Below are 115424 nucleotides of genomic sequence, written 5' to 3'. Positions count from 1 at the left end.
AGTATTGCACAATTCATTTAACCTTCTGAGGGCACAGTTGCAAAATTACAACATTTTTTAAGGCTGTCTAGCTGTACCTATTTCTGATTGAATGTACACAAACACTACATATCCCAGCACCCCACACTCTGAACTGCAAAATTGCAGCATTTTTGACAGGAAAATTTTAATACTATAAGACATACCACATTCCAAGTTCAAACAACATGTCTTCGACTGACCTCCGAGTTCCCTCTTTAGGAACAATTTCAACAATTTAACAAGTAAGTACTTCACCTACAGTATTGTTTTTCTTCATCCTAAAGATGTTTAGTGATAGAAAATTAACATTTTTTTTAAAGTATAATACAGATGAAGACAAAATTATTAGAAACTGCTGAGAGGTCTAGTTATGTAAGTTGTCTTTTACAGTTCTAATTAAGGTTAATTAAGCTCAGTTGGTTAAGATCAGTTAACTATGGTAATATCCTTTCCTTTCCTAGGATTTACTTTGAATGAACTTGAATGACCTTTGTTTTATATGATACTGGTACATCTAAGAAATGACCCCTACCTGTATTTTATGTTTTTGTCTCATTATGATCCTGTACCGTTCTCTGAAAGTTACCTTTGAATTTGGAAAAACCCCCACACAGCGCAACAGAAGGGAATTGATTAAAAATGTAATTAGAATTAAAAGCATTTGAAAATTCAGCTTAGTAATGGAAATGGTCTTTGCAATAGTGTTTTAGGCATATGATCAATTCTGGTAGCAGTCTGTTATAATTTGATTAAATTTTGAGCTTTTTGGTGCAAAATCACAATTTTGTCTGTTCTGACTCCATTTAATTTTTTTTTGTATGTTTAATTGTAAATTATAGTCTGCTGTATCACACTGACCAAAAATCACAAGATATGGTTAGTCCTGGTTTTGACTTCAATAAAATTTAACTTTGAATCAGTTTGTCAAACTTTCACTATTCTATTGTTCTGTCCCCCTTACAGAAAATCTTGTTACTATAGCAACAAAATCTTTCTCAGTTGTAAGTTTGTTATAACATTTTTCTGTGCTGCAAAGTTATTAATACAGATGTGTAGCATGTGTAGCATGTGGCATTTCATATTTTCTCGTAATGAGGAACAATCCTACTGAATTCCATCCCGTCGCATTGATAGGATTTCTGCCTCAGAGCCCTCACCTTTCATCGTGGGACATGTCCATTAAACGAGTGATAACATATATTAAGCTGTGAGTCTGCAAGGGCTGTCATATCAAAATGCAAACTAGAGACATATAGCAAGTTAAAAATACCAAAAAGAATTGGTCACCTCAAGTGGTACCGATATTGGAAATTTTGGGTCCTGGCCCAAGGACTATGTGTCTCTGTTATTCCAACAGATGGAGACAAACACCACAGACCTCCAGGCTTCCCTGCTCCCACACTACAAGTTCCTTATTGGTGGTTTCACCGTGTTAATGTATCGATCTAAGCAGAGCAGAGACGGACAAAGACTCCAATCAGCCTGAGGGCTTTTCCAGCTGAACCTGAGATCTGCTTCAGTCGAGCAGCTGAACCTGGGCAGGGAGTGAGAAAGCAATAAGGAAATTCTCTCTAATAAATTATGGAACACTGAAATGTCTGTTATTTTCTTAGAATATTACATGCTTCTAATGTTAGACAAACTGTGGCTAGTGGTCACATCTGTACCACTCAGAGGAATATTTTGCTGTTGATAATAGTCTATTCAGAAACAAATCATCTTCCACCCGCCACCTTCTCAGTAGGAATAAGGAGAAAAAAAATAAATCAATCCGAGACAAATTATGCTGTGTAGCTTGAGATTAACACAAGAAACACAGGAAAAGCAGAACTTCCTTCACTGTGCTCACAGTCATTGTAAAAACAATTTTAAAAAATCTGTATTTTAAAAAAAAAAAAATCTTTTTTCCTTTGTTTTTAACATGTTTAAAATGTTTTTGAAAATAAATATCACTAAAATTACAAAAATGTGGAGGGAATTTACATGTGTAATAAAAAAGTAATATGCTCAAACCTGTACAAAAAAAGAAGTGTGATAATTATTCACAGTTCATGGTTATAAACTGTGAATAATTATCACACTTCTTTTATTGTATTTTCTGTTTTTCTGAGGTTTTTGATGTAGAAAGACAGAGACTGCTAAGTACTTGCATGAATATTTGCTATATATTAATTAGATGGAACTGTTATTTTCAAATTTTAATTCTAAATTTGGTTTTCTTTCAAAAATAAGGACATTTCTTAGTGACCCCAAACTTTTGAATGGTACTATATACTTCTAAAATTAGGTACTGTTAGTGACTATTACCAGACATCTATATACTGTTCAGGAGATTTGAGTTCATAAACCATTTTTGCTCATACCTACACCCAAGTCAGCAATTAACTGAATATGCATGCCATGCAGGAAGAACATACAATCCCGGATCATTTTCAATTTTTAAATTTGGAAAACAATATTTCATCAGCTGAAAACTGTCAAAATCTTATAGTGATCTTAAATTAAACTCGGTTCTGTCTCGGACAAACAGGATGCACAACAAAAGACAAATGGAATTTTGCTTTTCTCTGAGTAACTATAGTAAAACATCATCTTTCATTGTCTCATCCAAAAACCACAAACTCAGATTTGACTTGTGTTGACTGCATGTTGCAGACTAACATGTGTTAGTCATGAGGAGCAGAATTAAAATTCAAATCAGGGCTTAAAAAAACTAAAATGCTGCATAAACAGACTCGTAAATCATTCCTGGTGGCAGCATGATACTTAGCTATTATTCACATTTTCTGATTTTGTAAATCACAGCGATACATGTGCGAATGACATAAACATCAGGATCATCTCACAAATGATCTTGTTATTCCCATCAGTCAGAGTCTCCATGAAGATATCTAAAATGACGACCAGGGCAACATATGCACCACTGCTTTAATTCGCTGTAAGACCAAAAAAAAAAAAAAATGCTGTTTTCCTTTTGCCTCATACAGCTTTGATTTTTATGAAGAAATGTGTTCAAAATTATTTCTGCTGATGGTGAAGTAACTTGACAAGAAGCGTGAATAATGGCTAGGCGTCAGTTTGGCCTTTTTGCCTCCACGGTGGAAGTGAGGCCAGTGTCTGTGGCTTTTTAAAGCCATTGGATGTGGTCATGAATGACAAGCGCTCCCATGGAGGAGGCTTCAGAACCACACTGTCACCACATCTGAAGATCTTGTAAAATTTTTAATCTGCTCCATCCACCAGGCCAGCTGCGCCTCCTCTCTTGGTGGGGATTTAGCTGCTCCATTCGCTCTCCCTAAGTGACAAACATCAAAGCCGGAGAAATTTACCTAAAGACAATTAGACTCCACAAATCAGCCAATACTCTCCACATAGAGCTCTCACTAACCACTATGACGGTTGGATTTTCTTTTTCTTTTAGTGGATATTACTGTCAGAGAGAAGCTATTTTAATAGATAACTAAGTGCCACAAGAAAGGCAGCATTTAGGAAAATGAGGGATACAAAGCAAATTGAAAACAGGTGATTTATTACTGATGTGGTTTTTGTGTAATGAAAGCCAGAGACTGTATGTTGCCACCACCAAAATGACCAGAAGAGGTTGTAAATAATGAACCGGCAAATCACAGACAGACTGTATTTGAAGATGGATAGCATGACATCTCCGCAAAAAAGAAGCCAACACATCTTTATCAGTCCCTTGTGGCTGCAGTAAAGGTCATGAGCCGAACCTCCTCCATGTTAACAAATAGGACATGTATATAATGGCAGTGGTGACTTTCTAGTAACTCTGAATTTTCTGTGATGGACTAATTGAGATACAGGAATCTTTGTCAAAAAACAAAACAAAACACAACAAAATAACAGGAATTTTGGTTCTGTCGTAGATTTATTGTAACAAAATCTGCTTTGTCATAAATATACATCCAGCAAAGCTAATATTTGGTTAAATATCCTTTGGGCATTTTCACCTCAGTTAGACCCGTTTGGTTTCTGAATACAAGACTCCAGTTGTATCTTTGACCCTCCTCTTGATAGAATTGGTGCATTTTTACTAAATCTGTGGACTTTCTGACACAGATTTGTTTCTTCATCACAGTCCACAGGTCCTTGATAGGTTTAAGTCAGGACTTTGTGGAGAACTGTCTAAAACCTTCATTTTAGCCCAATTTAACCATTTCTTTACTACTTCTAATTTTTGTTGGGGTTCAATGTCTTGTTTGAACACCCAACTATGTCCAAGATCAACCTTCTTACTGATGATTTTAAGAATGTGGAGGTAATCCTCTTTCTTTATTACATTTACAGCCCCAGAGCCACCGTGCTTGACGGTAGGTTTGGTGTTCTTGGAGTTAAAGGCCTTACTATCTCCTCCTCCAAACATATTTCTGATCATTGTGGCCAAACAGCTGAATTTCTGTTTCATCTGACCACAGAACTTTCCTCCAGAAGGCCTTTTCTTTGTCCATGTGATTAGCAGCAACATTCAGTGGACTTTTAAAGTTCTGCTTCCAGAGGAAGAACTTCCTTCTTCATGGAGCCTCTCAGCTCATATTGATGTAAAACACTGTGGACACTGTGTTCCAGCAGCTTCCAGTTCATTGCAGATCTGCTTTTTGGTGATTCTTGGTTGACTCTTGACCATCCCGACCAGCTGTCTCTCAGCAGCAGGTGATAGTTTGTGTTTTCTTTCTGATCGTGACAGCGACACTTTATATTTGCAAACAATTGTTAGCACAGATGATTTTGGGATCTAAAGCTGCTTTGAAAAGCTGTTCTGAAGTGACATTAGATCTTGATCTTTGCTGAGCTCATCAGACTTTCACAAAGTAGTGTTTGTGGCTGAGTCTAATGAGTAGATCAAATGTGTCCTATTTAAATTGTCTCAGAGGAGTCAGCAGCTGTAGTCAATCGTAACCACCTTTGAGAAGTTAAGAGGCCACGATACTAAGAAAATTTTAGTAACACAACTGTCTACACCAGCGCTGATAATTGTTATTCCTTTTCAGAAAACCTGTACTAAATCTATGGAAGAACTAAAATTCATGATTGCTTTTGTGATAAAGATGCATGTGTTACAATTATTCCATAATAGAAAATTAAAATAGAGTAACAGGAGTAGGTGGAAACGGCCGTGATATACATGATTTTTACAACTGTATGTAAGTTTTGTTCTTGACAGTACCTTTAAGAGGAATCAAATAGGTGCATACAATTAGAACAAAGAAAAGGTAGCTGAGTATTTTTTTAGTTCTATAGATAAACATGTTGATATGTCTTACCCTCTTTAGAAAAAACGGTATCAAACACAACAGTATAAATGATAATATTTCCATTCAACAAATGGCAAATGGTGAGGAAAGTTACCCTCTCGACCCCAAGCAGTTCCTGTCACATTTTTATTCACTGTAGGCTCTTTATTCACTGCAATATAAAGTCCCGCACCTCTATGGAAACAGCACTACCATGACTAGAAGCAGAGACAACACGTCTTTTGTGCAGTATGACACAGTTATATTGTCAAAACTTTGAAATAGGACATTTAGAATAAAGTGATTTTGATTAAATATTCAGATTTACAGTTCAGATTTGGTTATTTTTCCTAATGGAACCAAATGTCACACATGATTAGTTCAATGACCATCTAAAAATGAAAATCTGTCGATTTGTTCCTGTTTTTACAGATTCTGCCTCTGATAAATGGTGTAATTTGAGGGATTTTTTCAAAACTAACATGCCTTTAAAACCCAACAGCAGGTTTTTGGATTCAGAGGGTTAAATTGCATTTGGCTTTTTCATTGCTCAAAGACTAGACAAGAATGGGTACGACTTGAAGCTACACTACTTCTATATTTTGAAGGAAACAAGGCATCTTTGAAACTGTAGCTGATTTCAGTACAAGTATAGCTATTGGATGCATTTCTAAAACGATGAACAGCCTTGAACATTAACATTCTCAGATATTTATGTTCCGTTCTATATTTTAGTCATGAGGAAAGAAAGTTTCATTGACCTTCTAAAGGGTTGGCTGGTGTGGAAGTAAACGTATTCATCAAGAATGCTCAACCGGAAGATCTGGCGGTTACAAGTCAGCGGAGAGGATATTATCAGATTGAAGCATCTGTGGAATTGGTTGCATTTTCAGAAACCACACTGTTATTAAATCTCCACTGGAATTAGAGAGTCTGAGGTCGATCGCTGTAAAATTTAATCTTAAGCATGAGCAGACAGTTTTATTCAGCATGAGAACTTCACTGAAAGAGAGCAATATTGTGTTGAACCTCTTATTACACCTAAAGGGCTGTTTTATGAGCGAAAACGGTGAAAAGGAGGTTTATTGGTCGACCGAGCAAAGGGAGAAACAAAAAAGTCATAGGGGTAGATGAGTCATTCTCTGAGGCAAATGCCAAAACCATCTCCTACTCGTTTTATAAGCTGAAGTGTTCCGCAGCTCTGTGATCATTTTTGGTGCATTTTCACGTGTTTTTATTGAGGAAACAGAAAATATCAATAAATATAGAGACAATTTTGAGTCACCAGCACTGTAAAATCTTGTCCTTACTTGTCAGCGTATCTTTTATTCTGGCGGTCACGCAGAGAAGATAATTGTCGAGGTGTTTTGGTGAAGTGAATCTGTCATTTTCTGGAATTCAGACGGCTGCTGAGAAATTGTGGCTGTAGGCTGCAGCGAATTTGTCACTGACAATGTCAGACCCCTCTGGGTTTTATTGCAAATCTGTTTCAATTTGCGGTTTGAATTGTTGCCTCGCCATCTTCAGGAGGCGCGAGACTGATGGAGGAACTGAAGCTTTATTGTTTGCACCCACATGTGAGCTTAAACACAGCTGCACTCAGACACTGGAGGATTAGAAATAAGGTGCAGAATGTTTCCTGTTTGCAGGGTTTTTCAAGATGTATTACTGTATTGGGTTTTTTTCTGCAGTTTCTCTGCCACCAACATGTGCACCATGCATGTGTTGTGTGATGCTATTTGAAAAGCAGCTGCTGGAGAATAAAACTGTTGCGTTAAATCAACTATTTAAAATGGTTCCTGTAAAATTTTAAATTGAAATATCAACTGGTTTCTGAGATAAATATTTTTTAAAACTGCCTATTGACCCATTTTCAGCGGAAGAAACACAGTTCCTGTCATATTAAACAAGCAGATAAAACAATCTCAGGTGATGAATCCACTCACAGATAAAACCTTAAAAGCTCATCATATTTACAATTTTTTCTGAAGAAAAATATCTAGTTTTGCCTTGAGATAACTTGGTTGTAACTCTACGGTGTTGCTGCATCCATCTACACTTCCACTGCTAGTTGACATGATTGGTTCTCTAGGTTTGTTACATATGAAGTCCTCAAACCCTGAAAGTCTGAAACAACATTTTTGAAAATATACAGTGCAGTTTCAATGTGTAAATGCTTAACAATGATGCTGACTGCTTATTTCATTGTAAAACAAACAATATTTACTCGTTAATAAGGTGAAAAAAACTTGATTTTCACCGGAATATTCAGTTATGTGGTCTTACAGTATTAGAAAAAGGACTGATTTTGATTGGATGGCGGTGCGACCCTCAGTGAAATAAAGAAGGTTTTATCAAAAATTTTGCCACTTTACACTTTGGATGTTGAAAATATTTCACTGAATAAGTTCAAATGTGTTTATATTGTTAGAACTTGTCTTCTGGGGACCGTGAATGTCTGTGTTTATTGCAATCCATTGTGTTTACTGACATATTTCAATCTGAACCAAAGTAGTGGACTGACCAACGATGTTTCCACTTTATCCTTTAAATGTTAAAGATTTTGTAAGTCATGAGTTAAAAATTTGCTCAGCTATTAGAAATTGTCCTCTAGGGACCATGAATGTCTGTATTCAAAGCAATCAATATAGTGTTGAGATATTTCAGTCTGAACCAAAGTGGCTGACTGAGCAAAATGTTACCACTTCAACCTCTAATTGTTGAAGTTTTTCAAACATTGGGTTAAAATTTTTTTTCTCCAATGATTAAAATTTGTCCTCTGGGGACGACGAATGTCTGTATCCATTGTAATCCATCTAGTGTTTTTTGAGATATGTCTGAACAAAGTCTGAACAAAAGTGGCTGACTGACAAAAAATGTTATCACTTTTTCCTCTAGATGTTGAAGAATTTTAAATTGATTAGTTAAACTTTTGCCCAGCTAGTAGAGTTTGTCCTCTGGGGACCATAAATGTCCATGTTCATTACAATCCATCCAGAAATTGCTATGGTATTTCAGGCAGACCCAATGTGGTGGACTACCTCACAATATTTCCACTTTATCCTCAAGATGATGAAGATTTTTAAACTGATCAGTTAAAATTTTTCCCAACTATTAGAGTTTGGGCTCTGGGGACCATGAATGCCTGTGTTTATTGCAATTAATCCAGTGTTTGTTGAGATATTCAAGGCTGAATCAAAGTGGTGGACTGACCAAAAATGTTGCCATTGTATTTTTTAGATGTTAAAGATTTTTCAATGGATAAGTTATGTTTGTTGGATTGTGAAAACATGTCCTCTGGGGATCATGATTGCCTGTATTCATTACAATCCATCCAATGTTTGTTGAAGTATTTCAATCTGAACCAAAGTGGCTGACTGACCAAAATGTTACATCTTCATCCTCTAGACGTTGAAGATTTTTAAGCTGATTAGTTTAAATTTGGCCCAACTATTAGAGATTTTCCTGTGGGGACCATGAATGCCCATGTTCATAACCATCTATCCAGACTGCTATGATATTTCAGGCTAACTCAAAGTGATGGTAACTTACAATATTTCCACTTTATCCTCTAGATGTTGAATATTTTCAAACTGATCAGGTAAAAATTTGCTCATCTAATAGAGTTTGTCCTCTGGGGATCATGAATGTCTGTATTTATTGAAACTGATCCAGTGTTTGTTGAGAAATTTCAGTGTGAACCCAAGTGGCTGACTGACCAACGTTTCCACTTCATCATCTAGATGTTGAAGATGTTTGAACTGATGAGTTAAAAATTGGTCCAGTTATTAGAATTTGTCCACTGGGGACCATGATTGTCTGTATTTATTGCAATCCATCTAGTGTTTGTTAAGATATTTCAGTCTGAACCAAAGCGGCTAACTGACCAAAATGTTCCCACTTTATCCTCTAGACATTGAAGATTAGACAATTACTAGGGTTTGTCCTCTGGGGACCATGAATGTCAGCATTTATGGCAATCCATCTAGTGTTTGATGAGATGTTTCGGTCTGAACCAAACTGATGAATTCACTTAGAGTTGAGAAAATTATTGCAGCTTTGAGGGAAACATTATTATATGTAATTAGGACGGTGAAAAAAATCCAAAATAGCTTTTAGTCATTTGGTTTCTATGTTCTCAACACTTATTTACTCAACTTTATTTCTCAATTTCTCCATTAAACAGGTGATTTGTGTCCTCAGTAAACACAGGAACATCCAAATGCTTCTAAATGTAAGAGTCATCAAGTTAGAGCAAGTTTCATTTGCTTACATGCCAATATGAAAACCGAGTTCTGTAAAAATTCCTCAGAGAGAATTTAATATATTTTCATGGCAAGTTGAGGGTAAACTGACACCAATCTGTCAAAAAGACAGCATAATTGTGATTGAAATGCGGTCTAGTCTGGTAGCTTTTCACTACACTACAGCCTAACGAGAAACCCAATATATCATAATTATAGTATCACAACTTATTTGGGCTACAGAGTAGGAATGTCTCATTTTTAATATAATACACCGATGCAAAATGCTAATTTACTCTAAATGCATGGTTGTGTGTTCTTCTGTGATATTCTGTTTCTCTCAGCTGGGCTTTAACGACATTCCTGCCTCATGATTTTGTTTATAAAGAAGCATCTCGGCAGGAAGAATGAAAAAAAAACCAAGCCACGGCGGCTCATGTTTGACCAGCGGCTGTTAAGTTTGAGAAGAAAATGACATAAGCTAAACAAACAGCGTAGAACAATGAAGTGTTTCTGACCAGTTTGCTAATCCTAAGGGGTTTGTAAGCAGTAAATCGAAGGTTGTTGGGTATCCGGATCTTTTAGCCTTCAGATTGCTCAGCAAACCAAAGTTTTAATGAGAAAGTACTGTATGTGGTTGCTTTGGCAGAGGAAGATGGTGGTTTGGTGTTGGATGGTATGTTGCTGTTTTGGAGCAAAGAGAGCATACATGGAATAGAGTAAATGTTGTTTCTCCAAAATCTGGCATTTTTATACAGTTAACCCTCTTGATGCAACATGTGCATTTACCTGCATCGGTGAAGACAAAAAATGCATCTTTGGAGCATTAAATAGGGACTAAAGCTACTTGAGATTACTATTGATTGGCAAAGACAGCATACTCTGTATAGCTGCAACAAAAAAGTTGAGAAGATGGCTAAATTTGGCCTAACAGAAACACCCTAATATGGTTTTTGCTTCACAGTCTCGTCTACTATATGCGAGTGTGTTTGTGTGCAGTTGTGAATCAGAATATATCTCTTAAAACAACACAACAGGCTCATTTCAAAGCAGACCTTTATACATATTTACACAAAGAAAAACAGAGTCTCTGCACATGATGCCGAGATCACTGGATGACAGTTTGCAGAGAAATGGTTCTGGAAAATCACAAGAGACGAATGCTGGCACCAAGATGTAAATACAGTGAAACACACAAGGCCGTTGTAATGAACAAGGAGCAGCTCCACGTCTTTGAGGGGCTAAATGTTTAAACTGCTGCTCCGCAAAAATGTCTGCTTGGAGTTCTACCTCCTGCCTGTGCCGGCGCTTGGATCTGACACAAATATACACAAGTTACACTCTCATATACACACAATATCCATGAAGGCAGGGTCAACACAAGCACAATTATGTTAATATTTTCAGGTCGGTCGATCCAATGTATGCTTGTTAGAGTGAGCTGGCAGAGGAGTCTAACTGAAATCAAAGCTGGTGTTTTATTAGATCAGAACAGAAAGTTGGAGGCCTAAAAGCAGCAGAATTTAGTTTTGTTTGCAGGCAGAAAGCTGCGTCTACATCTTATTTCATCTGGTGGTGCCTTTAAATGGGGTTGTGTGAACCACATTTACAAGAAAAGTCCATATGAACACTCTCCTCTGATTTCACAAGTAGTGACACATATAAAAGATGGACGTAGCAATTGTCACGTTGGGTTTGAAAATTGGCCGTCGCCATCTCGGCCTTTTGAAACTGGATGTTATGAACAACGGGTAGATCTGATCAGACAACACGAGGATGCTACACAACTGCGATATGTTAGCAAATGGGACCAAAATTTACAAAATTAGCATCATGCTGTGTTCCAAAAATCTTAAAACTACTAGCAACTGAGACCACAAACACATCAGAAAAATGTTTACTGAGGTCACAAATGAAGTGAGAAGCTGGGTCGTTTTCTCATAGACTTCTATACAAATGGATCACTTTTTCAAACCAGAGGTGTCGCCCCTGCTGGCTAAAAATCTAATTTCACAAGTAGTGACAGTATATAAAAGATGGACGTAGTGTCCTTTTATCTTGGTTGAAATAAGGCGATCACATTTTATTACAGCCATTTTTTTAACATAGATAAAAACCCTGTAGTGTTTAAATGTGCCAGTGTGCAACAAAAGCTTCCTTGGAGACGGCCATAATAATAATGTATATTGTGAAAATGGGCCAAATGCTGATTTCATTTGGGTTATTCTGACAGTTTCACACTCACCCACATGTTTTAATTTTTCAAAAGTGGCCCTACGACACTTACACAGCCTCAGCACACTCAGTCACACATTCCCTTCTAAACGCTTTCTTTCTTTGTTTTTCTACTCGAACACATGCTCAGAAGCAGCCGGGCTCTTTCATGCGGCTAAGGCAGAGAAACCAAGAAGCCAAGCCCATTTTAATTTTCTCTCTGAGCTTTCGGTTGCTCTGGTTTATTTTTCTTATGGCATCAAAAGTGTCTCAGATCCATTGCTGAGCTCCCCGTTTGGCAGATTTACTGGCTCGGCCTCTGAACCTTTGTTTGAGCGACTTTCATTCTGATCTCACTAATGTCAAACACACATGAGGACGCACAGACTGTAAAAACACACACATATACAGAAATACATACAACCAGGAGAGTGAAAAATATGGGGATCCTGCAGGAAACAACATGGGAGATATTACAGACTGCAGCATTATTATTGTGGGATTCAATCAAATAAATGAAAGCATGTTGTTATTGGGCTTAACCATGCATGTAAATGAATCCAGTTTACCACACAAATCATAGTTAAGTTTCAATTTAGTCTGTTTGGGTCACACTTCGTCCTCTCATGTTAGCTTAGTAGTTTTATCTCTAATGTAGTGTGAGCTGCACACAGCAGTCTGAAGTTAGAGCATCTGGTTTGTATTCGCTGGAAAACAGAAATTTTAAACACACTTTTAGTTTCTGCTCACTCGAACTAAACGCTAATGGGTTTTTACCTAGAAATAAGTTTTTAAAAAAACACACAAAATATACAAATGGAAACAACAGGACACACAAACACAGACCAAAAAACACATCAAATAAGCATCCGTTTTTCGTCACCTGATGATTTTCTGTTCTTGCAAATTTCCGGAACAAGCACTCCGGATGAAAAATAATAAATACCGCTGAGAGTAAAGTTAAATAGAGGCGGAAGAAGCTGTGTCGGCATAACATTTTAACATTAAGAACACAATTTACTGCCTCGCAAAGTCACTAAAGTCGCTGGAGGCCGGAGTCCGCTTGACGCCAGTCCCGTTTAGCGCTTTCTCCGGTTCCAACTTGCTGTAATAAAGGCGTCTTTATAATACACTGGGCCTGCTTCATCCTTTACAGTCAGATGTTGTTACCAGCTGGAGCTGCAGAACCAGTTACATAATACTCCACTTTTTCTTTTTTCCTTTTTTTTTCTTGCGTTGGTCCAGAATTCACCCAAAGTGGCCATAGTTGAAGAAACATGCAGGGTCTGTACAGAGTCCAGTTCGGTTCATAGTTCAGTCCTCTTCATTTCCTTGTTCAGTGATATTAAACATTTCTGGAAAATCATTTAGATGCATCTTAATAGAGTTTGTTTTTTGTGAGACAGATCCAGGGCTTCAAAAATGTCACTGTTTACTTGCTGGAAATATGATTTGAAATACTACCAGTTAAAAAAAGTCCTCTGTTTTTGCCAAATTATGAAACTGGAGTCATTACATTCTTCCAAAATACACTCATTTATGAAAGTGAAGTTGTTTTTTTGGATATACACTATCGTTCAAAAGTTTTGGGTCACCCAGGCAATTTCATGTATACTATGAAAACTCACACTTTTATTCATGTGCTAACATAACTGCACAAGGGTTTTCTAATCATCAGTTAGTCTTTCAACACCATCAGCTAACACAATGTAGCATTAGAACACAGGAGTGATGGTTGCTGGAAATGTTCCTCTGTACCTCTATGGAGATATTCCATTAAAAATCAGCTGTTTCCAGCTACAATAGTCATTTACCACATTAACAATGTCTAGACTGGATTTATGATTAATTTAATGTTATCTTCATTGAAAAAAGACAGTTTTTCTTTCAAAAATAAGAACATTTTGAATTGGCCCCAAACTTTTGAATGGTTGTGTATTTCTTACCTAAATCTATACAACGTGTACACATGTGACTCCTAACAAACCAATCCAACACTCAGAATAGGATTTGAGCTTTTTTTTGGTTGTTTTCTGATCTCCACCTTCTGTTCCCACACTTATACCAAACAGTTTTTTACGTCGTGGCACAAAATCAGTGCCAGCTCAACCTGCAGAAGCAAGAACTGCGGAAAACATAATGGAAACATGTCCAGCGGAACAAAACCACTGAAGTCGTGGGAAAGTTGATTTGCAACCTCATCAAAGCTGTAGTTTTTTCTCCACCTTTTCATCTCTGTGGTCTCAGTCAGTCATCTGGTGGTCGGACCCCACCTAGAAGCCAGCAAAGCTCAGCTCTCACTGAAGGTGAACTGTTTGAAGATTCGTCTTAGGTTTCCATTACGGGGGAAAAATCTATGACTCATCAGTGCTATTTACTGCTACTCACAATCTAATTATTAACTGGTGGTGAATTTAAAGCTATTAACTAAGGTATTGGATGTAATATCCCTTTAAATATAAATCACTGCTGATTATTTTCCAATGCATATTAATTTTTACACTATCTGACCTTCAATCACAGACAATATTCCATCTTGTTTCTGGTGCCATTTTTGTTGGTTTCCGTTGTCACGTTAAAAATAAATATATGACAGTGTGGCACAAAGGTGTTTTGCTTGTTCATACTTTTCACCTTCCAACCACAAAACTCATCCATAAAATACATCTCGAAAACTGTGTGTCCTCCAAATCTGAACTCAAGAAGTTTTTAAAAATGCCTCCTGCAGCCACAGTAACACGATTTTCAGCATCTCTTAAGCATTTCCGCATGGTGAAATGAAAAAATGAAAACCATTTTTTTTCGCCCGAAGGAAAGAAATCAATCGAAAAACATCTGTTTTGTTTCGGAGAGTAATTGCGAGTGTGTGTGATTGGTAAGTAATGGGGAAAAACATGCAAAGCCAAAAATATGAACCTTTAAGGCAGCAATCAATTCAGAGGATGTGCTGAGTTTCAACTTTGGGAACAAGACTTGACTTTTTTTTCTTTTCTGTTGAGGTTCCAGCTTCAAAAAAATCCACTCAAATGTGATTTTGTCACGACAGTCCGCCAAACTGACGCTCGTCCTTCATTCATGCAACCTAGTTTCCTACTTTTTATTCACAGAGCCACTTGTTGGCTGAAGTCTTTGCTGTTTCGTAGTTCAGTTATTTATGTGTAGCTTAGCTTGAACATTTGTCACTATAATGAAAGGATGACGTTTCTGTAGATAAGTGCATGCGCATGTCTCTGTACATACAGTGTGTATGTCTGTGTGTCAGTGTATAAGTTAAGTGTGTGCATGTGTACGTGTGTGTTAAAGTCAACAATCATCAGCTCGTTCAGGCGCTCCTCGGCGCCCTCTGCTGGGGCTTGCTCCTGCTCTTCCTCCCTGCTGCTCTTCCTCCTCCTCCTCCTCCTCCTCCTCCACCACCTCCACCTCGTCCTCCCCCATGCTTGTGCCTCTCCCCCCTCTCTTTCTCTTTGACTGGCGCCGGCATGATGTCACCATGGCGACGGTGGTTGCGTGGCGGGCGGTATCCCAGAGCCTTGCAGTGCTGGCCGAGATTCGCCGGGTGGATCAGCGCCATCACGTCCTCGTACCACGGCTGCGTCCCAGTGCTCTGATAGGACGAGCCGGACCAGGAGGCCAGGAGACGGTTGGCCGAGGGGCTCCAGACGGTGAGGCGAACGGTGACGGCGGTCCAGTGGTAGCCGTGCTCCTCCACCTGGCAGTGGTAGACGCCGCCGTGGGACAGCTCGGCTCGACGAATCAGGACGCCTCGTTCGATCACCACCAGCTGGTCACCTGTTACCACCTAGAGAGAGGAAGACAGAACACTAAGTATGTTTACATCTGACAGTCTGGATAATTAGATTATTTTAACCAACATTTCTTTAGTGTATTAATTAGTAGTTATATTGGTAGTTAGTTGCTCCTGACATTTTTGGGTCTATTATCCAAGTTTTGTGTCTATTTGTTTTGCAATTTTTTCAGCAATTTAAGCTGTTTTATCTCATTTGGAGTTTGAAAATCTGTATCTGGACAGTTAAATATTTCTTTTATTTGAGCTGATTTACTATAGCATCTTTTTTGGATTTTTTTGGCTCGTGCAGTTACAGATCCACAGGTGGAATGTTTGCCATTTTATGTAATAAATAAACCGGTGGTGAAAGGTTTGGAAACAAGTACAGGGAAGATAAACAAAATCCCAAAATGTGTGTGTACCTGGTTGAGTTCAGGGCTGTTCTCTCCGGCCTGCTTGTACCAGGTGACTGCAGCGTGTCTGGATCGAGGTAAACACTCCAGGTAGGTGCTGTTACCCTCCGCAACCATCATCACTCTCTGCTCTGCCTCCACCTGCAGCCCGGCTGAAATACATTAAAGGAAAGATGAGACAGCTTATACAACCAAAATACAAATGCGTTTATTGTCATTAGAAAAGTACAACAAAATTGTAACCTTTTACAGCACAAATAGCTTAAAAGATTACAAAAGCGTAAAGAATAAGACAGTGCAAAGCATATATTTACAGAAAATAAGACATAACTGTGCAAAATGTATATGTACAAGAAAAAATAAGATAAATAGTTGAAAATACTATCAAAAAAGAGGTAAACGAAAGTATTCAGGCAGTATGTACTACACCTCAGACATAAGACTGCACAAAATTTGTATAAGGAGCAGTTATCGCACACATTTTATTTTCTGTTTGCTTTTTGGTTTTGCACAGATTTTTTTTGTGATCACTGTACTTGTCATTCTGTCTGTCTTTATTTATTCTATTCAATTTAAAAGTGGCTATATACCTCATTTCTTGTAACTATGCTGTATATATGTATATATATATATATATATATATATATATATATATATATATATATATATATATATATATATATATATATATAAAAATAAATAAAATCACTCATTCTTGAGAGTTGGGACAAAACGTGTTCTACATAGAAAAGTCTTATTTACATCAAAAATCAAGAAATTTATCATGATTGTTATACTTACAAAGTTAAATGTAAAGGAACTGTGTATACCTTTGTTATTTTTTAGCAATCATTTTAATCTTTTTTGGGAAATTACAAATAATGTCAATATTCCTATGGTCACAGCTGGACCATGTCAACACCGTCTTTCCGTTATTTTAAATTTTTTAAACCATAGTGGGTTGAATTTAAGTGTTTTAGTGAGGTTATTGAGACAGCTAGCAACTGAGGAAAAACCAGCTAGCTGCAGTGTACAATACATGTTTTGGAGGGAAAATACTTGCCCGTATGTCAACTCCGTCAGACATCAACTCCGTCAGATACCTTGTCTTACGCAGTTGAAGTGTAATCTGATGGAGCTGACAAATCCACCTATAACCTCTTATTGTGCTAATATAATATTGTTAACTTAGTAAAGGATTAAAATTTTATTTCAGGTTTATTTTTTAGACATATAAGTACATACAGTCATGGAAAAAACTATTAAACCACCCTTGCTTTCTTCAATTTCTTGTTCGTTTCAATGCCTGGTACCACTAAAGGTATATTACCTGAAGAATACAATGAACACGACTAAAAATGCAGCTGATTCCATAATACATTATGTCCTATTTGACATGCTTAAGCTTATTCTCAGAATATATGAGGCCATTTCATGTCATAAGCAGCTCTGCACATGCAAAGGCCTAGAGTGGTTTCCTGCTTACATTCAAGCTGTAGCACAACTCAGAAGCTGTCAGCTCTCATATACCACCTAAAACTAAAGAATTATGTGAAGCCAGAAAGGCAGCCATCTTGGCACTGCTGGAAATTGGTCTGAGTGAGAGACAGGTAGCGAAAAAACTGAAGATCTCCAAGACAGCCATTCAGTACACCAAGGAAAAACAAGCCCAACATGGTTCTACCAAACTGCTAGCTGGTCTCGGCAGGAAACATCTTTCTACCCACCAGATGACGTCACTCATCCATTCCTGTGTCAGGAATCGTCCTCAGACCTCCAGGGACCTTAAAAATGAGTGGGCACTGTGGAGAAATGTGACTTGTTCGGCAAGGACAGTTGGAAAGCAACTACTTGAAGCTGATCTGAAGTCCTACAGGGCAGGAAGAAGCCCTTCATCAAGGAAAGGCAGAGGAAAGCTGGTTACTCTTTGCTGGGATCACAAGGATTGGACTGTTGATGATTGGACTAAGGTTCTCTTCAGGGATGAATCCAGGTTTCACTTGATGTCCACTCCAGCCAACTTACTGGTTAGGTTAGGAGGAAGCCTGGAGAAGCTACAAACCAGACTGTCTGTGCCTACAGTAGAACATGGGGGTGGATCAGTGACCATCTGGGGTGGTTTCAGTCTCGGTGGAACAGGGACAATGAACCAGGTCATGTTTGGGGCTACTCTCTGAAAACAATCTTCTTCCATCATCTGGAAAACTCTTTCCTGCCTCCAGAAACTGGATTTTCCAACAAAGACAATCTAAGACAATCTAAATCCAACTGAAAACCTGTGGAAAATCATCAAAGGCTAAATGGAGAACTGAAAACATGGAAAGAAAACATGGAATGCCTAAAATCACTGTTTTTGGCAGAACAGTGCCATAGCTATTGATGTAAGCACTTAAGTGGTTTTGGTTATTATCAAGAAAACCATAGAAAATATCTGTTATCAGCTCTGAAATTAAACTCTTATAACCTATTTGTGTTGTTATCATTATATTTGTCCTTACAAATGTACCTTTAGTTGTACCGGACATTAAAATGAACAAGAGATTGAAGAAAACAAGGGTGGTCTAGTCATTTTTTCCATGACTGTATATTGCATGAATTACATCATTTAGCCATATGGTATAACCTACACTTCTAACTTGTACAGCATGTTCAGGCCTTGGTCTACTTATTATTGGGTCACTTTCGCAACATTTATGTATTTAATTTTTTAAAAAAAGTCACTTTGTAGATTTTTGCAGCATCTGGTTGCGAAACTGAATATTACATTGGATGACAGCCTCTGTAGATGGACCGACTTCTATGTATATATAAAGCGCAAATTCTAATTTCAGGAAAATGCAACATTTCTTATTTTCATGGAAGTATACTGGAACTTATTTATAAATATTAGTCTATATTCAATTTCTGTCAACACCGTCAGTTCTTTGTCAACACCGTCAGATGTAGGTTTTGTTAATTTTTGAAAGAAAATATTAATTCTTTCTTCAGTTTATGTTGTTCATGTAATAAAGGATCATCTGATCTACATCCTCTTATATCTTAATTATTTAAGGAATTATTTTTATAATATTAAAATTAAAAACAAAGTATGAAAATGAAGATATCTAGAAATCAGATTTTTCAGAATAGTGTGAAATCACAACTTAAGTTTACATGATGTATTTTATTACATATCAGAGTAACTAAACCCTGTTACAACACAATTCAGAACTTTAGATTCTTGTTGGACTGGAAGGATTAAAATTGTACACTTCTTAGTGTGTCTGATGGGGTTGACACAAATCAAGTTCGACTGGGAAACATGTTTATTTTTCAAAAAACTGTTTTTATTTAGAACCTGTTCTTTTACATGGTTAAATAGCCATTTCTTTACAGAATTATATAACTCTTAATAATATAGTGTGGATTTTTTCAAAAATGATTGATCAAACCTGTTTTGTCCCAACTCTGAAGAATCAGTGATATATATATATATATATATATATATATATATATATATATATATATATATATATATATATATATATATATATATATATATATACATAGATGCAGTCAAATATACAGTGCATTCATATATAGCATTTCCATTTCGTAAATTTTCCATTTGACTGTTTTTTTGAATTCTTATCAACTGTCTTGAGATAAAAAATATCTTATGTAGGATCATATAAACAGAACTGACTTGGATTCTGTTGCAGATTGTTTTATGTATTATAACTAAACATACATTTATGAGGCATATCTACAACATACAATGCTTGAAATGAATTGAATGAATTTACTGTAGCTTAAGCATTGTTAAAGATAGAGTAAGAGATTCTAATCCAACACACTTTTTGTCTGATTTGGCAAAATGTTCTCATTGTTCGCTAGCTGTCTATTATATGTCAATGCAGAGTAAATAAATGTACATGAGAAACAAACAAGGCAGCTGGGATTGATTCTGAAAACAGAATTCCAGTGTGTCCTGTGCATGGTCAAGCTTGTGCACAGGACAGGTGGAAAGAAAATCTGAGGGCAACAGTGAGTCCGACACATGCTAACTACCAAAAGTAGCTAAATATCAACAACTTTTCTCTCAGTAATTGTTAGGCTATGAAATGTCAGAGTATTAATTTATTTTTGTCCAACCATCAGATATCCAATCTGTGAAATCTGTCCAATGTCAATCTACAATGACATAAATCAAACAATAATTGTCATCAAAATTTTAGCCATAGTTTACATCAGAGCATCTTTCCAGAGAACACTGTTATAATCACAACATGACTAAGAAATTTGACTGTCTTATCCACACAACGACCCAAGGACTTGTCATTCTGATGGCACTGACATGTTCATTGACACAGATATTTACTTCTGAGAGATGAACTAAGGATTTTGAGCAAGAGACTGGCTTTTTCAGGTAATCCATAGTATTTTGCTATTTGTACAAATTGTTTTGAAAAATGCACTTACTGTTTTGCAAATGCCGAGGATGATTGGAGAAATGTACCAAAGCGACTGAGAAAAATTGTAAAGCAAACATGTTGAACATGATTATTGAATAATCTGCTCACCTCCCTGTCTGACACACTGAGTCAGTGGATCCTCATCCTCGCCCAAATGCCGAGCGTTCCTCCTGCGAAGAAGAACAGTACAGAAAAAAAGCAGATTTCACTTACAATTGACTGTGTAAAGTTGGTCCTGAGGACGGCACTAGAGGAAAGGCCAAGCTAAAAACTGAGAAATCACTTGGCAGAACCAATTTGCTGAAGAAATCAGAACCGGAAAGGTCAGGATGTCACCGAAAACATCATCAATTTCATGGCAAGTTGTTATTCTTTGCAATGGAACAAAGTCTTAAGCGTGTGAAATGAATGCTTAAAATGTAATCAGAAGGGTCAAAGTTGGGAGGTAATGTGAGCCACATTTCAGACTATGTGGTTTAAATCTGATTTGAGAAAATTGATTTCACATTTGTTCCTCTAGGGAAAACAAAAATCAACTTGTGCAAAATTGTGTCATTACGTAAGTGGATAAAGAGGTGAAATGTCGTCACCTGCGGACTGTAGGCATGTAGGGGCTGCAAGCATGTCCGTCCCACGTGCAGTAGGGATCTCTGGCCAGGCAGCACTCGGCGCAGGCCTGACCGTACAGCTCACACTGGTACAGGGCCAGCTGGGACACACCCTCCCTGGAGCCCACAAACAACCACTGCTGGAGGAAGAGGCGGAGGGTGGAAGACGAGATGGAGGAGAAAGAAAGTAATGGTTGGAAGTGGAGGTACAGTCGAGGACGGGGACGGCAAAGAGAGGGGAAAAAAGGGGGCATTAAGTTTTGCAAACAAGCAGATTGTGAGTCACACGGTAACAACGTTTGTGTTGTGTGTGTGGGAGACAGAAATGTGGTGATTCTTGCTTTTTATAATCTTGATGTGTACGTCTGGCTGTGTGAGCGAGCTGTGTTGTTTTTTTTTTCTCCTTCATGAATCCCAGACTATTTTAATAATGCAAGGTGCACTATGTGTGTGTGTGTGTGTGTGTGTGTGTGTGTGTGTGTGGCATCTCCTCATTATTGCACCGACGGGGTAACCATAGCAACTGGTGATGAAGTTGTCCTTGGAGACGCTAGGTGGGGAGATGAGTGATAAGTGTGATGGTGTGTGTGTGTGTGTGTGTGTGTGTGTGTGTGTGTGTGTGTGTGTGTGTGTGTGTGTGTGTGTGTGCGGAGGATGCGAGGGAGTTTTGGAAGTTTTGAAAGTGAGTTTGCGTCTCTCTGATCTGTTACCTTCTTCTTTGAGAGTGTCATGGCTGTCACCGGTGACTTGTGCTGTGAGGAGGAGAGAAGAGACAACGGAGAAACACTGAGTTCATAATGAGACAAACGGAGAAGATAGATAGACAGACAGACAGACAGACAGACAGATAGATAGATAGATAGATAGATAGATAGATAGACAGACAGACAGACAGACAGACAGACAGACAGACAGACAGACAGACAGACAGACAGACAGACAGACAGACAGACAGACAGACAGACAGACAGACAGACAGACAGACAGATAGATAGATAGATAGATAGATAGATAGAAACTAGACGTTTGATCAACGTATGACTCATCAGTATGATGATATATGCGCAGGATTTTTGCCTTTTTTGTGTTAAAATTACATATTTACAGTCCCTCCTGTGATATATTTACAGTCCCCTCTGATGGTGGCTTTTTAATTAAACCACAAGTCAGAACAAAAAGCCACATCTCTGAGACCTGAGGGCAGCAGACAATGTATACATTTTTGAAGGAAAATTCAAGATCTACTTTAAAGCCTTGCTTTTGGTTGAATTGATAGATATTTTAAAATATTACTATATGTAGAACTGGTTTTATTTATTGATCTCGTTATTTATTCACTTAGTTATTCACTTATTTACATATTTTACCTTATTAAATTTGTTGTTCATTATTAATTTTTTTATTATTTTCTTATTCAGTTGTTATGAATTTTGACTTCTATTTTGTCCTTTATCTACCTATATATTTATTAAATTATTATTTATCATTTTATTTTATTTTATGTAGTTCTATTTCATTTTATTTTATTTCATTTGGTGTTTCCTTACTGCATATGTAATTTATGACAGCAACTTTTCCTCAGTTCCTTAAACCCTGTGTTTTTATGATGTACTTTATAATTCCTGCTATCATAACGTAATAACGTGTTTTTTAAGCAGAAGTGGCACCCCTCATCTCGTTTTATCCTGAATGCAACGACAACAAAAGGTTTTCTTATTATTATTTTGATTCATGCTCCTATGTTGGCCGCATCTGATTGGACGATACTGGAATTTGAACCGGACCAATATGGTAACTCGCTTTTATCGCAAAAACTGCTCAGCAAAATGTGTTTCTGAAAACATTTGAGGCGAGAAATAAACTGCTGAATCTACCTTCATGACAGAAAAACAACAGTTAGTTTAAAAGTTTCACCAAAGTTTTACGAGGTGTCGGATCAGGTTTCATGAGACCTAAACTTTTTGCAAATGAGGAGCGCTGAACGCGACCTCGTGTCTCTGGAGCGCAATGTGATGCTACAGTAGAAACAGCAAACTGCCTACAGCCGGACAAAGCTGTCTAAACCACATCAGCCTAGGTCAACACTGACTTCTTCTTGTGTTTGGATTTGTGCCTCAAGTGGAATTCATTTTGGACTGACATGTGAATATGATCAGCTGTGGTCAACAATGTTTTATTTACACTCTGACACTAACTTCGCTTACGGCACTTCATTTGTAAAAATATACACAGTTCCCAGGAGAATAATGGTACTACAGTAATATAAACACAATAAACAGCATTATTTTATCATGCTGGATTAAACTGTGTTTTTGGTGCATTTCACAGAGCATCTGTGGCATCTGGCAAAAATCACACAACCTCCAACTCATTGCTCACAGTTTCCAGTGTCAGCTATTCATATTGCAGTGTTTAAGTCAATGGGTTCCATTCATTTCCATGTGGTCTGAGCAGATATGGAATTCATCACATTACGTCTGCATTCATTCTTCTCGTGCAGGATGATATGAAAAGCCTGTGCAGTTTGCACAGTTAGATCTAGTTTGGAGAGCTGACTGTTGAATTTTTAAAACTGCAAGAATCCATGGAAGAAATGCATTAAAAAAATCAGTAAAACAACAAGTCGATTTGCAGTTTCTTGTACCTGAAAGACCTGAAGCTGCTCCAGAGTGACCTCCAGACTCTGACCATGTTCTCTGGGCAGATGGATGGCTTTGAGCACGAGTCCCGAGTCTGAAAAAGCACAAATTATTTTTAAAAGTTTGATCAAATTCGCCACACACGTTTAAAGAAGGTCCACACGGTACACAATTTACCTGTGCCTATGAACAGGACGTCATAGGTGCCATCCACAGCCTCCACCCTGTCCACCAGCAGTTTGCTGAACTTGTAGTGAACTCCCACTCTGACCAGGAGGGGGCGCTCTCCCAGCGGCAGCACATTCTCCTGAATTAAAAATGAGTGTTTGCTCAGCCAGTCGTGTTGTTAATCATTTATACACCCTAATTTAATTTTTTAATCTCACTTAGGATTTTGGCAAAAAATGGAGAAAAAAAAATACTCGACAGCTAATTAAACTAAATTGCTGTAATTTTTACAGTGAAATATGAGCTGAACCTGCAGAAGTGGGTGAGTCCTGCTGAAGAAAATGACGTCGTCGGGATATTCTCTGGTCGAGCTGTAGCTTCCATATGTGCTGCTGGGACACTGAGAGAGAAACAAAGATACAGAAAGGGAAAATGTGGTGAAATTTAACGTTCCCGAATGAAAATAACGCAGATTTCTCCCAATTTCACTGACTTCTGCATTACTATTTTGAGGTTTAAGTGATTTATTTGCATTTGTATGACTGCAGATGGACACATCATTTTTTTATGGGATATTTACCGATTTAGAACATAAAAATTTTGCCTTAAGGAGATAATTGGTAATAATAACTTACAGTTCCTGGTCGTGGATATGGCACCTTCCCTGTGAACTCTGCCCATTTATACTGAGGCCCCTCTTTGTGCAGGAAGTTCCCTTTGAAAGCTCGAACAACATCCTCCATTCGATAAACGCACACGGCTGAACCATTCAGGATATCACTGAGGATAAACAGAAAACAAGGACAGCTTTGTCAGATCAATCTTTCCATCCGTTATTCCTCCGCTGTGCAAAACATAAGCTGAGCACACCTTCATTGCCCTTAATGAGTGGCAGTGGTCTTTGAGCAGTAAATTAAATAAGAAAATGTCATATATGAAGAGCTGTGACTCATTGTGGCTTTTCAGCTTGAATGCATCAATTCACCAAATGAGCTCCAACCCCAAGTTGGATGAATGAATGCGCTTCTTCCAGTCACAGCTTTTGGGTTTTTATATGAACTTATTCTGACATTCAGTCAGTTCAAGTTATTCTTTGCATCACTTCTTCCACCCACCAGAGGTCTCTTGCTGGCCACACCCACCTCACCTGCCCAGCTCCACAACCAACCCTTGTCCAAACCACTTTCCTGATTAGTCCAGCAGTTTAGACGCTTCCAGGTTTCCACCACTCATTTGCCAGTTTTTCTGCGTTGTGCTTTCCAGCAACTTTTGGGTTCCCTGGTTTGTTGTACTGTGTGTCTCTACCTCGGACTCTGCTTCTGCCTGAAGGGGTGCACTACAAAATGACATTAATGGGTTAGTGGAGTATGTTGAGCCTAAAGCTGGACTCTTCATTGTCATGAAGGTGGCTCTCTTTTAACCTGGTTAGATCACCATGGTAACAGATGTTGTCGAGCTAAGCTACACCAGAGGGAGTTCTGTTTCGACTCTTTTACTAGACTCTCAGCTTAGAGAACGCATTTTATCTGCAAACCTGCTGATCTGTACATTAGTGATACCACTGAATGAAGTCGGGCAAGCAAACTGTATGCATCACGTTGCCATAGGAACTTACATGCATTCAGCTGGTGGTGTAAAAAAAAGCGTAAAACATTTAGACTGCTGATACTGCAGCTAATAAAGCTAAAAATTAGAAATAGATCACTCTGTTGGTATTTATCATAGAGAATATTAAATAAATAACATTAATTTCACTTTGATTTGGTCAAAACCTATAGTGATTTCCATGTATTCCTCATTATGGTATAGTTTAAGACCTAAATGCACTTTTGGAATATCATGTTTAAATGTATGATGGTTAAAACTGTTAGAATTAAGCAGCTGCATTAAGAGTGCACTGAGTGGTAAAATTAACATATAAACTTTTATGATGACCAGTTTTCTACCAAAGTTCCTTGCTTAAATCTTTTGCATTAACAGTGCCTTTTAGCAGAATACATTTGTTTATATTCTTCATAGCTTTCCATTAGAAAACCTGCTTCTCTTGACTGAAGGTTGTGTGGAAGTAAAGTCAATTGGTGCACCAAATGCCCCTTTTAATGTAAATTTGTACAGAGTCTCATGAAGAAAACCTGGTGATTAAAGTTAAAAATCACTGTCAGGATACCAGTTTTCTGTGTTTGGGGTTTTGGTTTTCTCCAGCCTCTAACGCAAAGAAAGCTTGGCCATCTTAAGCTTGCTTCACAGTAAACCCCTCAGCTTTAAGTTCTGTATTTTGCAACCTGCCTCCAGCATCGTGCATTTGAGTCTTCTCTGAACTGAACTGCGACACAGTTCCCACCACAACATCCCGTCCTATCCACTGCAGTTAACATAATGAGTTGTGGAGGATGTTTAGCACAGCATGTCTAATTTAAAGATTGCAGCAATTTGTGCAACCAGATAGCTGAGTGGTTTGGGAACATACATGCCACATGGGCACAAATGCCTTAAATCACTGAGTCCTCGGTTTGATTCCTGGCTTTCTCCTGCTCTGTTTCTCCACATTTCCTGTCACTGCTTAGCAGGGGTGAAAAATACCAAAAAATAACCTTAAAAAACAAGAAGGCCCATGTTATTACGAGTTTGGGTGGCTTCCTCCAGTTTATATGGGTGACGCATATGTTTAGGCGGATGTTCTAGTTCAGGGAGGGAGGCCGTGAAAGTTCAGAGGTCCCAGAGGGGAAGTCAGATGGGTGGTTGACGTCAAATCATTTAGAACATTAAAACAAGCAACCAAACTGAGAAAACCTTAGCATTCATGACAGCCCAGGAGTTGCATTTCCAAGATATCAAGAGTTGTAATGTAAGAAACTGTCAATAAATCACCAGAGAAAGTTCCACAAAACAAGTCGGTTACATTCGATGGTAAAAATAAACACCAATACAATTGATTCTGCTTTTTAAAAGGAACTAGGAAGGTTCTGTAAAAATATGTTTATATTCATTTTCTCTTTTGTAAAGTATAAAATATGTTCAGAATCATCTAAGACGTACAAAGACACCAGCTAGTTTCAGGTATATGATTAAAAATCCCACTAACTGAAATGACCACCATCAAAACTTTGTGTATTTACAGTCCATCATGCAGATATTGGCATTTACTGTTGAAAAATGTATAACCTTCACATGACGCAAAACTGGAAGAAATGTGACTGAACATGCTCCATTCTGTCTCAAACAGTTTCCAGATTGCAGAATTACTTGTTGTTTTATAGAATCTGGTGGGTGCAAATGGTTCATTTCGACAGATTTTATTAAGAAACTTGAGGAAAACAACGATTTTGAGGAAATATGTCAATTTTAAAATTATATTTGGTAAAGTTTTCCAAAGAAATGGAAAATTTCAGTTGTTGAAAATCCAGTGATTCCTTCTGTGTTTAAGACAAAATTGGTGTCATTTTTTCTTCCACCTGACGCTTCATTTTTCAGCCTCATTAAGAGAAAGTTTATGACCAGAAATCACAGGACCAGATGCCCTTCTTACATGTGAGGAAGACTGGATCACATATCACCAGTATTGGCCTCTCGCCACTGCCTTTTTGTCCATTTCAAGATTAATTTTTTAAGATTTTATTGTTGGTTTTTAAGGTTTTAAATGGGTTGGCATCCCCACATTAAGCAGAACTCATTGGACTACTGAGGCTGACCAATCAGATGTTCTTAGATATTACGAGATAAAAAGAGTGACTTTTCAGTAGCTGCACCTAATGTGAGGAACAGTTTGACTTTTTTATGTAAAAACTGTCGAGACTTTAGAAACTTTTAAGCTACTGCTGTAGACCCAACTCTTTGGTATTCCATCCAAGTAGAGCTTGACCCTCTGACTTCTTGTTTTTACTGTTTTATTTTTATTTTTTCTCTATTTCATTGTGTTTCTATTCAGATTTGTCTTTTTAGGCTTTGTGTCTATGTCCTATAGGTTGCTATTTATATTTATACAGCACTTTGGTTCAATTTATGTTGTTTTAAAAGTGCTTTACAAATAAAATTGACTTGGATATCTGAACATATCTGCAGATGACTGCCAAAGATGGATCAGACATTAGAAAGACTCTTTTCCAGGTCTATTGCAAGTCATGGGTAGATGTAGATGAGAACTATAGCCAAATGCAGGACACCAAGTCATATTTCTACATCTGTATCTACCCTATTGAAGCATTTATAGTAAATATGTGTATGTGGTCAATGTGACAACGAGGCTCACAGTGGAAGTAAATCAAAAACGAATAAACACTAAGTTCTCCCCAACATCAATGTGCCAACAATCTAATCTAATCTGCTGTTGCATGAGATAAACAGACGATTATGTTAAGAAAATCTAAATTTGAATGGAAAACAAAATAATGAAAGCAAAAAGCAGATGACATATCCGTGGTTTACACGCTCAACTTCATCTGCAGACAAAAACCTGCGTGTGCGTGCAGTCACGACTGTACCGTGGAGACAAGTTTCCATTCAGAAGGAATGACCTTTTTTGCACTCTGCAGTTCTGTGGTTGAGGACCCCACCCTGGGTGATGCTTTGGATTTCTGTCCGTTCCCCGCTGAGATTCCAGACACTTTCCAAAAACCCGAAGAAACAGACCAACTCCCTGCTCCACCGAGCCAAATGCTGTCATACTTGTGCTGCTACTGTGGAGCTCTGGCGTCGGGCTCAGAAACTCTGTTATTCTCAGAACATGTGGTGCTTTTAGTCACTTGGAGAAAATGAGAAAAGGCAGGCATTCTAGTTGGCTTCTCGCTCGCTCATTTTTTTTTTCTCTCTGGATTTTTCCTCACTTTTTCCTCTCACTTTTTGCAGACGGTGAATATTTTTCTGTCTGTATATTGTCTTTATTCACCTGATATCTGGGTCAGTCTTCATGAGAGTCTGCTCCTTTGAATATCAGCATTTCAATGTCTACCTGTCTTTAATGATCTGATTTACTTCACATAATTCATGTTTGTCTGCTGTATGAGGCAGAAAAAAGATCACTCTGTAATAACTGCCTCCTACTAACATGCGAGCAAGTTAAGTATTAATGCATTTTGTTGCTCTTATTTGCCCTCTAGAATATAAGTCAATTCTAATTTTTGCACTGTCTTCCTGCAAGTTCATTTAAGTGTTTGTTTGTGTGTGAAAAGACATAATACGTGAAGTCGTGACCAATGTGTCACACACAGGCGGTGTCACACTCTGACGATGATGATGATATGATGATGGAGCCTCACATGAGCTCCATGTTGTCAGCATGAATGACGATGTTTCATTCATGAGTCGCAGTGACAGAAGTTGCTGCAGGGTGTGTATAAATCTCAGTGTGTGATATCAACATCTGTGTGCAACACATTACAATGTGACATGAAGCATCCACGTCCTGTCACAGACGCTCTACTGACTGACTCTCATCACGTATAAACATAATATAACACGACGCAGAAGCTGAGCTGCTCAGTATGTGAAGATAAAATCAGACTCTACGTTACTGAGTGGTTGTTAGTTCTCTATATTATGATATTATAACATATGATTATTAGATAAAACATAAAAAGATGCTTCTGTACTATGGATAACCTGGAACTGTTGAAAAATACATATATGTAGTATTCATTTTATTGTCCACAATTCTTTCTTCTTAAAGATTTCATCCTTCTGTAATGGATTTTTGAAATATTTGATCAGCAGTGGAAAAAAATGAGGGCTCGAAATACTACAGATATTTTACTAGATATATTTTTAATATCTCCTTGTCTCCTATTATTAGTTACTACACTATTGCACCATCCATTACACTGCATTATTTGTTTCTTAGTGTCTTGTTTCTTAGTGTCTTTGTCTTTTTTGTTTTTCCTACTGTGACTTGCATGTTTGCACCGGGGTCTGAGAGAAACAGCATTTCAGTCCCGTCTGTGTCCTGTACATGTGGCAGAGTTGACAATAAAGTTGACTTTTATCTGCTCTGTGTAAACACAGCCTGCAGTTCAGTTGAAAAGTCCCTAAATTTTCTCCACATGATCGATGGTCAAAGCCGGGTCTCAAATGGCTTCCAGGCTGCACCAGGGAGTGCAGATTTGGGTTTTTTGTTTGTTTTTTTGCAGAATCTGGAGAGAGCAAATTGTTTATTTTTGGTGAATTTTTCAATGAAACTTGTAGAACAAAGCAGTTTTGAAGACATGTCTTGATTTTAAGCTTAAATTTGGTTCATTTTCCAAAGCACATTTCAGTTGTCGAAATTCCGATAATTCCTACTGATTCTACTGGCTCTGATAGATGGTTTGATATTAGCAGTTTTTGTAAACGTTTGGGGCTTAGAGGGTTAAAGTCTATTTAACTTTGTCATTTCACTGTCTATGGAGGCCACAAAAGTCCAGTGTGCCAACTGTACATGAAGTGTCAATTTGAAAACCTCGCAAAAAAAAAAATGTGATTTCATTTCAAAAATAAACCAAGGACAAAACAGTCACGACCATCCTGACATTTTCAATAAACAAAAGCACACAGTTTACAAAGCGCTATTTAAAGTTTTTCTACTCCCATGACTTCTGCTTTACAGAGGCACATACCTTGAAGTGGTAAACAGGCCGTAGATGAGAGGGTTCTTCTTGTCTTTTCCATGAAGGATGAAGATGTCCTCTGGATAGAGAACATAAAGACAACACGAGGAAAGATGGGAGAGATTGGAGATATGACAGAGAGGGGGAAGAAAAAAAGAAGTCAAATATTAATTTACCACAGTAAAAATTACAAGAGTGTCTCAGTTACTGGAGAGGCCTGATTTTAGTGTTATACTGTTTAGTGTTAACTGTACATACAGTAGTGAAAAAGTTTACATACCCTTACAAAGACCATGTATCACATTTTTAGTCTTGAGGTTTCAATGACTCCTAAAACTCTTAATGTTTTGTGATGGAGTCTTTGAAACAAAAATCTGTCATGCATTTTAGTTATTTTGTAAATTATATATAGGTCTTTAGGAAATATGACAAAATCTGATGTAGACAGTCTTAGTGGCATGGCCTCTTAACTTTTTGTGAGATCTGAAGAAGCAAATTGTCGACTTAAACAAGTCAGGAAAGTCACTTGGAGCCATTTCAAAGCAGCTACAGATCCCAACAACAATGCAAACAATTTTTTGTACGTGTAAAGTTCACCATATAGTTGTGTCACTGCCACCACCAGAAAGAAAACACAAACTATTACCTGCTGCTGAGAGACAACTGGTCATGATGGTCAAGAGTCAACCAAGAATCACCAAAATGCAGGTCTGCAAAGAATTAGAAGCTGCTGGAACACAGCTGTCAGTGTCCACAGTGTTTTACATCAACATGAGCTAAGAGGCTCTATGAAGAAGGAAGTTCTTCCTCTAGACGCAGAACCTTAAAGGTCCACTGAAGTTTGCTGTTGATCACTTAGACAAAGAAAAGGCCTTCTGGAGGAAAGTTCTGTGGTCAGATGGAACAAAAGCTGAGAAGAAATATGTTTGGAGATGAGAAGGTGTCAAGCATGGTGGTGGCAGTATTATGCTCTAGGGTTGTTTTGGAAAATGGCATTGCATTCCTGTATGTATATTTCTGACCCAGCATTTTGTAACATTTCCCACAAGACCAATAATAAATCTATTAAGAACCAAAATGCATGATTGTTTTTTGTGACAAAGATGCATGTGTTTTAGTCATTCCATCACAGAAAATTAAGAGTTATAAGAGTCATCGAAAACTTCAGACTGTTTATGTAAACTTTTGTTCAAGACTGCATGTGAGCAATGTCCATGAGTCTGTGCAATTGCCAGTGTGTTTGTGCTCAGTACTTTGTATTCATTATGTCCATGGCTGTGTGTGTCTGAGTGTGTGCATCTATCAGTCTGACTGTGTGACTAATAGTGTCGGGCGTGCTGGCAGCATGGCAGCATGGCTGACTGGCTGACTGGCTGCTTGCAATGAATCTGTAGCCATTAATAACCAGCCGCAGTGGGAGAGCTGAGCAGTGAGTCCGCCGCAGGAGAACAACACCTGCTGTCACACAAGCTAACACCACGCCTCAGTCCTCGCTCTTCATTTCAAACACAGCGGATCGCAGCATTTGATAGGGTTTTCTCACTCGGGCATTGTTCCATCTGTGATCCCTCATGCAGCGCAATCAGGTGGAGTGTGGATTTTTGCTCTTTTCATCTGTCTGTCTTGATAACTCAGTCACCACCAGCAGAAATCTGACTACACTTGGGTGAAATTATGTCATTTTGTAAATGTTGTTCTAGCGTTTGAACTTTGAATTTGAACAAGCTAACCATAGATTGTGGGTCGGAATTAATCACAGTGGAAAAATGTATTTATTGTGAAACAATATGCCCCACAAAGGTTTATTTGAAGGCATCCTGCAGAGTTTCTGTGGCTTTGATGAGCGTACAACTATTAGGATTTAATCATGTAATTCCTCAGCTTCAATGCGGGTTCAACATAATGAAATAGGCTACAACGAATTTTGATAATCTACTGAAACATTATAATTAATATTCAGAGAAAAGTCGCAGATAGATGAAAATATTACTGAACAGATTCTCAGTGGTACAATCAAAATAAATGACAAGTCAGGAGACCAAAAGCCAAAAAAGAAGACAACAGTCTTCCTAAAAACAAACAAAGGTAGGACCTTAGGCCAATCAAAACTGAAAAAAAGTCTCTTTCTAAAAAAACCAGTTCACTTCATTAACTTTCTCTGCTCTCTTTCTTCAAATTTCTTGTCTTTCTTCACTGCCACAATCAAATAAGCATAAAAGTAAAAATGCCTCAGAAAATAATGTTGAATAAAGTGTCCAAGGAATTTATGAACTCAAATTCAACTGACAATCTGACACACATATGATAACTAAGTTGGCTAACAAGAGAGTCCAACAGGATATGGTGAAAGTGTGAAATTCCTGATTAAGTGACAAAAAAGTAGCCCACAAATCCAGTCATTCCTATTAAATTTCACTGCTATAGCATTCACATTCACCAGATCTCAATCCAATTGAAGAACTATGTGAGATTATGGTGTTGGACAGCACTTTTTACTGTAATCATCAAAACAGTAAATCTATTTTTTGGAAGAACAGTGTCCATCTGTACATTAGAGTTCAGAAGCTTGAGGAATCAATACCAAGAAGCACTGAAGCTCTTCTGGCAGCTCAACACCAAACTAAGGCACTTTATGACTGTTTTTCCTTTAATTTGTCAGCTGTCTCTGTAATCACGCTAGGGAACAAGCGATGTATTTTTGTTTTTTGTTTTATTTTTCTAAGGGCCAATATTGATATCAATTCTTGCCGTTCAAGAAAGACTGCTAAGTGATATTTGGAACGGATATACATGTTGTATGTGCTTTTTGTTGGGACTCCGTGAGATGGATGTGTCTGTCAGTTAAAGCAAATTGTTCAAATTATTATGACTCTAGAAAGATGTTACAGTACTACAGGTAGCATTAGCCACAGAAGATGCATGGAAATCTCTCAATGATAGTCTAAGCCTAGTACCACCAACAAAATAAGCTTCACTGACACGAATAAGTGAATTATTGCGGCGTTTTCTTTAGCAACTTTAGCAACATCTAGTACCCAATCTTCAAAACTCAACTCTGGTAATTCACCGGAGCTGCTCCACTCTGCAAATGTGCTCATCTGTCTCTTTGTGTAAACAATCACTTTCAGTGATTGGCTGTTATTTATGACCCATGACCAATAGCGAGAGAGCCTTCTGCATCAGAGCAAAAGTAGTGCATTTAAGTTATTTGGCAGCTATCTGTACATAAAAATACCAATACAGATAATCGGAAAAATACCAAACATCAATATCGATAATTAGCATGGTTGATAATTGATTAATCCCTTACTCACGCTATAAAATTTTAAACATTCTTTGACATATCAGACGCCACTGGTTCATCTCTGGCAAACGGGAATGATTTTTAGAGCTGTTCTACTGTGTATAAAAATATAAAAATATAATGTTTATGACAGTTGTGAATATTTCCAGTGTTGCTCATGGTTGTATAATTCAGTCATCTGCTGTCACAGCTCCGTCTAGACCTCGGTTTTCCCAGTTTATTTAAATCACCACAAATCAAAAGTTTTCTGTTTTGCACTTTTGTCTCGAATAAGAGCCGGAAATGTTTTATCATCCCGTCAAGAACACAGCCCTTTGTTTTTCTGTGCGGCGTGCTGTGATAATCTATAAATACTTGACTTGACTCTGCTCCTTGGGTAAGTTTGGCTTTAAAAGTTTCAGAAACTCTACAAAAAGGAAGAGGTTGATGTTAAGACACAAAGCGTTTGCACGAAAAAAAGGTTAGAAAAGAGTGTTTAAGAAGTCTCCCGTCTTTTCTCTAGCTGAGATGTTGTGGTGATGGAGACGGCGAAGCGTATCGCTGTTCCCACATTCCTGCCGTTCCTGCTACTTCAGGTGGCCTCCGTGGAACCGCAGGAATGCTAATCTCATCTCGTCACGACTACACAAACTCACACTTGCCACACACATTGTACAAACATGCATGCACCCACACACTCATACATATAGACACTCATATAACCAGTGGGACCCTCGGGGCAGAGCACAGAGGACTATGGGTAATCCACTGACTGCAGCGTACACATTGCTCACTCCTTCAATCCCACAATATATCACTCCTTCATTATTAAATTCTCTTCACTGCTTCTTTTCGGCTCCTTATGCCTTTAAAAACAAGAAAAATTACAAGTTCTCTTTTTGTCCTCCATTTCTCCTTTACACATCCCTGTTCCTACCTCTTTACCATCGTTTCCAGCTTGTTTTCAACTCCTTTCATTAATCAAAACCATTATCATCTCTTTATTTTCTTTTTTTGTGTGTCTCGAACTTGTCTTAAAGTTTTTTTTATGGCAGTTGTTCTTTATTGCTCTGGATGATGTATATGCTATACGTTCCACGCTTTTATCCAAAGTTTTTTTAAAGCAAGGGATGAGCTCTAGTCAGAAGAAAGCCATTGGAAGATTTATATCTGCAGATTTTTTTGGTCATGTAAGCAGCCTGGGTGGAACCTATTTGAATTGGCAGACAGTTTCTGTTTTCACCTGGTTGGAACTATATTGTGATCATTTAGGGCAAAGCACTAATACAACCCATTTGTAGGAGCACATAGAATGGGTGTTTGACCTCTGCTTATCCAGAGGTGGACAGAACCATATTTGGCCATGTAAATGGCCAAATGTTGAGGATGTTTGCCTGGATTGCACATGTTTGAGCTGTGGAATGGTAAATAAACCCTTATGTGCACAGGTGAGGATCAAAGAAAAAGGCAAGCAAGCAGCAGACGGTTCAGCCAGACATTTGTGGAATGGATTACAGTAGAAAAAAGGTGCATTTGATTCAAGTGAGGAGTCATGCAGGGTTGAAAAGCAGAAGTGTTTTCAGCTACATTGTTAACTTGCTGTAAATGCTAATGTATAGCAGGTATAATGTCTAGCATGCTAACATGTGCTAATAAACACTAAAACACTAAATACTAAAACATCAAGTGCAGTGGCTTAGTTTTGCAAGTATTTAGTAAAAAAACAAACTACTTGAGAGGTACAAATTTTAAGGCGGCGATGCAAACAGGTAAAGGGGTAAAAAAGGTGAGAACATTGCGTAGACAGAGCAAACCTGTCATAATTACTGTCATAATTACTGGGGTGCTGGGGCATGTTCTTCCAAGGAAAATTTAGAAAGATGTTCGTTCTACATGTTTATTTGTAGTTAGTATATTTGCAGCTGCTGGAAACTAACAGCCGTTGTGGGATAAAATAGTTGTATGTGATCAAAAGCAGAGTGCCTACAAAAATCAAAACAGTTTGTGATTTAAGTTCTCCCTTCGAAGTAGTCTCCTTGTGCAGCAATACAGTGCTCCTAGCGCTTTTGGAATGCTCCCTGGAAATCCTGGACAGGAGACAAGGGTTGGCAAGGGACAAAGAAATCTAAATTTACTGTGTTTAACAGTGTCATGCTTTAAAGCCAGATGAAAAGGAGGCCACATAGCATGTCAAAGTAAAGTCAGCATGTCAGTTTAATATTGAAGAAGTACTGCGTAAACTTAATGCAAACTTTGGTTAATCCCTGTAGTGGGAAAACTCTGTCCCTGCCTCCTGCTTGAAAGTCTTTCTTTCTTCTCAGCATCTCGTTCTGTATTCAGCTCCACATGAAAACATAGTTAAAGTTTGGAAGACACAGCCAGACAAACATTTTTCTTTTCACATACTTTGAAGAAGACGTCTCGGATATTTACAGCCCGGCTTTGCACAAAAATCACTCTTATCGGTCCGGATGACAAGTTTAAAATCTCGCCTGATTTAGCGCCGTTCCGCCTCACTTCTGCACCTTTCATCTCTTTGATTTATTAAACTGTAGTGACTTTAATGTCATTACTCTTTAACAGAGTGAGGGGGGATCAAAAAACATTAGTCGCGCACATTCATCACAAATGCGGAGTTCGTGAAATAGGAAGTCAACCTGTTTCTGTCTGCAAAATGGTCCGAGCAGGTGAGTCCAGTGTTTGATCACTGAGGCAGGAGGGAGCGTTTTTAATCATGTTGCAGTCACAGGAAACTTCTTCTTATCTTCTCAACCACATCTCCTTTCGCTCTCAGACAGCTGGCCACCATCTTGCACTAACAGTAATCCCTTGCTCTGAGACACTTTTCTTTCTTTCTGTCTCTTTATCTTTTCATCAGGTGCTCATCCCTTTCTGCTCTAATCCACCTGGACTTCCCAAGATCCCTCCGGGCGTCTCTTCTTCTTCTTCTCTTTGTTTCTCACTTTCGCTGTTTCCAATTCGTCCCTCCTGCTATCTCTCTCTTTTTTTCTCCTGTCTCCCCATCCATCTGTCTGTCTGGCCTATTTTCTCTGGAGGATGGTTCTTGTGTCTTCTTCTCTAAACAAAACAAGGCTGTTTCCCCCCTGAGGGTAGATAGTCTTGTCTCGCCCGCAGACCTGCAGCGTTAGCCCCTATCTTCCTCCTCCTCCTCCTCCTCCTCTTCCTCCATTTCATTGTCTGGCTGGAGCCCCCCTTGAGGCAAACACCCCTATTCTCCAGTCCAGCATCCACCTCCTGCCTCCTCTTCCTCCTCCTCCCTGTCACCTTTCTGCCCACTCTCCTTGTGTTTATCACCATTTTACATTAATTTACCAATAATAGCCCTGCCTCCATCTTGTCTGGTCCTTTTAACCCCCTCGGCTACTGGCCCTATTCCCTTTGGTGCTCCATATTTTTCTCCGTGACACATTTTACTCCCCCTCCAGCCACAGTGGGTTAACCTCTTGATGTCTCACTCAGTTTCACCATTTACATTCAGATTGAGAGGCCAACTCCTCCAAGGACATTTTCACCAGTGGATTTCACACATTTTTGTGCATTAAATGTGCATTTCTGACCAAAATTGTTCTTCAGCGATCTAATAATTCACACGACAAAGACTATAGCTTTGCAACAATATATAACCAACTTCATCCCCTCGTGAAATCCTTTCCTCCTCCACCTTTCTGTGTCCTTCATCCTTCCCCATTAACCCCATTTCCCGACTTCCCTCCCTCACAATCTCTCTTCAATCAGCCTTCGCACCCTTTTAGATTCACTTCACCTCACTCATCCCCTCCCCTCACATCCTTAGAGGGGAAAGAAAGACTTTTGTCTGGACTGTAGTGTTTCCTAATTCCTGAATATACCCTCTAGTTTCATTATAACATTTATTCTTCTTCTAAAGTAAATGCGATGCTCTTTTGTGTCATTTTCAGGCCGCTAAAGCTCAAAGGGGAAGATGTGTGATAGTGGATAGAAAATATGTCTGTTTCTGTGCTAAACTGCCTTTAAATGCCTTATTTTTGTTTCAGTTTCCTTCTTTTGGTCACAGCTCATCTCATCCTCATCATCTTAGTCAATTTTTTATTTTCCCAACCTTGAAGCCAAATTTATTTTCAATTCTCTTCTTGAGAAGCTATTCCTTTCTCCTTCACCTTCAGTTTCACAGCATTAGAGCAGCAACACTTCCATAACAGCTTTTACCCTCCTCCTTCTTATCTCCTTCCCTCTGCCTCTATTTTCTCCTCCATCCCCTCCTTCTCCTGTCTGGTCAACACCTCCTGGTACAACCTCTTCCTTCTTCGTCCTACTTCATCTTTCCACCCTCCACACATCTTCTGGCCGGCATCCCTCCTCCTTCTATCTTTCTCCTGATAAACTGGGCTTCCATTCAAGTATTTTTCACACAAGCAGTGATGGATTAGCGAGACTCAATGGCGGAGTCAAAACATGATTAATTTTCTCCGGTATCACAAAACGTGTTTTCATACCCACTTTGAACAAAGTGTGTTTGTTGATGAGGTAATTAAGCAGTAAATAATGGAAAATGCATTTGTCAGATTACTTTGACAGGGCTGGGAGTCCTGGTGGTTTGGCAATATGTCTGACTGCTCCTTCCTCAGTGAATATATGCAGCGAAACTCCCTTTTCTTCTTTAGTTTGACCTGTCTGGGTTCTCTTATTCAAGCATCCAATAAAGGCACCATCAAAGATTATATGACTGACCCAATGAAGGTTCAGTTTTGGAGTTACATAAGTTCAAAAACTAAATTTGGATGAAAAAATTTCACCTGTAAAAAACGTCATTCTTCCAGGAATGTCACACCTGCTGTTTCTGGTATTTAGCTCCCATCCATCATGGATGCAGGGTCAATAGTTGGACCATCAGAGCATCACTTTTGGTGTTTTTCGTTGATTAATTCAGCCTTTACATGTATTCTGCCATAGGAAATAACTAAATGTCTTCCATTTAGAAAAAAATACATTATTTTCCAAAGTGTCAGGCATCTTTAAAGCCGAAAATGAGGTCAGTTTAAGAAAGATACCTGCACTAGCATAGGGGAAATGGCTCTCTTATAGCAAATAGTGGCAGATTGGGCTTAATTTTTGACAGATATGTTTTTGTCTATGTCTAAAAATGTGGTGTTTTGTTTATTGGATTTCTACAGTTATATCTGCATCTTTATTTCCACGAGTTTACACCTATACTTGCTACCAAACTAAATGACAACCAGACAGCATCTTCCTCACCTGGAGTTTCTCTGTCTCTGTCTCAGAATCAGAAAAAGAATCAGAAAGGTTTAAATGCTAAGAGGGTTTTCACATACAAGGAAACTGACTCGATGTTTTAGCGCAGGGGTATTAAACATATGGCCCGTGGGCCAAAGCCAGCCTGCCAGATGGTCCAATCCAATCCGCAGGATGACTTTGCAAAGTGTAAAAAAGATGCCAAGTTTCAGGAGCAAATTAAGCAGTGAGTAAGCCTACTTAATGTAAAATGCTGCTTCAGACACTTTTGCACCCTGGAGAACATAGTTCTATGAAAATGAATCTTTACTGTGGAAATATTTAAAGACATTGAACATTGTGCAATATCATGTCAGTCAGCAGCAGCAGAATTTGGTTTGGTGGAACTCTGTTGTTGATGCACTGCCACAACTTTTATGTACTTTCACTCTTCAGATCAAATTGGGCTACATGTGGCCCCTGAACTAAAATGAGTTTGACACCATTGTTTTAGTGCATAACAGTAAACACTAGCATATAGATTAAAGAAAGTGTTACCAGTCAGCAGGCTGGAAGTTTTGCAAGACAAATAAGAAGCAGTGTTACTTGTCAAACTGGAGTGTAAAAAAGGGATTATGAGTCACAAAAAGTAATAGAAATGCTTCCAGTGTGCAGGAATGTGCAAATGAATCACCTGAGTATGTGCAAGGTTACATACTATGTAATGTAAACAACTTAAGATGTGCAAACGGATAATAATAATGTTATTTTAAAGCTGTATGGTGGTATAATGTAATGAAATGCAACCCTCATTCTTCCAGTACTTTTGTATCATCCACAAACTGTGATGTTCTATCTTTCCTGTTTTGTGGAATATGTATGGGCGCTGTGTTGCGTCTAGAACACTGAATCTTACACGCACACAGGCAAAAATAGATGACGCAAACAGCTGAAAATACCTCAACGTCGCTGGTGTCAGGACGCTGAGTCGGGCCACAGAGGGTTGTCTGTCTCTGGCTCTGAAACCTCATAGCATGACTCTCCTCCACAACAACAACAACAACCACAACAGCAGCTGTAAACAGCAGAGAATCCCTCCCTGTGAGACGGACTCCGAAACTTTTCACCAGAGAGAGATCTGACTAGTTTCAACTTCCACTTGACTATGTGGCTTTGGAAAAATTTTGGTTCACTGAGGCTTTTTCACTCCAGTGGCAATAACAACAAGAGTCAAAAACATTAACAGCAACACTCGTGAATGTGAACAAAGCTTCTACAGCTCCAGACACAAACACAACTGAAAAAGAAACTCAGAGGCAATCCTGGCTTGTGAGGCGGTCAAAAACCAGATGCTTTTTTCAACACAAAGCCAACTGGAAGGGTGTTCAAAAATGTCATAAAATATCTGAGTCACCAACTACAAAAATATGCTAAAATATACAAGGGTAAATAAACAAATCTTTAAACAACATTGTGGCATTAAATAACACTGTTGAGAACTGCTGTGTAAAGAAACATACAAGCTGTGTTTGATCTGATGCCTCTGTTGCTAGGAAATTACTTCTTTGACAAACTTACAGTTAAGGTTTGCTGAAATTTAGTCACAAATTACTTGTTTTAACCGATCCAATAAATCCTCCTTAAATTAGTCAGGCTACATTGCTACAATAAAGTAGTCAAGGTGGTCAGATTTATTAAAATCACTAGGATTCACTGTCAGTTGTTCTTTCTGATGTCCTGTTTGGGTCTCATCCATCTGTCCCAACCACCTCCTTACACTGATTTAGTCACTCTTTAATAATGTCTCCTTATGTCCTCATTTGCTTCTGTCAAATTATTACAGTCACTACAGTAGGGATCGAACCGATTATCAGTCTGGCCGATTATTGGCCCATATTCTGCAATTCCCCCAATTATCTGTATAATTATTTTTATGAAAAGATTACTGATAAAACAAATAAATGTTCTACTTCGGTTCTGATGAAGCCAGCTATCTGTAGTCACTCTGTAGTGTCAGCAATGTCCCACCCACAGCTCTATCTCTTTGGCTGTTACATGTCACAATAGCTGTCAATCAACACTAAAAGCTACTATTTACAGACAGGGACCCATGACCTTGGAGTATTATCTGGAGCACCACAACATCTTCCTAAAGTCAGATTAACTTTAACAATCTGCTCTAACTTACAGACACATCTATACAGCAGAAATACAAGCTACAAAAACTGAACAAAAACCATACGCTATTGCCACAAATTAGGAAATTAGCTACTTTCACAGTGGCTAAGGCTAAACTAACTGCTTGTGGCTAAATTACGAGGCAGTCATAGATTACCCCGAAACGGTGTCTACATTGACCGTTATAGATAAGACGGTTCTTGGTAAAGTGGTGCCAAAAACATTGCCTTTCTTTGGCATCTGCTGTATTATTTGTGCAGCTTTAGATGGATCTGTCTTACATGATATCAGATCCTTTATATCTCTAAAAGAAAAAAAAAGAGCAACAGTGTCACAGCAGAAAGGAGCCGAACACAAACACCACTCCTATCTGTGGACCTTTTTTTTTTTTTCAACAAACACAGCTTTGTATCTGGTGTTTTACATGAACAGTGCTGATTGATTTCTTCTCCTGTAACTCAACACCCGCAAAACATTCTGCAAATTTTAATGAGAGCTTCTTCACATAGACACCCACACACAGCCAGGTGGCATTATGCTGCTATGAGGGGCCCACACACTGTCAGGGATTTATGGCATTTGTAGTGTTTCTGTGCAGTGGAGCATGGCGTAAACACACCACTGAAAGCATTCTTAACCTGATGGGTTAATCTACTGTGTACGGACTTTATGGTTTTGCGTATGTGTTGATGAAGTGCAGTCACAAACAAATTTGTATGCGCCCTTATCAGATATGTAAAACGTGGCCACTGGCATGCTGGGTAGAAATGTTTATGCTTCTCACAAGTCTGAACTGTTTTGTGTACACAGGCAGGCCGAGGCTGGAGTTTGTGTGTTGACAACTGAGAAGCTGTGTGTGTCTGTGTGCGCTTTCAAGTATTTGTTATTGTTGCGTGTGTGTCTGTGTGCGCTGCAGTAAGGCTATATGAAAGAGTGCATGATTTACTGTACATGCTCAGGTGCTGTATATGTTCACATAAATGGGAACTCTGTGTGTGAGTCGCTGCGTTTACTCCAGAAGACGTCTGTTTACAAAACAGCACAGATAAGAAACCAGTTCTGATTCTGCACTTTCCTTCGGTTATGTGCTCTGGCTGCATTTTTACTGATTAATACTGACCAGAACAGGTTCTTGCCTCGTTTTTGTCTATTTTCATGTTTGGTGTTGGTTCTGCATATTTAATAAAATTTGGCATAGGTGCGTTTTTTTGGAGGTGAAATTTACAAATTTCAACTTCAGATCTTATAATGCATCTGTAATACATCATGCACTGGGACATTTTTTTTAAGGTCCTAAGCCTGTGTTTTTTTTTTTCCTTTTTAATGTGACACTGCACTAAAACCAGCTACAAATCAGACTCATTGTTGTTACTCGTTCCTCCTCGTCCTTGATATATTTTAGACTGCGACAATCAAAAAATAATGATTTTCCACTTGGCACGGATTGTATGGAAAATAATATGTTTTATATTATTATTATTATTATTATTATTATTATTATTATTATTATTATTATTATTATTATTATTAATAATAATAATAATAATTTATATATATATACATATACATATATATATATATATATATATATATATATATATATATACATATTCCAGTTAGCACTAATTATATGTAAATTTAATCTTTTTTGTGTTCTTTTTCATTAAAAGAAAGTGACAGTATGTAAGCAAATACATTTAAGGAGTTATATCAAAAAAATGAAAGAATATTTGGTGATCAAGACTGATGTCGGTTAAAAAATCTAACTCTGAAAGTGGAAAGTAATATTAATATTTAAGAATTTTATGGGCGTTTTATCCTTAAGGTCCTAAGTGAGATTTAAAAATATATATATATCGGATACCTCACAAATAATAATAATAATAATAATAATAATAATAATAATAATAATAATAATAATAATAATAATAATAATAATAATTATTATTATTATTATTATTATTATTATTATTATTATTATTATTATTATTATTATTATTATTATTATTATTATTATTATTCAGACTCGGTGCTGTTGGTCATCACTGACATATTCCAGACTAATATAATATATAAAAAAGTATAGCACTTACTATATGGAAAATAATTGTTTTGATGTTTTTTTTTTATCATAAAAAAACATAAAAGAAATACTATGGAAGCAAACTGGCATTTAAAGAGTTATATCATATCCACTAAAAATGAATTACTATTTGGTAGCTATGATCAGGACTGATGTTGGTTAAAACTTCAGTGAAAGTGGAAAATAATCTGGTATTTTTTAGGCAGTTTTTTTTGACAGGATATTTTTTGTCTTTCAGGACCTCGGGGAAACATTTTAAATTGATGGTTAAGTTTTGCAGGTTCCAGTCCCAGCTGGAGTTGATCAGAGCAGTGTGGTCCAGTAGAAGTGAGCTGGGCCTGTAATCTAGAGGTCAATGGATAAAAATCTGTCCTCTGACAATAGTTTCAGCAGCTGGTTTGCCTTAAAGACACTTCAGTTCCTTACATAGCCAGCCTAGCAATTTAGTGGTTCGATCATCCCCTGCCAAGTGAATGTCTTTCAGCCTCCATCCCCACAATTTGTAATACAATTTTCATAAAAACCTTGTAGTCTCCAGCCAGAGCCTAAGGATCATGGGTATGAGTCCCAGCTGTGAGAGTGGCACAGAGGAGGCTTGATGGGTCCACAATCCAGAGATCACTAGAGCTGCTGAGCATTAGCATTGTTGATTCATTACATCACTGTTTTTGTCGCATGATGCCATATTAACCTCCTGCTTTCTATAAGTTCTCTACATTGCCTCACCTGTGTCTCTTATATTGTAGAAGAATTGTATTTGACAGCAAAGTGGCGCAGTGGAAGCATGCTGGGCCCATAACCCAGAGGTTGATGGACCAAAACCATCCTCTGCTATGTGGAATGATCTGCCAACAGAACAAGAGCAAGTCTAGCTAGTGAACACTCATTTGTTTCAGATGCCATGGTCTGATTTTATTTCACCGATTTCAGCCTCCTTGTCTCCTCAGTCCTCCGTCCCCGTGACCCACAAATCAATCTTGGTATAAGTGTTTCCTTTGCAGTCGCCTATTCTTAAGGACATTGTAGTTATTTAAAGAACAACTCTGGCAATCAATACCCTTTTCTGTCAAATACACATCACTGCTAGTGCCAGTGTTTTCAGAGCATTGCATTACCATGTTTATTTCCTGCTTCCATGCCCCTCCTTACAGTTCCTCACCTGTGTTTCTAAAATTGTGTGATCTGGCAAACCTATAGCAGAGTGGCGCAGCAGAAGCGTGTTGGGCCCAAAACCCAGAGGTTGATGGACTCAAATCGTCCTCTGCTGACAGTGTTCAGGCAAAACAACACTTTGATTATTTGAAAAGGAACTCTATTAATGAACATCTGCGCATTTCAGCTGCCATAGGTACATTTCATTTCACTAATTTCAGCCTCTTCTCATACTGAAATACTTACTTGAAAATACTTGAAATCAATGTTGGTGCGCTCAATTCCTCAAACTCATCTCTTGGTGGAAGAGCTACGAGCGAGGATGCACAGGTGTACCCGAGATTACATTTTTTCCACACCCGTGACATAAAAAGAGGCGTAACAAACAGCTGGAATGCAGCATTGACAAATGTATTAGGTACTAGTGTAGCTCCAAAGACCGAAGACTTAAAGAGTATTTCAGAATCAGATCAGAAAGGATTTATTGCCAAGTAGGATTTCACACACAAGGAATCTGACTTAGTGTTTTAGTGCAAATACCGTAAACAGTAACACAAAGATTAAAAATAAGAAGCAGTGTTATAAGCCAACACTAAGTAGCAGTAAGTGTATAAAGGGTTTATAAAACACAAAAAGTAATCGAAACATTTCCAGTAATTATATTGTTTGTAAAAATAATTTACCCAAACTCTAAATATTAGATACTGAATTTCTGATTTTCAAGAGATTCAAGAGATTCAAGATTCAAGAGGTTCATTTGTCACAAACAGTTAAATTATACATAGTATAATTATATAGTGAAATGCATTGTGCACCTGTTCCAAAACCCCCTGGGGACAAAAAAGGATTTCTGAATCTGAATATATACTGTAAGCTATCATGGACGCTGTTGTGTTTGTATGACAGAGATCATAAAACACAGTGGGAGGCTGTGAAAAAACATTAAATCTGGACATGTCTCTCATTTGTAATGCAGTCTCAGGATTGTGGCTGTGAGTGACAGAGTGCTGGATCAAATCCATCCTTTGCTAGAACTGTTTTTAAGGACATTTTAATTATCTAGAGACTGTAGCAACTGTAGCCATTAACACCCATGTCTTTCACACACACTTGGTGCTTCAGTCTCATGCTGTCAATGTCATTAGTGCTTTACATTACCATACTGACTCCCTGTTTTAATGCTCCTCACTATATTGCCTCATTTGTCTCTAAAATATTGTGCAGCAGGGTTTCTGGCCAGCAGAGTGGCGCAGCATAAGCGTGCTGGGCCCATAACCCAGAGGTCGATGGATCGAAACCATTCTCTGCTAACGGCTTTTTTCTTGGCAGTGGTTCCATCGATAGAAGTTGTTTTGGCAACCTGTGTTGGTTAAAGCCAATGCTTGTGTAGCTCACATTGTTTCCTTGTAGTGAAATTCTTTGTAGGTTAACTAAGCTAGTGTATAGGGGCTTTCGACCAAAGAGCACCAGGTGCTAGGTTGGTTCAAAGTTGAGAGCCAGTGCTTTTTTGGTTCAAATCTCGTGCCGCCCCAGAACGGGTTTGTGTTTCCATTCAGAAGGAGCAAAGTTGGAGCTGTGTCATTGCGCCACCACTAAACGTGTGTACGTACTGCGTACGTAGCCGTCCAACAGCGTTCACGCCGTACGGAAACCCACACAACAACAATGGAGGACTTCATTGGAGTGGTGTACATGGCTTTGCTTGTGTGTCTCGCCATCGCTGAACAGCAAAACCTTCTGTTAGGGGTTACCCATCGGCGTCGCCGTTCCAATGCCCGGCGATCACGTTTGAGAAGAAAGGTAATTATCAAAGACGTTTGGATACTTAACAGTAAACGTGCTAGTGTTAGCTTAGCTACTTAGCTTCGACTACGCCTGCATTGATTACTTAGCGGTTAAACACGCGCAATAAGTTGATGATCATATCTATGTTTATTTTTTTAGATGTTTTTAGATGTCACCCCGCCCTCTGCCCGTGACGTGCTCGGCTCTCAACTCTGGCCACCTCTGGCCCAGCAACGAGTTGGTGCCCGAAACGGCCCCAGTTTTTGGAGCCCGGAGCCGCAGCTCCGGTGGTCGAAACACAAAAAATCGGCGCCAAGTCGGGCGCCGGCTCCAACTCCGAACGGGCTCCACCCCGGTCGAAAAGAGGGTAGTGGTCTAATGGATAAGGCACTGGCATCCAAGCCAGGGATTGTGGGTTTGAGTCCCATCTGTGGTGTTTCACTGTTGTTAAAGTGCAACCTAGAGGTTCAAAATCATCCTCTGCACGGTTACTTTAAATGGACCTTCTGCCAAGATGAAAATATTCACAAACTCAGCTCACAGTGTAGACAGGGGGAAAAGGTTTTGACTTGTGACATTAAGATCGTTCACTGTTATCTTCTTTGATTACAAGAGGCAAATTTTTTGCAAAGACAGATGTGGCCAAAGTCGTCCTAACCTTCCTAACAGTACTTTTTTACATGTTTCACATAAATGTAAACACAATGTTGTGGAACAGACACATCAGAATCAGCTCACATATAATGATTTCCCCCATCCAGACTGTGATGTTGTTCAGAGCCCACCAGATTCTAAAACCTTTTGTCAGGCATCTGACTGGGCCACATGGCATGTTTGCTTGGCCTACTCTTGTTAGCGCTTCAATTATGTTTTAGGAGTAAGATAACTTGTAGACCACAAAATTCATCCAAGCTCTCATGGCCTGCCCTAGTTAGGGATTGCAGGAATCATTGAACTGATGGTTTGAAACCGTCCTCTGCTAGGAGTGTTGTCCAGACGATGGAACACTTTTATTTTTTTACCCTTACATAATGTTCATATTTGACCTATTTTGACATTTGACAGCAGTAAATATACGCTAAATGTCATTCTTTTAGCCTAAAATCTGATGATTTTTTCTAAAGTGACCCAAAATACACAAAAATGAAAATAAAAATGTCATACTTTTGCATAAGTTCCACACATGTAAAGTTTCCTGCCATTGCTTTGAATGCAGAGATAAGCATTTCATTATTTTATGTTTTTTGTTCTCAGGGGTAATGTTGAATTTCTTATAATATAGCACCAAGGACAGCATTTAATGGTTGGAGTGGTTAAACATGGCTATATTTTAAATTCTAACAGTTCCAAAATGTTCATGCCATTTTCAAATTCAATAACAATATACTTAAATCATGATGGCTTTTTTGTTTTTATGCAAAACAGGACAAGATACTGTGTAATAGTAGATGTTTTTCTCCAAAAAAAGTGCTGTTAAACTTAAAAAATACACTCTCCCTGCTCTCTGAAACATTTATTAAGAATTAATCACACATTTATTACTGTAACATAGGGCTATTTAAAATGCCTAAATAGCCCTATGTTACAGATCTACATCTAGATCTAGATCTGCAGTTTAAAATTTGGTATAGACACTTACTATGAGGGAATTCTTGGTCTCACTGTGAAGGCATGAAATATGAACAGTATGTAAGGGTTAAAGAGCTACTCTATCAGTGAACACCCATGGTTTTCACACTCCATGCCTCCAATTTGGAACACAGGCTTCATCATAGATTAATAGTCTTTGTAAAGTCTTGCATCTTTGAGTGACAACAGGCTGGTGCAGAAGACCACTGACAGGCCTATAACCTAAAGGTCAATGGATGAAAACCATCCTCTGTCTGTTCTTCAGGACAATTCATTGATTTAAAGAGCAACTCTGGCAATGCACACCTCTGTCTAAGTCTGAGCAGCACAGAGGAAGGTTGATGGGTCTTTAACCCAGAGGTCAGTCAAACTGCTGGGCGTTAACATTGCTGCTTCATTACATCACTGCTTTTATCTCATGGTGCCATCAGAGCTTTTCATCACCACATTAACTCCCTGCTGCTCACACCTCTCTCTCTAAACTGTCTCAAATGTGTCTCTACAATTGTGTGACAAGCTCTTAAGAGCATTTCAGCTCCTGCAAACACTCTGGAACAGTTATATAAAATTGGAGGAGTGATATGAACCTCCCCAAACTGTAAATTATAGTGAATTTTTCATGTCAGCATCGATACCAGGGTAGGGATGAAAAAGAAGTCAAAATTTTCCCATGACCACAACCATGCATGGTATCCATGGGCTGTGCGTAGTGGCGTGTCAACACACTGATCAGTGGCACAATTCAAACCACACAGGCTAAGCAAATTTGCTCCATTGCATGATTTGTCTCACATCCTAAATATTTTCACTGCCTTGTGCTACGATGTTTACTACTTGTTTGTGTAGATTGTTAGTCATTCAGATCATGGTAGTCCAAAAGTCTTCAGTAGAGGACAACTGGACTTCTCTGTTCAGTCCTTGAAATTTTCCTATCCAAGACGCATCCTCAATAAGTCTCCAAGAACATCCACAGTTCTGAGGAAGCTTCTTGGGTGACAGGTGAAGTGTTTTCAAGAAGCAAAATAAGAAGTCCAGTCTTCAGCTTGGTGTCCATGTCCCAATGTACACTGTTTTGACTGTGTCTCTGTTCAGACATTATTGAAGTCTCGGTGGTCTAATGGATAAGGCACTGGCCTCCTAAGCCAGGGATTGTGGGTTTGAGTCCCATCTGGGGTGTTTTACAACTGAGACAGTTGTAATCTGCACATGAAGAAACATTTTAAAGTATATTTAACTCTTAATGCAAACAAGCAATATGGTTTTGCTACTCTCTTCCTGCCAGGTCATTGCAAAAGTGGGTGTGAGTGCCATATTGGGAGTAAAACTGCTGGGCTCATAACCCAAAGACTATTGTGTCAAAAATCCTCCTTTGCTTGCAATGCTGATTGGTATTTAAAAGATTTTAACTTAATTTTTACAAGACAAAACAACTCTGTCCCTGTTTTATTGGAAATGAAATGGTGTAGTAAAGAACAGCACTGGTAGAGATCTTCTTTTACATGCAACTAAATGTTTTGTTACAGAAAGGGAGGGGAATAGACAAAATAAATACTGTATATTTGAATACTGTGGCTGCATCTGCATCTTCCAAGCCACCCAAAATGTAAAGTTTAAGTACACAAATGTTCGGGTTCAATCCAAAGCAAATAAAGATCATCATTTGTATAAGTGATCCTGCTTTGATAATCTGCAACAACACTGATGTAAACAAAGCAACGCGCTGAGGCAACCATCTCTGGAGCCATCTTGATAAGAATCACTGAACTCACAACAGTAGACTGTGTGTGTTGTGGGGAGAATCTAAAAGATTTTGCTCCATTTGTTTGGAGGGAATAGTGTCTGATTTCTGCTTTGTGGCATAAAGAAAGATAGCAGATCTGCGAGCAAATGTAAATCAGTAGTATGTGACATTTTTTCTGTGTCAGTTTTACATCCTTCTCAGTGCATACACATATTGTGTATTTGCACAGTTGTGTACATCTTCTCACTTCTTTTGACAAACTCAACCTCTTCGAAGAACTACGTGGGCATATGGCGAGTGATTTACATCTCCTTCACTCTGCTGCAGCTTTGTTCTACTTGTTTATTAAGTGAAAAATTTCTGTTGTAAAATGTACAAGGAAAACTCTTGCATTTTGTATATTGGAGCGTGTTACAGATCATGGGATGATAACCATAACCTGGTGAATCATGAGAAGTCATGTAACTCTCCGCGGTCAATAACTGAAGACACCCAACTTGGTGTGTAGGGTGTTTAAAATGCTATACAGCGCTGAAGGTGGGCGAGTTTCCTTCTTACATTCATCATGACTAATGTGTGTTATGAAAATAATTGCAAAGAGTGCAGCAACACTTCACAGTTAAATGCAGAAAAATCAGAGAGTTGTTCATCCGCAGATACGAGTTCAGACTGACAAACATCCTAATTCAGTCAAAATACACATCAAAGACCCACGACTGCATCGACCTGTTCCTGAACACACAAACACACACACACACACACACACACACACACACACACTCGGAGGACACGACTGTGAATCCTCGATAATGAATAAACCCAGCGCAAGTGAATGTTGAAGCCAGTTGCCGTGGTAACCAAGGCTGGAAGCATGAAGATGGACCCAAGGTGACCGAGAGGGCTGTTGGTCACCGTGGTAACAGTGGAGCTATACAGACATATGAGCCGAGGTAGTGGCCAAAGCGCTTTTAAGTTTCCTCAGTCTGCGAACTCTCCTCTATCACTCGTAAACACAGAAACACACACCGGTTGAGTTCCTAGACTCAGTTTTTAAGAATGTCAGTGTGACCGCCCCTTTGATGTGATTAGCTTTTTACTGAGCATGCAATGTGTTTGCCATTTGACGCTTGTGTGTGTGTGTGTGTGTGTGTGTGTGTGTGTGTGTGTGTGTGTGTGTGTGTGTGTGCGTGTGTGCGTGTGTGCGTGTGTGCGTGTGTGTGTGTGTGTTTGTACTCACGCAGCTGGTCGAAGTGCGTCTGCAGGCCGTCTGGTCCTGGGACTGAACAAACCATACGAGCCTTCTGGAAAGTGCTCCACTTATTCACTAAACTCCTCTGGCCTCCGATGTCATTCTGTGGCAAAAAGAAAGAGCAATAAATCACATCTATATATGTAGACCCCAGAAGACCACATTGAAGCATAAAGGTATGAATATCAGGAATAAAGCATGATAGCGTCATGTATAAAGCACATTATAAGGATTCTAAACTATAATTTTCAATCATTATGACCTAAAATTAATTCTGCTTCACACGGGGATGAAAAATGAATCAATTTCTATTCAAAATCTCAATTTGAAACAATGCAATTAATGAACTGCACAAAAAGACTGCAATTTAGAATTTATGAGCTTCAGCTATTAAATAATGAGAGCAATCCTATAACTCAGTTTTATTTATTTTGAGCAGACTGAAACCTTCAGTTGTTGTTCATGCTTGCACACTGATTTGATATTTGTGTATTACATTAGGTAATTCAGGTCTGATTCAGGATTTAAATTGTCATGTCTGGTTTTCCAAATTCACGCCACCGCAGTTTTGATGGTGGTAATACTCCACCACATGTTTTAGATCTATTAGACAGTGAATATTGCAATGAAGCATGACTTTAAAGAATTGCTTTCCAAAATAAATGGCATCAAATTAGGTACTCTCCTTAAATTGCTCAGCCCCAATTTTACAATATCTCACAACAAAGCTTTTATAAAATTGTACAGGGCTGCAATGATAGATGGTCATCACTGGTTTGGTCAGTAAAATGTCAGAAAAAGGTAAAAATAAATAATAAATAAATAAAATTCCCAGACAGCCATGTTATATTTCCTCTGCCTAAAAGCTTTTGTTTTTTGTTTGCTGAGTAAACTAATTTTACTAAAAAGTAACACTAGTTAAAGCAGAAAGCACATTTGCAAATTGGATTTTTGCAGAACAACTTGCACAAAAAAAAAAAAAATCCACATAGCTACAGATCACACATCTTACTGATCAGTTGTTGCAGTTCTAAAATGAGTAAGCTGGTTGGATTTTAAATGTTTTTCATCCATCCATCCATCCATTATCTATACACAGCTTAATCCTCATTAGGATCACGGGGGGCTGGAGTCTGTCCCAGCTGACTTAGTGTGAAGGCAGGGGAAACCCTGGACAGGTCACCAGTCTATCACAGAGCTACACATAGAGACAAACAAGCACTCTCACATTTACACCTATGGACAATTTAGAATCACCAATTAACCTCACCATGTTTTTGGACTGTGGGAGGAAGCCGGAGGAACCCCATGTATGCACAGGGAGAGCATTCAAACTCCACACAGAAAGATCGTGACGCGGATCTTCTAGCTGCAACGCTACGGTGCTAACCACCGAGCCCCAATGTTTTGCAATGTTTTTGCAACATGTGCACATGTAAGTAGCCGAAAACATTACTGTAAACATACTAACACGGCCACGCACATCTGCACATGTCCACATCTGCAGATGTACAATGTATCACACTGGAGACCCAGTGATAGTGACCAACATAAACAGTCCCCTACACACAATCTTCAGACAGTGTATCAGCCGGCCATAACATTGAGCAATACACAGTCGCTTACTTCAACACAATAGGCAGAAACGCTGACAAGCACGTATGATGGTTACACAAACTACCAGCAGGCCCATTCTGCATCATATCTGTCTCCAACAAACACACAACATACCTTGCACACGCGTGCTACTCGGGAGTAGAGCACCTTCCCAGCAGCTCCCTCGGCCTCCTGAGCACGCTCAGTGAAGAACACGTAGACCTTATCGTCTTCTGGGTTATCAGTTTCAGACAGCGGCGCTACCCGCACAAACTGGGCATCTGGAGAGGGGGAGGCACACACACAAACACACACAGAGAGAAAAAGACAGGTAAGTAAATGTGCACGTACAGCAATGCAGTCCACCTACGCTGATATGCACGTAAAATGCATGTGAGAGTTTACAAGGAGTAGAGATAGAGCAAAAGGGCGATGCAGGTACAATTGAGTTTACAAAGAGCAGAGAGAGTCAGCATGTATCTTGTTGTTATCAGCTGCAGACGTGGACACAACGGTCTGATAAAACACCAACCGGGTGAGCAGGAGATCATTTTTCAGATGCTGATTTGCAGTGAAAAATGTTCTTCAGTTTACAAAGTGAGGAGTAAAGAAGAAGATGGCCAACATACTAAAGTCTAACTGGCTGACGTCAAAGACACCTTTCAGGAAGCAGAACCAAAATACACTGCTCCAAAAAATTAAGGGAACACTTAATCATCACAGTATAACACCATTTCAGCTCAACTTCTGGGATATTGATTTGTCCAGTTAGGAAGTGATTGTGAATCCCCCCTCAGAGGGGTTAACTGCGGCTTCCACTGTCTATTCTTATGTCTTTTTGTTCTCACTACACAAAACACAGCATATATCAATGATTTAAGGCCAACGGTCAACTTTTCTGAGATAAAGTAGAAGTTAAACGTCCCATTTCTGTTATTGTGGTTAGAAAACAGTTAAATTTAGCCACAAAAATTTTCTAAGCTGTTCAACTCAAGGCAAATTTTCAAGTTAATCCACCTCCAGGTCAGGTGTGGCTTTAAAGGACAATGATCAGATATAGTGTGATCAGCGCACAGACATTCTTTCGACCAGTGACGATAAAAGTCCAACTTAAAATGCAGCTTTATTCAAATGACATGATGCCACAGACAACAAGAGGAAAATGAAAATGAATTGTTAGCCTTTTGGATGCTGGGCTCAGTTACGGTCATAGCCAGTCACTTACACAATTCCACCATTTGTCCTCTAAGAAGTAGTTTTACAACAGCCTGGATTAACAAAAACTCTTCCACATGTGTCCAACAACACGATCATGTCCACAAAAATCTTTGCCAACTTCACCAAGCTGTTCAGACAGAGTGGGACAACATTTGGCAAACAGCATCAACAACATCATTAACTTTATGGGATGCATATATGTGGTACTACACAATACAAATGGCAGACAATGGTGTCACTAGAGACATAGGGCTGAAACCCCAGTGGCCTAATGGATAAGGCAGTGGCCTCCTGAGCCAGGGATTGTGGGTTCGAGTCCCATCTGGGGTGTATATTGGTTTTGAGCCCAGATATTAGAAGGTTGGAAGTTATCTGGTTGCCCTTGAGACATTTCTGTTTCTTGCAGAATGGCTTTAGAAGTTTAGCATCACAGGTACATCAAGTTTGCACCAGACTACTGATTTTATAACCACAATTTTGACAAAATTATCATGCACTTGAATTAAAAGCAATGTCTGTGAATGGTATACAAGAAAGCAAATAACCATACTTCTCACAAAGTCAGTTTGTTTCTTCCATAAGGCACTGGCCTCCTAAGCTAAGGATTATGGATTTGAGTCCCATTTGGGGTATTTGACAGCAGAGACAGCTGTAATCTGTCCATGACAACCCATTTTTTGAGTGTATTTAACCCTTCATACATGGAAAAAAAGCAAGTTTTTGCAAGTCTCTCCCGGGAAGCTAAATACAGACTTTCTGGAATTCCAAGCCAGAGGTTGAGCCCCATATTGGCTCGGTGATGCAGCAAAACTTATAACCCAGAGATATTAACTTCCTTTTTACAAAAGACATAACAACCCTGTCCTTGTTCTGTTGGAAATTAAATTCTATTTGTCGTAAAAAAAAAAACAAAAAAAAAAACAACAAAATAACAACAACAAAAAAACAGGATAGCAGGGACAAATCTTCCTTGAGATGCAACAGTGTTTTTTTGTCACAGAGACGAACAGATTAATAAAAATACTGTATATTTGAAAATTGTTCGGTTGCTCAAAGTAGAATTTAATTAAAAAAATAGATGCTGCGTTTATGTTTATGTTCAGTATAGAAGTAGCATATGAAGAGAACACATTGTATCCAGAAGCTGTCAAAATGAGATTAATTTTGACGTTTTAATCTCAACATCTCACAAATACATTATTGCAAGAAGGCACAGTTTAGAGCTGTTCCACTTAAATTGAGACTACAAGGTGGAGTTGTTTTTGTACTTTTTCTTTGTTTTCTAACAGTTTTTTTCCCCTCTTACCTTGCAGCCAGGTGGAATCGTACTGCTCTGTGCGAATGACGTGACGGCTGCCAAGACTACGGAAGAAACCCGAGTCCCGACTCATGAAGTCCGAGGTGATGCCGGTGTACAGCTCTCCGTCTACACAGAACACACAAGATTAACACCTTCTCACAACTGTTCAACCAAAGATATCTGATGAACTTTTCATAAATCATGGTGCTCTTATTTAAAACGTGCAACTACTGCAACCAAAAATGTCTAAAAACGTCAGTAATCACATGCAGCTACCATACTGTTGTGTGGTTTTCTGACCAAAAACATCACAATAAACAGAATTTAAATAAAGTTAACGTCATTGGTGTGTTTCTGCAAAGAAAACAACAATAACAAGCTCGTATGCAGTCTGGGTGTTTGTCTGATTTCAGGACTGATTAGACACATTCAGATTCCTTTCCACCCACAGGTTGACTTTTGCTCATGAAACCTGAAATTCATAATAATCTACACATCGCCAAAACCTTGTAGATGTGTTCTAGATGCTTGATACAGCCGTGAGTTATTGTGGTGTTTATCTTTTTCGGTTTTTGCAAGCAAATTTACATTTGTCAGTTCCTTCCTACAAACCATCCAGCCTCTGAACTCCAATCATCGCAGCGCCTGTTAAAAATGCTGCAAAACTGTCACTCGGTGGCAGCTGTTGGTTGTGATGTGAGTGGCTTGTCCACGTGGCTCTTTGGCCGTGTTCCAATACCCTTATTTCCATACTATATAGTATGCCAGAAAAAGATTCTGTTTGTCACTAGCATGCTAAAAATACCAACATGTCCTATGAAATGTGGTCAGACTTTGCAGTATGTAAGGCAGCATGTTTATCTGGTCCTCTTGACCCTCAGATGACAGCTCATTTCATACTACTGACTGCCACAGTCACAGTTTCAGGTCCAATATTAAGACAAAGTGGTATCTCCCAGTTACATGGATACTGCATGTAACACTTTGCGAGTGTCGCCGTACTACACACTTTTGAAATGCAGTTTGTGGCCTGAGAGTTGTTTTTATGCTCTTTTAGCACACACTAGACTGTGATTGCTTTACTACTGATTACTGTACATGCACATGAATGGTAAAGCTCCATTCGCGGAGGTTTCAGCTAGCACCTTCTCAAGAATTACTGAGCAACTACGTGACGTTTCTGAGAATTCAAATGCAAAAACTAAGAAGACCCCTCTAGGTCAATATCTTTATTTAGAGGACTTTGGTTGATATTTTATTTTGTAAGTTTAAGTAATTGTTAGACACAAGGTTCCTCTTTGTAACTTTTGTTCAAAGCACGGTTTTGATTTTATGTTATTATGTTAATGTAGGATAGGTAAATGTGGTGCAACTTGTAGTTAAATGTCCTATTTTATTTATATTCAATTCTTTCTTGAGTAGCATCCGCCACCATCAGATCCTTCTTTTTGTTTCATTTATGTTAACCCAACAACCTACTTTAATAAAACCACAGTCAACGTTTGGTAAAATTGCGACCACCTGGTTTTATTTGCTACTTCCCTTTCCCATAGCGAGCCAGGTCATAATAACAGTCCTGTGCTAATTTATAATTCATATGTTATTTGAGTTGTGGTTCGAGGAAACTTACCAACGATGGAGGAGGCTGTTTTCTGGAAGGGATCGTAGGGGCATTTCCCTTTTCCACACTCTGTCTGGCTGTAGGAGAGAGTCTGGTGTTCAGACTGGTGTTAAGAAAAAAGAGAGAAAATGGACAAAATCACACAGGTGAGAAAGTTGTCAGGCTATCTATGTATGCACTAATACAATCAAATGAGCAGAAAAAGACTAAACGCTGCTGCCACACACACATGCCACACAGTAAGCAGCTAAGTTGAGGGTAATCGGGCTAAGTGGAGGGATTTGAAAATGTGTGAAGCGCATCTTAAAGCAGTCAGCACCACCAGCTCCTCTAAGAACCACGTCTGAACCTCTGCTCTGATCTCCTTTCATGGGATTAGCTGGTCTCTGACACAAAAACCCACCACACACATGCACATTTATATTTCACATCGTTGCAAGGACACTTATGCCATTATGAATTCCATAAGCACGCCAAATGCTCAATCCAAATTCAAACCAAAACCTAACTCTAACCTGAAAAGTGAAACCAAATCTTAAAACTTCTGTCATTAAGTCTCCTCAATTTCCAGAAATGCTCTCAATCCTAATATCTGAAGCTTAAAGTGGGCCTCACTAAGACAGGCTGCTGAGGAACACATGCAACTTCAAAAACCACAAATGCAGGAATGCGCATAACAGCGCTCATGTAAAACCCCTTCAAGTCTTTCATTCCACATAACTGGCAGATGCTTGAACCTCATACACAAACACACACAGATGTTCAGAACTGAGGAAATGTAGAACCAGCAACCTACTTATGACAAAAATATAACCCACATGTGTCTAAATGATGAAGAATTATGGACTAATCAGAGTGAAAGTGGGCTCTAGAGTTGTATTTACTGTGTAGCTGAGATAAAAATGCCGAATAATAAACTGGTGGCCACCACAGTGAGCCTCAATGACAAAAGAAAAACTGTATATATTACAGACAGATGGCACAGGCTGAACCCTGGTGGATATTTGGGCATAGGGGCAGACACCACACACGATATTTCAGCTGCCCGAAGGCTTGTGTATAGGGGCAGGGACACACGGCACGGTGGGTGGTAGGATCGCTTGTTTCACGATGTAGTGTAGTCAGTTTTATCAATTTTTATATTTACATTTTATATATATTGTACTGAATTTATTGCATGTACATGCAAGCTATCTGAATAAGGAAGCTGCAGCTGTTTGTAATCATTTTCCACATAATCTACATCCAGTGGGAAATCTTTTTAATCTTAGCACCTTGTTGTTTTATCAGAGGGGCTATAGTCTTATTTATACTACAATGAACATAATTTCCTTCAAATATTCACTGTTGAGTATAGATTGAATGGCAATTAAGTTAATCTAAGTCTGATGGACTTTGAAGTTTGTATTGCTTTATGAGGTGTATTTATTGCTCTGTAGTTGTTTTCCTTTCTGTACCTGTGCAGGGACAACAGATGCAAATTAGCTGCTAGCTCTCTCCAAACAAAGTATGTCCATACTTGTGAAAGTAAAATGGTGTGGAAAAAAGTAATTTCTAACAGAGGGACAACTTTTGTAGCTTGCAAAACAGCCACATAAAGTAACAAGAAAAGTATGAATAAATGTGGTACTTTTCTTCTGATGAACAACACTGTAGAATCAATCTTGAAAAGATAATTTTACTAAAAACATAATTGAACAAGGATATTTCAATGACCTCTTTGTTGAAGTTTGTGTTCTTCACACAGGCACATGTACATTGGTGGTTCCAAATATTGGTTATTGGTTTAGCTGATTATAAATAAACATCATATCCGTCTACCATTTATTACATAATTAATAAATAATACATTTCTTCCATAACTATGCAAACACCAGAATCATTTTTATTTGAAAGGAACAGATTGACTTTGTGAGAAATATGTTGTTTGCTTTCTTGAATAGCATTCACAAATGCTGCTTCTAATTGAAGTGTATGGCGAGTTTCTCAAAACTGTGGTTATAAAATCTGTAGATTGGTGCAAACTTGATGTATCTGTGATGCAAAACTTCTAAAGAAGTTCTGCGAGAAACCAAAATGTCTCAAGAGCAACATCTGAACTGAAAAACCAGTATACACCACAGATAGGACTCAGACCAACAATCCCTGGATTAGAAGGCCAGCACCTTATCCATCAGGCCACTGGGGTTTCTGTAGCAGGACTGTTGAGTGACAGTTTTGGCCAATATCTGCTTGGGGCCCACAGGCAACCCAGTTTTTGACATATAAATACAAATGATGCATGTAGCCAAAGACATGGCCGGTCCAACAATGTCATAACGAACAAGAAAAGCACTCAGAGAGCGCAGTACACCGTCAAGGCTGCTCAGGAGTCGTATGATTTCTGACGGATGAAATCTTTAAAAAATTAGTGGTCCGCAGCGGTGCATTTGTAGTAGGATCACAATCACGTGATCATCAGCATCCGGCTGATGTAGTGTTCACTTGTCATAGTTACAGTGACGCCATGCCGCTATCTCACAATGTTATAGAATTCTTTAAAAAATACTTGAATTCAAACTATAAACCACATCAGTGTCAAAATCTAATCATTTGGTCCTTGTGTCATTTCTGACTTTCCCTGAAAAATTCATCCAAATCCGTTAGTCCGTAATGTTGCAAACAGACAAACCAACGCTGGTCATCACATAGCTCCGCTGCATTCCTTGGCAGAGTAATTATCTGGTTGCATATACGGTATTTGTGTGTGTGTGTGAGTCTACTAATTACTACCTGATGGAAGATGCTGGTGGCGATGAAAGCACAGCGAGGGTTGAAGGCTCCAGTTCCACAGACATACAGGTGAGTCTGATTAAAAGGCTGCAGGACTCGCAGGAAATTTGCACACTCCAGCTGTGATAGAGAAAGACAAAAAGAGGAAAACAATGGATACACAATGTTTTGCATTACTGCCTTATTAAAGGAGTGGCGAATTTATATTAACTAACTGAATTTCTTTCACCTGGTACCAATGCTGGGAAAGCAAACACAAGAGGAGAAAAGCTAAATTTCATGGCAATGATGATCAAGAACATGACCCACATGTTCTATTAGTTAGTAAAAAGAGAAATTATTTTTTACGTGCAACAGATAGAAGGCTCCACACTGAGTATAAACCTGATCCGCTGGCTCACCAACTGTCCATGTACTTTGTTTTTGTCAGAATAAATCTCCCAAGCTTGAATCTTGATATCGCTGCCAGCATCAGTCAGGCTTGTTTGTTTACGGTTCCCAAATGAATCAGATTCATTCAGCTTTAGTTCCGCTGCAGATTGTAATCTATCATGCAACTGTCTTGCTTTATTGTCGAAGACAGTTCTTGTATCACATTGCGGTGTGCAGGGATAAAACCAACAGCGTTTGTAGGATTCTGTCCATTCTGTTGCTCTAGTAGCTGTTGTGTGACTTGTTGCTGTCTTTATGCAATCTATTGTGTTTGTGTGTTTATCTGTGCACAAGCGTCGAGTCACCTCTGGATCCTTCCCAGCCATGAGGCATTCTTGGACCCGGTCCGGACTTGCTGGCCAGTAGAGCTACAGAAAACACAAGCGGGAGAAACAACAGATTTATAACATGTTTTTATTGCTCACCCCACATTTCCGATAGAAGGGTTTAGGCATTGGCAGGTGCTGTACGAGAAAGCAGTGACTAATGTAGATGATAAAAAGCAAGAGGAAGATTTTTATGCATTTTTCTCTGTAAACAGACAGAATGAAAACCAACTGGCAGCACCACTGAGGCCTGATGATGGGCCAAACTATTAGAGCAGCAGTTTTAGTGGCTACCTGCTATTAATTCTTGTAGAATCTGACTGGACCCACAGAGTGAAAGACAACATTACATGTCCACGGAAATGCAGCTATTGTCATTACTATAACGCTCCATCTGTCTTTTGCTTCTGCCACATTTTCACTCACCGTGGATTCATTTTTCACTGCAACATAAAGTCCTGCACCTCTATTGAAACAGAACAACTATGACTATAAGTAGAGAGAACTCAGATCTTTTGTGAAGCACATGAAGTTAGAATGCTACTTAAATAAGAAAAATAGAAAAATGCAAGTTGAATATCTTTAATTACATGACCGTTCAAATCTTTGGGGTCACCCAGACAATCTCATGTTTTCCATGGAAACTCACACTTTTATTCATGTGCTAACATAACTGCACAAGGGTTTTCTAATCATCAATAAGCCTTTCAACACCATTAGCTAACATGATGTAGCATTAGAGCACAGAAGTGATGGTTGCTGGAAATGGGCCTCTGTACCCCTATGGAGATATTCCATTAAAAATCAACCATTTCCAGCTAGATTAGTAATTTATCATATCAGCAATGTCTAGACTGTATTTCTGATTCATTTAATGTTATCTTGATTTTAAAAAACTACATTTCTTTCAAAAATAAGGACATTTCTAAGTGATCCCAAACTTTTGAACAGGAGTGTATGTATTTCACAGATATGTAAAAACCCAGAATCAACATGTAAAATGTTTTTCCAACTGCCCACAGGTGTTACTGATACAGGAAAAATGGTAACTCTACATTCTGTTGATATTTTACTGTGTCAACACAGCCTGCAGTTCAACCCATGTTGAGCCGAAAGTTTTTGTCAGGTGATTGTTAGTCACAAGTGCCTACAAGTGTTAGCAATATGGGGGAAAATGAAGACTCTCCAAGCTGCAAATATTGTACGACTGACATTTTTAATTAGTTGCCATACTTGTCTCCTATCTGCTCTGTGCAAACACATCCTGCAGTTCAACCTAGTTCTACCATGAAGGGAATGGATTTTTGTCGTGACTATTTGTAGAAGCCGATTCAGTCGCAGTTTCTTTGTTGCTCTGATGAGTGTAGAATTGGATCTAGTTGTGCAAATGTTCATTTTCTGTCCAAATTCCTGAACTAAGACATGTGGAAAAAGTAATTTTGTTGAAACGTCAATTTTCAGCTTAGATTTGGTTAAGTTTTCCAACAGAATGACACGTCATGGATGAGTAGTTCAAGGACCGCCGGAGAGTTGAAAATTCTGCAAGTACTTTCTCTTTTTCTGATAAATACTGTAATTTTGGCAGTTTTTTGAAGACAGCATGACTAAATACTAAATAGTACTTTTTATTTTATTTGACCAACTATTGTTGACAGTAATAAGTCTTTTTTTTGTCTTGGAGACTCAGTGGTTACAATGTTATTTAATCCTGCTCAATTGAGAACATCACTGAAGAGGATCCAGATTGACTCCACATCTGCCCTTATATTGTGATTAGGTTTGGTCTGGTATCTATTTATCTTGACAGGTCTAAAGATAGACTTTTTCCATACTATGTGGACAGAACACTGCTCAAAGATGAACAGTTTGCTCATACAGAAGCTGACATACATGCTTCAGTTCTGTTTTTGACAGCAGTCAGCCCACAGGCAACTTTATTATCCTTTTAATATTCTTGTGGGCTCTATTAATCATTGTTATTAATCCCGAAGAACCAAACCAATGACACTGTTCCAAACTACAATTTTTCCAACCGCCGTAATGGCTAAATGACACATGTTGCAAGCAAAGTGGAGGTGGTCCAACTATGGCTGGAAAACTTAACAGATGTGTGATCTGTAAATTTTTGAAACAGACTAGAGGCAGGGAATTACCAAAGGCCAGTGTTTCTTTTATTTTTTAAATCTGTTTGAACCACCAAGACTGATCAAAAAACACAGCTCGTTTTAGAATCGATTCGAATGCTTCGGGTTTGTTTAGGTTTGGTTGGGTGGAGTTTTTCAAACACATGAGCTCATTCTGGATTCAGGTAAGACAATTGCCTACAAAAATGAACAAACTGGATGACTTCACCATTAGATCAATATCTGAAAAAACTGACCAACAGAACAGCATAATGGAGCTAATGCAATAATCTCACATTTGTTGATTCCACCACATTAAACTGAATTGTTTGTCTGCATGCAAACTTAATCAAAGTATAAATAAAACTCCAAAATGGGGTTTGTACCGCTGCTACTTTTATGTGAAGCCAATAAGGGAGGACAAACCAGAGGAACAGATAATGTATGACAAAAAACAAAGAGAGATGAGGCTTCGTGTCAAATGACAGCTACATGACTAATCTGAATATTTCTCGGAGTTAGTAATTCCCGCAGAGAGAAGAACAATGAGGCAGAGATGGAATCGATAAGAGAATGTCCTCGCTTGTCACTATAAACCACATGAACTGCACATTGTGCTTCAACTTGAAGCACCTCAGCTGTTAAAGGGACCTTTAATAATGAAATATGTGCAAAACCTCATCTGAATATTGTTTCAATCTAGAAAATGGGACACCAGCTCGTGGAAGGTGACTAATGGCGGTTTCAGGAAACAATTGTTGGATGTCCAGTAATCGTTCCCTGATGCTGCTGCTGTTCCCGCAGATCCCAGCGCAGAGCCGAGATGATCCGAAAAGATTAGAGACCAAGGCCCCCCGACCTTATCTCCAAATACCACACGCTGACAGGAACACGGACCACCACTAACGGCGTCTCACCAGGTAAAGACTGAGGTTAATGTGAGTTTATGCTTCTGTGAGAATCATGCTGGTTGTCAGTTTATTCAAGGAGAATGTGGGTCAATAAATCACAGAAATGGGCTAATTTTCTGTACTTTGGTAGTGAAGCCCAGAGACAAAAGAAGTAGCAAGAATGCATAAAGACCAAATATGAAAACAGAAAGCTTCAGACATATACTCAAACCCTTGGTGACCCTTTGTGTAATGGTGGCTGCCAGCTGCACACTCACACAGAAGGAATGCATTGGTGTTTTTCTTTTTTGGACTGGATGGCCTGATTATGAGTCTCCGCACCAGTAATCAGTTTTATTGAATCAGTAAATAGAAAATTGTGAGGAGATAAAGTTAATAAAAGTTGGAATCAGTTGGTGCTCTGATAAGATGTCAGTAGCAGAAGAAATACACAGAAATGCAGAGAATACGGCACAGTGAGGGATTCTAACACCACAAGTAGGAAAAAAACCTGCACACAAGCTGGAATGGTATAAACAGACTATAAATACTGTATGTACAAATATGCAACTTTATAGCCCGCACAGAGCTGAGTTATGAGTTGTCTATGACTATCTATCGTTCTGTTGGCCGACCGCCCGGCTGAGTGGGTGGCTGGTCAGCGTGACTGCTGTCTGTCTATCTGTTTCGCCGGCTGTTTGTCAGCTCGTCTACCTGCTTGGCAGTCTCACAGCCTGCATGCACGTCTGACTGATGAGGGTATTGATTTGATCCGACAGGGAGGACAGAGTTATGAAAAGGCAGCACTGTCGCCTGTCCTTGCCGTGACCCTGAACTCAACCTGACTGACTGGTAATCCATCATCGTGTCTGTCTGGCTGTCTGCAGATCGTGTTAAAGCCACAGCACGAAACAGGAGACTGTAACAAAACATATATCTACGAGGGAGGCAGGCTGCTTTACACTGATTTCAACCATGCATCGGAAAGTTGCTTTGCTTGATGCTGCAAATCTTGGTTTGTCATTCTATGAGTATGAATTTTATATACGCTGATGCTGGACATGTTATGTTGCACAACTGTATGTCAGGTGGTAACTTAACCAGCTGATTTAGGAAAGTGCTGAGCTGAGAGTACACTTCCTGCCTCAGGGTTTTAACCCTCTGAACCCCAAAACCCACCAGCCACTTTGAAAGGCTTGGAATCAAAATTACTTTGTTCAATGTGTCTACAATTCTTCAATTTCATTTAGCAGACACTTTTATCCAAAGCAACATACATCTGACAGTAGATACAACACAAGCAAGGACCTAGTCAGGAGAAAACAACCTGGATAAGTGCCATGAAACAAGTTCAAGTCTGAAAATAGGACCTTGGTGCCTCCAGGCAGTGCGGGAGGTAATAGGAATTTTTTATTGTTTTCTTTATTTCCTTTCGGTTTTTTTTGCAGGTCAAGTACAAAGGTGTTCAGTGAAGAGCTGGGTTTTTAGTCTTTTCTTAAAGACCGAGAGGGATTCTGCAGGTTGAACAGAGTTTGGTAACTCGTTCCACCACCAGGGAACCACGTCTCATTTATAAAATCGACAAAAAATTAACTACTTTCTGTAAATAGATTCTCTGAAAAACTAAAAATTCTATAGCAGATAGAATGCAGAAATTTTACTTCTGTTTTACTATAATAGAGATTTCTCTTGAAAGTATTATTTTCAGTCAATTTCAGGAGATTCCAATGAAGTGCAAACCTTTCACTCAGCTGTTCTATCAAACTTTACATGTTGGGTCTCAGATGTGAACATCCATAGTATCTTTAAACGTTCATATTGCATTGAGTTTTTCTGCAGTTTGTTCTGACTGTAGTCTCAATTCCAACAAAGAGCAGCACAGTTGTCTTAAAAGAGAACAAACTGCTGCTTTTCGTGCAGATCAGTGTTGTTATTTGGTATCATCAAATATTTTAAATAGTGTCACCTGAACAAATAAATATTAAGTTGACAGTACCTCAGGGTTTTTACCCTCTGAACCCCAAAACCCACTGGCCACTTTGAAAGGCTTGGAATAAAAATGACTTTATTCTCCATGTCTCATTATAAATTCGCCAAAACTGAATCATTTGCTATAAATAGATTCTCTAAAAAAGAAACAAATTCTCCACTCCTTGACGCAACCATGAAGCCTTTTGTGACTCAGCTGTGACTAACAGTCACGAGACAAAAATTTAGGGACTTTTTAGCTGAACTGCAGGCTGTGTTTGCACAAAGCAGGTAGGAGAAAAAGTAAAATATATTTGGCATGAAGATCCACCATTTTTTCTAAATATTGGAAACACCTGTGGGCAACTGGAAAATATTGCACAACTTGATTTGAGGCTTTTTCAATTTCAGTAAAATAAATAATCAAAGAAAGTTTTTTCCTCGTGTTATGATTTATGGCACTGTAACTGTGTCACGCTGCAAAGGGGACATTCAGAGTTCTCTCTACTTGTAGTCATGGTTGTTCTGTGTGCATAGAGGTGCAGACTTTAAATTACAGTGAAAAATGAACCTACAGTGAATAAAAATGTGGCAGGAGTAAAGAAAATATCACCCAGAAAGTTACTCATGGAATAAAACATTGCATTTACAGGCTTCAACGACTTGTTTCCTGGTGATTCAAAAATGCAGAATGCAGATCATCTCGTGCTGGTTTCGTCATAACTTCAGTATAAGCGGCTCTTGTCTGAAGCATATTACTTCTCTATTGCTGCTAAAATAAATCATGCTCAATAGTACACGTGGACAGCGAAGGAAGTCGGAATGCAAGAAATGTGCAGAAAATAATTTGTGGCCTGACTGGAACCCATTATGTTGCTATCTGGAAAGTTACTAAAACAAAGGTTTATGTCTTTTTTTTTTTTTACCTCATTCAGGTTGTCTGGGTAACACTTTTTTATAATCTGAGTTCTACAACTAACACGTTTGTTAGACTTCTGCAATCTTTCCAAAAAATAGTGAAAAACAAGACAACACTCGATTATCAGGTCTTTACTGACAAATTGATAAGTTAGAGATGAATTACTGAACAAGGACAACGCTGCAGACTTGACAGAGCGGAGGAGCCAAATCGGAAAGAACTAAAAGATGCTATTCTGCTGTTTGAACACTGTTGCAGTCTCTCCATTAGGTGAAAAAATACTTGTGTTAATGGAGGTAAGAACCAGAAAACTGTGCAGTTCTGTAATAAGACTAAGGAATTCCAAAAAGATAAGACATCAGAGGAGGTATTAGTCAGACGGGTGTGACTTTCCTCTTAAACCATCGGTAATTAACAAACCTCTGTTATCTGGGTCTGCTGTCATCTGAGAGTTTATGTGTGTATCTAATCTTTATCCACATTCATGCATCAACAATCAGCACCTCTGCTGAATGTTCGTGTTGTACCTTCCTTCAGATGGTATGTGAAGTGTTTCTTCCAGTTCTAACCTTGCGTGGGTTCTGTGTTATGTCGTCCAGACTGGTAGACAGAAGGTTATCTTTCATGGCCACGTAAAGACGCCTCCGGTCTTCGTCAGGCAGCAGCGAGTGCAGGTCTCCGGCCACCAGGGGCAGCGTCAGCAGCCGACCATTCTGGATCAAGTCTAACAAGGAGAAGACAGAACGCAAAAGTCAAAATAAGAGGCCGGTAGCAGCTTGACCAGATTTGGAAATGTGCCAGGGAATCTGGAACAAATATATCAGAAAATAACATGTTGAATATAGTGTTGTAAAAATTGTTGGTTTGCAATAAAAGCTACTTGTCGTATTGGATTCATTTCTCACAGTTAGCATATTATATCATCTGTAAAAAGTTTGACCATTTAAGAAAACAACTTAATTAAGGTACTTAAAATTCTTTATTGCTTTTCTTTTTCTATAAGTTTTTATTCAAACTATGTTACCAAATGGGATGTATGGCATTGTCATTCTTTTTAACCAGTTCCCAGTAAATAAATCCATGAATAAATGTGATACCGATGCAGCCGCCCTTTCTAGCTCAAAGCAGATCTTGAGCAACATCACAAGGAACAGCCTGTAACACTGCAGAATCAATTTTGAAAAGATTCTTTTACTAAAAACAGAATTAAACAAGGACACTTCAATGACTTCTTTGTTGAAGTTTGTGTTCTCCTAATTTTTGACACCAAGATTTAAATTTTCATTGCACATGTACATCAGTTCAAAATATTGATTTTGGGTTTAGTTGATAATAACCAACATAGGCACTGGAAATATCATATCTGTCTACCACTTATTACATCATTAATGCATAATACATTTCCTAAATGACTAACAAACACCCAGAATCATTTTTATTTGAAAGGAACAGATTGACTTTGTGAGAAATATGGTTATTTGCTTTCTTGCATAGCATTCGCAAATGTTGCTTTTAATTCATGTGTATGGTAAGAATGTCAAAGTTGTGGTTATAAAACCTGTAGTTTGGTGCAAACTTGATGTACCTGTGATGCTAAACTTCTAAAGAAGTTCTGTGAGGAACCAAAATGTATTAAGGGCAACCAGATAGTTTCCAAGCTGCTAATATCTGGACTCAAAAAGCTGCAAATACCCCAGATGGGACTTGAACCCACATTCCCTGGCTTAGGAGGCCAGTGCCTTATCCATTAGGCCACTCGGGCTTCAACATGACCATTCCAGAGGTACAGAAGCTTCGTCCAGAATCCACTTGGGGTACATAGGGTTAAAGGTTCCCAAACTTTTGACACAGAAATACAAATGTTGGGCATAGCCAAAGACGTGGTTGGTCCAACAACATCATAACGAATAAAACAAAAGAACACAAGAGCCTAACAATCATAATATTGTTTTATAGGAATTCGGTATATTCTAGTAGAAGGATACATCAGTTAAAGTATTTTCTATGCATAAACTGTATTAATGAATGCGCATACCACAGTAAGATAAGACAAACCCTTTTTAAAAAAGATGTTTTCAAGTGTTCTTCTGGCTGAAAACCAGCTCACATCCCAGATGGGACTTAAACCCACAATCCCTGACGAAGGAGACCAGTGCCTTATCCATCAGGCCACTGGGGATAGCGTGCCCCCACTGGATTCACTGGATGTACAGTTCCTCAGATGCTGGGAGTGCATGAAGACTATTTTGTTCACTCTTGCAGTGTACAGTAGAGCATTTGGTGAGTTTTGTTAATGGCCCAGACATTTTAGAGTTAACAGAAGCAGCTCTAGAAAGTAAACACACGGTGGACTGAGAGGCAGCTGCTCATTCTGACAGGATTATTCAAAGTAAAATTCTTGCTGGCTCGTAAAGCTGGGAGTCTATCTAGTTGTGGGGAAGGAACTATCTTCATATCCAACTGAAAGTAAGTTTATAACAACCACAAACTGCAATAAAAATTGATATTTACCATATGGGACCATTAATCCATGGAGCTCAGACAACCTGTAAAGCTCACAAATGAATCATAGCAACCTAGAGGTAATCCATACACAGGTGGGTTTTAACACCATCACAAGTGTAAGAAACAACAACAACAACAATAAATAAACAAATATTGCAAATAACATCTGTTGAAGTAAGTTTTTGAAGCCAGCTATGACGCAGATAATTTTCAGAAAATCAATAAGACACAACCGTTGCCACAACTGCAGGATCTATCTTATACACAAACACAAACTGTCAGTATTTTGTCTTGCTGTCTCTTTTCTCTCATCAGGTCAGACGCTCTGATTACACAAAGAAGCCACAATGTATCTTTTGTGAATAAACAAACACAGACACACACATTTACACAGAGACTCAGTGTACCTGAGACACATCTCCTGATAGGACATATGATAGCAGGCGATTCTGAAATCCTAGATAACGAACGCACAGATTGCATTTTTTTTAAAAACGATTACACTGCTGCATCTCAAGTAAGCTATGAAAACTATGGTGCGGGAGATCGACGGATATATGAGCGAGGCCGAGAATCGCACGTCCGCCTGTCTTGTGTTAACTTTTGCATTTTAACTGCCAAGTCAGTCGACCGGACTTGGCATCACCTCATGAAGCTGAAACCACAAACGTATAGGCTTTACAGCAGCACTAGGCATTGGTTCACACGTTGGCAGCTCTAAATAGCAGCTAGGAGCAGAAAGAGCTTATAAAACCTGTTTGAACTTTTATAAAACAGAGAAAACTGGCAAACGATAGTCAACAGCGCAGAGCATATTTTTGTTTATCAACGCTGCAATGCTTTATATCGAATGACACCAAAAGGCTGCACAAGAGTGTTTAAACCACACCCAAATAATGGAGCTTCTAAATTCTGTGCGGCTCGTTGATTGGCTTAATGATTTATAATCTTTATCTGAATTATCTGGTACAGTTTTGGATTGCTGAAGCGGTGGTGGGCATTCATGTGGAGCTTCCTCCTCTGCAGGGATGTCCAGCACACGGTTTGTTTCGTCAAGCAGGTAAATCTAAACTGACACAAAGCTGCGAGGTGTATAATCCACAATATAATCTGGTTAATGTCCCACAGAGTGTCACAAGAGTGTGAATTTCTTGCCTGGGTGGCTCCTGTGAGAATAAAACGTGCAAATCTGGCAGCAGAATGGAAATAGCACGAGGTACTGATTAATGCTGGTATACATCATTAACAAATGTAAACTTATGACAGAAACCTAACTAACTTCCTTTTACTGTTTGTGCAGACAGGGGTGGTGAGAAACCCATCTTGATCAGATTTTTCAGTGCAATCTGATAAAAATTAAAATCAGTTCAACTTCTATGTCTTTAAAGATCACCACATGTTTTGCCATTGGGTGGCATTCTGAATTTTGATTTACAGAAAATAAGAAAGAAAAAAATCTGGAATGAGTAAGCACCATTTTGCTGTAGAACCTATTACAGGGTAACCAAGATAAAATTTCTCTATTCTGTGCCTTTGCTTTGCCCACCGCATTTAAACCCAAACCAAACAGAGCTCCCTCCATCAAAACTTAAATCCATTTGCTGACACATCGCTGTGGCTGCCCTTCGTTCTTTAAATTTTGCCCAAACAGCTGTGGCTCTGCGAGCACATGGCAATTATCTTAGCTACAGCAGACCAAAGCAGATGTGGGACCCAAGAAAGAAGTGATGAATGACTCTAAACATTTTTAGTGCTCTGCTGCATTTGTTCTTTAAAATCCTATATACTGTAGCGTGTTAACGTGTGGGTTCAATACTGAGTTAAGGAAAGACGAGGACACAGAATGAGAAAGAAAACAGAAAACAATGTTGAGAGATGATGAGAGATGAGATGTTTGACACGGTTAAGATGTGAGGGATCTATCTCTGAAAGACTGAGAATCTATGACAGGCTGCATGTGAAATGCAAGAATAGATACAGAAACAGCAGGCGGTAGACTGGGGTTAGAGAAAGGTCATATGCTGAAGCACATTTGCAGCAGCTCAAGTTTGTATTTGTTTGTTCAGCTGACACTATTTAAAATATTTAGTGATACCAAATAACCATACTAATCTGCACAAAAAGCAGGAATTGGTTCACTTTCAAGATAACTGTGCTGCTCTTTGTTGGACAGAACAATCTGCAGAAAAACTCAGGACAATACAAGCATTTAAAGATACTGTGATGTTCACATCTGAGAGCCAACACGTAATGTAAAGTTCAGCAGGTTTGATATGCTAGCTAAACAAAAGCCTATCAGTTTAAACTACATTGCAGTCTCCTAAAATGTACATTCAAATTGCCTAAAAACGCTAATTTCAATCAAAATTTGTGTTGCAAAAAAATAAAAGTTAAATTTCTGTGTTTTTAGAGAATCTGGTTAGAGTAAATGATTTGTTTTTGGCAATTTTTTAAAAATGAGACATTTCCTCCTGAGACTAAGTCCATTCGTTTACATCCTCTGTACTGGACATTTGCTTTTTATCTATATCTATCTATCTAAATCATGATGTGCTCAATACAGGACATCCTGGCCTTTCCAGTGATATCTCATATGATTGGGTGGGATAAGGGAAACTTTGTTTTCATGCTGAGACAAAATGGAGACTGCAGCAACTTGCAGGCTTCTGGACTGTTGAAAGTTTAATTTATGTTCATGTTCAGTTTAATTTCTTAAAGTTTCATTAGACAGTGGACTGACATTCTTGTTGTCTTGTCAGCCTATTTTGATTTTGAAGTGTCACTGTTCTTTTTTTTGCTTGTTTTTTACGGTAAAAATGTTCTACCACTAGAGTGGACATTCTGTAAACTGTACAATATGTTTTAGCTCCACAAGGGCAGGAAATTATAAAAAAGACAAATTGAAAGATTCTTTTTTCGTCGGTTCTCAGGAGGATATAGAATAAAGTGTTTTTTATGTAACATCACATCTTTAAGCTTAGATTTGGTTAGTTTTCCAACAGAACAGCATGACACAGAAGATTAGTTCAAGGAAAATCTGATGATTCTTTCTATTTCTGTAGTTTCTAACTATAACAAATGGCGTAATTTGGGCTTTTTTTTTTTTTTTAAAGTAACGTGCCTTTGAAACGTGCTAGTAGGTTTTACAGTTCATTGGGTTGTGGTCTCTTAAATTATAACACTCATGCAATGCAGGTATGTAAGGTCTGAACATCTCTTCAGGAACCCGTCACACATGCCACATTCATACATGTCTTGTGTCGCTTCATGTTCATTTTCAGTTATTTCTTCATGTGCATTTAAACGGTAACAAAGGGTGTCGAAGCTCATCATGTTGAATTAAAATTACAGGAAGGTGAATCTGATTTGTTTGGACCAAATCCAAATCCATCAAAATGTCTGATGTGGAGGGATGACAGGTTTCCACAACTGTACCCAATTAAGAAGTTTCATGCTGTGAACCCATGTGACTTTTGCTTGTTGTTACTAGTCGGTATGTACAGTCATGTGAAGAAAAAGTACATCCAGTGGACATTATTGACGTGTTCAATGTATTTAAACAAGCAAATATTCAATCCTCATTTAAACAAAAGACAATAGATTTAAAGAAACGATGCATAAAACTTACATTTTTATAATTTTTGGCATTATTTCACTTTCACACTTTCAAATTCAAAATAATAAGAGTCAGGGATTCTGGATTAGATGCCAGTCATTAGAAGCGTGTGGTGCCATCAGGGCAAGATCTAAAAAACTCTCTAAGGACTTTAGAAAAACACGGATTCATGAAGAATGACTTGAAATCAATCATTCCCCTAAAAGTGGTTTAGATTTCAATCAATCAATCATTGTCCCGAAGCTGTCGACCCAGCAAATTAAGTCCAAGAGCTGCTGGAGACAGTTTGATGTAGAAAGAAGTCTTCAAGATACCAAAAATTTAATGACAGGATCTGCAGGTAACTCATAAAAATGGTTAAGCCAAGGTTCACGCATCTGAAATCAGAAAGAGATGGTACAAATTTCACCGTCATTGAGTGTGTGTCAGGAAAATGTCTTGTCCAAAAAGAACATATAGAAATGAATACCCAGGTAAAGGCCAGGCCTTTTGAGATATTATTATTATGGACAGATGAATCAAAGATGGATTTTTTTGGGCCTCAGTAACAGCAGACATGTTTGGTGCAGCTTTATAAAAGAAGCTTCAGCCAACTGTGAAGCAAAGTATTGGTAATGTTCTAGTTTGTGATTGCTTTGCTGCCTCAGAAATCAGCCAACTTGCAGTTTGTGATTTAACTATTCTGGATCATGATAAAGAGTGCTTGAAAAACATACTGTCTGAAAGGTGAGGCTGAACTGGACTTTTTAACATGAAAGTGCATGTAAGTCCACCAAGGAGTCGCTCAAAAAGAAGAAATGGAGGGTTGTGGAATAGTCAGTCAAAATCCAGACTTCAGATTGGAATCCCATTAAAATGTTGTGGGTGGACTTGGAACAGATAAGACACGCAAGAGAAACCTCAAACATCTTGCAGTTGAGGGAATTTTGAATGAAAGAATGGCAAAAAAAAATTCCATCAAGTAAATATTTGTGTTAAATAACTGATTGAAAAAGATTTCCTCATGGTCCAATTTCCATGGAATGTACCTTGTTTTTTCACTTGACTGTAATTAAGTAAACTGAACAAACCAAAAATTGAATGAAGCCCATTTCTTCTGTTGTATCAAGAAACTGTGCGCATAAAATGAGGTATTTGTTGAATGTGATCATTGCTGTCTTTATTTTTCCACGTGTATTCAAACCCGAAAATAAATCTGAGAGGGCAAAATAGCAAAAGGTGGATAGAGTTGGAGAGAGGAAGTGAGGGGATGATGAACAGCAGGGAGGAAAGATGAGAAAAATGACACAGCAAAGTGACAACGAGATGAAACCGGTCTGATGGGTGAAGACAGCTACGAGATGAGAAAGCGGAAAAAATGTCAAAACACAATGCTATGATCGACAGACGAGAAGGGGAGGGAGGACCGAGAGAGATTCTGATGCAGGAAATTAATACATATTGATGGATGGCGATGAGGATGAGCAGGAGGAAGAGGAATAGGAGAAGACAGATGGGGATCGGGCGAGAAAAGGTCAATAAGGGCGGAGGAGAGAGCTCCTGTAAAAAACATGTTTCGATGACATACTGGGGGAAAATGATGGACGTGTGGGTGGATTGAGGAGGATGTGGAATCAGGAGGGAAGCGGGATGAAGGGGAAGAGCGCGATGGAAAATGGTAGTGTAATAACAGAGTGAAAAATGGAGCATAGATAGGTGGATTGAGGAGGAGAACGAGATGAAAAAAAGAGGCAAAAAGGTGAGACGAGAGACAGGAAAAGTGCCGTGACGACAAGGTGAAAAATGATGATTGGATGGTTGATGGGTGAAGGATGGATGTGGGAGAAGGCAGGAGGAGGAAAAATGACAAAGAAAGTAAAGGCCAAACCTGGAGAGGGAAATTAGAGGAACCACAACATGCTGACAGTGAGGCAAAAACACAAGAGATGGATGAGCAGAAAGGAAATGAGAAAAGAACACATGACTCAATGGAAATGTAGAAATAATCCGAAACAGAGAAACAGTCGCAGTAGGAAGGAATGGTCTCACACATTAATGGTAGATAGTAGAAACTTCCACTGCAGCTCAGGGTGAAATCTCACTGTGTTAATATTCAGAAAACGGCCAGTGGAGATAAATGGTTTTGCTTCACGCTGATCTAGCTTTCATTAATTCCAGAACGTGCAATGAATTCAACAGATTCTGTGCTTTTGTGCTTTGTTTTTTCGAGGAACTTTCTTCAAAACAGTTCATGCCGGAGATTAAAACCTGGACAGTTTACAAAGGAAGGTTTTGGTGGAAACTTTTGATTAAATTGTTATTATGAATAAACTTTCTCCAGATCTGGCCGATCACTTATGTTTGCTTGACCGAATCCCTAAATTCTACAGTAAACCTAGCAGATCGCCACGTCTTAACAGAGGATTTTTTAGGCTGAAGTGACGTTCCAGAGTTGTGCAACCTATTTTCAAGATCCATTTGTAATCATTGTCATCTGAAGCAAATGTCATAATATTTGTTGAACCTTGTTATAGTTCCATTTCTCTGACATTAGCTTTTTGCCCACTGTTGGGAAAAAGTGAAGTAATTCCTCTTAATCAGCAACTAGTAAGTAACGTACACAACTTCTTAGCTACACGCAGGACGAGCTAGGCTGCTTACATTAAGAAAGTTTTCAGAAAGGACAGTAAAATTGGCAATATGCTGCTTTCCTGGTGGTTTATCCTTCTAGATTAAAGAGAAAATTTGACAAAGTGTCGGCTATCATGGCTCCCAATCATTAAAACAACCTTCCAGAGGAGGTTAGGATGCTAAATTGTTCTTCATTTCTTCTTTAAATGCACTTTTGTGTAGCCTTAACACTAACCTCCTACACCATTTGTTTTATTATGTTTTAGGTTACTGCTTATTTAATGTATTGATTGATGCCCCTAATCTTCTTACTGTTTTTGTAATTAATACATTCTCCTGTTTGTTGTTTTTACTCTATAAAGCACTTGCAAACCTTATTTAGATATAAAAATAAAGTTTATTGTTGTTAACATAGATTTGTTGGTTGCGTGTGCGATAACACAAAGTGGTTAACATTTATGTTAAAACTGAAAACACACATGGTCGTAAGATAAACACAAGGATGACAGTCAGTGTGTACCACAATAAACTAGGACAGACTTTATTTGTATTTAATTATTATGCTTTTTTCTGGTATTCGTAAATCTTTTTATCGCCTGTCTGGCTTGAAAGGCATGATGTCTCTAGAATTACACTGTCTATCAGAGCTAGAAACTGGAAAAACAGATAGAATAATGAAGTTTTTAGCTTTCCATCTGTCCTTGAACTACTCATCTGTGACATGCCAGTTGGTCATGAAACCTGGACCAAATCAAAGTTTAAAATTGGGATGTTTAATCTGAATCACTTTATGGTGTATGTCATTTGAAAGTTAACAAAAATTAAAACCAGATTCTGTAAAACACAAACAATTCTGCACTTATTCACACAACAGAGAAATCAGTAGTGACTCATGTATGAATAAAAGTCACATGACAAAAATTCAAACATTTTCTGGCTGAACTGCAGGCTGTGTTCAAATAGAGCAAGTAATAAATGTTTATAGTATTGAAGAATAACCATTTTTTAGTGTTAATAGTTATGAGCACTTGGGAAACTGTTGAACATGTTGATTCCAGGGATTTAATTTTTTTGTAAAATAAGCAATCGAGGAAATCCAACTTTTCTTTTATCTTTTTTTCTATGATTTATGGAATGGTGACTTTGTGGCTTTCCATTGCTCCAAGACATTTTTGAGTTCTCTCTCCAAGCTGTGGTTGTTCTGTTTCCATGCAGGTGCAGGACTTTATACTGCAATGAAAAATTAGCCCACAGTGAGTAAAAATGAAACCGCTTCAGGAGAGTTTACACAGGTTTCAGTATCACATTATATTACCACAGAACAATCAATATCTTTGAAACTGTCATTGCACTATTATAAAATGACAAACAAACTGACTTTTTTTTTAAGACGCTGCATTGGAAAATGTAAAAATTTACTGTAGGTTTCCCAGTGAGCTAGCATGTTCAGCTATGTTTACTTTGAATTCATGTTGGCACTCATAACTTTTTCAGTTTGTGGTCTCATCTGCTTACGTACTCCTAAACACACTGTTGAACTCCAAACAATGTAAAATCACCTTTGAAAACAGTCCATTTACGTAGCTGCCAACAGTCATTTCAAGGTTGAAACTCCTTGAATTCTGAGCATATCTCCTCAATGTCTCAGCCTCGCAGCTTCCATTTGAAAGGAAGGACGTTTGCGGGAGCCACTCTCTTCACAGAGAATCAAACCCTGGTGGAATGCACGGCTCGCTTTGCCTACTCAAGCATCCGGCACTTCATCTGAATTACAGTCTGCATGCCACAAGAGGCAGCATGACCTTGTTTAATTCAATATGAAGGAAAAAGCTCGGCTTAATTGAATGTGAAACCACCTCTGCAGTGGAAACACCCATAACATTCAGCATCTGTTGCCATCACGAGATGCTACTGGGTCAGACAGGCTGACATACGGCACACATACTCGCTTTAGAGTTCATTAAATCAGCACTTTTAGCATCGAGGATGAGACTCAGATCTGCAAGAGGGGAACTGAGAGTGGCTTTGTCAACACACGCGCCAATAAACCCAGACATGTACAACTGCAAAGATGAAAACTGGTGCAGTTGGTGAGCCAGCAGCACATGTTCAATACCGAAACAAATTTAGATACAGCTCCGTATTGCTTTCTTTATCCTGCATGCACAGAATCTTTGGAAAACTTTGCCCCAGTCAAACATCTTGACCCCACAACGATGAATGGCTCTTATTCAGTACGAAAAAAAGAAACACATTCTTTTCTCCACCATGCACACCCCTGACTAAGCTATGAAACACCAGCTGCACCCACCCCACCCTAACTCTTGGGACAGTCGCCTTGGTAACAGCAACCATGCCGACATAATTTGTTGGGGTGGAGGGGGATGCCAAGGGGTGTCTCTTGGCCTCACTTCCTCACCCTCCGCCACTCACCATGCACAGATGAATGATTTGGCCAACACTTCTCATCAACAGGCAGCACAGTTTGGAATAATGGGGTGTTTTTCCAAGGCATCAAAGCCATTTAGTTAATGGGAGGGCACACCAGCACATTCATGAATACCACCAACACCACCAACCACATGCATTTACAGATATTTCACGATGCAAAAAGCATCATCTGTGTCGTATTCAACAGGATGTTAAGACAAACACCTGCCGAGACAAGAATCTTCTGCTGTTATTAACCAAGCGAGGCCACGAAGGGTCAACAAATTCTCCTCACAATCCGCAATAACTTCTGAATGGATGCTTTGAGAAGTCAAATTGAACACATTAGTGAAAGTTTCAGCATTCGTCGGCAGCAGTTTGTGAGGATTTTATTGACCCAGAGGCAATTCGTTCTCCAATTCTGCAGCCTTTTCAGAAACTCTGAATTAAAATTGATTTTTCTTTTTTTTTTCTTTTGATAGGACTCTCGATTCAAATTGCACTGAAAGCTGGAAGAACAGTCTGATATCAAAATAGGGAGTTGTTGTATGGCACATAAAGGGGAGGACATAAAGCAAAGAACATCATGAAAGTATCAGATGCATCTTCATACTGGGGAGTAACTGGCTGTTACGAAGAGGCCAAATAATATTTTAATCTGTGTATAAGGGTTGTTAAATAAGTTACGTGATCTATGTGTCTATACAAATCAAAAACCATACCTAATTGCAATTTGGCTGACATTCCTGTTGAAGTATACTTTTACAGTGTCCCAGCGCTTCTGCAACTTGAATTTCATTTTGGGAAAGAGGACGAAATCTGGAGAGTAGAACCAGTGCGGGGCGATATCGTTTTTTTTATTGTGGCCAAAAAAACAGTGCGTCTGTGATTTGCGCCAAATATTCTCCTTGTGGACATTACTTTAGAACTCTACCGTCACAGTCCGACACTAGGGAATGAGTTCCTGGTGCACAATTGCATGAATGTTTAAGAAAATAACATGCAAGATGCCCGGATTCAGAAACTGCAGCTCTTCTACTGCAAAAACTGTTGTTTCTTCTCTTGATGGTAGCTGGGGACCCACCTCTTGTCACCAGCAACAATCCTCAACATGAAGACTGGATCATTTTAACTGCTGACTGACATAGAATTTGATGTTTTTTTTCTCTGCTCAAGTTCAAGAACCATTTAGAAATTGCAAATTTACACTTACCAGTGTTCATAAAAACATGTATAACCCACCCTGTAGTGCACTGTCATGCAACATCCTGACCTGCTAGCACATGTTATGCGAACAGTCTCTGAACTTTTTGATCAAAGCTTGTATGTCTTCAAAACTGATTTCATCCCCAAACAATCCTGCAGCTATTAATTCTAATAATAATAATAATAATAATAATAATAATAATAATAATAATAATAATAATAATAATAATAATAATAATAATAATAATAATAAAACATAATACATCTTATTAAGGTAAGATGCCTTACAAAGTAGGGAAGAAATCAAAAACTAATAAAATATAGTGGAGAAAGGAGCATATAGACATGAGTTATGAGTTGTAGGCAGCTTTAAATTTAAAATTACATTAGTTTGACAATAGCTAGATAGTAATTTCTATATTATTGACCGCCTTTCATGTTCCCGCTGGTATTTGTGATACAGATTCTTACAAAATGTTGAACATTCATACGTGGAAGCTCTTTGCAATGGGTTTTTGTAGCAAAACATTGAATTTTAATTCTTACTCTTGTTGTAGTTGACTCCTGTTGGATCGAGCAAAAACATTTAGCTTAGCATGACACTATTTGCAACTGCTAGATCTATTTTATGGTGAGAGAAGTGGGGTGGATTTTCGTTAGTAGGAGGGAGTGGTGTGCTTAAAAAAATGTAAAATAATGGCAACATTTAGCATGTTTTTTTTAGTGAAAATAGCACACACTTGTCACTTATCACTAGTGTGAAAGATACACTATATTGCCAAAAGTATTCGCTCACCTGCCTTGACTCGCATATGAACGTAAGTGACATCCCATTCCTAATCCATAGGGTTCAATATGACGTCGGTCCACCCTTTGCAGCTATAACAGCTTCAACTCTTCTGGGAAGGCTGTCCACAAGGTTTAGGAGTGTGTTTATGGGAATTTTTGACCATTCTTCCAGAAGTGCATTTGTGAGGTCACACACTGATGTTGGACCAGAAGGCCTGGCTCTCAGTCTCCACTCTAATTCATCCCAAAGGTGTTCTATGGGGTTGAGGTCAGGACTCTGTGCAGGCCAGTCAAGTTCATCCACACCAGACTCTGTCATCCATGTCTTTATAGACCTTGCTTTGTGCACTGGTGCACAGTCATGTTGGAAGAGGAAGGGACCAGCTCCAAACTGTTCCCACAAAGTTGGGAGCATGGAATTGTCCAAAATGTCTTGGTATGCTGAAGCATTCAGAGTTCCTTTCACTGGAACTAAGGGGCCAAGCCCAGCTCCTGAAAAACAAGCCCACACCATAATCCCCCCTCCACCAAACTTTACACTTGGCACAATGCAGTCTGACAAGTATGGTTCTCCTGGCAACCGCCAAACTCAGACTTGTCCATCAGATTGCCAGATGGAGAAGCGTGATTGGTCACTTCAGAGAAGGCATCTCCACTGCTCTAGAGTCCAGTGGTGGCTGCTTTACACCACTGCATCCCACGCTTTGCATTGCACTTGGTGATGTATGGCTTGGATGCAGCTGCTCGGCCATGGAAACCCATTCCATGAAGCTCTCTGCTGACGCACTGTTCTTGAGCTAATCTGAAGGCCACATGAAGTTTGAAGGTCTGTAGCGATTGACGCTGCAGAAAGTTGGCCACCTCTTCGCACTATGCATCTGCTGACCCCACTCCATCAGTTTACGTGGCCTACCACTTGGTGGCTGAGTTGCTGTCGTTCCCACACACTTCCACTTTCTTATAATACAGCTGACAGTTGACTGTGGAATATTTAGGAGTGAGGAAATGTCACGACTGGATTTGTTGCACAGGTAGCATCCTATCACAGTTCCACGCTGGAATTCACTGAGCTCCTGAGAGTGACCCATTCTTTCACAAATGTTTGTAAAAGCAGTCTGCATGCCTCGGTGCTTGATTTTATACACCTGTGGCCATGGAAGTGATTGGAACACCTGATTCTGATTATTTGGATGGGTGAGCAAATACTTTTGGCAATATAGTGTATATGGTAAGAATGAAGGACAGAAAAGTAAAAACAGGTAACTGAAACAGCGAAAAGGAGTTGAAAGCAGCACAGTCTGATTACATTCTCCACACACAGACTTGCTGAGTGCAGCCACTCTTATCAACATCAAGCTGACAGCGAGGTCAATGAGGGTTGCGACCTCTGATCGCAGCCAATTGGCCTCTGACTCCTGTCACTTGGAATCCAAGACAGAAAAGGTTAAGATGTAAAAGAACAGACATGCTAAAGACATAATCCTGCGGGTCCATGCATGCACTCACACGGGCACAGAAGAACAAGTGTGTGCATGAATGGTTCCTTTATGTCAGTGTCTGCCTGTCCTTGTTTTCTGCCTTGAGTGTTTTTGTTTATACGCTGCTCGTGTATGTGTGCGTCTGTGTGTCAGTGGGTGGATATTTTTACCCACGGTGAACATTAGATTAAAGGCTGCTGGTCATGGGAGCTCTGATGGACCTCGATGTGATTAGAGAAAATGTGCAGCGTGTGATACAGCTAAGAACATTCCTACATTGCACAACATGCACACGGATGCACGAACACACAGCAATGCATTCTCATGAACATATACACCTGCACAATACCATGAAATGGGGCAGTTCAGACGCCGATCCAAGATGAAACTTCTCTTTTGTGTTGGTCGAGCTGTTTTTAAATCGACTTTAGACTGATGGAGTTTTTCACTAACCAACACAGTGACAAAGTGTTTTTATACTCATGTTTGTCACTTCAAATGTGAAGCTTCAGCCTTGGAGTCAAGCCGCTGTACACTACTGTAAATAAATGTGTACAAAAGCAGAAATGAAGAGCAATTTTGTCATTCCCTCAAGAGAAGTCCTGACACAGCAAACCAACACCGAGTTTAAATTAATCACCAGCGCTGTTATGTGCATTATGTCATCTGCTACATGTTTTGCTGCAGAGACGACAGTCATGTGATAAAAACAGTGGCTTTAAAATGAATTCATTATATTCGAATTACGTTGCTATAAATAGTTCAGCAGCTATAGGTGTCAGGATTCATGACTACACTGTAAAGAATGATTCAGACACAGTGCGGTAAAGTGCAGACAGCAGCAGAAACCTGCTGTGGATGTGTGCTGCCAAACAGAGGCAGTAAGAAAGATAGAACAGATGAGGGCAATTTAACGCGAATGTAAATGACAGTCTCAAACAAGCTAATGTCAAGATTTTTCTAAGCATGTTGTCTTTTTATAAATCAACAAAATCACATCATTCATCAGAACCAGAAGCTGTAAAACAGAGAGATTCTGCAGTTCTTAAACCACTCATCTGTTGGCAAACTTAACCAAATCTAAGCTTAAAATTGAAATATTTCAACAAAAATCCTTTATTCTACATCTCGTTTAAGAATAGCCAAAATAAACCATTTGCTCTAATCAGATTCAGTAAAAAAAAAAAAAAGAAATAAATTCTGCATTTCTAGGTGCAACCAGTAAGCTACAACTGACTGAACTGCGACAAACAGTCAGTTGACAAAAATTCAAGGACTTTTCAGCAGAGTGAGGCTGAACTGCAGGCAGGGTTTTGGAATATAACTATGAAAGCAATGGAACATAAGATTGGAAATGGTAAGTTGTAAAATATCAATTGTGTTTAGAGCCACAGTTTTTGTCATTATTGGTTAGACATGGAGGCACTTTGAAAAATGTTTTATATGTTAACTGCATTTTTTTTTACATAATTTTGTAAACTTGTCCCACTCATTGCCTGCTTTGGATCGTATTTTGTTGTGTTTAGAGTAGGTCTGCAACAAACACTTATTTTCACAGTCAATTAACTTAGTTTTTGGCCTATAAAGTGTCAGAAAACGGCAGAAAATGTTGATCTTTGCTTCCCAAAACCCAAGAATGACCTCCTCAAATGTCTCAGAAATGCTCACTTTACTGTAACAAAGGTGTAAAAAAACATAAAACATTTATATTTCAAGAAAATGTTATTTTTAAACCACTCAAACAGATTTTTATGATTATCGATTATCTTGCAGGTAAACAAGTAAACAATAGAGTGTTTGTCAGAGTATTTGTCTTCTGGAACTAACTTTAATTCCAGCTCAGAAAGTGACAGGAAATGTTTGTCACTTGATAAGAAATCAACAAAAAATTACAACTTCAGAACTGAATATTCAAGAGGTCTGTTAAGATTACTCTGTCACCTTCTGCGTCCACTTTTACAGTAATGATGGGATGTCTTCTAGCATAAATCAGCAGCTCTGAGCTCAGCTGTGAATGTCAAAGTGAGGCTTGCAGCCAAGGTGCAGCGATGTCAACACAACGGGAATGAGGAAAGAAAGAGTGTGAAAGGAGAGGATTAATTTGGCACACAAAACAGTGAACGTCAATACAGCTTTTCCATACTGGCATCACAAGAACGACCTGAAAACGTGGTCTGTGCGCTGCTGGACAGGTAGGATGTGCTGCTTTCATTAGCAAGCTGGCACTGCTGGATTACTTCAGACTTCATGAATACTGACAAGTTTTATGGAGGAAACTTTCCCAGCTGAGCGCAGGCCTTGCAACATATTTCAAGTACAAAATAAGAATAGTTCTGTGAGCCTTGTAGAAGTTTGTAGACACAGTGAAATATGACTGACATGTAAGATAAAAATGAAAGAGAGGATGATGAAAGGATGTAGTTGCTATCTCAATTGTTATCGCACTCATGGGAGTCCTACTTTGTTCTTTTTCTGGTGTTTTATTGAGTTCTTCTTGTTTCTACATCCAGACGCACGCACGCACGCACGCACGCACGCACACACACACACACGCACACACACACAATAAGCTACACTTAATATTAATCTCTCCAATTATGCTCTCACAGCCTAAAGCATTGTCCATGTGAGTGTAATTTCAAAGCTACATGTGTGTAGTTTCCTCTGTCTTTGTCCGTCTGTTCATCTACTCACTGAGCCCCAGGGAACTTTAGCTGTCTGGTGCAACGTTCCCAGGGGGAGGTCTTTGGTGGCTGCTCCACCAGAGGGGGGTGGTGTTGGCGGGGGTGAGGAAACCGGGGCACATTTCCTGTGGAAATGGGGTTATCACTTCACCAATTACTGGTGCAATTACAGTGGGAGGCCTGCAGAAGCCTGGGAACAAAGCCCATAGGCACACAGATGGGCACTCATGTGGAGACGTGCACGAGAGTGTGCACGCACAAAATCATTTCTGACACACCGCGCACATGCACACGGCAGTTAAAAACTCTCACCGCCTCGCCGTTTTTCTCTCTTATGCCAAGATCGCACTGCTTTATGTCTTTCACAAAAGTGTCTGGCTGTGTTGGTGCAGGTGTTCTCAGTGCCTTAAACTCCTGCTGCGACCGAGTGTCAGAATGCAGAACGAGCAGTTGCAGTGTTTGAAATCCTGACGTGCTTGTCTTTCTGTTGGGGCGTTGTGAGTTGTCACAGATGCAGAATTAATTGTCTGCCACCCTTCACAGGATACAGGATGGATTTTGGAACAAACAGGGCTCATTTTTCTCTCTGACCACCACCAAGTCGGATTGAACCAATATTGAGCAGATATCTGGAGCTGAAACTGTCACTCATTCGATCATTTCATTTTAAACACTGCAAACCATCTTACAGTCTGTCAGATTCTTCACCTCCTGTTCTGTCTGTTTTTGTGGAGCCACTGTAAGATATCATAACACACAAAAGCTAATTTCCAGCTCATTGCTTCTTACTTTTCCACACAGACTTAAATCTTCTTACACATTCAAACATATGCACCCACACACACACACACACACACACACACACACACACACACACACACACACACACCTTTGCGGAATTCAAACCAAACACACTACGTCTGGACTGTGTCACTGACAGACCAGACCCACGTGGACAGCTTGACCTCTGACCTTAGCATGAGTGATTATTCATCATCATCACCGTCAGACTGTTCGGTTTGAGTGGCTACGCTACTACACACACATTAGAATCTGTTCTGTGCTTACTTTTAATTTCATTTGTTTTTTCACTTCTATTTTCTGAGAGAGGGTTCGCTGGGAACACACTGTTTTCTTTGGTTTGCATTCACACAGTTACTTGCAGTCTGGTTTGGGAGCCGCCCAGTGCAAAACAATGTTAGTGTAGCGGGTGAGTTTTCTCACCTGATTTTTCAGACGGTATTTTTTTTTTTTTAATTTTTTTTTTAATTTTTTTTTTTTAAACAATCGTAATGTAAAAGGCAAAGACAAAAAGTCTACTCTGGTTGCAAAAATTCGGACTTGCTTAAACCAGCGGTTTACATGGGGATGTCACGAGACAATTTGCAGAAGTCATATAAAAATGGTCAGGAATAGCATATTTTAGCCATAACTGTTAAATTTACAATAAATGTTAATGATGTTTCAATTTCCTTTGTCTCCATGGGACTTGTATTTGTCCAAAAAATTTGCAGCATTTTTCTTTTTTTCTTTTATTTTTCATATTTCAAAGTGTAGGCTAGCACATAGCAACAAAGTCATGTGGTAGCCAAACAAACACACAAAGACACCACATGTGACTCTGCTATGTGATCACATTTTTCAGCCCCAGTGGCCTAATGGATAAGGCACTGGCCTCCTAAGCCAGGGATTGTGGGTTCGAGTCCCATCTGGGGTGTGTGCTGATCTCTGAGTGTAGGAACCAAAACACTAAAGTCTTCCACTAGTTTTTCAGAGAATTCCTACAGAATTTAATGAAGTGGTATCTTATCTTACTTTGGTAGGTATAGTCAGCAATACAGTTAGTGCATGCAGGTGACTGACTATTTATAGTCATTCTGAACTCCTATAAAATAACATTATGGTTGTTGGGTTCACTAGCCTCTGGCGCTGTTATTTTGAGGGCTAAAAAGTTTGGGAACCCTTGTCTTAAGACCAGTGCACTGTCACATTTTTACTCACTGTGGGCTCATTTTTCACTGCGGTATAAAGTCCTGCACCTTTGTGGAAACAGCAACACCATGACTAGATGGAGAGAGAACTCAGAAATGTCTACTGTACTGTATGACATAGTTATAATTCAGAAGTAATAAAAAGAAAAATCAAAACTTGAATTTCTTTGATTATTCCTTCTTTAAAAAAATTGAAAAACCTGGAATCAACATGTACAAGATTTTTGAAAGTATCCAAAGATGTTACCCATGTTGGAAACAAATGCCGACTCTACATACTGTAGACATTTCACTATTTGCACTTTTAATTTGTTTCCACACTGGTCTTATATCGGTTTTGTGTAAACACAGCCTGCAGTTCAGCAGAAAAGTCTCAGAATTATTGATAGTAGACTGTAGGTCACAGCAGAGTCAAAAATAGCTTCAAGGTTGCGCCTACGAGTAGCAAATGTTTTGATCTTACAATAACTTGGTCATTGCAAATACTTTTCGTTTTGCAGAGTATTAAATGTGACATGCAGAATAAAGTGAGTTTGGTGAAATATCACTGAAATATAAATCACCCATAACTGACGAAGTCTAATTTTAAAGTTTAGTTTGGTTAAGTTTCTGGGCAGGCAGAGGTGAAAGCCACATACGATTAGTTCAACAACAGTAGGAGACTGGAAAATCACACAATTCTGTCTGTTTTTACAGTTTCGTGCTGATAATTGGAGTCATTTTGTCAACCGTTTAGAGAACGTTTTTTTAAAAAATGTAACCTTTATTTAATCAGGAGAGATCCCGTTGAGATTAAGAACCTTTTTTTCAAGGGAGTCCTGGCCAAGATAGGCAGAAGCAAGTACTAAGCACAGTTATAAAGTTACACAGTTAAAACATAAGTAAAGTATGAATAAAATAATAATAATAATAATTAAATGTACAAGCAAGTTATAAACAACAAGTGCATGTTGAGGAAACGGCCTCAAGAACTCGCAGTTTAGATTTAAAGGCACTCAATGAGATTAATTCAGTTAATTTCCATTCTTTCTGCAACATATTCTGCGACATATACATTCGGGTAAACCATAGAAGTAATTATGGTCTTGCCTTAACCAACTATAATGTTGTGTCTTTATTTTACCAATACACCCATAAGACGACTTGTTGCATCTTCCCAAAGCAATAAATACCCTGACTACCACCTTGCATGTAAGTTCATTGTTTTACTCACTCAAGCTTTGTTTTAGTACATTTTTATGTTTTTAAAATTGTTGCCCAATAACATGTTTACCAAAATCTCCTGCAATTCATTCACAGTGAACAAGTGTAGAATTTGCCACAAATTCACCAAAATCCAACTAATATTTTGTGATTTTTTCTGTAATCCTGCTGCCAAATGCATAAAAACAACTGACTGAAGCACTGAGTCACTGTGATGTGTGTGTGTGTGTTGATGTTGCTGAGGTTGGAGACTTGAGGTTTATGACTGTGCAGTGGATTCATTCCAAGAGGAAACAATTGCCCTCGGTGACCTGATCCGGTGACAGATTCTTCAGAAAACCACTACCATGTCTCTTTACAGACCAGTTACTACCCTCTGTTGCTTGAATTTAATATATGAGCCAAATCAACACTTAAGAGGCTACGATGGTCCACGCCCAGCTGAGTAAAAAATCGCTGCAGTCTTTAAATTATCTGTGCTTTTTACTTCTTGGCTCAGCCTCAAAGCATGTTGGAGACATGTGGTTTTCTTCATGCACATTTGCTTTGGAAAAATGGGCATTAACGCTAACTTTTCATTTCACAAATGGGCAGTCATGGAAAAAGGGAGCTGTCTGGCAAAGGTTATGGATAGTCAGTATATTACAGTCAACTTTGAGCATCAAACTTATGAGAGGTCTCTGCTCTAAAGCCAGCCAAGGCGATAAAACACACTATCTGCCACTTGACATCATCTCTATTTTTTAAACAGGAAAAGGAAGTCTGACTTTCAACCTTTTGTGGGACATGTCTGATCTTTCCATCAGTGGCAAAACAGACGGAATCAAATTCTTGTGGTTTCTTATGCAGCTATGGGAACGTGAGATTGGTAACATAAAAGGTGAAAGATCAGTTTTGTGCTGACGTAAATGTAGCACTAATCCAAGTCTTCACTGTATTCTAGTTTAAGTTTTCTTGCACTTTCTTCCAAGTTTTAAGTTTTAAAGGGAAGGAACCTCAAGCAGCTTTAAGTTCAAGCCTCGGTCTTTAAGATTAAGATTCAAACTTTAATAGAACATAAACATCTGAAGTGCCTTTCAGCGACACTTTGAGTCGCTGACAGATGCTAGAAAAGGGGGAGCACTCGGGACCATGAAACTGACACATCTCCTCCACAGACAAAAGTCTTAAGATGAGAGATAACTTTAAGCTAAACACAAATATATAGTCCTAGCAACCAAATAAACCTCTGAGTATCTGCAGCATCTACACACACCCTCGTATCCTGCGTCTCCAGCTCGCCCGAAGATAATGAGGTAAACTAATGGCCAAAGTTTGTCTTTTGATCCCATTTGTCTCCGGCTTCCAGTTGGCCATCGAGTCAAGTGTGTCTTTGTGGATTAAATTCCCTGAAGTGAAAGGAATGCTGTGAGAAATACACTCCTGCACCACGCTCAAAAATAGAAACAATACCAGACACCCAAATTAAGGTTACTAAAACTTTTCCTATTCATGACATAAATGATACACTTGCTCTACAGTGTGGGCTCATTAAAACATGTTGGCAACTTTTTTCTGATTTTCAGTGAACAGAAGAGTAAAGTTAACTTCCCTGGCCACTTGTAAATGAATTATAGGAGTTTCACTTCTGTTTTATTGGAAATAAATGCTGACGTGCAACAAGAACCGCTGCGTAGTAGGTAAGAAGCTCAGCTTTAAATTAGGCCAGATTGGAGCAAATTAATACTTAAGGGAAAAAGAAGAAATATGAAGTTTGGGGCTTTTTGCTTAATTACAGACTTCGGGCTAAAGATAGTGTCTGATATTAACACCAGAAACCTCTGGAGGGTAAATTTACAGCATGTCCACTGTTGTCAGGGGTTGTTGTTGCCAAAGCAAGGGTGTAATTAGACTCCTTTTCCCTATGTCTGTCCAGAAAGAGGAGAAAACCTTCAAGCACTGAGTTTTTTAATGTCTTACTAAGGATTTAAGTTTGATTACAAGAACATTTAACAAAGTTTAAACAGCAGACGAGGATTTTCAAGTACCAGGATTATAGCTGTACTTTATACTTGGATACATTAGCCTGCAAACAGCCCGCAAATGAAGGATTTCTTCCGGAGAAGAAAGGCCACCTTAGCTGAGTCTTTTCTAAAGTGTTGGATGAGCAAGCAGCGACTGTTTGACTTCAGTAGTGACAAGCAACAGTAGCCCTTCACCGCTGGGGACCGGTTCCATTAAAATTAATAATAGAGAGTATCCTGATTCTGTGCCAGATAATCGTCCCAGTGAAATCCACATCTCAGCAACATCAGCTCATCCCAGAGCCTGGAAAGCACTGGCCTAGATAGAAACAGATCTGAAAGAATAAATGAATAATGAAATATTGCTTGATTTTTAATATCGCTCCGAAGCTTTCGTGCTTTATTGGTACACACAGAGAAGAGAAAGGTGAGGCTAGAGAAAGAGGAGGAAGATGGGTCGTATACAGCAGGCACAAGAATACCTATATGCATATATACATACAGGAACTAGATTTCTCGTCTTAACTTGCCAATTCAACATTAGCAATGGAATAAAACCAAACTGGGGCTTATTGTTAACCCTTTACCTGTTAGGACTAAGAGTATAGTTTCATGTATCATCCTAAATACTCCCAAGCAAGCATAAATTATGGCAACTGGACTAACCTCGTGTGAGTCGAAAACGTTTCACCTCTCATCCAAGAGGCTTCTTCAGTTCTGAAAGCCTGGTGGGGAGTACCAGATATTTATCCACCAGGAGGGTGGTGGCAAAAACAAGTGGACAAAGACCCGAAACCAACAGACTCGTTAGGAGTCGTTAGCCTTTGATGGGCGGTCGTTACCCCTCCCTCGAGGAGGGTGGTTGGGGGTCACCTGACTGCAGGTGGGACAGATGGCTGCACCTCCAAACTGGGCTTTTATCAAAACAGCAAAAAAGCGCAGGGAGGATAAGAAAGACGAGGACCACAAAAAGAGAAACAACATTGTCATCCCCTATGTGGCAGGAATTTCAGAGAAACTCAGGAGGATCTTTAACACCCACCAGATCCCAGTACACTTCAAGCCCAGCAACACTCTGAGGCAAAAGCTGGTCCATCCCAAGGACAAAATTCCAAGGGAGAAACAGAGCAATGTGGTGTACGCAGTGCAGTGCAATGAGGAATGCTCTGACCTGTACATTGGAGAGACTAAGCAGCCATTACACAAGCGCATGGCACAACACAGGAGGGCCACGACCACAGGCCAGGACTCAGCAGTCCACCTCCACCTCAAGGAGAAGGGGCACTCCTTTGATGACCACAAGGTGCGCATTCTAGCCAGAGAGGACAGATGGTTTGAGAGAGGGGTAAAAGAAGCCATTCATGTCAAACTAGAACGGCCATCTTTGAACAGAGGAGGGGGCCTCAGACACCACTTATCTCCCACTTACAACGCAGTTCTTAGAGCCCTCCCAAGGAGGTGCAGCCATCTGTCCCACCTGCAGTCAGGTGACCCCCAACCACCCTCCTAGAGGGCTGGGAGGGGTAACGACCGCCCATCAAAGGCTAACGACTCCTAACGAGTCTATTGGTTTCGGGTCTTTGTCCACTTGTTTTTGCCACCACCCTCCTGGTGGATAAATATCTGGTACTCCCCACCAGGCTTTCAGAACTGAAGAAGCCTCTTGGATGAGAGGTGAAACGTTTTTGACTCACACGAGGTTAGTCCAGTTGCCATAATTTATGCTTGCTTGAGACTTATCATGACCTGGATGACTGAGAACATCCACAGATTTATCCTAAATACTGTATGATTACAGCAGCCAAACCAGAGAGCCTTAATGCTGTGTTACTGGGATGCTGTACAGATGAAAAAATCTCCATTTTTGTTTTGTTCAACCCTCTGAACCACAAATCTCACAAACAGGTTTGAAAAGAATGGTATGTTTTTAAAAAGTCTACAAAGTCGCACCATTTATCAAACATAGAAACTTTAAAAACAAAAAGAATCATCTGATTTTCAACTTTCGTATGGTCCTTGAACGAATCATGTGATGTGTGTGGTTTTGTCAGAAACTTGAGCTTAAAATTGTGGTATTTCATCAACATCACTTTATTCTACATGTCTCATTTAAAAATGAAACTGTTTGCAAACATAAGATTTTGTAAAAAAAAAAAAAAAAAAAACTCTCCGATCTTTGGTGCAATGAAGCCATTAGTGACTCATCTGCTTGAGGTTCAGAGACTTAAAAGTGGATGTTTACAATACAGACATTTGTAATGACAGACACAAGGTTTCTGTGAAAATGCCCAGAAACTGCTTGGAGTTGAGATGGTTAAAATCTAAAAAATAAATTTTTATTTTCAGCAACGTATTGTCCAAAAACTTAATGAATTAGTCTGACAGTAATCTAACAGTTGAAGCTACATACATACACGAAACACAATGCAACAAAGTGACTGCTGCTTACTTGCTACTGACCATTACTGCCTCGTTCTCAGGATTTGATCTTTAATGATTTTAGGTAGAATTGCACAGTTAAAAGAGTTTTTTGGTAGGAGAAGCTAAAGTTTAATGTTAGGCTAGAATATGTCAGAAAGCAGCAGTAATAATCTGCAAATTCAAATAAAATCCACACAGCAGGTTTAAAACCAGTGGACTATCTTGTTAAGGCTGATATGTTTCAGGTAGCCTGTACGTTTATTTTTTTACAATCTATCTGCATTCATATGAGGCCAACAACAGTCAAATGAGCAGCTGGTTTGTGTGAATCTTAGACTACACAACTACACAATGTCCTTCTTCTTCATCATAATCAGCTCATATGGGTTTTGTATGGAAGCAGCTGCTTATATTTCACCAGTGGGCACCACCTTGGCTTTGTCCTTCATAAAAATGAAGAAAAAAAGAAAATATTTCAAGACATACTCCAACAGCTTGTAATTGTGCAGCACATTTTTCCCCCTCTGAAGAAACCTAAATTGAATTTTACAAACAAGCACATGGGCAAACATGCATCTGGACACTGACGAACTAATCTACCATGCATAATAACCAAGAAATTTACATGCTAATAGCAACTGAAAACGACTCATTACATTTACATTATGATTTTGGCATTTGTCCAGAAGGAAGCAGCGGAACGAGTTTAAACGCCTGGATTACAACCATCACAGGCAATCAGCGGTATGGGGTGAATTATCAAAGCCACTGTCTCCACTCACAGCAAACAAACTCATACGATTTAATTCCTCAATTCTCCAGTGACATTAAACGTCTATGGCAAACCAATTCATTGAAGTGAATGCTGGTATGAATAAAACATGACTCAGCCTCTTTGTGAGTTAATAGATTCAAATGGAGTTAATAAACTAGCCACTGCTCCTCTGAAGCATTTATGGACATTTACTGTGGTGATGATTGTTTATATTTTAATGTGACAGTTTTAAAGGTGGTGTTGATGGAACAGTAAGGGTGTTTGCATGGTTCTACCCATCATAGCTATGTTTAGGAGCTTGCATTTTTACAAACACAAGCATCTGTGTTTGTGTTTTAAAAGCAACATATTTTATGTGTGTGCATGTAACTGCAGTTTCCCTTCATGTTCTTGTGTTTTCTGTAGCTAAATTCAGGTATATAGCAGTAACGTGTGGAGTAGTCCACCCAAAGTTTTGCAAGAAAATGTCTGTTGTGTGTGAGTGTGTTCAGCGGTGATATGGTATCTCTAACTGCCATCTATCACCAAGAAAATCACACTACCATTCACTGACCGGCTTGGGATAATGGACTCATTACACTTTAGTATTAGCCCAGAGGTTTGAGTGAATAACTGGGATAATTTAGTCGTTAAGAGGTAGGGTTGGGGTTTAGGAGGCAATCAGGAATGTATTTAAGTATTTAAAGCTGGGGGCTTTTTCAGACATAAGAAGGTGTCTGGTCAGTCAGTCTGATTACATTTTACCAATGAGAAGAAATCTCTCCAACACTGACGGGACCTCACTCGCTGACAAGCAAACAGTTCTTAAATGTCCCATATGGTGAAAATACATCTTTATTGTGTCCTGTATGTTTTGTAAACTTGAAGGTGTAAAATTAAAGCTGCAGAAAAAGAAAAGTCTTACTACTTCCATTCCTCTAGCCCTAACATAACTATTATTTAACCATTTTATCAAGCGATTACATAGAAACTGAACAGTCAGTACTTGTTTTTGTATAAGAAATTCATTGAACTGCTACAGTCAAGCTAATGAATCAATATTAGCCTAATTCAAACTTTTCATAATCCTGCTTCTGCTAACTCTACAATGTCTTAAAGCGCATCAAATGTTGGCTGCAAGAGTGAACATAAGAATCTTTATGCAGTACCAGCATCTAAGAAATTGAAGATTCAGTAGATTACTTGCAGGGTTTCCTCTACATTCGTTCTAGCGGCGCTAAAATCCCTGCGCCGCTCCTTTACCACTCTTTTTTTGTGTGTGTGTGGTGGCGGTGTGGTTCCGGGGGGGGGGGGGGAAATAGGAAATGCCTTAGTGTTAGCATGTTTTGAATCTAATGTGGAAGCAATTGTAAAGCTAAGAGACATTCAGAAATGGTGGAAACTTCCATTTTAAACCAATTCTGAAGAACTGGTGGGTTACTGTGCAACCTATACTCAGCAGCTGTTTACATCTGTTTGCTTCTCTTCCGCTCTCTGTGCTCACTGATACCATATTTTAATACAACCAAATTCAAAATAAAGCTGTTGTCATGTACATATTTTTCTGTTTGTGTTGTCACACAATCCAACGAGTCTGAAATAGTGACCGAAACGGAGTCCATTAAGATTGCATGTTAACCTGCTCTCACTTCAGAGATATTCCCAGGCTTCTATTCTGCATCGCTAATCTATTACTCTTATAGTTGCAACATTGCCTGATAAACTCACCATACACACGAAATAAAATAAAATGCTGTGCGGTGAATCTGATGATATTTCCATATAAAATAATTTTTTGGAACAATACTTCAGGGTTTGTTTCCAATCATACTGCAGCTTACCACAGCAGAGTGGCACAGTGGAAACATGCTGAGCCCACAACCCAGAGGTTGATGGATCAAAACCATCCTCTGTTAACAGCTGTTTCTTGGCATTGGTTCCCTTCTAAAGAAGTTGTTTTGTCAATCTGTGTTGATTCAAGCTAATGTTTATATAGGGCACATTGTTTCCTTGTAATGAAATTCTTTGTAGGTTAACTAAACTTGTCATAAAAAAAGCCCCAGTGGCCTAATGGAAAAGCACTGGCCTCCTAAGCCAGGGGTTGCGGGTTTAAGTCCCATCTGGGGTGTGGGTAACTTTTTGAGTCCAGATATAAGCAGGTTGGAAACTTTCTGGTTGCCCTTAAGTCCCATCTGGGGTGTGTTATAGTCCCTGCAACTGGGGTATCCATAGACACTTTTATAAAGTAGATGGGGAACACAGACTTTTTGGCTCGTTATATTAAGATTGTGCCATTTGACTAAATGAGGCAATTTGTGCAAAGACAGACGTGGCCAAAATAGCGCCCTGCCAACTTTGCTAACAGTGCTATTGGTGTGTTTTTCACATAAATGTAAACACTATATTGAGGAAGAAAAGCATCCTAATAAGTCCACACATATGATTCCCCCTACTCTTGACAGCACTTTAATTGTGTTTCTAGACTGAGAAACTTTGGAGACCACAAAATTCATGTAGGCTGTCAGGCTTTGAAAATGAAAGTCAGTATTTTTGGTCTGCCTCAATGATAGATAGGTTAGTAATGCAACTGGTGTTTGTACTTTAGATGTTACAACTTCCATATGTTTTGCATCTGCTTTGTCTCCTCCTCCCTTTGTTTTTCTTTGTCTCTTTATCGCTGCCAGTGACCTCAGTGTCCACTGTGTTATTCAGCCAGCATTAGCATTGTTGCTTCATTGCAATCATTGCTTTTGTCTCATGGCGCCAGTGTCTTCAGTGTTTTGCATTACTGTTTGCTCCCTGCTGCTGTATGTTCATCTTTACACTGACTAAACTGCCCAAGCCTAAAGGATGAGACATTGTCCTAAGTCAGGGATTATAGTTTATAACAGCAGAGTGGTGCAGTTGAAGAGTGCTGGGCCCCGTAACACAAAGGTTGATGGATCGAAACCACTGCACTACTAGCATCTTTGTCTTGGTGGTGGCAATATGAGACATTGTTGTGGTTTTAAAAGCTACCCCAGCAATTTCGCATCACAGATCCACAAAGAACAAACATTATATATTCCAAGTTTGAATCCTGATCATGTTTTATCTCCAAACATTGCTTAATTATGTTTTAATTATCTTTCATGTAAGCATAGCCCCCAGGAACTATAGGTGGTTTATAAACTTAACTTAGCCCAGGTTTAACACAGTAGTCTTATGAAAGAGGGGTTTGACATGTCATTTGACTCTTCTTTCACACAAACTTCAGCCAAGAGAAACAGGTTGGTATAACAGAGAACTACGAAGAATGCAAAAATGTATTACGGTATAAAGCACTGTTACTGCAACGGATGAAAGAGAGGAATGCTGGAAGAAAATGGTTAATTGTGCAAGTTAATATATTTTATTTACCACTCAGTGCGCTCTCAACATAGCTGATTGTTTGTAGCATGGCATAGTTACACATTAGAGCTCCTAAATTTTAAATTTCTTACATTTAAACATCATATTGAAGAAGTACATTTAGGTCTGACACTGTCCTCTAATGAAGGATCACTTTAGTTTTTGGTCAAATCAAAGTAAAAACAATGTTATCAGTTGCTTATGTTCTATGATAGTCACAAATAGACGAATATGTTCTAATAACTGTGTTAACAGCAGCACAACATGGTCCTGGCAGCAAATAAGAAGCAAGCAGAAAGACTTATTTATGCATTTCTGGATCACCAACAGACTGCATGAAGGTTCCCATAGCAACACAACACATGTAGTTTGTGCAACTGTAACTGCATGGCTTCATTCACTGGGATTATTAACATACAGCCCAACAGATATGATGTATTCCTTCAGTTGATAGTCTGTATCAATCATAGAGAATATTGAAAGAATCAATGAAAAGGTGGAGCATCTTACAACAGATTTAAATCCCAAACTCTGAACAAAACCTCCTCTGCAGCATCAGTTACTTTGTGACATTGAAAACTCTTATTTTCGGCTCAACATACCTCGCTAGTAAACCACTGATGTGTAAACCAACATGCATGACTTCAAGGATCAGTCACAACATTAAAAAGACTGTCAGATGAGGTGAAACAAACATAAAAAAAATCTGACTGGTGTAAAAAAAAAACAAAAAAAAAACCCAGTTTTTATATTCATTATATCTTCTTCAAATGTCTTACTGCCAGTGGTCAGTTTGGCATTGTTGTTCTGCGGTAAAAGTCTTTGTATGTTAACAAAACCATGAAAGAAAGCCCCAGTGGTTTAATGGATAAGGCGCTGGTGTCCTAAGCTCTAAATTGTGGGTTGGAGTTTGAGCTGGGGTGTGAGCTGGTCTCTAAAGCTGTTGATTTTTTTTAACTAAATTGTGCAAAGGCCTGCCAGTGCTAACCGCAGTAACAGTTGTGAAACAGAGGCATCAGAATCATCCCCCTTCCCCACTGTGTCATTGTTGGTAGCCCACCTGAACCTAGTTAGTCCGGGAGCCAGGATGGCCTACCATGCCAGGGTAAAAAGTGCCCATATCATAGGCACCATCAGTCCGATATATTATTGGATGTACATGTAGGCAGTAAAAGCCATTACTCGTTTGTCATTTGTTGTCTTGCTGCCTGGATGAGTATACTACAACGCTTCTAAACCTCACATCTGCAACTGCACGGTGTTGCGCAGGTCAGACCAAAGCAGTAGCATTTTCATCGACCGCAGCATTCAGACTTGCATCCACACTTAGTCAGCTGCTGGAAATTCTCTGCAATGGGTGAGAGCTCTGTCCAGATGATCTGCCACAGATCTCCTTGCATGGCAGGAGTCTGAGTTTCTGGTTGACATACTGTTGACTGACTCCAGATGCAGCCTGCCTGATAGGCAGCATGCTTCACATGCTGCTTCAGCGCTGCTCAGGTTGGAGGAACGGCTTTGTATGGCTTCTGCTTCTGAGCACACATGTCCAACTTCGTATCATTGACACCTTCAGCTGTGCTGGATCTGTCATTCATCATCCACTACAGGTGGGTACTAGCTGAGTTTGCTGAAGACACCGGAAGCCTCATCACAAACATCCCAGGTTTGCCAAGCAGACTTCTTCCCTTTGCCACGGACTGCTGAAACAACATTGCAGCCAGTGAAGGCATGGAAGAAGAGCATCCCTTTGCTCTTGTCTGCAAGAGTGCAACACAAGTCATGTACAAGAACCCATCTCAGCTTCTGTCCTTGGCCAAAGGCAACCCAGAACTGCTGCAGACCTAGATCCTGAAATGCCTGCAGAACACTGACTGCAATGACGACAACATCTGTGTCGTTGGCTTTGACCGTGATGACTTTGCTGCCTGCTTCTGTTGCATGCCTGGCATGCACAAAGATCTGCATGTCGGCTTCTTCATGACTGCACGGTGCCACCCCACCCAGATTGATGGTGCGATTGCTGACAGCATCTTCTTCCTTGGTCACAGTGACCACATTTGGTGTTGCTACACATGCAATGTTATCAGCCAGAAAGTTGCACAACTCAGGTTTGTTGTCGTTTTCTCTCAGGAAGTTTCACCAGTTTGAGCGAATTTTGCCCTCCCCTGTCACCATGCGTCTCACCCCACATCCTTGCTTTGATCTAGTTTCAGCTTTCAGACTAGATGGCCAGTAGCCATCAAACACAATGTCTGTTCTCCTGTACTTGGTAGAGTATGCTTGTATTGTAGGAAGGACATCGAGCATTGCATACTCTTCGATCGTCTTTGAACTCCGTTGGGGCAGACTGTTCACCAACGCTACACCATCAATGATGATGGTGAGCAATATCCTTTGTATCGAGTGAAAGCAGGTCCTGACTCTCCTCCTGGAAAGGATTGCCCATATCTTTCATGGCTTCTGATAGCTTTTCTAATTTCTCAAGGAACACTCTTTGTGCTCGTTCTGTCTCCTTATAGTAGCTGGTGTGTTCAGTACCCTCTTTGGTCCCACATGCTGCCTCATACTGCACAACCAAGTGGCTGAGTTCAGGACCAGCTATCATCTATCTTCTCAGTGCTGATGGGTCTTCAGTCACGTCGATAGATGGATGGATAGATGCATAGATAGATATTATATTATACAGCATATTAACACGTAAATTGGATTACTGATCTTAATTTTGTATAATTTGGTTAGCAGTTTCCCAAATGGTTTTATGTTTTCATCTTTTTCTGTCATAATTTTACTGCAGGAACTCTCGGTTGAATCACTGGGAAGTGTTCAGTTTTCTCCTCACAGCAGCAAATTTACTTCAATGACGGGGTGAAACGACAGTGAAATGCTTTAAATATCGAACTTGACAGTTTTTTTTTTTCAATTAGCAGTCTGCCGTGAAACTCGGAGATCAAGTCAAATCATTATGTACAGTGTCTGTGACCTGCCAAACAACCTCAGAGTCAAAGTGTTTAAGTGGAGCTGAAATCCTTTTCTAATTACAGCAATTCCACAACAACAACAACAAAAAAATCTCCTCCCTGCGTCTGAGGAAAACCTCTGCGGTGCTGAGAAGGGAAATGACCACAGTATGGAGCTCCCACAGAGAGGGAGAAAGAGCAATCACACAAACATGATGATGGACGAGAAGCCTGTCACAATCCCTATACACATCACACTTATGTTTTGTTCTTTTTTTCCAGCAGTGGGTATACTGGCCCGTTGTAGATATGAAACATACAGAAGCCTCAGCTGTTCAAAGACACGAGGATTCGCCTCAGCAGAATATACAACAAAGAGCGAAGTGGGCAGAGATCCTGGAAATGAAGCAGCTCTATTTAAGTGCATATGCAACAGCTTTTATCTCGAGCGCACAAGCACTTTTTATACACTTCACACCCCAAGCTCATTGCAACCACACATAAATATACTCAAGGACACACAAGCACATGAAGTTAGTTTGTGCTCGCAGACACACAAAGCTACTTTAGCAGCTCTTCACATTTTCACATTTCATTAGAGGTAAAATCCCACCTGGGAGAATCTGACAAGGTTGTCCTTCTTCCTTCTCTCTGTACTTTCTAGGTCATTATCGGTCTCCAGCCTTATCACATCTACTGCCTTTAGAGTTTTGGCCGGCTTATGTAAGAACGTGTAATCAGTTGGTTTCTTACTCTATGACGGCTCTGGTAAACACAATTAAAGGGAGTTAAGTTTACCTCGCTGTAACTAAAGGCCTGAATGCCTTAAAAAAATCCTTTTAATTTAAGGGGATTCGCCATAAATACAGCTAAGAGGGCCAACCATCAAATCCCCAAATCCTGTTTTAATTACAAGACGCAGATCTTTCTTTCTCATTGCTTTCGACCGTCACGTTTCTTATACTCAAACACACAACATGGGTCAAAGTGTTAAGTCCTGATCTGTTTGGCACACATGCATCAAGTTGAAATCCTTGTGTTCACCAGTGAGGCAAACCCCACCCCACTGCTGCTGCTCCCACAAGGTTAAAACAAACTATCACCAGCTGATAACGCCAATTCAACCATGCATCAACCTGTTAATAGCGCTTCTGCTCAGCACAATTTCATAACTTGTGTTTATGCTGCACAGGGATGTAAAAGAGAAAGCAGGAAATACACCTTAAACCAATGCATGATGAGACTCTGTCGTCTGTCTGCAGGTTTTTTGCACTTCACTATGGCGAACAGATCGGACTTCGGCCAAAGAATAATTAATTTGGTGACAATCTGGATCTGGGATTTCTGCCATCTGATAATTATTTCTTTGTTAGCCACAACTGAAGCTAACAGACACTGACAGTTTTCCAAATCCTAAGAGGGAGGAGGGGAAGAGGAGCTGTGCTGTCAAGAAGTCAATTTATGACAGGGAGGGATGTGTTTGGGTGTGAAATTAAAATACCAAAATGTTTCAAAGATGTTGGCAAAAGATTTGATTTCTAGAGGAAAAGGGCAATAAAACGGTTTCCTAGTTACAATTCTGGTTGCTTGTATTCTGCTTTGGAAAGACTTGCTGTTAATATTGATTACATTGGAGCTGATATTTTCATGCCAGGAAATTTTTGCCAAAGAAAATGTGGATAAACACTAAAATGATTGCCTAAACTGTCAGGAGTAAACATCACAAAATCCTGGCTGGTCGACTGGTTCAACTCAACCTTCTGTGTTTTCAGAAGTTGTATTTGAAATATCACTTTTCTGTACATTAATAGATTATCCAGATGCACTCACTAAATAAATGGGTTCAGATGCTGTAATCTGGCTGAACTTTTGGCTTGTTTGCAACCTGTCTCATCACCTGACTGTGTTTTCTTGTGGTTTCACAGTGATGCCTCTTTGTTTGAGCAACTTTCATGAGCATAATGTAGAAACAATGGACAAAACGTACACATTGAAAGGTGGCAATTTTCCTGGACTGCATCTCTATCTATTTCAAATGCTGAATATGTAATTTAGATATAAAACTCTGAGCGTTTCTCACAGTGAGAGGAGAAAGTGACGGTGGCCGTGGGATAAAAACACACCAAAACTAAACGAATGGAAGATAATTAATTCACTGCACGTTGTTAGAACAGATGGAAAAAAGCACAAAAAGGAAGATGTACACAGGTAGATGGGTTGAAAGGCATAATTTGTCCATGCATTGCATAACTTAAGTGTGTGGGCATTAATAGAAGAAAATGAAAAATGAGAAGGAGTGCATGATTCACCTGCAAATGTAAATTCTAAAAACAAGAGATTAAAAAAAGGACGTGTTGCTTCTTACCAGAGTGTGAGAACTGCAGTCTTGGCTGAGATGCTCTCCATGCTCCCGTTAAGGTGGCCCCGAGGTGGACCAGCAGCACCGCTGTCACCGGCCAACACATCCTCCTCCTCATCACACACAGCAAGAGTTCAAACCTGCCGAACGCTGCCAGCAAAACACAGCAATCTCAACTGCAAGAAGTGTTGAACAAAAAAAAAACAACAAAAAAACACCACACAATTTGAATCCTTTTAGAGTCCAAGATGCTGAGTCCAAACACTCTTCAACAGTCCAAGTGTGTCAGCCGTGAGCGAGTCCAGACAGATCCTTGGAATAATTCACTGCTTCTTGTAAAGAGCAGCAAACACACACTTTACCGTGTGTGTGTGTGTTTGTGAGTTGATATGTGGGAGATGGAGGGGAAACTGTATTCCAAGACAAAGTCGTCTCTCTGCTGCCTCCTCGCAGCTTGACAGCTCTGTTCTGCTCTGTCTCTGGTCCCAGCTCCTCTCTGCATGTGCTCTCTCTCTCTCTCTCTCTCTCTCTCTCTCTCTCTCTCTCTCTCTCTCTCTCTCTCTCTCTCTCTCTCTCTCTCTCTCTCTCTCTCTCTCTCTCTCTCTCTCTCTCTCTCTCTCTCTCTCTCTCTCTCTCTCTCTCTCTCTCTCTCTCTCTCTCTCTCTCTCTCTCTCTCTCTCTCTCTCTCTCTCTCTCTCTCTCTCTGCATCTCTATGTCTCTCGCTCTCACTCTCTCTCTGGAAGGCGGAGGGATAAAGATCCCAGATCCTTGTGGCCACCCTGCAAACACACACACATAAATGCACTCGCCTGTTCACCGGGTAAACCAAGTGAAGTAATGAGGGAGACAATCATCTTTTCAAGTTAATTCACACCTCTCTCACTCCCTCTTTACTCATTCTCTCATTTTCTTTCTTGCACTTGAGCTTTAGAAAGGAAAGCAAGTATATTTGTTTAGCACCTTTACAGCACAAGTGTTAAATAAAGAAAATCAACATAAGCTCATGTAGACAACAAAAAGAGAGAAAGCGAAGCAACAGTAGATCCAGAGATCAAAAGTAACAAGAACATACAGAATAAAAAACAAGATTATAAAGCATGTAAAGCAATAAAACAAGACAAGTTCACAGTAAAAAAGTTGGATCAAGTCTATAAATAAGAAAAAGCTAACTAATAATAATCAGTTGGAAACTTTTCCTTCTTTCTTTCGTTGTACCAAACTCTCCTCCCTTCCACTTTCTCATTAATTTTCACTCCTTCCAACACACACAGAAACGCAGATTAGGCACAACGTTAAAACCACTGACAGGTAAAGTGAATAACACGCATATATGGTGTAAAATCTGACAAAATTTGTATACAGCTCCAAGAAAATCGAGCTAAAGTGGAGTTATCTTAATTCACACGCCTCACACTCCCTTTTTACTCCTTTTCTCCTTTACTTTGACTTCCGGCGCTGACACGAGTGGCGGCTTCTTCGTTAGCTCCATCTTTGTCAGAGTTTGTTCACCCTTAAATTTCCCTCGGGATTAATAAAGTATCTATCTATGTATCTATCTATCTATCTATCTATCTATCTATCTATCTATCTATCTATCTATCTATCTATCTATCTATCTATCTATCTATCTATCTATCTATCTATCTACTTTTTTTGCACTGGGGCTTCACAAAAAGGCACACAAAACAATAAAACAACTCAAGTTCACAGTAAAAAGTTGGATTGAGATGCAAGTCTAAAAATAAGAAAAAAAAAGACCAATAATGAACTGATCAATCCGAAACTTGTCCTTCTTTCTCACCGTACCAAATTCTCCTCCTTTCTACTTTCTCATTAATTTCCACTCCTTCCAACATACACAAATACACTAATTAGCCACAATGCTAAAACCGCTGACAGGTAAAGTGAATAACACTCATACGTGGTGTAGAAGACACAAAGTTTGCAAAAAGCTCCAAGAAAACCAAGTTAAAGTGGAAATGAGAGACACAAATAATCTTTAAATCTTAATTCACACCTCTCATACTTGTTTTATACTCCTTTCCTTTTCTTTTTTGCACTCAAGCTTTACAAAAAGGTACACAAAACAATAAAACACATGTTCACAGTAAAAAGTTGGCTCAAAGTGCAAGTCTAAAAATAAGAAAAAAAATTACCAATAATGAATTGATCAATCCAAAACTTGTCCTTCTTTCTCACTGTACCAAATTCTCCTCCTTTCTACTTTCTCATTAATTTCCACTCCTTCCAACATACACAAATACACCAATTAGCCACAATGTTAAGCCACTGACAGATAAACTGAATAACATGCATACATTCTGTAAAATACACAAAGTTTATATTGCTTTGGAGATTATAACTTCTTCAAATGTCTGTCTGCCAGTGACTTCAGCGACCAATTGTGTTGTTTAAAGCCAATGTCTATATATTTCACCCTGTCAGTCAACTGAACAGGTTAAAAAAATAATAATAATTTAAAAAAAAAAAACAAAAAAAAAAAACAAGTAGCCTAATGAATAAGGCACTGTTGCACTTGCCTATTCAGGGTTACAAGAAAATTGTAAAAAATGAGAGAGAAAAATCATTGTTTCATGTTCATTCACACCGATCACTCCCTTTTTACTCCTTCACTCCTTTTATTTTTAAAGAGTAAGGAATGGACACAGAACAACAAAACAACACAAGCTCACAGTAAAAAGTCGGATCAAGTTGCAAAAATGTGAGAAAGCTGACTAATAAGGTGCAAAGACGTGCACATGTATGAGTTTCAGCCGTTCAGTGAAACCAGGTTTTGAGAAGCATTTTTAAGATTTTATAAGATCCAAGTTTAGTTGCCCAGCAGAAAATCCTCAAAGTCAGGAGTTATGATCAGGGGATGAGCCAGGAAGTGCATTAAAAGTAATGAGTACAATCAATTGATCAATTCGAAACTTGTCCTTCTTTCTCCCCGAACTCTCTTCCTTCCTTTCCACTTTCTCATTATTTTCTCCGTTTCCACTCCTAACTAACCCAAATCCGATCATTAAAGCCTTTCTGCCTTCTTCCTTCGCTCTGTTATTTTCATTAGATACTGGCTACAGCAGCACAGGCTGAATTTTTCACAAGCTCAAGTTGAATCACAGGCTAGCGGGGACAATTTATTCATTCTCTGGGATAAATAATGAATTTAGGTTGCGTGCAAATGAACAAGTATATGCTCCCTCCGAGGATTTTCTGATTCGTAAATGATTTATCCTCCACGCTTGTTTGCTGTTGTATAATTAGTGCAGGTTTTTTAAATGACCCAGCAGTTTAATTAGATGATTAGACGTCCTCTAACCTGGTGTTTACATGACCGCATACGGCTTTCAATTGACTGAAGGCAAATCTGGTCAAACCTGCTTGTTAATTATCTAATTAGTGACGAGAAGGAAAAAGTGTCTCCGAGGTTTTACACACTTCCTGTGGTATAACTGTGAGCTGCTGACCTTGAGTGAGATGCTACTAAAGCTTCATGTCTTGATAATTAACATTAAATCATTCTGTTGACAGTATTGGAGGGAAAAAAAACCTTCACTGCAGCTCAGTGGAGCTCAATAATCCCCTTAAGGTGGTGTAGTTTTGCATGAGCAGCACATCCATTATTTTGCAACAGTAGAGCTACTAGTGGTTATAGAAGTCACTGTCTAGCTGTCATAGCTGCAGTACAGCTGTGACTGTTCACAGATTTCTTTACTTTTTTGGTACTGTTATCACTGCAGACACTAACTTTAGATGACAGAAAACACGCTAATCCTATGCAGTAGAGAAATCTGAGTTCAAAACTGCAGATGTAAATGTTCAAATCACTTGTGTTTTATCAGTTGGCAATAAGAAAATTGCAAAATGGGCTTCAAAAATTCTATTTTGATGTAGATTAATCTGATATTTTATGTGTCAAATATCCAGAAATGCCAATATTGGAATTATTTAGGTAATCCTAAGAGCTTTGGTAAAAACTGGACTTCTCTTTTTTGTTTTTGAAGATGTTTCAACTGTCATGTAAGAGGATTACCATGACCTGGATGGCTGAAAATCTACCCAGAAAATTTTCCAGGTTCTACAAAATGTACTGTTTGCTTTGTTCTTGCACAAAACAGGCTGTGGCAATTCTACAAATTCGGAAAAACTGACTGTAAAGTACAAAAGTTTGGCATGACGTGATATTTTTTGGCATTTTGCAATAACACTACTGCAATAATAAAGCAGGAAACACTTAAACATATGAGTCAGTGAGTCACCATTTGTCGCCTTTTTTGCTGTACTCAGCTGCTAACTAAGAATTGCGAGTTGTGAAGTCTCTAATCAAGCTTGCACTTTACCCGTTAGGACTGTTCCACACATCAGCTCCTAACAGTAAGATAGAGGCTCTTCTTCAGGAGGTCCATCTTGCTGAAGTTTCAGTTTGCATCACATCTGAGAAGAAAAGATGGAAAAGACAAGAATCTTACACCAAGAACAGTGCTGCCAGTGTAAAAACTCCAAATGTAACATCCACCTTTGTCACTTAAAGCTCCTGCTTCAAGTATTACACTGGGAACTCCTAAACCTGCCACTCAGACAGAATAATTAAAGGCTTGTTGCCAATATTACCTGATCAGTCGGCTTGTTAATTACAACTAACGACCCACCACTTAGCTCAAACAAAAAGCCTCTGATTTCTCTTTGACATGTGACGTCAATTTGTCAATTAGCATCTGAGCTCCTGTTGTTCAGGCAATTGCTACTCGTCTCAGATCTCACCGTTGCTATTCTCTAAAAACTGCACACGCACCTCCATTTACTCACGCAAATTCCTGGGGTTTGATGAAGTGAGTGTGAATGCAGCAGTTAATGAGCGCTAATTGTCATCATGTTGTTCTGTTTGTTTTATGCTGCCTTTTAAAGCTGACATGAACAATAATGTCACTAATTCACAGCGTACATGGTAATAATGGCTGACAAACTAATGTAAGTGATATAAAGACAAACAAACCTTGGAATTTTTAAATTATTGTGGTCTTTTAGTGTAAATAATTATGGAAAGAATAAGCCTCTGTCTAGAAAACAGATGACATAGAGCACAAGAAAAAATATATATTACTGAAAAGGTTTTCTTAATTTATGTATAACAAGTTAGATTCATAATTGATCATGAGCTTGAACCATTTCTCCAAACTTGAGTCACTAAAAATTTCATATTATAGGTCAATGTAAAAAACAGGCCTTATTTTGTTGGAGCTGAGAGTGATATAAACATATTTCCTTTGTCTCTTACACAGCAATATATAAACAGCTAAAGTTGTACTATACTTGCCCTATAATATTGAATCCTGTTTTACAGAGACCTAACAAGGGAAAAAGCCCAACGGAATTTTAATCTTTTTGGATAGAATCTAATAAATAGGACTCCAGTGTTTGTTTGTTTTTAAATATCATAAGACAATCTGTCCACAATATCGGAAACATGTTTGGCTCTATAAGAAATTTTCACAGTTCTATTGGAATTTTTTTTTTCTATTCAAATTTTCACAATCCTATAGGAACTACACATCATTGCATCTTATATTTTTGGTAAAATTAACTATATAATAATTACCGGTACACTTTTCTTTTTCAAAAATTCACTTATTTCTACCACAGCATCAAAGCACTGACTATATTATGTCTCATCCAATTCTGCACATTTAGAAAATTCTTCAAATTCACAAATCACACTTAAGGCTATAAAAAAAACTACAGCATATATATTTTTAAGTGATCACAATATGTCTACAATAAAAAAATAGATTTTCACAATAAAACTCTCTCTGACACACACAGATGTCAACAGATAAACTTCTCTAAGATCTTTTATATAGATCCAAAAAAACATGGCATTTATTAAACATTAATTAATTCATATGTTTAGAAAGACATTTGTCACAGAGTGCAAAATTACGAATGTACTTGCATATTTACAATAATAATAACAGAAATACGCTCATGTTGATACTAGTTTGAGTTACATAAAAGTGGATGCATCACTGTAAGCTGAAATCCACCATCTGACTCAATATTGTTCGGTTGCAATGGCACATAACACATATTTCTATTGTACTGTCTCATGTAAATAACATTTTAGACAAGAATTTGGCAGCTATTGGTATTTCTGTTTGTACAACAGCCCTTATACTTGACAGACCTAGCTAACTTGGTGTAAAAGAACTAAATATAAAACACTAGGTTATTTGATTTGTTTTTTGTGATTTCCACATTTGATTTTAAGACACAAATAAAGCCATTTGTTGGCTCAACAGCGTGGCTGCTGTGTATATGTCTTCCTCTATAATTGTTAGATGTTTAAGCAACTTAATCCTTTAAAAGAAAGTAAATAAAACAGTCATTAGTGGGCTGACGGTTGTTAACTGTAAATGCTAGCTAGGACAGCTTCGTATACTATACAATTTCTTGTTTCTAACGGCTTAATGAGACATTAGGTGTCTCCAAAATTGCCTAAAGTGAAAACAAAAACAGTGTCCGTACCGAAAGTAGCTGTGAGTTGTGTCTATCACTTTAAATGCCACCTTTCCTCCCACAGGTAGAACTGTGCTGCCATCTTACGTTTCTTCCTGCCGTTTACCTGACCATCTAAGTCTCGCGTTGTGCAAATCTCGCGAGATTTGAGTATGTAGAACCGCACTGTGAACGAGTACATTTTTTAAAATGCAAATTTATATATGCAGGGCCGGAAAAACAGACAACAAACAACTGTTATATTATCTATAAATGGCCTTTTCAATTTAATTCAATACCGTTGTCTTGTAATGACATATTTTCACAGCTAGAGGTCAGTGTCGGATTATGTAAATTCAATATAAAGCAGCAGAGAGATGGGAAACACTAAATTCAATACAGGCTGTAGTGTTTTTAAAGGCATTTTTAAAATAAAACAAAGTAAAATAAAAATCATCAACTGCATGTGTAAGTAATATTTATTCAGATATATACATATTTAAGTGATATCCAACCCGAACCAGGTTCATTATTATTCTTTTGTTGGTTTTGTTTTTGTTTGTTCCTGGGCAATATTCTTTAAAAAAAAAAAAAAAAAAAAAAAAAAAAATTAAAAAGTTAACCTAAATGGTTCTGGTCAGCCTGGAGCTGCAGTAAAGTTTGAATTTACGGCAGGTCCTCATTTTATTTTTTATTTTTTGTAACATTATTCTGTGATCATACCTAAATAGTGACTTTATTGTAAGTTAATCAGACGTTAATGCTATGTTTTTTTTAATCCTGTGCTATTAATTTTCTAATATAATATAAAAAAATGTATATATTATAGGTCAATACTGTATAATCATTCAGAGGGAATGTATTTTTTAAAAGTCTAATTTATCTGTTGTGATACTTTCGTCTGTTTCTAAAACTTGCCAGTGAAGTTGAACCTCAGAGGACAGTTTGAATTTAAATTCAGAGTGGTAGAGTTAATGACAGGGTGGAGCGTTTCAGTGGGAGTGGGTTTGACCGTTCTGCGCGCTCCCGTTGTGATGTGTTGGAACCTTTTGTGCGGGGGCGCGGACGGCAGGAGCGCGCACGGAGGAAAAAACAGTAGTGAATTTAAAGTACGAATAAAATGAAAAATGAATACACAGTTGCTGAGTAACAACACAAAAATCCAATAGTTCGTTAATGAATTATTTTTTAAAAATATTTTTATTTATTTAAATCAAATGTTCCGTGCTGACTAACTGCTGTCCCAGAGGCAGATTGGGTCACTGGGCGTTGGTGTGTCGCTGCGTCTCAGGTTTCTAAAAATAAAACTTTGGGAAACAACAAAACAGGTGGGTGTACTGATGACTCACAGTCATGGGGCAATCCTCCGTCCGGAGTCATAACAAAAACTACACCCAGACTCACCGAGGACCGAGCAGCCGTCCTACCGGTCCACGGTCAGTCCGAAGATCGTCTATTGCACCGATAAGCAGCACAGCAGTGGAGGTGACCCGTCAATATTATGCAGCCGCTGCAGACCTTCATCCTCAGGAATTTCTTAAGAATAGTTCGGTAAAGTGGCGTTAATGTGGAGCATGTCTTCCTGGAAAACATATGAAATACATATATTTTCAAAAAATGGTGGTTTGCCAAGACAGGTTTTTAAGCGGAACTTCTGCTTTGATCGATTTGATCAAGCAGCTGCAGCTGATCCAGAACACTGCTGTCAGAGTCCTAACTAATACCAGGAAACTGGACCACATTACACCAGTCCTCACATCAGTACACTGGCTTCCTATTAGTCAAAGGAGAGTGTTCAAAATCTTAGTCCTGGTCTACAAAGCACTGAATGGTCTTGGACCAAAACACATCCTGGACTTATTAGCTCCATATGAAGCATCCAGCATCCATCTCAGGTCATCAGGGACAGGTTTACTGTGTGTTCCCAGAATCAAAATCAAGACCAGTGGAGCAATGTTCAGCTATTATGCTCCTCACCTGTGGAACAAACTTCCTGAACACCTGAGGTCTGCTCAAACTGCCAGCTCTTTTAAACCATATTGTTTACTGCAGCATTCTCTTAGAGGCTCAATCTATTTTCTTATCTTTTAATGCACTTTTATGATCGTAATGTCTACTTTTATGTTTTATTTTGATGATTTTAATGTATCTCTACCTTTAAATCATTTTTTCTGAATCCATTTCTTTGTCATTGTAAAGCACTTTGAATTGCCTTGTATGGATTGTGCTATACTAATAAACTTGCCTTGCCTTGATCACTTGGTTTTTGGAGGGTGTTGTGTGATAGATTTTTTTTTTCACTATTTGTGCAAGCTGGTTATAAGTAAATTTGAAGTCAAAATGAGTTTCTGTTCAGTATATAGCATGTTTTAATGCAACTAAATCGGTGCACATGCTATAAGACAAGCAATAACAAAAATATGTACAAATAGCCAGACAGGAAAAAGACCTGTCAAATCAATTTGTGGAACACATCAGATAATTATTTGTTAAAGCAGGCCAAAACAGGATTGCAACTTGTAAGTTTATATTTTAAATTAAAATAAATACATAATATTAAAATATTTAGACCATCAAGGGCAATCAAAAGCCATGGAAAAAATGTATATATAAATATTTTTCTTGAAAAGATCAATGAAAAAAGGAATGATTGTCTTAAAGAGAAATGCTGCCAATGCAAAAACACCATCTTCATTACCTACCTGCCTCGATCGTGGAACAGCAGTTGCTCTGAGGATTTTAGAGGTCTAAAGGTAGATTCAGGGAGAAGAAGCTCTAAAATTTACCCTAAGAGAACCACCAAATGACTTTATAGACAAATTAAAGAACCTACAAATCAATTCTGTATTTGACAGAGCTGTATCTGTGTATTTTTGTCCCCTTCATTAAGGATAACAAGCATTGATAGATCCAACGCTAGTCTCACCATGTGTCCATGTAAACCATCCAATACACACTGTACCGTACACATATCACACACGATGCAGCTGAATGTTATCATAAGGCTGGCATCCCTTCATGTCTCTGTCCTTTCAGAAACTTTTGAAGGATGCAGCCCTTAAACATGTGGCTGTTAGAAGGTCAATGCAACACTGAGCTTAGCTGGCAGAGCAAAACTTGTATAGATAATACAGGCAGTCATAAATGTAGGTACAAGCATACAAAGTCAGCTAACAATAGCATTCCTCAAGTTGAGAATAGTATGGTATAGCACGGCATCCTGGCATGAAATTCTACCGTTATATGGGTAAAAGCCAACATTACTATGTATAGATAATGATGCTTCCAGACAGAGGAATCATCCACTGATTAAAATGGCAGTGGCAGATTTCTCTGTATGATCAAAGGCAAAAAGTTTCATGAATTTTGATTGAATGCACCTTAAAGGAAATACATTTGCATCTTCCGATTAAGATAAGTCTGCTTATCTATAGCAACATTGTAAATAAGCCTCAGCTGATGTTGCATAATGAATTTTAGAGAAATTGACCACAAGCGCAAGGTAATGGCCCAAAAATGTAAGCTACTATAGCTCAGTTTTAATAATATTTGGGTTCTGTTGAATGCAAACCACTAACTGTTGTTTTGTTGTAATCCTAGGATCTTCAGTAAACATAAACTGGAGTTTTGTTTTTGGTCCTTGAAGATATTTAATGTGTCTTCCCAGAGGCTTCCCCAGTTCCACTCAGCAGTCCATCAACAACCCAAGACTCACATGTTTTGAAATGTTTGTAGTTTTTAAACTGCCTGGTGAGGTCATGACCTCAAGACTCCATCATAAGTATCTGATAAGTGGTGCTGTCGTTGTTTAGAGATGGCTTCTTTTACTTTAACGTCCAGACTGTGAACAGTATTATCCTCAAGACAGTGTTGTGAAGTGAGTGAGTCTCCAATTCATGCTTTGTGTGTCTATGTGTGCAGACAAATGTGAAATTTGAAAGAAGAGAATGAATACACATGCAGTTCTATTAATACATGAGGTAGACTGGATATAGCAGCCGGTTACATATTACAATATGTAGCACCATGTTATTGTGATTATTCTTGAGATGTGATGATCACAGCAGATGGACACAATTCAGGATTTCTGGAGAATTCATGACTTCCTGCTGTGTTTGGGCTCTGTTGAAAGAAAGCATGTACAAATCAAAGCACCTTCAAAGTTGTCTATTTCAGTTATAACTCTTTAAATGATGGACGACAAAATTTGGATGACGTACAATGTCTTCTCGAAACAGGTATTTGTTTTGAGCACCATTCGTTTTCCTTACATAAAACGTCAATGCTACTGCAGTGAGGAAAGTCACAAAGTTTTGGCTTCAGACCGTCATAGATTTGGGTGGATGATGAAATTTACACCACAAACACCATTGCTGATGCAGACATAGATAGCATGAACTGATCTTTAACCTTCAAATGCAGGTAAATTGCTGAGTTTTATCCTAAGGGGCTGGTTTTCCTGTGATGTACCAAGACTTGAGAGAGGAATGAAGGAAGTCATCTATATTAAACTAGAACATCCATCTCTAAACTCCATTGATCAAGTACTTAAGATGTCGTCTTGAGATCACCTTCCTCAAAGTTTCAGCACCACCGAAGACCTTCGACTTACCCCTAACCAGGCAGTTTCACAACCATTCAAACCTCAAAACATGTGAGTCTTGGGTTGTTATTGGACTGGTATCATGTGATGTGGGGATCACAGCACATGTCTGGGATTACCCACCACTCAGTTAGAATTGCGAGATGAAAAGTCTTTAAGAAACAAAAAGAGAAGTCCAATTACTTTTCACTGAAGCTTTTATGATTTCATAACCCTAAAACAACAGTAAATGGTTTAAATTAAACCAATCCAACATTCTGCCAAGCTCTGATGGTAACTGGCAACTAAACATTGAAAACATCCACACTATATGGTGAGCCAGTAAAAACTTTGCGCAGGACTCTATATAAATAAACAATGAAGAAATTCAACATTTTTAAAACAATAAACAGGCAATTGGGCCATTAGCCACATGATTTAGGGGTGACAACATTTATCAGGGATTCCCCGGCAGTCAATAAAAACTGAAGAATCCTCATTAATGAAGAAGTGAAACCTCTTTAACAACACAACAGGGAAGTTAAGTTGCTTTGTCTGTTGAAGCTCTTTGGAGAAAATCACAGTGTTGATGTCATTTAGTTCAGTTTTTTTCTTTTGTTCCTGTGCTTTGTATGAAGGTACATTGTATTAGTCTATTAAAGCTAAGATAAGATAAGATAAGATAAGATAAGATAAGATAAGATAAGATAAGATAAGATAAGATAAGATAAGATAAGATAAGATAAGATAAGATAAGATAAAATCTAGAAGGAAATTTTTGTGCCAGATATAGCTCAGTAAATAAAAAAAAGAAATAACGTAAGAAATGTGGTGCCTAAAAGGTAAAAGTAATAACATTTAAGTACAATAATTTACTGAAATAAAATAAGCTAAAATAAGTCTGGAATAGAACAGTAAAAGGTAATGCTGGAAATTATAATAATAATAATAATTAAAATAATATTCAAATAATATCCAAATAATAATGAAAAAATTTTATATTGCACCTGAAAAATAAAAAATATGCGTTATTGCATTTTTATTTTTTGTTCCGTTGTACGTTTTTGTAATTCTTATGCTTCTTTATCTCTATCCAGCTGCTGTAACGTGTGAATTTTGCACATATTGCATTCTAATGAAGCTGAAAATGGCAAGTTGCTTAAATCCTATTAGCCAGAAATCTCATGTTTTAGGCTTTTCAGGAGGACATCTTTCTGCTTAAGCTGCCGCTAGATGCAAAGTCGCGGCATCATGTCTGTTTGCACTGAAAACATCGTGGTGTCTTGGAAAAGCAGCAGAGTGAGAGCTCCTTCCTCTTCCCTGCTCCACTGCAGATAATAGGCTCTTGTGTAACCCGCCCCCGCTCCTTGTTTCCGGCCTCCCATTGGACGGCTCCTCTCGGCTCCCTCTCTTCCCATTGGACGGTCCGGGCGGGCAATGAGCTCATATTGGTTAAAAATAGTTGGGCTCGCTGGAGTCTAAAAATAGAGGCGTATATAAAGCCGGCGGTGGCGCGACGGTGTGTGCTAGTCCTGCATGGCCGGTCGACGGTGCAGCGCCCTCCCTGCAGCTCATTTCTCCACAAGTGTTGCACCAGAGACGGCGGTTTGTCTTACATGATGCCCGGCCACCGGCTCTGGGTGGAGCAGGCAGTGACGAGCTTCCTTCCTTCCTTCTTTCACTCTCGGGTTTCTGTTCTCAGTGTCTCTCTGGAGAAAAAAAAAGACACAAGCAGAGGTGTTAAAACGAGTAATGCAAACGCCATAATGAGTCTGTTAGTCATTGCTATTATATCTGTGTGGATGCTGTGGTTCATACACGTTGTTTTTCCTGCAGTTTTCACGCTTTTCACTGCAAAAAGCATTTGTTTGCAAGGTTTTCTGACACCATTTCTGAAAGAATTGGGCAATATGACATTAAGAATGTGTCATGATAGCAATAATTAACCTATTTATCATTAAAAATGTTCTATTTTTAAGAAATTCCATGAGAAAATGTTGAATTTAACCACTTTATGTTGAATTTAAGGGCTTATGACTGTTTATCAGGATGCATAGCTATGATGTGGAAATAGCAATATTGCAAAGCATCTGTTTGCAAGGTTTTCTGACACCATTTCTATAAGATTTAGGCAGTATCAAATGAGAAATGTATCACAAGAACAATGATTAGCTTCTTTATCATTTTAAATTTCTTATTTTTAATAAATCCCATGAAAAAAATGTTGAATTCAACAACCTAACATTGAATTTAAACATTTAACACTTAATGACAAGGATGCACAATTCAGTTTTATTGATGTTACAAAACAATACACCTAAGAAAACTTGCATTGTTACTGCAGCAAAAGGAATAGTGCAAACATTTTGGAAATATCAGTATAGAAATAAACCAAAAACAAGCGTAAATAGTAGTTCAGATCACAATATTGCAAAGCATCCATTTGCAAGGTTTGCATGACACCATTTCTCTAAGAATTAGGCAATATGACATCAAAAGTGTATCACAATAACAATAATTGGCCTCTTTATCATTTAAAATTTCCTATTTTTAATAAATCCCATGAGAAAATTTTTAATTTAACAACCTTACATTAAATTTAAATATTTAACTCCTTTTGAGTTTTAGTTTAGTTTTATTGATACAACAAGCTTAAGGGAACTTGCATTGTTACTGCAGCAAAAGGGATAGTGCAAACATTCTGGAAATATTAGCAGAAAATATACTAGTTCAGATTGTCCAAGTTCATCTTAATGTGGAAATGCCAATACTGCAAAGCACCTGTTTGCAAGATTGTCAGGCAACATTTCCATCGAGGTTCAGACATAGCTGAAAAATGTATCACGATAACATGTTTCAGATCACAAATTTACCTATTTATCATTTTTAATTTCCTATTTCAAAGAAAGATCAGGAAAAAATGTTCAATGGAACCACCCTGCATTGAATTTAAGCATTTGGGACTACTAATAATGGTGCATAATTCAGTTTTATTAATATTACGACACAATAAGCCTAATAAAACATTGTTGCTTCGGCAAATGGGGATTTTGCTAACATTTAAGCATTTATGCATAAGTACTACATCAGATTGTCGAAGTTCCTTTTGGATGTGAAAATAATATTGCAAAGCATCAGTTTGCAAGGTTTTCTGACAACACTACTAAAAGAATTAGGCAATATGATGATAGCAATAATAAGTCAAGCATTTTAACAATCCTATATTTTTAATAAATCCCATGAATGTACTTACATTGAATGTAAGCATCTGAGACAATTAATAAGGGTGCACAATTCAGTTTTTGTCACAGCCACAACTTAAGGCTGTGGGCTGTGGTAGTGCTTCCTGCTCTCTCTCTCTCCTAGGTGTGTATGGTGAAGCTGGCGGCAGGTGTGGTACATTTTAATCAGCGGACGAGCTGCAGGTGGGAGCTGTGTGATTGGTCTCTGGGCGTCTCCATAAAAGCAGACTGCACCCGTCATTCGGAGCTGGACCGTTGTCTAATCTCCAGTCAGTACTGAGAGTAGAACGGTCTTTGCCACCAGTCTAGAGTCTCTAGTAATTCTGTGTTCTGTGTTCAGTGAGCTGATTCCTGTCTGATGAGTTGACTGGGTTCCTTCGTCTGCTGGTTCTCCGCTCTGCCACGGATTTTGCTTCCTTCTCCGGACGAGCTCCACCTGTCGCTAGCTTTAACCTGGGAACATCGGCTTACACCTGGAAAGAGGGCCTTCTCTGGAAACACCTACCACGCTCGGATTCACAGACGCCAACTTACCAATCGCATGGTGAACACCTGGAGGGAGAGTTCTGGATGAAGTCAAACCAAAGGACTGTTCCTCAGCTCATCAGCTAAGTCTCCAAGCCCTAGTATCACCAGACTATTTGTATTGTTAATACGCCGAATTAAATAATTAGCATTCTATATTCAACTTAGTGTATTTTATGCTTTGCATAAGATAGTTTTAGTCTGGGGTTTCAGCTCATAATTACTGGTAGTCTAGGCTGGGTTAGTTTTGTATTTTCAGTTTTTCCCTACCTTGGTGTTACCATACATGGGTTAACCTTAGTTTCAGTTTTTCC

The 115424-nt window shown here is 38.8% G+C and overlaps 1 protein-coding gene and 3 non-coding genes across 5 annotated transcripts; 2 read left to right on the top strand and 2 right to left on the bottom strand.

Annotated features, from left to right (window-relative positions):
* Positions 1 to 10556: 10556 nt before the first annotated feature.
* Positions 10557 to 100748, bottom strand: sema3h (sema domain, immunoglobulin domain (Ig), short basic domain, secreted, (semaphorin) 3H). Of its 2 annotated transcripts, none has more exons than XM_023288761.3 (18): positions 100272 to 100748; positions 66439 to 66593; positions 59949 to 60011; positions 59212 to 59331; positions 56449 to 56542; positions 54825 to 54944; positions 52436 to 52581; positions 50693 to 50807; positions 30385 to 30454; positions 24436 to 24580; positions 24111 to 24200; positions 23810 to 23939; positions 23638 to 23726; positions 21704 to 21745; positions 20976 to 21133; positions 20494 to 20555; positions 15941 to 16083; positions 10557 to 15530 (listed from the first exon to the last, which is right to left on the bottom strand). In XM_023288761.3, exons 1-18 carry the CDS (start codon positions 100381 to 100383, stop codon positions 15054 to 15056), a joined length of 2331 nt encoding a protein of 776 aa, XP_023144529.1. In that variant the 5' UTR covers positions 100384 to 100748; the 3' UTR covers positions 10557 to 15053. The 2 variants fall into 2 exon arrangements, with proteins under 2 accessions (XP_023144529.1, XP_023144530.1); XM_023288762.3 differs by having other exon boundaries at positions 20976 to 21130.
* trnar-ccu (transfer RNA arginine (anticodon CCU)) lies at positions 53776 to 53848 on the top strand. Its single transcript has one exon. It is a non-coding gene; the product is annotated as a tRNA-Arg (tRNA).
* trnar-ccu (transfer RNA arginine (anticodon CCU)) lies at positions 67559 to 67631 on the bottom strand. The gene has a single exon. It is a non-coding gene; the product is annotated as a tRNA-Arg (tRNA).
* trnar-ccu (transfer RNA arginine (anticodon CCU)) lies at positions 84832 to 84904 on the top strand. Its single transcript has one exon. It is a non-coding gene; the product is annotated as a tRNA-Arg (tRNA).
* Positions 100749 to 115424: the final 14676 nt, after the last annotated feature.

Source organism: Amphiprion ocellaris, chromosome 8 (assembly GCF_022539595.1).
Source record: "Amphiprion ocellaris isolate individual 3 ecotype Okinawa chromosome 8, ASM2253959v1, whole genome shotgun sequence".
Classification (NCBI taxonomy): domain Eukaryota; kingdom Metazoa; phylum Chordata; class Actinopteri; family Pomacentridae; genus Amphiprion; species Amphiprion ocellaris.
The sequence above is the reverse complement of the archived record's forward strand: the minus strand, read 5'-3'. Positions and strand labels throughout refer to the sequence as shown.

Excerpts from the sequence above, each read along its gene's own strand:
- sema3h (XM_023288761.3), bottom strand. The coding sequence starts at position 100,383 with ATGAGGAGGAGGATGTGTTGGCCGGTGACAGCGGTGCTGCTGGTCCAC. Across the intron at positions 24,201-24,435 it reads CATATCCACGACCAGGAACT|TGTCCCAGCAGCACATATGG; the intron begins GTAAGTTATTAT and ends TTTCTCTCTCAG. Across the intron at positions 15,531-15,940 it reads ACAGCCCTGAACTCAACCAG|GTGGTAACAGGTGACCAGCT; the intron begins GTACACACACAT and ends TCCTCTCTCTAG.